This window comes from Etheostoma cragini, chromosome 1, assembly GCF_013103735.1.
Source record: "Etheostoma cragini isolate CJK2018 chromosome 1, CSU_Ecrag_1.0, whole genome shotgun sequence".
Lineage (NCBI taxonomy): Eukaryota > Metazoa > Chordata > Actinopteri > Perciformes > Percidae > Etheostoma > Etheostoma cragini.
Window position 1 is genome coordinate 18,301,468 of NC_048407.1, and position 122,243 is coordinate 18,423,710.

A 122,243-nucleotide genomic window follows, 5' to 3' on the forward strand; every position below is an offset into this window, starting at 1 on the left:
CATGTGATTGGCCGCTTAGAAATTAAGTGTTAACGAGCAGTTGGACAGGTGTACCTAATAAAGTGGCCGGTGAGTGTAGTTTGTGGCGCTCCCATGAGGAATTTTAAGTAATGACAAAAACGTGGCGCATCCACATGATGCATGTCTTCGGTGATCGCGAACCACCCCCACCCTTCCTCCACGCTGTTGCTAGTAGCACAGATCAAAACTATCCACTACCTTCCTGAAATCAAGGGCTCTGACCAACTGCTAATCATGAACTCTGCTGAAAGAAATTGAACGTTGAACACTTTGATTGTTGATTACGTTGATCGTTGATTATGTCCATGCTCAGAAACATGTTCATTAACCAGACTTCTTTTGATCTAAATAGGTCCTACGTGGGGCACTGTGGGGAGTATGAGCCAAATTTCCCATCCCCAAATGAGATGTGACAGCAAGTGATTCAGTTTTACAGTCTTCTTTAATCTCTATAATTACTTTATTTTATTTTATTTATTTATTTTACTTATCTTCACAAAAGGCTCCAGCACTCTGCATGACCTGGGTTATTACTTTGATCTCGTGATGACTTTAGTTTTGTAACTGCTGAGTGTGAGCAAATGACAGAAAACTCACTCTCTCTCAGACCTCTAATGAACAGTGTTGTCTGTTTTAAACACACCAGTGTACACAGTCATATCACTCCCTGTCTGCAGAGATACCTTGCTGTGTTGAGGCAGTAATGTTCTGGGCATATCATTAAAGTAAAAATCCACCACACAGTTATTTTCCTCTACCTGAAAAATGTGACAGGCCAAGTATCTCACGGCCTCTTTTTTCCATACTGAACAGATAGCACAGTCCCTAATTTGCTGCTAGAGATCTGTGCCATAGTGGAGTGTCCCCCCTCCCTTACTCGCTCAGGGAGGACTTCTGAAGCTCTTACAGAAATAAGTCGACAAGTTTGCCTTCACGTGTTGAACTACATCGAGCCCACTAATCCTTGTAGATTGAAGCCGCCCACTGATTTAGATTGTCATTATGTGTTTCATAAACGTTCCGCTCTGAGGTTTTATATTCAAAAGATCTGGAGAGGTGGAGGTGGAATAGATGATGTAAATGGTCCTTTCATTACAGTTCATCCCTCTGTATGCAGAGTTTAAACAGGACAGCAGAGATGTGCACGCTCAATGGCTCTGTTCCACCTGAGATGAAAGGCTATTTACATTCAGCGATGATGATGATGGCTGTGGGAGCCGGCGTCGTTTCCAGGCGACTGGGTTTCCCCGCTCACTGTCATTTGACAGGCTTTAAGGAGCACACTGTTAGAGCTCTGCAGACATTGTGACCATCACGGCTAATTGGCCAGAGGGGCTGTGCCTTAAGTGAAACAGAAGTATAACAACTGAAGAAAATGAACCTCTTCCACAGCATTACAAGATGGACGTGACTGCACAGACAAATCACAGGTCACCACTTTGTAAGTGTTAAGCCATATAAGTGTCTAATTTGAGATACACTGAGCCTGATCTTTGAATGTGTAAACTATAGAAAACTAGACCTTAAGAATGACTGTAAAGCCGGAAGGAACGCTTTTTTTTCTTGTCCTGCTCATTCTTATTTCATGCGGCGTTGATAAGTTGATTGCTGATAAGTGTTATTCATTTCAATGAGTAAGCCAATTAAAATTGGAGTTTTATCTAATTTGATAGTTAGACATAATTTGCAAGAGATTTAGACTAAGAAGTATTATTTAATAGTGTGGTTTAATTTAATTTTCCACTTTTTTTCTGAAGTATTGGATTAACAGGATTGAAACTTTGTCTTCCAATTGCACAACTCAATTGGGCAATTTAATTAGCCGCTTTTGCTGCTCAGACGTGTGCATAAAGCAAAATCCCATACCCCAGAAAATAAATGAATAATTAAAATAAGTGTATGCTTTAAGTCAATTAAAGCAGTAACTGCTTTAGTGGCTTCATTAGTACCACTTGTCCTGAAAGTGTGTGTGAGGAAATGTAAATGTGTACACTGTTACTGACTCAAAGTCTCGCACGGGAAAAACAGCTTCACAGCAAAGTTAAAGTAAGAAAATGGAGCAACTAAAACAGGCTCTTCTATTTTTCATGAATAAGGTCACTTATGAGTGAATGTAATGTCACCAAGTTCTCTTTATCAATTCAATAACAATGTGAAAGTGAAAAAAAAAATAGTTGGGCCATTTCTTAGTAATACACCCCTGGGCTTTTTATTACAACTTCATTTCACGTTGTAATATTGGAACGTCTCTATAATTGTAAAGTGTAATAGACTCTAATATAATTTCATTTTGAACCCTGAATGGTCTATGCCATCTCTGCTCAATTTGAGTAGAATAATGATTTTTAATGGCCACACATGGCTTCCTGTAACCTTATTCAATCTCTGGGCTGATCAAGAAATATATTGATTCAATTACAGTGCTGATGACAAGCGGACGGAGGAGAAGAGGGAAAAAGGTCAGCATATATTTGAAAATGTAAATCTTAACAATGTCTTTTGGGTTTGCTGAAAAAAGCCATTATCAAATGCCATTTGGCTCCAGTGGCATGTAGCCCTCTGCCTTCTTCCCCCCACCCCCACCAATGGGAATAGTTAGACTATTTAAGATATCCATATTGGATTTTTCCTTTGTCAGAGTTTGAGTTATATTCAGTGCATGTGCCTCTTTTTTGCTATGTGCTATGTGTGGAATATAATGGCTCGCTTTACTTCTTTAGCATTACATGTCCACGACTGGCCTTTTGAAAACTTCCTAATGACCTTGAGGTAATGACTTTCCAATGCTTTTGTATGAACCACGTAGTTCTCTTGCTGCATTAAGCTGCTCTATAAGTAAATTAGCCTGTCTGTACTCAAACATTGAACAAAGCTCTCAAATTCATTCCTCCTTAAATTACATGCACACCACACCGGTCTCAACTAATTATTTGTTTGGTCATTAAAAACTCATTAAATTTAAATTGTTCATTTGCATATCACTGTGCGTTGCATCATAAATTATTAATTGAAGATAAATAAATGAATTCAATTAGAAACATAAGTAATGTAACATATGCACCAACAGAGATCTGGTGCTTGTCTTTCTTTTGACATTGAGGAGAACTATTGTGCTACAGCTCCTTTTCCAATTGTCTGAAAAAAGAGCTTGCATATTGAAAGGGATCCTAGTTATAAGGGAATGACTGTACAAAATGTGAATTCCAGAAATCCGATTTAAAGTGGTGCTGAAGAGGGTAGATCACAGCTACACGGCCAAGACAAACACAGTGGTAAATTCTTTCTACAGACAAAAATGGAAAATATTTTCCTCTCCTCTGTTTTACATTTCCCTGATTAACTCCGCCCGACAAATATTTAAGCAATCCAGCCAAAGAGAGGTAATTTTCCATAACCAACTAATTACCTCAAATCTGTATGTGGTTTGTGGTTGGGTCATATTGTCTCAGGGCCGGAATCATCACAAAAAATTACTCTGCAACCCAGCTTTTATTTTGTGTCAGGGTTTTTTAAGACTGGGGATGTTGCGATTCTTGTTGCTCTTGTGGTTTCTGTTACTTTATATGCCCACTGTTTTCCAGTTTAAAGGATTGGTAAATGTTCCCCCTTATTCAAATCACTTCATTAATTAAATGGTATTGGGAAAGATTCTGAGCTAATGGATTGGAGTGGGGCTGGCTGGTTCAGGCCTTTTACCAGAGGTCACATTTCATTTGCTGCCTATGTCAAGCAACCAGCAGAAGGGCCTCAGCGGCAATCTAATCAATGTCTGCGTGCCATAGCCCTTAAATGAATCCATTAAAGTTATGTGGATGCATCCTGCACAGAGAAAAAAGTCTCCTGATACCTCTGATAGAAATTAGCCTCTCTCCAATTAGGAGAGAAGCTGGGCTCATTCTGGATGCCAGCCAAAGCAGAATTAATAGGCCATCAGAGCCTCTTGTGTGTTAAATCCCATTTGTTTGCCAATGGTTTTTGAAAGCTCCTCCTCTGTTTCCCCAGGCCTGGCGTAAGACCCGCAACACCCACCAAAAAACTTCACTCATTAAATAAAGTTCTGGGAGGAGACGAGGCAGGGAGGGCTGGAGATCGGGGACAGAGCTGCAATTTAGGCTGGTGTTGTTGAAATGATGATTCTGAGGGGTCTGACTGAGCTGGGGTTGTGATTGCATTTGGGGTTTGGATGGGCTTAGTCTGTGGCCAGGAATGAAGCTAAGAGGACTTTAGCAGGACACTGGGGGGACGATAGTCATGTGGGCCTCTTCAGCACCAACTTTATCTCAGCACTGTCCACTAATCCCACAAATTGATCCTCAGTGTTTCTGTGTTTAAGTAGAGGAAAAGCTCTGACCAAATCTCTTTGGAAAAGGATGTCTGAAATGCCTAAACCTATCACAGGGTGAGGTTTCACCCCTGCAATTTTTCAAGCACTTTGTGGCACACGATCATTATTTTCTGTATGCCTGAAAACACGCAGCATCACATGAGATAATTACTGGACATATACTTTACTTAAGGAGTAACAGCTTTTGGCATGCCTGACTCACAAAGTCAAGAAGTCGGCGCTTGGAATTTGTTGCTTAGAATAAACTATGTTCTTCTGTAAGATTTTCTGTCTGGTTTTCCACATAGTGTTTTTTTTTATTTTTCAGCTTAAGTGGAACCAGTTAATTAACAATTTGAAACAATTTGATTATAAAGACTTCTTCAGTACATTACTTTTAAATCACTGGTTGCAGTGCACTCTTAGCTAAAAGTTGACATAAAAGAATTCAAACATATAACTGCAGTCATGTTTCCATCTAATTGTCAAGCCAATTTTAAGCAAACTTTTAAAATGTCGCAAAAATAAAAAACAAAATGTGAATTAGAAGTGTTTCCATCAACTGGCTCATAGCAAATAAACTACACTACGCAACGCATAGTAAGTTAATGTAATGCCTGTTTGTAGATTGCACACCGGCTTGCTAAATCAAAGAGGTTAGAAGCTAAGGTCTTTGGCTAAATGGATAGAGGTAGCATTGTACAAGTTGGCCACCTGTTTAGAATAAAAGGTTGTGGCAGAGACATTTGGTGTCAGCGAGACAACCGTTCACTGCTGTGTATGTACAACTTTCATCCTGTAGACCAGTGTTTGTGTCCTCTGGGAAACTTAAAGTCAACCTATTTATTTTAAGTGACTTTCGTAAGTTTACTTGGAAGGTCATTTTCATACATAACTACACATATGCCTCCATATGTGAAGTAGTTAAGTAGAAAAATACATATTTAAAACCAATTAATCCTACTTTAGCGCTAACCTAACCTGTCTTCTATGAGGGTCATCATATGGTATGGAGGCTGACTTTTTTTACTGGGATGTTTTAGATTTAGCTTTATTATTTGCACAATATCATACTCTGTAAATGTAACTATTAAGTGCTTTAGAACCCTTTTGAAGGATTCCTGTTTTAAAACATATCAACTGGAAACAAAGGAAGCTCAGTGTAAAGTGCAAGTTTTTTAAGATGAAAAAAGAGATGTTACATTGTGGCAAACACAAACATTTCAAGCTTAGTGATGTAACTTCGTAATGAAGGCTTTTGTGTCCAAAATACCTGGCTGTTAGCAAATGACGCGTATTATTCAGCAGCATGATCATGGCAAGTGTATTGCTCAGGACTCAGGCTCAAGGATGTACAGTGTTGAATGTAAAGTTGTTTGGATGAGAAGAAGAGAAAGCTGCAAGCAGCGATACCAGTGGCTAAGGAATCAGCATGCTCCAATTATGCACACTTTGAATAGCCACTGTACTGGTTTTATAAGAATATCTTAATTAAAGTTACAACTTTTGAGGGTGAACATACTCTGAGGATATTTTACAGGCAGAAATAAAACAGCAAAGATGAGGTTTTCTTGAAAATGTTGCTACCTCATTTGAGCCACTTTATGCAACAAAAGCACTGAATCACCTTGACAAGTAGTGATAACCTCCAAATGAACTGCTCCCACCCAAATGAAGCAGCCAACCAAAATAACACAGAGATGTGCAGCTCAGAGGGGAGGCCTCAAACTAATGCTGCTGCACGGAGAAGTTTACATACTGAACCCACTGGAGGGCCATTACAGCTCAACCGTTCGTTTCACTGCACTGATAAACAACAATTCCCAGAGTCCCCGAGTCCTCCATTGTCCGAATTTACATGAGGTTTGGGGGCTTCAGTGCATGTGAGCAATGGAGGTCAGAGCGAGTGTGTTTTCACAAACACATGCAACACAAGGAGAATGATAAGCATAACTTTCCCTAAAATACCACTCTGTTAAAAAATTCCCAAAAAAGCTTATTTTTTTAATGCGGGAATGCAAAAATACACCTGCATGTACTCATACTGTATTCATGTCTCCTGAACATTGCATCCTCATATGTACATGCACACACATTCAAACATGATTATTTTCATGCTGCTATAGACACACTATATGTAAATGAGATCTAAAATGGCTCTCATGCTTGCCCTCTTTCTCCGGTGCCAGAGTCACGCATCATTGTCAGCAGCCAGCAAAACAAGATGAAATAAAATTCTAAGCCGTCCTGGCAGTCAAGGACACCATTCCCTCACCGTAATAGCCTGTATCGCCTAGCCACTCCATGTGTAGCTTTTCTTCATTGCTCTGGGCTTTTATTCCTAGCAATAAGCTCTTTATCACTCCTCAACACAATTCATTTAAAACCACCGTCAAGAAGCAATCAAACCTTAAGTAAGAGGATTCAAAGTCAGTGTGTTATTGTTAAGCAAAGTAGCATTACTTAATTTCCATAATGCACACGGACAGAGATGCCAAATAGGTAATAATCAAGAACAGTACGCAGCAAAACAGTTAATATTTTTCTAATTTTTGCTAAATTTAAATGCAATACTTTATCCACCCGTGTCATTTCCTCCTCTCTTCTTTCCTGATTTTTGCATCTTTCCTGTCTCCAGAATGACATTATGTTTGGGATAGTTGTCTTTCTGCCTTGGACACCTATGATTTAGCAATTCTTGACATATCCATTAAATCTCACAGATTGGCTGTTCTCCTTTCACTGTGTCTCAGAAACCTATAGAAATGACATGTACCTTCCATTTTTTCTCTCAGATGTCCTCGCTTCACAGGTGGTGCATTTAGTAAGAAGTGGATTCTAATTTCAGGAGTGTTCCCTTACTATTAACCATAGCTACGGGAGAGGCATCAATCTTGACAAGGTCTTCTTGAACCAACGCCTAAAAATGCAAAAAAATTGTGTATTTTTCACCTGCTCTCCACAGCCCGACCGTAGATGGGCATTTCATTTATGATTTACTATCTGCCTTATTTTTGTCACTTTAACAGTGCCTAAGAAATAGTTAAAGTGTCCTCATTATGTGTCTCTTATATGTTGATGGCTTAGGTAGAAGGTTTGGTCTCCTCTGTTCTACCGCAGAGATGCAATCAATTTGACAACAGGTGCAATAACAGATAGAATCAGTGTCATCATCGCCACAATCATCTTCATCCTCCCAGCAATGTTTACTTTAAACCGGCTTCCAGAGGAACCTCAGTCCTCTTACATTGATGTTTACTTGTGGATTGATCTTCATTCTCATGTGTTTGCAGTTCTATTAAATCTTGACTTTTACATTCTTGACCGTCGACATTAATTGATCCAGTGAAAGAGGAAGTTCATCATGCACCAACTACCTAAACGTATGAATGGATTCTGGAAAACCGCATGACCAAAAGGTTGCTCTATGCCCCCATAGAAATGAGTCTGGTATCCATATTAATTACACAATGATTTCCAATACAAAGAAAATGTGTTTCTTTTGGATATTCCTGTGTCTTTTAGAACCCAACTAAACATTTTACACATACAGCACTATGTTTTGCATAAAGATATGAATCTTTATTTTTTTTCCCTCTTTAGGCACCTAAGCCTCAAGCTGGAAACCATCACAGTATTTGTTTCATTACATTCACTATAATGGGGTCACACTACACAAACAAACTCAACAGAAAAGTATTTATATTCCAGTCATCATCAAACAGCCCAGTAAGTGGTGGTGTTTGTTAAGTATGATGGTTTAATTCCATGTCCACTCTCCCTTTAGTGCTTTCTGTTTACTACACCAACTTCCTCACCAGGGAGATTAAGGCTAATGCTTAAAGGAGCACAGCCCAAAATTGTAAAGAATTAGCTGTAATTAGCACGCTAACGAATGGCAAATAAGATTTCAATTGTTATATTTTTTTATAACCTGTAATGCTACTCTTGAAAATCACATTTTCTCTGATTGTGAAATGAGGTATAGAGTTATTTTAATATCAATCATTTCAATTTGGTATAAAATCCATTTATTAACTGAATAGAGGATAAAAAAACTAAAATAAAAAAGTATTTTCTGCAACATCCGATGTGACGCAACACTGCTAAAGACAGATATGCAGATATTAAGAAACTACTCATTACACCAACACCACAGCCCCTGCAGTACAGCACATAAAAGACCCTGCTAACTGTTCCTTCGGCCTGTAAACTCAGCTAATTAACAGTATGCCTTTTGTACCTTGCCAGCTCTATGTGTTTCTTCAAGGCGATGTAAGCCCTGCTACAATCTGCAACCTAATAGTCACTGAAAGGAAAAGTGAGATGGGCAGTAGTGAGCAGGAATTTATTGGCTCTGATAGTTATTGGATGGGTTTGTTTTTTCCCTCTTTTCTCACCTTCTGCTTGCTGTGGCTGCTGCCATTGCTGTTTCTTTCCACCCCAACAGTAATGAAAATAATAATAATGATAAGAATAGCATCACTTCAATCTCACTTTCAGTGATTACATTGTTCCACGCATTTCCATTTCTGCTTAAATTATATTTAACTTCATCTGCTGTGGTCCGCAAACAGGATTACTGGTACTTATCTGAAATGAAAGTGCATTTTTAACACAGTTTAATAACGAGAGTGGAAAATCCAGTCCGTGGCAATAAAGCTGAAACTAATTCATTTCAATGGCTGTCGGCACAGAATGTTTCAATTCTTCTTTACATGCCCATTCCCACTGTTAAAAACTGTAAAAGAAAGGAGGCAGAAGACCATTTGTGTAATCTGCTGCCACCTGACATGAGCTTGGTGATCAGAGAAACACTGAAGGATCATCATCCAGCCTTTAAGAGCCTCTCCAGAGAGCCTCTAAAAGGGCCAACTTAAAAGCAACGGAGATCATCAAACTCTGCAACTTTTCTTAAAAGTCTTGAGCAGAGTGGAGGGTGAAGGGGTGGACTGGTAGGACGGGGGAGAGAGAAACTGCTGCATGTCCTCATGCATCCAAAGTGGTCAGCAGTTTGAACCTGTCCGTGCCTCCTGTTCCATTATGGAATAGTAGCACAGGGACCTGTTTGTTCGCCAAACACAATTAACAAGGTTTCTGCTGCACATCAATACTGCTATTTGCATAGGGTATTGATCTGAAGTCCTTATAATCACAAAATGTTAATTGCACCAATTAATTCTCAATCTGTTTGTGCCCTTGTCTGGCCGCCTTGAGCCCTGAAGGTCAGTGTGAAAATGAACTGCTCTTTGATTCTCCTCCAGGAAAAGATTTTTTCTCAAGACAACACAGTTTGCTACTCCGAAATCAAAAGGCCCTACAACCCTTTATCATTATTATCATTCCCTGTGAGTAGCAGCTAATGGGGTTGAAATCTTGTGATCTAGTTTGTCCTTTTATACAAGGTTTTTTCTTGTCTCGTTCATTAACCAGGGCCGCCCCCTCTTCTCTGCACAGCCATGGCTATTTACACCTCAAAGACATAGTATCCCCCTTTGTATTGACTAATAAGTCATTTTTTGAGACAATACATTGTCCATTTGATTCATAGCCCATTTGCGGTGCCTGTGAGTTTCCCTCTGTCTCTGGCCCTGCTGCTACACCATGTTATTACATGCTGAAACATGACCTCCTGGTTTATTGTCTGTTTGAGATGATCAGAATAATAAGTCAGAGCTGTCTACTCTACTGCTCCTCTGTCTGTGATATGTAGGTAGGTAGGTCCCCTTCCTTTGTTGTGTTGTGTGCTACATATTTTTTTCTATTCAGAAATGGCACTACTAATATTGCTGTATTTATATATATATATATAGTATAGTGGTGAGAATAAATTATATCTTTGCATCGGCTGTTTTTACCAGTATTGATTAGAGTTAATTGCTTTTTCCGCTATGTTCATACGGTCAACAAGAAGAACACAATTAAAGGTTTTGGAATGTGTTTCGTATCTGTACATAACAGTGCAGAAGGACCTCACCTGCAGTCCCTGTCATCCATGCCTGAACACAGCCAAATGACAAATGAGCCACCCTGTGTGAAAGATGAATTTCAATCCACTACACCTGTGCCACCCCACCAAATGAAAGGACTGATTGCCTCCAATTGCATATTTAAAATGCTTAATTCCCCCATTAAGAAACCTATTTACATGAATTAGGGACAATTACCATTTTCAGATCCACTTCAACTTTGTTCGCCCCTCTCCATTAACATTTGAAAGTGTCGGCTGCCAGACACAAGAAAGCCCCTCCATCTGATTTTTTCTGACCTACTATGACGGCTGCCTGGATGGACTTTTTTATCTGTAGAAACTCACTAAAGGAAGGTGTTAGTAAGTCACCTCATTATGGTTAATCAACAAAAGCCAGGGAATGAAAGACAACAGAGTGAAGGGCAAAGAGGTGTCTGACTCTAACAAGTTAAGGTGCAGGTCTTCAACCTTACACACCTTTAATCTAAAAGGAGCTCATCTCTAACAATACGTTACACACTGAACATTCAAGGGAAAAGTAAACAATCTGTGGCCTTTAAACTGTCAGAAGTTAAGTGGAAATAATGAAGATAAACGTTAATTATGGCAGGAGAGAAAGAGAGAGAGAGAGAGAGAGAGAGAGAGAGAGAACTTGTTATGATGATTATATTGATAGTTGAAGATATATCAATATCTTTTTAGTTGCATAAATACTCATGTTTGTGTTTATGTGTGCAAAAAAGAAGGAGGGAGGGAGTGAGAATATACGATTACGGTATAATTGTGCACATGTACATTGTGGTCTTAGGAATCTGCTTATGAATATCACTAAAACTCCTTTGTGCGTTTCAAAAAGTATATTAAATTTAATGTTGCAATGTTAGACTGGAAAGATAAAAGTTTCCATAAATCCCTTTCATGTTTTTGAATGCATGCAAATAAATTTGACAATTTTGAAAAATGTATCTAATCTAATACCTGTATTTCTAAAACCCATCATGACTAAACTTTACTGGTGCTGCCACATTTGAGACCTGAAGCAATACAGTATTTTTCATTTATTTCATCCATTACTGACTGTTAACTTGCCAGGCAAATGCATTGCATTGGCTACACTCTTCTGTCCCTCCCTCTTGCCACTGGGTATTTGAATATTGAATTGCAACATATAGCACATATCAGAGAGAATGAGAGAAGCATTTCTTAATAAATTACATTTAAAATTAACTGAACCAGACCTAAGCCTCAAGCTTTGTCAGGCGTTGTTGAGTTTGAGTCGGGGAGCAGATGTGCTTTATACAGGAAGCTGCTATTACTAAACACACAGTTTTGCGTGAGCTGACAGTGAAGTATAACAACTGCATGTAAGGTTAAGAAGGTTAGGTTTAAAGGCTCAGGTCACCCGAATCCCAGAAAAAATATTTTTTAAAGCTTACCCCAAGTGGTATGAAGCAACAATGATAGTTTGGAGGCCATGATTCACGATAAGCATCTCAGACTTTGAACTTGATTAAACATTGTAATTGAATGTAAAGAGAAAATATGCAACAGAAGTAGGCTGAAAATGTAAGTACACACGTTGGAAATGGAAAGAGGGTAGTTTTGTGCTCATTTACTTCCTCTGTCAAAATGTGTGAGCCTTCCGGCCAAGAGTTTTGCTGGCTACAGGGCTTTGCTCCTGAACTAAGTTTGAGGAGCAAAGAGACGCAGATGGCTTGAAATGGCCTATTCAACAGTTCCACATTGTAAAACAAGAGATAAACACAGGGTTTGACCCTCAACTTCAAAACAGCCTGCTCACCAGCAGAATAGTCTCCCTGAATTGATTCTGTTCTTCTTCTACAACATTCGGCATGCAACATGTCTTCCCAAGACAGAATGTTGGACTCAGATTACATTATCTTACAAATTGTTATATTAAAGTGCATCGGGGCTCTGCAACATTAAGAAGTAATGCAATTCGTAATACAGTTACAGAACCCTGTGGAGTTTTCATTGAAACCAAACAGTTTAGATTTTGTTCAATGCTACAAACAAGCAAGCTTTGTTCCAACATGTTAAATTAATAAAAATGTGATTCTTATTCCCTATTTTTTATTTTTATTTTTTACAAGGGTATAAGAAAAGATAATGTGGCAGATTGCAGTTTATGTCTGGGGTGTATAAGCCTATTTATAGGAGGTCGTCATGTGAACGGAAGTTATTAGACATGTGTGTAGATATCTTTCCACCAACCAGATATATTATCTTGATTTGCTGCTTTACAGTATGTCAGCTCACATTTTCCAATCCGTGGCTTCCCTCGGCTCCCCTTTCCTGTGTCTGCTCAACAATAATTCCTCCATGACTCATTTAATATGACATACAGAGAAAATATAAAACACAGATTTCCCTGTCTGAATAGACAAGTTTAATCTGTTTGTCTTTGCTCTTCAACACTCGATTGTGCCACCAATCGTTAAGTCCTTGTGCCTGACAGGACATGTCAATGTTAAACCAAACTGCTTATGTTTCATCATCCACTAATGTCAAATTTAACTTTGGACACAAATGTTTCAAGTATATTCAACTTATGCCGTTTATCCTCATCACAACTTCTTTCTGTATTTATTGTTTATTTTACATTAATGTTAAAGATGTTTGTTTGTTTGTTTATGTATGCACCTTTCACCAAGGCAAATTGCAAATATAACATAAGTTTACTTAAAACCTTTTCAGATTCTGATTTAAGATTCAAAATCTAAACGTCATCATCTGTGCTTACCTCTGTCTGCCACCTTTTGCTTGGTCATTTCTTTGCACTAAAAAAAAAAGTGTGTTAGTGTTATTCTGCTCAGTGTACGGTTACTTGTGCTATCACACACACATCCATTTCTGCTCGTTTGTTATACTGTGGCACTTTTGCTTGTGACTGAACTTGGATTTATTTCAACTTTTAAAACAGTATGTTAGTCTGGAAGAAGAAAAGCAGATTTGGTTCAATGTGCTGTAAATGACAGAAGTTAATGGTTTTATGAATATGTTGCATCTGTTCACATGAATCTTTAACATTTAAATTAATTTGTTTTTTAATTAATTAGTTACTTGAATAAGAAGACAAAAAGTCCTTTATCTGGATAAACTTTAAGCTTATAGCAGTTTGTGCAAATTAACTGCAAATTAAAAAAAACATGCAAAACGTTTATTTCAGGGCACAGCGAAGGACAATCAATTGCCATTGTTTTACTGGATTTAGCCAGTGGTGGAATGTAACAAAGTACATTTACTCAAGTACTGTACTTAAGTTTGAGATGCTTTACTTGAGCCTTTTCTTTTCATGCAACTTTCTACTTTTACTCCATTACATTTTAGAGAGATATATTGTACTTTTTACTACATTAATCTGACAGCTTTACTTACCAGTGACTTCACAAATTAAGATTTGTTTTGAACACATAACAAAGTTTTTGTAAATTAAACTACCAACAATATGAAAGCCTACAAGTACAGCTGAAATGATTAGCCGATTAAACAGAACTGTTTAATCTTTTCCAGTTTCTAAAGTTTTTCTTTATTGACTCCTTTTACTTTTAATAATTTAAGTACAGTTTCCTTATGATACTTACAGACTTTTACTTAAGTAACATTTTCACTGCTAGACTTTTACTTTTATTTTCAATGTGTGGTATAAGTGCTTATTCTTAAGTAAAGGATCTAAATACTTCTTCCATCGCTGGATTTAGCTGCCTTGTTTTACTCTCCTCCCAAAAATCTTTTTCCAAAATATTACAGGACAACTTCCAAAGTTTCCAAAGAGTCATTGGTACACTTATTTGGATTTTTTGTGATCATCTCATTAAATAAGCTGCCTGAGATAATGAGGTTCACCATAAATAACTAAAGGGATACAGTACCATTAACAATGCATGGACATCTTCACAAGCACATGCTGTAATAAACTTATTGTCTGTATGAAAGGACAAGTTCTATCATAATTGTGCAATTGATTATACATAACTCACTTTGTCTGATTATGATTACAATGTAATATTGATTTTCTGTGTGCAATGAATTCACTGTCTTGGTGTCAGTCTTGTTGACTTGTATGATCTATGATTCATCAATACCATTGATTTTCCCAAAGTTCATCCATCCATATGTGACTGGCACATCAGTATTTTACATAAAAAAAGATTGAGGGGAGGCAATCTGCATGTCAGCAAAATGTCACCATAATTGAGCCTGGCTGATGTTATTGTCCCTCAACAAAGTTCTGACTGTTTTATAAACAGGGCTGGGACAAGAAGCATCAGTCACAATGGGGACTGTTAACATTACCAAGGACAAGAACATCGTCCATTTAAAAGGGAGCGGCAGATGGGCCACCATCATAGAGCACTCTGATCTATCAATCTATCTATCTATCTATCTATCTATCTATCTATCTATCTATCTATCTATCTATCTATCTATCTATCCATCTATCTATGTTTTACTCAGACACACCACAGTGATGGCAGTTTACAGAACATGCAGTACTACAATAGTGCACAAGAATGACAGCACAGGCTAATTGGAAAAGGCCTGTACCTGATTACATACACATGCTGTGTGTGTGTGTGTGTGTGTGTGTGTGTGTGTGTGTGTGTGTGTGTGTGTGTGTGTGTGTGTGGTTATTCAGTCCTCACACACCTGAATATGTCTAGCATTTGCTGTGCTGTTGGTTACCGCAGTGACAGTGGGCTGCCCTTGGAGGTCTCTGGATATCCAGTGTAAATCCAGCCCAGTGGAGCTGTGAAAAAAGCTAATAATATGTTATTGCAGTCTAGGTCCCCCTGTCGCCTCTCCACCAGAGCACCACTGTCACCTTACACATGGACCACAGTGTGATAATGGACAATAATGCGGAGTAGCTGAGAGTGAGTGAGTAAGTCCAATCTGCCTTCTGAGTGGTAAAAGGGCTGGAGGAAAGCTCTGTGAGAGCCCCTGACTCAGAGGCCGGGTGTCATCCTATCCTAAACCTCTGGGCATCCCTTCCAATAGAAGCATTTTTATGATTGATTATTATCTTATTTCATGAATCGTAAGCGTTCAGTCTTGACAAGAAAGGGCCTGTGTGGGTTTTTGTCAGTGCAAAACTCTCTAATTACATTATTTTCCACTGAGAAATGAGGCCAATTTGTGAGTACTACTCCACAGCTTTGTTTATGTCATTACATTTTCTTTAAGCATCCAGATACTTAAACAGGCTACACAGAAGACTGTTACCTAATTGTTTCATCATAATGTGTATTCATATTTAATGTAGACGCATTTTCTCCTGCAAAAAACATCATTAGTGGGAGCTTCACAAAGAAAGAAATACGCGGATTTGTTGCGAGTGTTTAAACCTTTAAAAAGCGAATCTAAAATCATGTTATTACTAGTGACTTCAGGCATGTTTGCGGTTAGTGAAGTACACATGAGGCGATGAGCTATTGTTGAAATTAAAGTTTTGTAAAATAACCTTCAGAACATAAGTAACAACTCAGTTTTCAAACCTAAACACATTAAATATGCTTCCTTTGATCAAGCAAATGTTTCTGCTTTTGCTTTCAGCAAAATGTTTCCCTGAAGAGAAACGTAAAAACACAACAAAAACCCCAAACAGTAAAACTGTACATATGAAAACAAAGTGGTGCAACTTTTAGCCAGACTGAGGCCTCTAGTGGCAGCTGAAGGCAACATTCTCCCTACTAAAGTTACCATGTTAGACTACTCTTCAACATGAGATAAATTTGATGATCAACTTCTCAATCAGATATACGTGGTACATACAGTATATGTGGACATAGCATCTTGGTGGGTGCAAAACACAGTTTAATGTACAATCTTCAAGCTGTAAGTGCTTCTAATTTTGAAATCTTTAATGGAAGCATACAAATTACGGAATAGTTTCAGTTGTCACACATGCATCACGACCCTTTCTAAACTAATCAGATTAGAGTAATTATAAGATGGTAAATTGTACCGGACTTTCTATTTGTAATTATTGTGATGTTGAGAGGGCACAGGGGGCATTTTATTTCCTGTCTGATGATTGAATTCCTGCCTCTCTCCTGTGCTGAGTTATATTTTGGAGCGTGACCACAAGCTTTGTGGTTGTCTAAGCCTCATGGGACCAATTCCCATTATTTACTTGACTGTGACCCTGTATCGTGACCCCTCAAGTCTCTCATTCTCCAGAAGCCTACTTTTAAATTGCCCATCTAATGGCAACCTGCATTTTTACTGAACTGTAATGAATGCTCCAATTACGCTGAAGGTGATGGAGGTGATTTTCCTATGATAGAAGAGGTGATTGGATCTCCCACACTCCAATTCACCATCTCGCTGCTCTTCAGGCATTCCAACAGACCTGTGGTCAGCACTAGCTGTTGGGTAGGAAACAAGCCTCCACTTGTGGAAATGCAACCTCTCAGTCCACTGCCAAGGCGTGCACCGATGAGGTGACTACAAAATTAAGTGCTTGAAATAAATGAATTAATTCTGGCAGAAATGTGTCAAATGACCTTTCTGCTGCTCATTGCACATGGTGCACATTACACCAGAGAAATGCTCCTGTTGTCTGGGCTCCTTTGTTTCCCCCCTCCCACCCATTTCCCCCCCATCCTCTCTGCCTTGTCAAAGGGGAATGGTAATTAATTGAAATAATTTCCATGTGTAAGGTTGTGTAGATCGCTCCTCAAGGTGTGTCACTGGGTCGATAGCTATTTGGAGTGTATTGCGCAGTCAGGTGATAAGAACTCCAGTCATTCTGTCATACATACCAATTCAAGGACAGAGGAGTTCGAGGGCAGGAAGTAACGAAAAGAGGACGATTTCCTGACAGCAGCAGTGACAATGGTTACTATCCACAGAAATTGACATGTTTTGCATCAAGGCGTGGGCATATTTTTGATGTCCCACCCCTTTTTTCCCTCTGAATAAAAGGTTATTTGTGAGAACAGAGGTGGCATCCTCCAGCTTATCCTAATTCAGAGGCTGCCTGTCTGCCTGCCAAGGAGGGATGTGGCTTAAAGAGGCCCATACATGGTGTTGATTAGTTTAACTGAGCGGGTATGCAGAGACCAATAAATTAAATATGAATAAATTAAAAATGTACTCTAGCAGAAAATTGCTTAGAAAACAACCACCTCCCCATTAAAATATGTATAGTAATGCCTTTTATGTGAAGTAATTTGGGATTAGATATCACTGTAAATTACCACGCCATCCAACCGTAGTCAAGAACTTTTCACTTTTAACAAGGACTTATAAAAGAGGTATTCACTCCAGTGTGTTTGGTAATTAATTTGATATTCAAATGAGCTTACAATATGTATTATAATTGCAAATATCCTAAATAAGAGTATAGTTTTAAAAATGGGTAGTGTCAACAAAGATTGATGAGGCTTGCTTTGAAATTGCCATCTGTTTCAAATGTTCACTAGAGGCAGGGTCCCCCCCCCCCCCCTTTTCTTCTGTGTAAATAGAGGCATCATGGTTTCCTTCCACCATTTGGCCATATGTATCTGTTATTGTTTGCCTTTTTTTGGGGGGGGGGCACACAGATGCACACGCGCCTCCACACACAACGTAAACATGGAAGGGGATCAGGAACATCAGCATGTGTGATGAGCTCCCACAGATAACGTCTCTGCAACATTTCCATGACATTGTAGCTGTGTTACCTCATTACCACAATGTCACAGCAGCAGTGTGAGGATGTTGTGTTTGGGATGAGGATGAAGGGGTGGGGGTTCAGCTGCAGGTATCGGCCCTCTGCAGATGAGCTGATTAATTAAAGGAAGCTCTATTAAGGTTATTGAGATACACCCCCCTCCCCTCTCCTAGCAACTCCCTCCACGCTCCTCAGTGGTTAAAGGTGGATGGAGCAGAGGGGGGTTGAAGCAAGGGAAGCATCCTTGCCTCTTTTGACATTAGCCTGCCTGCACCGACTTTACACGCCCTGCGACTCTCGCCACAAGTGCCTCTCCACACCCCAGCTTTGCAGGAGTGACACTCGTCAGGCTCCAAAATGGGGCTGCAGAGTTTTAATCCCTCCAGCCCGTCAACCCACCCACCCTTACTTCCATCTGTCAGGAGCACTGCTGGAGGAAAAGGAGGGAGGGATTGGGGGGGGTCGCACATCCCTTGTTCCATCCCGCCGAATTTTCTAATTTCCTTTGCCTCCATGCTTTGTCCAAAATTCACGCCCCTAACCTATCCACCATACAGCCTCTTTCATTCTGTCCTCCCTCCCCTCCCACCTCTTTTCTCTGTTGTTTTGGCCAAAGGAGTAAAAGTAAAAGTGGAGGCTCCTGGAGTACAATGCAACGATACAAACTGATAGTATTTTAACAATGTCTAAACTTACTTTCATCATATATGTAAAAACAGATTTTCACAGATTTTCTTAATGTGTTCAAGTCTCTTTAAATGTGTTCCACCCTGAGTCATGAACAAGCACTCCTATAATTACTGGGAGGCCATATTTTGCTTGCACAAATCAGTTTGGAGATTTTTTTGTCTTCATGTTTCCCCTATAATTAATCAAACGTCTGGCACAAGTAAATAAGGACCATATGCTCAAATCCCATCTCCTCTTCTGACAGAAATTATCCATACAGAAGGTTGTCTAAACAGACCTCCAGTGTGGTAGTCTCAAGGGAAAATAAGTTTAACTAAGACAAATCATTGTTTTTGTTTTTCAAAATTACATTTTGTGAATGAAACATCACCCAAAAAGAAGCATGTCTTAACCATTTATTTTGTTTGAATGGACCATGAAGACATAACCATACAACATATTAATTAGTGACATGTTACATGGACATCACAGTTCTAATGGGCAGTGACTCAAGCAATCAATTTAAATTACACATCTTCATGCACAAAACTAGATAGTAAGCTTTAGGGATAGCCCTCTCCTTTCAGATTAACTCAAGGAAAGGAATTCAGCAATTTACTACAGCTCCATCTGCTGTTTATACCAGTCTGAGTAAACCAAAGGCAGACCATATGTCAATTATGTTGCAGTAATGTTGCAGTCTTTTGGCAACCAGCTTGAATCAAAGATGATTCACATGCCATTCCTTCTCATTCTCATCATTTTGAGTGAAAAACAGTGTTGCATATCTTCTCACTATCTTAAGAAACATCACCCGTGATCAGTATGTCTGGACTTAGTTTGATACAGGTTAGCATACTGTGTGCACACTTCTAAGACAATTATCTATTCCCCGCAATGTAGAACAACCTTTTGAAAACTGTTTCCACAAACGCACACTACATTTACTGACACACTAAAGCACAGAGGCTGTGCATGAACATGGAGCCACATTGTTGGCACTCATTCACTTCAAGATGCAAATGGGTGGATTTGAAATTCAGCCTCTGTGTGTTATGCTTGGCTACTTTAATGTTGTATCTATGCTGGGGATTATTCTCTCTACAGCGGAAAAACCTGTGCTTGAATGGCAGTGCCCTCAAAGTAGCTCCTACTGCTTTCAATGGCCTCCAAACGAGATTAGACCCGTGGCTGCCCTCAGTCCCAATCCTCTGCATTCAGACCGAGCGTAACCAGTCTGTGTGACGGTTTTCTGTTTTGACACTGAGTGGGTGCAGTCACTGCATACAGGGCATTTTGGAATTGAGAGGTCAGAACAGAAAAAAAGAATGCTAATGCTTTGGCATTGGGAAATGATATCCAACTCATTTCCTGTACTCTTTATATGAGTATTCTCAGCAATCTAGGATGTAATTATAAAACAAAAAACAAAAAATAAAATAGTCAAAAATGTTGTGAAACAGTTCTGTGTTTTGTGATATTTGGCACATTTAAAGTTTTATTTAAATATAAATATAATAGTAATAATAATAGACATATACCTTATGTATTTGAAATAGCCCCTAGCTACTAATAATGTTGAAAATATTATACCAGATTATTACACCCGTTGACTTTGAGCTAATAATTATTTTTTTCCAAGGTAATAAATTAACATTTACTTTTTACATAAGAGTTTTAATCATTTTTATAGGCATACATTTACAGTGTATATAAATAAAAAGATGACTTAGAATGACAAAGTATGCTGTTAGGTAGTAAGTCAATTACTAAATAACAGTTTTATTAAGGAATGAGCTGTGTAGCTCTCTTAACTCAACTAGGTACCTGTTGTATAATAAAAAGCCTTCAGTCAGATGCCACCAGTAATATCTGACAAAACTCATTAAATCCCTGTTTGCTGGCCACTATTAACATGTGTATCTGTATTTGGGCAGCATGACGTTCTCAAACAGTTGGCATTTGTCCAGAGAACTCTTTCCTTTGGCACGAGGCATTGCTGAGGCTGGACCCTTAGCTGCAGTTTTCTCAGACTTAATATAATATTTTTACACCTGCATGTGAGGCCCATTTATTTGACACTGCTCTGACTGCTTAGGTTCTGTTAATCACCATAGAGGGTTGCACCATCTACAGCAGTTTCATTCACGTAACTGCTAAAACACAGAATTTCATAAAATAAAAATAATTACAATAAATAAAGTGTACAAGAAAAATAAGGTCCAAGTAGTGTTTTTTCTCTCTTGTGTGCTCAATTTCTTTTGCCTAACTATGTATGTTCTCTTCATATGGTTCTCTCTCACTCTTTTATAAGTGACATGGCTCCTTTTTTAGTTTAGTCTTTTCATTCTAAACAGGTACTGGTCTTAGAGTTTACGGGGCCCAGTCCTACTTTTGCTGAAGGTAGGTGGTCTCTGGTCGTCTGCCTTACTGAGCTCAGAGGCTGGTTTCTGTCCTGTACTGACGTCCTTCTTGTCCCGAACCCTGCGCTGCTTTGCACTTGGCTGTGTGGAGGGTTTCCCACTGGCATCAGACTGCAGGGATAAGATTCATATTCTTCTTACATAACTGAATTAACTATCACATCCATTTTAAAAACTGCTGCATCGCAACACCTTTATTGCCATCTTCTGTATTAGGTAAATCTGGCACCATCTAGTGGTGCGTGCATGGCAATGTGAAAGCACAATGGCAGGTAAATAAGAAAGCTTGTGTTAAAAATCCAGAAAGTACAGCTGTAGATATGTGTAGTTTTTAAATTTAGATTACCGCCACCACTTTATTCCAAGATACAAGAATAACCCAAAGGGAGAGAAGACAGATGGAAACCTGGATTCCATGACCATATTGAGTAGCTAAGGGCTGACCTATACAATTGTAGTTTACTTTAAAGGAAAATTCAGTTTTGATTTGTTTTGTTTTAAACCTGTCTCGTAAACAATATGAGATTGACAATCATAATTACCACATTGACATGAATATATACAAATCAGAAACTGTTAAATACAGTAACCTGCAACATTAGCACACCCAAAAAGGTTTTGTATATTCATAACTGCCCATTGCAAAGTAAACCCATGTGCAGCTGGGAGTTTAAAGTACCTAACTATAAAGTACCTTTGCTAAATCTAAAAAGGTGAATGTTAAGGTTACTAACTATTCTTCAATGTATATTCTTATGATGTAGATGATATGATTATTATGGTACATTCAGGACCAGTTTTTTAAGACCCTTTACATCTTTAAAATGATTTGGAAGTCACATAAAGTTAAGAGTCCTGAATAAAAAACACATATAAGTAGGTAAGGTCAAAATTTAAAGCTGTGCTAAACAGAAATACAGTACCGTGTTGGTGGATGTGGAGGGTGGGCAAAAACTGCTGTCTCTCTCAGTGTCCCTCCTCCAGTTGCTAACCGATTCCGTTGAAGCTACCCTTGGGAGCGGGGTTGGGTCCAGTGTGCCCTCAGAAGAGGTAAGGGACAAGTCCTCCAGGGTCTGTGTTCCTGTTGTGGATGATTTTAAATAACATCAACATCAAGTTACCTCACATGGCTTTAGTTAATCCCTCTCTCCATCCCTCTTCCTCCTTCCTAAGTACTATTCACTGTATGATACTTAAAAGCCTCATACAACCAGTTACTGTTTAGATTTTACTAAATTGACCTTATTTGTTAAGTTTGACATATCCAATGAAACTGGGCACTGCAAAGCCAATCCTGATGAGAGAAATTGTTTTCGCCTACACTTCATCCATCATATTGGATATATATTATATATATTTATACACTTGCACAATATTGTTTATTCAAATTCTCTCCTAATGACCTGAATTTATTTATAAGAATTAAATTCAATCTTCATCATCGTCTTACTCTCTTTCTGTTCCAGGTGGTTGCGCATCATCTCCAGCACATTGGACGGCATAGCAGGCACATTAGTGTCACCCTGTTGGACAAAGCACCCAATAAGAGCTCCTCGTGTGACTTATTTGGTAAAGTTTATGAATACAGCTGGAACGATCATTGCCTTACTGTAATCCAGGGGTTTTCTAGTAGCTGATTAGCAGACATACGGTAGGCAGGGTCCGCCTTCAGCAGGCAAGTCAATAGATTTTTTGCTGTTGAGACAGACTCAAGCCAATCGGTAAGTTTGTTACTGACAATCTAAACAGTAAAGCTGCATATATGCAACATCCTGGGCTGCTTATCCATGAAAAGATAAATTCACTCCATATCACAAACAATTTGTCCTTTGTTGCAGGATTACATTTTTCATTCATTTATTATTAACTGTCACCTGCATCACTGACTGTGGCCCAGATGGGTTGAGTAAATTTTACTTCTTCGTTCATAATCTCCTTAAGTAGGTTTGCCTTTGTTTTGGACACAAACGGAGGCTCCCCACACAGCCTAAAAGGAGACACAGGTCAGACACATGTATTCATAGTATGTACATATTGTACGTATGACATGTACGATGGATGGATGGATGGATGGATGGGTGTATGTGTTTATATAGTATGTGTGTGTCTACTTACAACATATACATAACGACTCCTATGCTCCACACATCACACCACTGGCTGTAACCACGACCACTCATCATTTCAGGTGCTAAAATTCACATGCATGCACAAATGTATGACTTTTATTTGTGTGAGATATGAAAGATTCCTGGCCACTAGGTAAAAACTAGTTTTTGACAACTTGTGGAGCAATGTTTTAAGCAAATCCCATATTATTTGTATCATGTTTATCAGTATACTCACAAGGACACAATGCACACCAAAAGAACATGAGTCATGATTTACAGCTGGTCCACGCCGGAACTGTTTTGTTGGTTGGTTGTTATGTAGATAAATGCAACAACTGTCGCAAAGCATGCAAAGTGAAAATTTTCAGATTCAGTGTTTCTCACCAAACATGCTGCGTGTATTTACGTTCTCATAAGGCATTCACAAATACAACTCCTTTTAAAAACTTTGAAACCTGAATTGTTTATATCCATGTTACAATTGCCTAGCAGTCTTCTGTCTCTCATATTGCCACATTCTTTGGCACTTTACCTCCACCAGATGTCTATGAGTGGAATAGCATGAAACCGAGGGATGTCACATTGTAGCTTGCATGCACTACCCACTCTACACTCTGTAGTAATGTGCAATTGCTAGTATAGCTTGAGATACAAACAGCATAGGGACCTGCTAATACAAACATTGCTCCATAGCATCACTATAGGTTAAAAACTGTGTAGGGTACTTTTACAGTATACTTTACAAGTATAGATATAACATATACCTGATACATTCTGCATGCAAAAACTACAATCACACTTACAAACTTAAAACCACTATGTGATTTAATTTACAACATTGGCACCTCCCAGTGGTAGAACCAAAAAGATACTGTGGAAGATGGCACTCATTTAACCTTAGAACTTTATCCCTGTGGTCATCTGTGTGGTCTACTAGCATGCTGTAGGACATATAGGCACCATACCCATATAGATAAGAGTCCCACAGGCCTCCGTCATCATGTTCTCAATTCCTACACCACCTGTCTTCACCGATAATCCAAAGTCTGTCACCTAGGTAGAGAATGGCACACATGAAACATGGGATGAAAATAAACTCAATTTAAATGTGATTACAGAACCTACATTGAAGTGTTTTTTAAATGTGCTTTAGTCAGGAAAACAAGGTTAAAGCTTGAGCACAAACAGTTTTAATTTTTATGAAAAGCATCATAGCTGTTAAGGCTGTGCGGGTCCACATACTGTATTTGTAAAGGGGTATGACATTATTAAAAAAGCAAAGAAAATACAGAAGAGAAGGACAACTCCTGTGGAATTAAATAAATGAATGCAGTGCCACACAGCAACACTTTCTCAGAGCATGTACATTACAGTATGTGGGTGTTATTGTATGTGTGTGTAACACAAAGAAGAAAGAGAAACAGAGTCAGTTATGCTGTGATCTAGACTTGTTTTAGATCACACACCAGGTTTCTGCTCATCGTCAGTGCACACAACATGCTGTGCTCAGCTGTTAATTTGTTTAAAGATACAGTCTCTCTGTGTAAAGATATTCTATAAAGGAAGACCAGAGGAAGTCTCTCATAACAAGGTAGTAGTTACAGCCTTTACTAAATACAGAAGAGCTAGTGGTCAAAGAAAAAGTTCACATCAGAGGTCTGTACTAAGTATGAAAGAATGGATAAGAAGCAAAGGAGTGAAGGAAAGTTTCACAATTTCTGTCACCATCTCACCTTGATATTAATCCTGCCATTATCATCCTCATCAAGATCATTCTGCACAAGAATGTTCTCAAGTTTCAAGTCCCGGTGCACTATGTCTGTAAGATATGGGGAGGAAAACCTTTACAGAGACGTAATGCTTTGATCCAGGTTTAACATGGATTCTTACAACACTTAGTTGTTGTAATCAATATTTATATTGATTTCTTATATCAACAATGAATCAAATGGGTGAAAGGGGTTGTTTATAGTGACAAAACCACTGAGAAGTTTCACACAATGCTGCAGTTGTCACTGTTGCTGTGTTGCGGATTTTCTCTATTAAATGCCAAAATGATTCCTAGGTAAATCATCAATAACGACTAGAAAAAACTATGCACACACTAACAGTGATCTGTTTACTTTGCTTACAGTAGGCCAGGTTGAAGGGCCTCGTTAACAAAACTTGGTGGAGTAAGAGAAGGCAGGAGAAAAAATACAATTTGTCCAGGGCCGGCCTTTTTCACTGCACTGTTTTAAGCAACCAATTATAAAACGCACAAGTGTTGATGGTGTGTGAAAGGTACGTTAGACCAACTGGTGTGCAAAAAACAAACACTACATGTTCTTTCTTTCCTTCATCCATGTAAGATATCTGTCAATGATACCCGTTTTTAAGACTGCTTGCTGGCAGTTTAACTCCTAATTTCAGCTTCAATAATTACTTTTTTCTATTACAATGCAACATGTAGAATGTACATGTACTTTAGTACATGCAAAATGTACTATGTTATGACCAGGATGTGTTAGAATAACAGTTTAAAACTACAGTCTACAGTAAGGCAAACAGAGTCTAAGTATAGCTCTGTAGACTTACAGCATGTGACAAACAGCACCTGAGTCTGACAAAGAACAGCAAATATTTGATAATCTGAGAAAACCCAAACAAATTTAAGCCTAATGATTGGTCTTTTGACAAAGGACTATGTTTTAACTTGAAGCCAGCACTTTCTAATTTGTATCATTAGTTTCTATAGAGGTGAGGAAAACCAGCAGAGAGGGACTTTCCATGTCAAAACATTATTGATCAGTATAATAATAGCACAGTGATACTTTTATTACTTAACTGAATCACAGTTTTTCTCAAAACACAGGCATCCAGTACTAGTTGTTCCACACTACAGTGTAATAACTGTAAGAGTATAGAGTAACTTGACAACAAGCTGAATAGCATTAGTTCACTTGTCTTCTGGTTCCAACTTTCATGTATGTTGCAATAGTAACCACATCCAGGTGTTGTCACACACCTGTAAACACCCCTATCAGGGATTTCACAGTGTAGTGAGCATCTAGGCAAGGGCTCCAATCACTGGAGGTCACCAAAGACTAGATTGTCAGCCAGTGTTAAAATGATTTGTAACACTATCAAAATGTCAATCTGTAGGATGACATTACCTCTTTTGTGCAGGTAAACAACGGCATCGGCTAAGCTACAGATGATGTGCCTTGTCTCGTCCTCTGTAAGGAACTTTTTCCGCTGCAACAGGTGCTTCAATTCACCTCCAACGCACAGCTCAGTGACCAAATAAGTCATCTAGAAACAAGCAGAGAAAATGCAACAAACAATAGTCAATTTGTCTGTGCTTATTATAAATATTTCTGAGTAATCAAATATTATGGTATGTCACATGCATTACACCTATCCTACTTTCTCAATTGGGCTGACATTGAGTTTGTTACTTAAAGTTTAGCAATGCTCACCTTAGTCGTGTGGTAGACTTCCTGGAGATGTATTATGTGAGCATGATTCACTTGTTTGAGAATGTTTATTTCGAGCTCCAGCATCTCGGCTTTCGAACTTCCTGCCTGAAGTCACAGAAAGTCAAATCACAGCTGATGGAGTTTCAGCATGGTTGTGGGCATTTGTATGTTCCCAAACATTAAATATTCTTATTGGGGCAACTTTTTGTTATTTAAAAAAAAAACAGGCCCTGCCAGAGGGATGCAAAATGCACTCACCGCTGGTCTGCAAACCTCCTTAATAGCCCATTTTGTCTGTGTCTCAATGTGAGTGGCTTCATAAACAACTCCAAAGCTACCTTGACCCAATTTCCTTCCAAATTCATAGATTTCCTATGGGGATAAGAAAGAAAACACTGATACATGTGTAATCTACACCTCACTGTCAGTCAGATACAACAAAGGATTTACCTTTAGCTTGTGTGTAAGACTTTAGTATCATTTTACAGTTTGGGTTTATGAAAACATTATGTCTTAACTCAAAACCTAAATTCCAAAGTACATCCTAATTTCAAGCTCTCTGAAAAAAAAAAAAAAATCAGGTCTCTGGAGGTTCAGAATATAGTATTTCTAATCAAGTTACAAATGATTAAGTTGCCGCTGCAGTTCGTTCAATCTCAGGTCTAATTAACTTGATCATTATCTGTGTGCATGCAAGGCTGAGCACTGGCTGCTTTGGATTTGGCAAAGAGGGCAGTCCAATTCCCCAATGAAGGGGGGCTCTACAGCAGCAAAAACTGAAGTTTGATTCCCTTTTGGTGCAGATAAGAGTTTACTATAGAGGTCACCAGTGAGTATGTGTGACTTCTCAGTGGTGGCCCCATACCAAGGCTGCAGTAGATTCATGTAAAGAAGCGCTACATTTCAGCCACGCTAAAGTACTTCAGAACACATACTGCTCATCCTATAGTTCCTGTTAATGGTTAATGTATGGTATGAGGTAAAAGTGTATACGAACATATTGGACTCTGTCACAATTCAGCCCAGTGTGGGGCAATGTTTTATTTAAACCAGGCAAGCTAGATGCAGAATTCCAGATATTGGCAAAAAAAAAGAAGGAATAAGTATAGTAGATGACCTCTGGAAAGAAGGGATACTAATGACCTTTGAAGAAATCTCTCTAATTTATGAAAAGAAAACATTTTTTTAAATATCTCCAAGTGAGGAACTTTGTTTCTTCTATGCAAAACCAATTAGTAGAAATCCCTGCACTCTCATCTTTAGAAGACATTTTAACAAAAAATTGCAATGAGAGCGGTTTGATTTCATCAATCTATAACTGGCTTGCATCTGGCTCTAAATAAACACTGATCGTTAGATCTGAGACATGGGGGGGGCGGACTTAAAAGAGGACATTTCAAAAAACAATCAGTAGAAAACTTGTGAAGCATTTCAGAAAAAAACAACAAACTTTAAATGTTAACTTTAAAGCTACAATATAATTTGCTGATGCAGACATACCCAACTCCTATTAAATTGAATAGCACAATAAGACACCTGACCTTTGTTTTAAATGCAATGAGGCTAAAAGGAACATTTATGCACTGTGTCTGGGAGTGTGACAAAAGGAGATCAATAAAACTATGTTCATCTTGTCTGTGGACATTCCAGTTGACCCTGAGATGATTTTGCTGCACCTGTATCCAACAAATCTGAATCTGTTGAGAATTGTATTTGCAATGAAAATTAATAAAAACCTTGTTAAAAAAGGAAGCTGTCCATACCCTGAGGTCAGCATCATCCTCCAGGCGTATTAAAGGCACATTCTTCTCCAAAGTGTCACTGCTGGTCTGCTGGGACAACATGTTCACGTCCAATCCACTAGCACAGACTTGTGTCATCTAGAGATGCAGTCATTATCTCTCTGAAGTTCTGTGTCAGGCCATAGGATGATTGGCTGTCCATAAAAGAAATTCAAAAAGTTATTTATCGTTTTCTGCATTTCTTTGACAACGCAATAAAACGTGAATGCAGTGGATTTCTTAAAATCTAGTGTTTTTAAGTCCAACATAAGTTTGTGAACATTGTTAATGTCTGCTCTAAGATCACTTGAGTCCAAACGAAAGACCTTGTGGTCCAGAGAGCTGATGAAATAGGAACTCAACCTGACCATGTACTTTCTAGTAAAGTTATGCAATCAGGTTGGCAATATTATGTTCCTGCACAAAAACTAATCGGTGTGCAAATATTTCATTCCTTCAACCATTAGGCTACTGAGTACAAATCGTTGATCTATGCTCTTGCCGTCACTGGCATGTTGATGTTGATGCTGATTGTTGTCGTTCTTCTTGTACTTGTTTATGACATGGATGGGATTGACTGGAAAAACGAATTGCCCCTTGGGGATTAATACAGTGTTCTGTATCTTTATTTTTAGTACATTGCTGTTGCCACAACGTTATGCATATTAACCACAGAACCGGACAGAGACAGACTCAGTCTGCATCAATGAAGTGATTGAGAGTGTGTGTTTGCTTGTGTGTGCGTGTGTGTTTGTGTGTGTGTGTGTGTGTGTGTGTGTGTGTGTGTGTGTGTGTGTGTGTGCATGAGGCATGCATGTGCCTGTTTGTGTGTTTGTTTTTGAGAAAGAGAGAGAGATAGTTAGAGAGGGGAAAAAAGTTGGATTCAAAGTAAATAAACTACATTTAATTTGAAGTACAGTGTTCTTTTTTCAAATTTGATGTTGTGATCATTTAGTTTTATCTACAGTTTGTTAATATTGAACGTGTCGTGTTCAGGGGACAGTCTATCTATAACAGAAATTGTCGAAGTGTATGTCAATAAAAAGTGATAGTACAAAGTGATCTCCATGTTTACTTTTGTACGTCTGCGTGACTTCTTTTCATCCATAGCGTTGACACTTTTTGCTTCAGCAATAACATTCAATAACATTCAGTTTACCAAATTAACAGTTTTGTATCTAATTTGTTAATATCTCAAGATATAATATTACCAACCACTATAAAAAAACACAAACAATCATCCCTGCTAGTTTAAAAAAAAACATACCAACATAATTATAATTGAAGCTTATTTTACCAGTATTGAAGACAGTCTGAACTCATATTAACTTTAAGCACAATTTACCCAGCTTGAGTCTCTAAAGCCAAATTAAATGTAAAGCAATTATCAAGTGATGACTCGGAGCGATGAAGTGGATCCATCACATGCAAAGCAATTAATTATTAACAAGGAAGCGGTGTCTTTAACCTCGTCCCTCTGATGCATTATTTTAACCCAGACAGGGCTCTCATAACAGGCCTGTCTCTCCCATTATCTCCTGTCTATTTCCCAATCAAAACGATTGTGACAGCCTCTGGAAATTCCAATCACCTCAATCATAGCTCATTTGTGGAAGACAGAGGCATGTGATGAGTGTATCACTGGGGACTTGAAATGACTGGAGGAGAAGGGTCCTGTGCACCTCACATGTCTCCTAATGGAGGTGTCTGGTCCTTAGCCCCATATCCCCAACGCAAAGGAAATTGGATATCAGTGGCAGGTCAGGGTGAGAAGTCTGACCTTAAAAAGGGTCACTAAGAGACATAGGTTTTGAATTGCTTTAAGATTGGGTTGTCAAAACACAAAATAGATTACTTACTTGTTTCTGTTTTTAACTTAATGACTTAAATGTTGACACTGCAGCTTGCACCCAAAGACAACCACAAACTGATGACTTGAAGGGATGGAGGTATAAATTAAACCAAAAACTGATCAGACTTGGTGTCAAAATTCACCCAAGAACTACTGCATTTGAACCCTGAAAAAACACTAACACAGTATTAAGGAAAAACTCTGGAGCAGCACAATTGATATTCACATACGTGAAGAAGGTTTGGTAGACTTTGATGACTAAGTTTAGCTCAACCTTTAATCTAAACAGAGATACTGCGGGCGCCGTAAACACATATGCTTACCTAAAACATAGTTGAGTCTATCTTTTTCTGGGATGCATACTAAAGTGTGTCAGGCCCCTTTACCCTGTTCCCACTGACACCAACAAAACGTTCCCTTATCACACGGCTGACTCCCTAAATCTGTTGAGACATGAGTTGAACTACTCCTCTGTCTGAGACAGGTTATGATGGACACTGGACACTGATGGACACAGGTGATGTTGGACACTGAACTGAATGAGATCTGTTGGGGTACCGCTGTCTCAACATGCGTATTATAAGTCCGTTAGCTGAAAATTCCACCACACACAGTACCTATGTGTCTTCTGTGAAAGTAAAAAAAAATATTGAAACTCGTGAATGCTACTGGGAAAAGCTAGCAACTCTTTTTACCCACCAGTAAGGAATTTCACTAAGAGGACAGACTGTAACACGCACAAGGTCCCTGATATTCCTCCCAAATCCCACCACTCTTCAGTGGAGCTGACCTGAAAAACACTCAAGAATCGCTAATGCAGTAACAAGGACATGATTCCATCCCAGCATGCAACTTGGCCACTTGTGTTTGTTGCATGACCAAATTGCTGGAAATAAAACCTCTCAGCAGTAATGGGTAAGAATTGTGCTAATGTGCTACCTGTTCACCTAAAATGTCTTCAATTAAGGCTACATTTTCAGTCCAGGTTTGGGATTCACCGATATGGATTTTTAAGTGCCGATGTCTTTTTCTTTCTTCTTTTCATCAGCCTTAGCCAATGACCAATACAGGATGCCGATTTTCTTGGGCGGATATTTGGAGCCGATACGGCTTTTGCTCCCTCAATTTACAAAAATGTAAACAGTGCCACACTGGATTTATTTTTGGAATCTGATCTGCCATTTCTTTAAAACTAATAAACAAAAACAAAGATCAGTGTCACTGCAATAATCTTACATTCATGTCACTCATATCACCCAAATTATGTGTGCAATGTGCATCATATGGATGGGTGCACTGCATATGGTTAACTGCCTATGGGTAAATGGCTTTCAACAACATCTACAACACAGCCTTGATGATGCATTGCTTGCTGACATGTTATAAGACAGATATAATCAGGTCCCTTTGTTAACACATTTAAATAATTTAAGAAAACAATAAACTTGAAAAGTAGCCATTGAAATAAAGTGCTTGATTTGTAATTTAAGACTGCAATGGTGCTAGTGCTGTAGGCGCAGTGTATGGTCTGCACGCAAACTGCAGCATCTCCAGCAACAGAGAGCTGCCTGTGGAGGAAAAAACTATCAGCGAACGCAACAGCCCCGTAACGGCCGCAAATATCGGCCTGATATATCGGCCGGCCGATTAAATCCGTCTGTCACTAGTCCAGGTAACTGTATATAACGATCAATTTCAAAACCTACTTGAAAGACCAAATTTAGAATGCTTATTCTTCTATTATTGACTTGATTAAGTCATTGTTGAAGTATTACCAAACTCCGTGCATGGATCTCTTTTTTTCCATCTCTACATAGAGGACTGACCCAAGAATAAATATATAACTAGAAGGACACTCGGAGAGCGCAGGCCTCCGCCAAGGCATGTTCTATCTCACAATGTTAATGTAGAGTGAATTTCCGTATCAGTAAAGCCGTAATCCTGCTGACAGACAAACAAAGAAGAAACGGATAAACTGAACCAAAAACATAATGTCCTTGGCGGAGGTAATTATTAACTAAGTAAAATAATGACTAAATAATAGTAGACAGCACAAATTAACATTGTCGAAACATAACGGTCTTTGTTTACACACAGACACGCTGAAAGATGAGCAAACATCAGTACACACCCCAACCCTTAGAAAAGAAAGAAGCACCTTTTACATTGAGTTTGCCTCATCTCCAGTTTCAGCAGGAAGTAATTAGAGCCGAAGGTTCATCACAAGTCAAGCCCATACTTGCCTCATCTTTCCATCATTCTGTCAGATTGCAATTTGTGTTTATTTACACTACTGAGTGAACAATTACATTGTGCCTAATGACCAGGAGTGTGGGGGATATTGTCTAAGAACTTAGCTCACAAAATCAATGTCACTTTGGAACAAAGGGAGCATGGACATACAAAGGATGACTCTGATCGTGTGCAACTTTTCTTTCCTTAAACCTGTTTGTCTTTCATTAACTCAATGTTATATGTATTTACTTTCTTTTTCCCACCCTTAATGTCAACAAGATTGCTACCCACCCCAGGGCTACAGTGTCTAATACATCCTGCACTATAAAACAGTTGAACAGGACTAAGACAAGTCTGACAATGTTGTACAAATGGCAAGGATACTGTTACTGAGCTACCGGTTTTAAGGGAACCTGCAAGTAGGAAGGATATTCTGAAAATATTTGTCGATCACTGAGTTAATCATAATGAAATTAATCGACGACTATTTCTGCTCTATAGGTCAAAACATCTTGTTGTGAGAGTGATATTTCCCATCTGCCAACGGACTCCTCACTCTGAGGCTATATCTGCATCTTTGCTTCATGCGCTTAAATATCCACCTTTCTTTGCCGACCTAATATCAGGATTATCATTTATTGTGTGATATGTTATCTTGACATTTGTGAATTTGCAATGCTGCAAAACTGTGTGAACTAGTCTTGCCACTGCTCCTAAAACAAATTCCACTGACTTATTTTGGTTAAGGTTATGTGGTCATTAAGTGAAGTGACCATTCATTATTGGTTTCAGTTATTTATTAAGACAAATCTGGGGAGGTTCAGCTTTTAAAAAAGGGCGAACATTTTCTGCACATCACTGTTTATATAGTTGCCAGTTGAGGATTGTTGGACTGTTGCGTAAAGATATCACCTTTGGCTGTGACAAATGATAGACATTTATCACTATTTTCTGACATTTTTAAATAACTAACTGGTTAGTCGTAAAAATAATCAACAACTTATCAATGATGGAAATAATTGTTAATTGCAGTCCTAATGCCATTTATAGGTGGCTACCGCCAGTAGAAGCATACCTAAAGTCAGCAGTGGTGTATCCAGTAAACACTTTTCAATCTCAACCCATCAATATATTACACATTCCAATTATTGTACAGGGTCTTTGCTTTCTTTAATGGAATAAATAGCAGAATAAAATAGGCTTATGCAGCTTTCTAATAATGGTGCTACAAGCTGTAACAAGCAGCTTCTAAAATATAGCCTGAAAATCTAACAAAAATAGAATCTTACTTACGGGAATTAAAATGTACACTGCTCTCTCTTTTGCTTAAGCCGAAATATTACATTTTCCTCATGTGAAACTTAATCATTTATTGACAGTTTGGCTTTGATGACAAATGATAAACTTCACAGTCCTAATGAAGCGTGGAATTACATTACCTGATGAGGCAAGAAATTGCATGTTTAGAATGCAAATATAGAGCCCATCTACTAAGTTATGAGGTGACTCCTAATATTATGCAGCGAGATTATCAAAGCCCGTGGTCTAAATGCAATACCAAGAATACATTAAAGCATACAACAGACTGACTAAAGAGCTGTGAAAATATACTGGACAACAGATGAACTACAGGACTGACAAAAAGAAGGTTCTTTAAATTGCTATTCCTACACTCAGCAAACAAGTAATACATGTGGTGTTCCCATGGACAAATAATTTAAAGGCTGCTCCAAGAATTCCTTCTGTCTCCAATGGTCATGTTTGATAAATGTCTATTGGCAAGAGAACATGCTTTGCTTAAAGGAAGGAAAGGATCAAATTCTGTCATTTGCTCAGAGCACTCCACATGTTGCTAGGAGATAAGGGCCAACAAATTCAAATTTTCTCATTGGTTTAATCCTGGTTAAGGCTAATCTCTGCCTTTGCTGGGCTCAGCCTTGGGAAGCTAGGAGGGCAGACATCTAGAAAAATGTAGGCCATAGCAGAAACAAGAACAAACCAAATTCATTTCAATGACAACCCAGAGAGAAGTCAGCACATTCATATCAGAAAACACAGATGTCTACACCTTCAGTTTAAATCATTCATTGTCCAACTGCCAAGCTGATAATGTTGACGCTCTTCACTAAATATGTTAGTGTGTTTTTTTCCCAGTTAGAATTCAGATTCAGGTTTAAAACGATGACAAACGATGAAGCTTTGTCTGACTTGAAAATGTAAAACTAGTACCATTAGTTCACCTAGCTCAGGGGCATTACAGGAGGTAACAGCTGGTGAACATATATATGGAGTATACATGTGCTTGAAGCGTTTGAACATGTTAACAGAATCGATATCCACTGCTCCAGCAGCAGTAACTTAAACTAATTAGTAATGAATCTTATCCTATTTCTATAGAATGAATATCAATATATTTCTCTGGTCTGGAGTCTAGTTAACACAGGAGCTTCAAGTTTTCAGAATTGTATGCATAGTTCCATTTTTGGTTTTATCCACCTTTACGTTAAAAGCCTTTGGATGCAATGGGGGTATCTGTAATACAACTGTAGCCTAATACAGGATTTTTTCCGAGAGTTCCCGCCAGACACCCAGTTTGTAATAAATACAGTACAAATATTGCAATACTTTAATAAGTGGGCCATATAGGCTTAATCATTGTGTGTTAACGTTAGCTACCTCCTTCATAACGTTAGTGACTTAACAGATATTCATTTAAAGGAAAATCCTCGAGATAAACGTTACAACTTTAACTTTTCAGCTACCACTTGAGCAAGCTAACCTAATGTTAAAGATAGCCAATTAACGCCTATTTCAAAACCCTGGGATATTAAAATACATATTAGACACAACTATTGTAACGTTCCAACAAACTACTGTAACGCTAATTTTGTTGAAATATGCAATAGAAAAGAAAACTTGAAGACTGACAGGCACTTTTAGTTAAACTAACGCTAGCGTTCCCCCATGCAACACGTTGCCATAGCAACGAAACATGAAATTGCACAAGTGTCTGCTTTTGACATGATACTGACGTGTAAAAACCCAAAATGGCATCCATAGCGATACAAATGTGAATGTACCTTATATACAATGTGACTGCTGCTGCAGATTCAGTCAAATTTCCTTACCTCTTATGAGAGAAGATCATTTTCATCCAGAGGGTTGGTCTTCCATGGTCTTCACGCAAAAACTTTTTCGGCGACTGACTACGGAAAGCGAAGAGGGACAAAACTCGAATGAATGAACAGGAGGTCGTGTCGTTCTCTCAATAAATCCATGGTTTTCTGTGTCGACAACGTGATCCAGACCTTACTTTAATAAAAACGTGACCAAAACAGGACTTTACATCGTGCACAATAACCAGAAATTATCTTAAAGGCTATGTAAGCGAATAGAGAACCAGTTTTTTTTCCTGTGGCACCCTGGATTTTTCTTGGTCCATAGTCTCCATCTAGTGGGCAAACCTGACGGGTTTGTCTGAGTTCTGAGTAAAATTAATTTTGAATCAATTCAGCCATGGTTACCTGTTTAGAAATAAAATTAAGACAACCTTAGAAAGTTAACATTTTGAAGTATTTTGCACTTAATCAACTGTGAGGATTACCAGAGTAGCAATTCAACATAGTAGGCTACTACAAAAAATAGGTTTAATGACATCATGATGACATCATAAATGAAAGGTTAACAATAAGTGGTGTATTAGTTTATTCCTAAAATCAAAGCAGCTTTAGGAGCAGACTTTCATACACGCCTTTCTCTTACAGTATTTTACCAAGACAGACAGTAGGCTACTGTCATTTGCCTGTGCAAAGCCATTTGGAAAGATCGCATCCTGATAGCATTTTTCATCTACAATAATGGTCTTAGATCCTTTTTTTCTGCACTCACAAGAAAATTTAAAATTACATTTCTCGTAACATCAGAATAAATATTACACTACTTATTACCACAATTGAAATGTCTTTGTCAACAATAGCTGCTTCAAACTCAGGACAGAAGCCACATTTTTGTGTTGCGTCTCTGTAAATCTTTAACCTTAACTCTCATTTGGCAGCTTGAATTTTAATCTTGGCACTCCTTACAGCTCTCTTTGTTCTGCTGCGGGATTCTTTTGGTGTTGAGGAAGGACACTCGGTCGCTGATGCTGTACACCAGCACAACTCCATCTGACCAGTTTACAGGCTCCTTCAGGAAACACCTGCTGCTTCCACTCAGCAAAGGTGGATTCAGAGATCAAACGCAGCACATCCTCTATCAACTGATCTGACCACGTAAGCTATGAAAATATTTAAACATAAGACACATTATTTCCAACCTACTGCAGAAAACTGTGAAAGAAAAATATGGTTATGGTAAAACATTTGCCAAAATAAACAAGAAGGGTGCCAAAACAGAACAAATTAGCTGTTTGGCAGTAGAGTCACAGAGATCCTTTTATATGAAACTCTGGAGTTATGTAGTCAATGAAATTGCAAACTTTAGTGGTAAAGAAAACCATGTTCAATTTTTAATTCTGCTGCCTTCTTTTTTTATTTGTTGTATTTTGTATTGTATTTTGTTCCCAGTTTGGGCTTGCCCTTTACATGCGTTTTTTACAATACTTAGATTTTTTTTTCTACTTACTATACTATCACTTTTTAATGGCTTTTTTCAACATACTATGCCATCATTGTTTTTAACTTTAAATGTTTAGGTGGCACATTGGCTTAGTGGTTAGTGCAAGGCCAACAGGCAACCAGGAAGTAGTCCCTGCGGGCCCTGACCCAGGTTCAATCCCCAGCCTGGACTATTTTTTGACATACTACTCCTGGACTTTTAAATGTGTACTATACTATAACCTTTTTTTCAACATACCATACTATGACTTTTATCACTTTTTCCAACATGCTATACTATAACTTATTTTGACATACTATACCATGACTTTTTTGAATAGCTTTTTTTGACATACTATGCTATTACTGTTTTCAACAATTCTTTGGTGGTACACTGGCTCAATGGTCAGCACTGCTGCCAGCAAGTAGCCACCGCAGCCTCTGGTCAATTTCCAGTCCCGGCTTGTCTTTTACCGTCCCGTCAACAAACTTACAGCTGTGGAAGTTGTGAGGAAGTCTGAGAAATAACAGCAGGCGAGGAGATGTGAGAGGTGATTTTGTTGTTGAAATGAGAAACCTATTGAAATGATAACTTTAAAATGTTAATTTTTTACACAATATGTCACTGACAATTTCAAGACTTTTGAAGGTTTTACAAAAACTAATAGTTATGAAAGTTGTAAGAGGATGTCTGAGAAATATTTCAGGTGGTTGGATGTCAATATATTTATAAATGTAAAACCTATTGAAATGAGAACCTTTAAATATGCATTTTACACAACAGGTCACTGATGGTGATGTTAAGTGATGTGCTAGTCAGACGGGAGTCAGGCATTGTCATGGTTGTGTATGTTCCAGTTTCCTGTTTTATTTTGTCGTCAGTTTTTCTCCCTTTTCATGTCTTGTTTTACTTCCTGCCTTGTAATTTCCCGCCTTTGTGATTGTCTTCTCTTGTTCACCTTGTTGTATTTGTCTGTTGTCAGGTCATGTGTTCCTGTTTTTAGGTGATCCTGTTTTTTTAGCTTTCTCTACATTCTGGAATGATTTTTGCCTACTATCCCGAGGATTCCTTTGGTTGGAATTCTTTTGATTGTGATTGAATCTTCAAGCTTACCACTAACTGTCTGTCGATGCATTTGGGTCTTCCAATTCTCTGAACCCCGTGACAGGCGGGGATTTTCAAAGGTTTACTCTTTAGTATTTGTTATACTGTACTATGACTTTGTTATCACTTTTTTCAACATATTATACTATGACTCTTTTAGCACTTTTTCCGACATGCTGTACCAAAACTCTTTTTGACCAACTTTACCATAACTTTATCACTGTTTTTGACACACCATGACTTTTTTTTGATGATTTATACTATGACTTTTTTATTATTTTGACTTACTACTCTATGACTTTGATACTTATTTTTTTGATGTACTTTACATTGACTTTTTTTTCAACAAACTGTATCATGACACTATGACTATTTCAAAATATTACAATATGACTTTTATCCTTTTTATAAAATATAGCACTATGACTTTTTTTACGTACTATACTTTTTTTTACAATATTTTGACTTTTGCGACATAACCATATGACTTTACCATGACTTTTTTCAACATACTATACTGTGAATTTCTTCAACATACTATACTATGACTTTGTTATTACTTTTTTTGGCATACTATACTATGACTTATCACTTTTTTGACATACTATACTATGAGTTCTTGTCACTTTTTCTGATGCACTAGACTATGACGTTTTAATGGCTTTTTTTTAACATACTATGCTATCACTGTTTTCAACATGTGATGGTGGCACACTGGCTTACTGGTTTTTACTGCTACAGGCCACTATCAAGTAATTATTGCAGACTTTGACACATAATTGATACCCAGTCCAGGCTGGTGCTATTCATGACGTTTTTTTCTACATACTACACCACATACGAGTTTTTTTGACATACAATTAATTTTTTATCCCGTTTTTTTGACATACTATACCAGGACTTTTTTCGTGCTATACTTTGACTATTTTCATGTCACCTTTTTTTTACATATTATACTGACTTTTTTTATCACCTTTTCAACATACATACTATGACTGTATCACTTTTTTTGACATACTATACTATGACTTTTTTCAACATACTACACCATAAATGTATTACTTTCCTTGACATGCTATACTATGGCTTTGTTATCACAGTTTTTAACATAATACACTATGACGTGTTACTGTTTTGTTTTTTTGACAAACCATATTTTTTCTTTTTAATAGGTTTTTTTGACATGCTATGCTATCACTGTTTTCAAAATAAATCTGATGGTGGCACACTGGCCCAGTGGTTTGCACTGCTGCCAACAGGCACCCAGCAAATAATCATTACAGACTGACTCAGGTTTGATGTCCAGACTGGTGCTGTCCATTATGTTTTTTTCTACATACTATACTATGAGATTTTTCAACAAAGACTTTTTTGAAATACTATACTATGGCTTTGTTATTACCTTTTTCAACATACTATACTATGACTTTTTAATGGCTTTTTTCAACACACTTTACATACTATGACTTTTTTTGTCACCTTTTTTCGACCCACTATACTTTGACAACATACAATTCTGTCTTTTTTTGACACTATACTGTGACTTTATCACTTGTTTTTACATACTATACCATTAGCAGTTTTTTGACATAACTTTTGTTGTCTCACCCTAAATTGACCTAACATAATTAAAGTGAGGTTAACAGAAACACAGTGTAAAACCCATGAGAAAAGTATATGTTATGTTATGTAATGTTACTTTACTGTATATAAACATGTATGTTTGTGTATGTAGGACAATGTACAAAGAACATTACATTTAGCATATTTCCATTTTCTGTTGGTAGACCCTGGGTAGGTAGAACAATAAAATAATCAGAAACATTTAGAAATTACAAGAATGTTGGATACTAAGGAGCACCCCCCAGCCCAACACACACAAGATTACACACAAGACTGGGCATTAAAATAGTATAAAAATACTTCTTTGTTCTTCCTTGTATGAAACAAATATCATATTAGAGGATTAGCCTTTTTAAACAAAAGTGGCACCAGGCCAAAACAAATTGATCATACACAACTTTCCAAAGATATACTGTATATGTGAGTATCAAATGTAAAGGTTCCCCTCTGGAAAAAAAGTCATGTTAGAAAGGATAATCAGGATGTTCGGATCCCTAGAAACTGGTAATACTACAGACATGTTGCAAACCCAAACCCTTACTTTAATCAGGCACAAAGCTTCAGCTTCCCCTCTCTTCCCCCACCACAGCACAACATGACTCCAAACTTTCAGTTCACAGACTGCTTCACTAGTCAGCTCCAATTTTTTATCTCAGTGCTTCTCTGTCTGCCCTTTTCATTGTTTATCAAAAGTCACAGAGGTGTCTCATTATTATCATGTAATGTTTTTACTCCAGGTCAGCTGACTGAAAGGTCAGCAATCTTTTTTAATTAGGTAGAAAACATAGCAAGATGCCCCCTGACCAAAACAGTGTACATATAACACCTCTGACTTGTAGCTGTATGTTTTGTTTAATTAAACAAACAGTTGAATGTATAGAAGAAATATTAGCATTTTTAGATTACATTAAAAATGGCATTTTATCCTTGTACCTGGATAAACAATGATAATTGTACAGCACATTATAACACTGACAACTACTTTAATGTCAACTGCAACTTGGACAGCATCTGTAAAGAGGAGTCATCTTATTTCAGTTGAACAATAACACTTCAACACAACACCAGGGATTTGTCTTAAAAGCTCTCCTTTCTCCAGAAATCAATTTACCTAATAAGATACACCCCTCAATCTATTGCATAACTAAATCTGAAACTTATTTCAGATACTGTGTTTTGCTTTTAAGAACTATTCCCCTAAAATTTGAGACACAATCCCAATTTTGTTTTTATGCAATTAAATATTTCCAACTCATTTTCACAACAGCTTGTGTGTTATGTGATGCTGGAGCCCGCAGTGTTTTCTGGGTAAAAAAGCCTCAGAGCCAGGCAGTGGGTCGACATCATGTCTGTACTCCTGCAAGCTGCATCTCTCTTTCCTTCATGCTTTCCAATCAGACAATTGGATTCGAACAGCATTTCAAGAATATCTTAACTGGATGTTTAATGGTGCTAAATGGCTAAAACATTCTGAGCTGTAAACAAATGTTTCTAAGGTCAAGCACTTCAGCAGATAAAAAAGAATAAAATAAAAGAGGCAAGTGTCAAAAAAGTTAAGCAAGGAAGAAGATGGATTGCTACTAGTGGCTTAGTAAACTTGCCAAAATCATATTTAATATGTTGTTTATGCGCTGAGAGGAATCTTCCAGGAGGTGCTACCCCTCAGGCTGGTTGCTGATCCATCAGCAGTTTGATAGATGGTTAAGGTCTGGGTTACAATCACACAGTCTGATGAAAATATTTAGCTCAAAGGCCATAATAAGGGCAAAAAAGTACCCCTTCTCATCCTTCCACCTCCAGCTCCTTCAACTCTCTTGCTGCTATAACATAAGGCTATAAATAAAGTGCACTGAAACATCAAAAGGGGTGTAACACATCTGGAAACATGGAGATACATGTTATCTCTCAGTGACATTATTGGTAGTACAATGCCTTGAGTGGAATTCCCAAAACTATTTCAAAACAAACTGTTTGTTTAAGGGAACTTTGGGGCAACGGTATTGACAGTCACATTAGCTTGTAGAGTTAGACTCTTTGTTGTCTTGTTCAAGCTTAATACCTATGTTTCTGGTAAACAAGTCAACCTAAACAAACTGTATAAACTGACAATGAAGCTGTAACACACTCTAAAACTGCATACTGACTTATGTGTATTTGACATATTTTGTTAGCAATACTTCATTTTGAAGTACAGTTTGGTTGATTCACCCTGCTTTATCGTGAGAATCCTCTCAAAACTGATGCTTGCATCTTCTTTAATGAAAATTATTTTGCTAATTGTATCAGGAAAAGCTGCAGGGACATTGATTTGTTAATTGTGTTACTATGAATTAATTTTTTTTAAATTTTACTTTCCAATATTTATAAAGAGCTTAAGAATGCTATTAATGTCCTGTGTTGGACAGTTTGCTACAAAATCTTCAAAAATCATCTTCTGCGGTTTCTTTACAAAAAACAAGTTCCATTATGGCCTCTGTTTCATCGCTCACCACTTAAAGATCCAAACCATGTTTTATCATCCAACACAAACACACTGGATTTGTTATGACAGTACCTCAGAGAGGGAAATTGGCACAGGATATTTCAATCAGCATCTTCATCTTGAATTTAATCAGAGAAGACATAATGAAATTAGATTAGAAGATGGAACTCAGAAAATATTTTCATGGGAGCCAAAAATCCTGTTTTATTTACAGTCCCCTAAACCTGCCTGAAACCTTCGAAATAATTGAAAATTACATCCAAAACAAAAGATTTGAATAAATCCTATAAAGTGGAAATGCATTTAGAAGAAACCATCTGCAGGAAAATGTCATATTTTATCATAATGTTTTTACTACTAATGTGTCACATCCCAAAGTAAATAAAGGTAAAAAAAATGTTAAAAGAAATGTGTACATACATTTTCTCCTTAGTTTTTAGGAAGAAGGTGAAAAAAAAAATCACAATATCCTTCTGCCAAACCTGGAAGTTTAAATGGTATACTATAAATATACTATACTATAATACTATAAATGGTTGCAATTCATATTTAGTTATACAGTAGATAACAGTAGAAACAGTTACAGTAAAGTGTGCAATTCATATTTAGTTATACAGTAGATAACAGTAGAAACAGTTACAGTAAAGTGTGGAGCTGTAAATGTAAAACAGTTTATTTCCCATTTGTTTGTCTCCTGTAACATGTGATTAATAATTGCAAAATAAATAAATAAAAATTCTCTTGAATGCATTTTATTGATATTAATATATGTGCATTTATTAATGACTGTTACAAAAAAATTAAAGAAATTATCCTGTAACATTGACAGTAACTATAGTTTACCAGTCTTCCTTCATACATTAAGAAATATTATTACATTAACTGATTTCAAAGGAAGTAACATAACATAAACTGTATATTCACAATCAAGGTGTGCACAGACAATACTTTTTCCAGTAATTACTTTTAATGTCAAGGGAAATCTACATTAAGCTGCGTAAAGCTAGTAAAGCATATTTAAATACAGGAAATGCTCTACAACAGTGGTTAATATAAAATGTTGCGTTTTCTCTCGACAGGGTGGCTCTACAAATACTCATCAATACTCAATTAAATCACTACCTTACACTCTTATTAAGCCTGAGATATTTAGGTAATAGAGGAGTACAACAAGTTGCTGAAGCACAGGTGGAACTGAAAGTTTACATAATGTATGTAAAATCTTAATTTATGGTTTAATGTCAAATTAACATGTTCTTGGATCATTTCCTCTGGGTGTTAAATCCTCTAACAAACATGAAACTACATACAAGCTCTAACACTGGTTATAGTGCCCACTCACATTCTGTATCACTCTGGTCGTAAAGACTCAGTCAAACAAACGTTAACAGGATTCACTGCTGCTTTTTGAAAAAAACAACTGAGACACATCATTATATTAATAATTAAACCTATGATAATTGCCTGCAATCATTTAGTAATTAAAATGACAAATATAGTAAAATAAGTTCTATACAGTTACACATATATTGAGCGTTTACGAATATGGTAGATGCAGTATTTACCCATGTCAAAGTTTCAAAGTGCAGTGTATAATCAGAGCTATGTTCACCTAATCCACTTAATAAAGATGCAAATTGAGAATAATAAACATCCAACTACAGCATCCTCTTTGTACAAACACATTACACCAGGTAATTCATTTTAGGAGGTCTGAATGTAAATAATAAATGTTATTTCTAGCGCATCTTAAGCAATATTATCAATACTCAAAATGTGATATGATAATTAAACAATTACAGCATCATCTCAATACACTACTATACGTTTTTTTAAAGCTGCATAAGCAACTCACCAAACTTTGATTTGTCTTTCTTCTACAATGAGAAATGTTTCCTAATGTGTAACATACTGTATGTAACCAAAACCTTTCTCTGACCAGTTGAAGTCTGGAGGGATAATAATTGCTCCAGCATTTTTTAGTACTTCCATTGGATGGCAGCACTGTGATATTATTGCAAACCCCCAAAAAGATTACAGAATGAACACTGTAACAGCCCCACAAGCTGCTAAATAAAAACAGTATAATTACCCACAAATACAGCATATTTGTGTCCATGGCTGCACTTCATTCACCTCTGGTTAGAAGTGTTGTCTCTTGGACTTGAGAGAGTGTCTCCTCTTCCTCTTCCTGTGGCAGTGCTCTCTCCTCTCTGGCCAGGGGAAGCCACTCTCAGTGTTCCTGTAGGCCTCATCATACTCATCACTGTCAGAGTCCGCCTCAGCTGCAAGGAAAACTCTGTCTGAGAAAACTTCCTTCACTTTGGAGGTGAAGAACGCCTCGAGGCTGCGGCCTGCTTGGGCCACCTCTGAGTCAGGCTGTGATCAGAGAGAGAAAGAGCTATTACACTAAGATCAGTGCTAATGAAGTCCTGACTGATGCATATTATATTTAAACGAGGATTGATTTGTAATTATGAGGCATGCAGGATATCAATTCTTAACTTACATAATTAAACTTTGCACAGTTGCGAAACATGAGATAGACATCAGCAACAAACTGTTCTGGTGAGTTATAATGTTGAGTATTCCTCTTGTTGAGTTTGGCCCTGATCACGGACAGGTCCATAGGCCTCTTAATGATCTGGTAGTAATGACGAGCCTGCATGAAAGCAAAGACATCAAAAACATAGTTTTAGACATAATCCACCCACACACTTTTCATCCCATGTGACTCATTCCAAAGTAATTACCTCATAACTCTGCAATTCCTGCATTCAAAATGCATCAAGTAAATGTATAAAGGTATACGTATATGGTGCAAAATGTGAGAGCGCGTAGATGTGATGTGAGCACTTGTAGAACATGATTTGAGCTTGTAGAAAAAAATCCGTACTCGTATTTTTTTTTTTCATTCAGTCACTTTACCAGCACAACCACAACTCAGTGATTCCAACCTCTCGAATCCCTCGCTGCAATGTGCTGTCTCGCATCACACAGCGGTGAGTCTGCGCACATCAACTTTTGCAACACTTCTGGTACATTTGGTGCAAAACTAATTTGTACCTGTTGACATAGTCTGTGGAGCTCTGAGCCAACAGGGCGGTCGGGGACAGCAGGGTTTCTATTGCCAGATGAGGAACAACTCTGTCCAGCTTATTCATAATGTAGCATGGAAGTTAGCTAACTAGCAGCCTGCCCGCTTCTAAATAAATGACTTTTAATTATCTTAACACTTTTTAACAGTCAACCTTAAACACTGGCAGTGGTCCTGCAGCCGCGGACCGACTGCCATCAGTGGACCGACCGCCATCAGTGGGGATCGGCCAGCGTGAAAACATCAACCTCAACCTGATCGGATCTCCAGGAATAGCACGCTAGCGTTAGCGAAAAAACCAACCAGCCCGCTTATAAATAAATACATTTTAATTTAAAAGGCACGCGTTATACCCATAGACCTTTATATTAACGGTCTATGGTTATACCCACTGATGGTGGTCCGTCCGCAGCTGCAGGACCTGGAGCTCACCGCCAGTGTTTCAGTTTGATTGTAAAAGGTGTTAGGATAACTAAAAGGTATTTAAAAATATAGTAGTACTGACAAAATATAATAGCAATCAAAGTGTGTTAATGAATGGTGAAACAAGAGGAAACCTCTTTGTGATGCTACTGTACTGTGTTATAATAAAAAATGAATTCAACATACAGTATGCATATAATGAATTAGCCTTTTCTGTAACTGGTCTGTAATAAAAGAGTAATTACTCACAAGTGGACTGACAGGCTCATGGAAGGGAGAACTCAGAACGTTACTGAGGATCAAAAGAGTCAGCCGCTCACATTTCTACAATCGACCAAACATGAAAGAAAATTATCATAAATGCAGGAAAAGGAACACAGTCACAGGAATCCATCAGCTATCAATATTATTAATGCATCTAATAAAATAACATACTCTCTGGTCACATGCAGCCAATCCGTGTGCCAATGTGTGTTCTCCAGATGTTCTCTCATTCTCACAGTCATACTTAACCTCTGGCTGCACGACGTCTCTGCACAGGTTGCACACCCAATCACCTCTGAACAGGATAAGAAACAACATCATGTTGACAATAATAGCTAAAAAAAAACTGCTTGATACGAGATAAGACGATAATGTTGAATGTACTGGATACATTTCTGGCTAAGAAGCTTACGAGGGGAAGCTTAGCAGAGACGGGATGTGGCAAGACAGATGAAAAACCTTTGGACAGCGGTCACAGCACAGCAGGTCCCCTCCAATCAGACACACGGCACAGAAGTCCTCATTCTCCATCTCTGCATTGTCCTGGTCAGGCTGGACTTTCTCTGTGCCTCTTTGAGCTAGAGGGTTTTCAACCAGAAGTGGCCTCTGAGCAGCACTAATAGGGGACTCTTCTTCCAAGTCAGAGCGAAGCGGTTGTGGGTCGTCAGTTGTCAGTTCAGGTTCAGATTCAATGTCAAGCTCAGACTCTACAGAGCCCTGCGAGTCTGGACGCTGATCGGATACAACGTCAGAGTCAGTCTCTGCCTGAAAACTGTGATCATAGTCAGGCTGGATGTCTGACTCGGTTTCAGCATCGCCTGATTCTGCATCAGCGTCCAGCTGTTGGCCATTTTCTGATCTCGCTCCTGCATCTGATTCTTGGTCTGGCTCATATTCAAGACTTGGCTCTGAGTCCCCTGCGATGTCAGTATCACCGCAGAGCCCCATCTCTTCTGCAGTCACTGATTTCTCAGATGAAGAATCTGCATTTGGGTCAGAATCTGGGGATGCATCTGAGTCTAGCTGTGGGTCTGGATCTGCCCTGGAAACAACTGCGTCCTCTGAGACTGATCTGGGATCAGAGTCAGAGTCAAGATCCAGCGCAGAGTAACTCTGTGGCACATATTTAGGGTCAGCGGTCGGAAGCGTGGACGCTTTTTGAGAGCTGACTCTACCTTGGCTGTCAAACTCACTGGTGGTTGAGTGTGTGGTAGACTGATTACAGTTCTGTCGCTCTGCATATGGTGAAGCTGTAAATGAGCGGGTGGTCTTTGGGATCTCGGAGCCTCCAGCTATCCCCTAGGTTTACAACACAGAAGAAAAGAAGGATGTCTTGTATATTTTTATTATATTATATACAGCATGTATTAAATATATTTTATGAATAAAACATTTAAACGGCATGTTAAATAGAATCTCTAGTGATTCCTAAGATGTATTAAATAAAATAATAATTAGAAGCTATTATTCTAACACTCCATCAAACAAAGAACAAACCTTACATACATACGGTCATGCATAAGGTATGAAACCCTATATCAAACATTTCTATATTGTACATAATGTCTAATCTGCCTTTCTAGACCCAACACAGTGTTGTTAATACCTTAAGTTATGGAAGCCAGAACTTCTTATATGTTAAATGTTGTTTAAACATAAGCAGCTATCCAGGAACTCTGCCTGAACAAAATACTGTACACATTACATTTCAGTTGGTTTCCAAAAAGTACAGTATTGACATTAAAAACTCAACCATATACAGTACATGGCAAGGTGATATAATAATATGATGTCATATCACTTCAAATCACATTTTGGCATGGATAGTTTTATACAGTGGGGCTCGAATGTTCGGGCACCCCAGGTAAAAATTTGTATTAATGTGCATAAAGAAACCAAGAAAAGATGGAAAAATCTCCAAAAGGCATCAAATGACAGATCAGACATTTGTATAATATGTCACAAAAAGTTAGATTTTGTTTCTGTCGTTATTATTATACTTTCAAAATAACAGAAAACAAAAAAATGGCATCTGCAAAAGTTTGGGCACCCTGCAGAGTTAACATCTTTTACTGCCCCTTTGGCAAGTATCACAGCTTGTAAACGCTTCTTGTAGTCTTTAAATTTTTGTTTCAGGTATCTTCACCCATTCTTCCTTCTAAAAGTCTTCCAATTCTTTGAGGTTTCTGGGCTGTCTGTCACGCACTGCTCTTTTAAAGTCGATAGATTTTCAATTATTTTGAGGTATGGAGATTGTGAAGGCGATGGCAAAACCTTCAGTTTACGCCTCTTGATGTAATACCCCGTGGATTTTGAGGTGTGGAGATTTTTAAGATAATTATCCATTTGTAGAAGCCATCCTCTCTTTAACTTCAGCTTTTTCACAGATGGCATCAAGTTAGCGTCCAAAATTGAAATTTTATTGAATCCATTTTTCCTTCTGCTCATGAAATGTTCCCTTTGCCACTGGCTGAAATAAAACTCCAAAGCATGACTGACCCAACCCTGTGCTTAACAGTTGGACAGAGGTTCTTTTCATTAAATTCTGTGCCCTTTCTTCTCCAAACGTACCTTTGCTCATTTCGGCCAAAAAGTTCTATTTAACCTCATCGGTCCACAGAACTTGTTTCCTCAATGCATCAGGCTTGTCTATATGTTCCTTTGCAAACTTCCAATGCTGACTTTTGTGGTGGAGACGTAGAAGAGGTTTTGTTCTGATGACTCTTCCATGAAGACCATATTTGTACAAGTATCTCTTTATATTGGAATGGTGTACCACAACTCCAGTGTCTGCCAGGTCTTTCTGGAAGGATTGTACAGTCAAACGTGGGTTTTGACTCGCTTTTCTCACAATCCTGCAAGCTGTTCTGTCTGATATTTTTCTTGGTCTTCCAGATTTTGCTTTAACTTCCACTGTTCCTGATGACTGCCATTTCCTAATTACATTACAAACAGACGATAATGGCATCTGAAAACGCACTATTTTCAGTTTCAGTTTTCTAGACAACTGCTTAGAAGAATCCATGGTGCTGATTGTTTGGGCAAGGTCAGATGAGTCTTTTCCATCTTTTCATGGCTTCTTTATGCACATTAATTCAAATCTTTACTTGGGTTGCCCAAACTTTTGATCCCCACTGTATATAGAGAGATTATATATCTCTCTATATATACATATCTTCTTTAAATTTCATTAATTGTATCTTGTGAGTTCTGCTCAGTTTCTGCTGTGAAAACATATTAGGCAGAGTAAATTTATAATAATTATATAAAAAGAATAATTTTGGCCAATACATTTTTTTTTTTGCTTTACTTATTTTTTTAAAATTCTGTGGTGTTTGGATTACCTTTCCTCTATTGTATGCAAAGAAATAAGACATACTTTAGGTGTCGCATCATGCCAGTCTCTCTGCTGCGGGAGCATTTCGCTCTTCTCCTTCCCGCTGGCAGGTAAAGGGTCGCTCTGCCGTCTTCCATGTGGGGGGAGTTGAGACACAAGTATTTTGAGACGTTCCAAGCAAACCACTGGAACCCTGGGCCGTCCTAAGTCGTTCTGGACATCTTTGTTACTTTAGAGGAAAGTAGAGAACTAATGATTAAACTTTATCCTCATGTTTTGTACCTGGACAGATGTTTGACTGGACAGCTATTTCACACCTGTTGTGGCTGTTTCTTGACACCCTGCATTTCCCCTTGGCCTCATAATCAATCTCTTCATTAACATAAGTAACAGAATGATCTAAAAAAAAAAAAGGAGATAGATCATAAGCATGTATTCACAAACTTTGTATTTAGTTTTTTTGAGGAAATGAGAAATAATTGCAGGGTAAGTAGAAATTACAAATATTACAAAGTATAAATATTTTCCAGCACCTGGCTCTGTTTTGTAAGATAGTAGAGGAGACCGGTTGCCTGTGGAGGGCGCTGTGTCAGACGAAGTTTCCTTGACCACACAAAGCACCCCATCTGAAGCTCTCCTCTGTCTGGGATCCATACTGACATACTGAGAACAAAGCAAACACTATGTAAAATGTATTATGTGACCTTATTAGTACATGTAGCTTGACCATGATGCTTTAATTTGTCCAAACAACAACATGCAAAAGATTTATTTAATCTATAGAAGCATGCAATGCTTTCCTAACAGAGAACTAAATAACCAATCATATCTAAAGCTACTGCGTTTAAATGCAGGTTTCAAAGTTCATTCTTGATGTTATTTTATACTTTTCCACCTTTTTGTTAAAGGTGCCCTGCCATTTCTATTTCATTACTTTGTGCTAATGTCTGGAGTTCTACCATGGGCTCTGTAACATTTTTTTGTGTGGAAAAAATGCCTTGGTTACCTTGTTTCAAGCCATTCTACCGTGGTATAGAAAGCCTGCAGGAATATGTTATGCTAGTAGTGGCAAATGTAGCCTTGAAATGCTAGCCATTGGCAAAGATAAGAGATGAGATTTTTTAATCTTCAAACATGTAGTCTTCGGCCCCAAATGACGCTGCCTCACTTGAGGCACTTTATCAGACTTGATACATTTTCCTCTGGGGCCACTAAAGGTTATTTACAACTTTAGTATTACTACCCAACATCTGTAAATATAATTTAATATATCTTTTTGGGTTCCAAACTGTTGGTTGGACACAAAAAAGCAATCTGAAGAACGCTCTGGGAAGCTCTGATGGACATTTAAAAAAAATGTTGATGTTTTATAGACCAAATGATTAATCAAGCAATCAAAAAATTGGGAGCATATTAATATGTAATAGTGTGTTGGATAGTATATTTTTCAGTGGTACTGTGTATGACTGTTATTATTGTTCCTCTGCAAAGCCAGAACTCACATGTACACTTCAACAGTGATCGCTTCTATTCTATCTGACAGCTGAGCTGCACTCCCTCCCCATGTGATTACATTCTGATGCAGGGTTACCTTAGTTGCAGCTCCTGCCTGTAGTCCGCGAGTGCATCCTGTGGGCCTTTCAGTGTAAGGGCCGGTGGATGGGGCTGCCAGTTCTGCCGGGATGCTCTGGGAGCGTCTTTCCTTTCTCGTGCACACTAAACTAGGGCTGAGTCTGCTGCTCTGCACATCAGTTACACACTTGTGGGCTGTCACCGACACCTCCAGGGATGTAGATCTCTGTCAGAAACACAAACATGCAAAACTGAGCAGGTTTCCAAGCTGCATCATATGCACAGATGCCCCTGTTCAAGTTATTAACAGACAGAAGAGAAAAGGAGTGGGATGTGTGCAGTGGAAACAATCTTGACTGTCACACAAGCACACACAGAGGCAGACATTAAATGAACAAAAACATCATTCAGAGTCTGTTCTGAGACTAATTCTCCACAACTCAATCCTTACAAACATGGAGAATGGCCCACACAGCTAGAAATAGTACTTATTGTTATAGTGCGTGCACTGAAAGGTTTGGTTACAACACCAATTATGATATGTAAATCCACTATCACGGGTGCAGTCAGTGTGGCCATTCGGTTAAACCTGAAAAGCAAATCACTTACTACTATCCTCTCCTTCTCTCTTCCACTACAATTTAACTAATGCAAGTGTCTCAAAAAGCTGCTTTAAACACCTCAACCGTGTCTTCAGCTAATGGAAGCAAGAGGGCTGACAAATCATTAAAGACGAGGTTCTTTTTTAACACATCCCTCCTTCCTCTTTTTTTTTCTTTTCTAGTGCACCATCATACATATTCAGGCCACGCTGACACCAAGCGTCTTCGCCTAAGTATCATGCGATTAAAACACTTACCTGATCCATTTCCCTGGGGAGAGGTATGCAGGATTCAGACTGTGGAGGAAAATAGACTATAATCCTTCTCTCTGGAACGATGGAGGGGTGTAGGAATTATCTCAGAGTGCAGAACTGAAATCAAACTGGCAGCTCTCTCTATTCCCTTAGCAACTCATTAATGACAGGTTAAGTACATAAATGAATGCACCCAAGTGGTTTATGTAATTTTCAGACACTGTGTGACTTGAAAATGCAAGAATAATACATATTTGTGTCCGAATACGTGCACCCTGAGAATTTTTAGAGAGGTGATTATGTGGCTGCCCAGACCTCTGGCATCAAGTGTGTTTATGATGAACAGTGTTCTGATGGTTTTGGGATGCAATGCTATAAACAGCTGAGCTTTAATTGTTAGAGCAGCTCTTTGTTTTCCATCATCTTTTCTTCATAAAAGCAGGAGCTTTTCTGTTGCACCATCTGTTTCAGGCTAGTTGTCAACTGTGGGAAGTGATCATTCTGGCATTAAAATAAAGTGTTCCTTTACTTTCACTTGTGACAGATATTATTTAAAACTGAGTACCACCTCAAATTCAACCCTCCCTTAAACTTCAACATTTCAGAAATTTACTGTAACCACTTTTTATATGTAAAACATGTCACTACACAATGTTGTTTACTACGTAAAGACCTATGTTTTCTAATTGGTCTATGTTGCCTTTTTGTTTTGTCTGAGCAAGGGTTTGAACATTTATGTTTAATAGGAAATAGGCCTGACTCTGACTGGTACATTGTGGTTTTTGAGAGCTGTCTGTAAACAGTCTTGTGTGGTCTACCATTTTGTGAGTTGTGAGTTGGGTTAAAATTTGTTCGTGGATTTAGAAACTTTGCAGAACCACGTGTGAAAACAAAAAAAACTCACAGTACCTGCAGATGTTGATCACCAGTTTTCAAACAAGGTTCATAACTATGTTGCTTTACTAAGACTATGCTTTTATGTTATTGACTCCAACTAGAACAAATAAGTAGTAATACTGACTGATAATGGCTAATCACAAATATATTGCTAGACAAGACAAATGTGTTTGTGTGTAATTTTTCATAGTTAGGTTTAACATGTGCATATACTTGTGCAAGTACACCTCAATGGATGCTTATATCAAGTAAATCCCTTGTAGAAGTCTATGGGAAATTAGAATTAATTCCCCTAGTTATACCAGCTAATTTGAATTACAAATACATATCTACGCTATGTATTTTTCTTGTCATTTAACATGTAAAGGTTATATTATGGTCAAGATAGCCTAACGTATTTTTTATCATGTGATACGAATAAAAACTATAAAATTGTATAGTATTGGTATTTGTTTTGCTGTATTGTATTTGTTTTTCTGTTGTATAGTATTTGTTTTGCTGTTGTATAGTTTTGGTTTTGGTTTTGCTGTATAGTATTTGTTTTGCTGTTGTATAGTATTGGTTTTGTTTTGCTGTATAGTATTTGTTTTGCTGTTGTATAGTATTTGTTTTGCTGTTGTATAGTATTTGTTTTGCTGTTGTATAGTATTTTTTTTGCTGTTCTTAATTTATGAATTCCCTGTGCGGCGTCCTTGAGTGCCAAGAAAGGCGTCTTTAAATAAAATGTATTATTATTATTATTAAAAGCTGCAGAGCAGCTACTGAATGGACCCTGTGGTGAGATTAACTGTCAACTACAAAAGTAAATAATTATAATGTTTTATTTCCTAGCAAAATTAACTTTCAGTTCATATCTTTGCCAAAACTTGCCAAAATCAAATTAGAGGGATCCTTTGTTTTTTAATGCTGTGTTTATAGAACTAACATACTGTACTGCAATATCCAGTGTGGTTTATAGTTAACTTAATCTCTCACCCTGATATCTCTATGGTCTCTCAGCATCAATGCAGGTCTGTTTCTCTGCAGCTCTTTTCTCAGCTCCGCTACGGGAGGAACATGGAGCTGCTGCTGCTGCTGCTGCTGTTGGACAGTACTCTGCTCCCTTCCGTCCTGCTGGAGCTCCTCATCCGGCAGCTCATTTGTCCGAGCCTCCTCCACTCTACAGCTCTCCTCCCAGTTCTCTTCCGTCGTCACATCTCTGTCAGCGGCTGTGTGGCTGAGATCTTGCTGCAGAGCCGTGCTGGTCGACAGCTTCCTCTGACGTTGGCCTTGCCTGGTATGGGCTGCACTCGGCTGAGCCTGGCTGTCTGGAAAAACTTCTCTCGGTTGTTGACGACAGAGATAAGATTTAGTTTGAGACTTGGGCTGAGAGGCAGCAGCCTGTGGTTGAGATGCAGATCCTCGACAGTTAAACTGGATGGGTCCCATGATTGGGACAGGTGATGAAGGGGGAGGACATTGCGATGGGCTCTCTTGCTCCCAAAACCTCTGGAGCTGCTGGCTCTGGTGCAAAGAGGCAGAGATAAGGGCAGGCTGAACACAGCTGGAGTTATAAAGTGGGACTTCCAGCTGGCTTTTTTCCAGACTGGACGGATCTGGCTGAGAGGGAATACCATGAAGGCAACAAATCTGGGGCTCGCAGCAGTTCTGGTATCCACAGCCTGATTCCCTATGACACACAGACGACAGACCTAAGCAGGGAATGGGCTGAGGCCTTAGAAGACTGGAGCAGGCCAAGCCCTGAGGATAAGTGCAGTTTCCTCCTTCAACAGTCAGCTGACCTGCAGAGCAACAGTCACATTAAGAGGACTGTTAAAAAACTATGTAATATTTCCTGCAAATATTAAAATTAATAATAAAGTCATGTATGTACATTTAAACAGAAAATTATTTATTTAAACTATGCAGTAGAAAGTTCTTCAAAATGAGAAGGTGTGCAGGCCAAAAGTCTGGAAACACCTTCTCATTCAACACTTTTCCTTTATTTTCATGACTATTTACATTGTAGATTATCACTGAAGGCATCATTACTATGAATGAACACATGTGAAGTTATGTACTTACCAAATAAGTGTGAAACAACTGAAAATATGTGTTTTTTTCTAGTTTCTTAAAAGTAGCCACCCTTTGCTCTGATTACTGCTTTGCACACACTTGGCATTCTCTTGATGAGCTTCAAGAAGTAGTCACCTGAAATGGTTTGAACAGTCTTGAAGGAGTTACCAGAGATGCTTAGCACTTGTTGGCCCTTTTGCCTTCACTCTGCGGTCCAGCTCACCTTAAACCATCTTGATCGGGTTCAGGTCCGGTGACTGGGGAGGCGCAGCACTCCATCACTCTCTTTCATGGTCAAATAGCCCTTACACAGCCTGGAAGTGTGTTTGGGGTCATTGTCCTGTTGAAAGATGAATGATGGTCCAACTAAACGCAAACTGGATGGGATGTCACATGTCGCTGTAGAATGTTGTGGTAGCCATGCTGGTTCAGTATGCCTTGAATTTTGAAAAAAATCTTCAACGGTGTCATCTTTTCTCCGTCGCACAAAGACATGGCGGTTGGAACCAAAGATCTTAAACTTGGACTCATCAGACCAAAGCCCAGATTTCCGCTGGTCTAATGTCCATTCCTTGTGTTTCTTGGCCCAAACAAATCTCTTCTGCTTGTTGCCTCTCCTTAGCAGTGGTTTCCTAGCTGCTATTTGACCATGAAAGACTGATTTGCGCAGTCACCTCTTAACAGTTGTTCTAGAGATGTGTCTGCAGCTAGAACTCTGTTTGGTATTCATCTGGTCTCTAATCTGAGATGCTGTTAATTTGCGATTTCTGAGGCTGGTGACTCAGATTAATTTATCCTCAGCAGCAGAGGTGACTCTTGGTCCTGATGTGAGCCAGTTTTGTTGCAGCTCTTGATGGTTTTTGCAAAGGCACTTGTGGACACATTCAAAGATTTTGCAATTTTGCAGATTTTCTGGACTGATTGACCTTCATTTCTTAAAGTAATGATGGCCACTTGTTTCTCTTCACTTAGCTGTTTGGTTCTTGTCATAATATGAATTCTAACTGTTGTCCAATTAGGGCTGTTGGCTGTGTATCAACCTGACTTTCTGCACAAAACAACTAATGGTCCTAATTCCTTTCATAAGGCAAGAAATTCCACTAATTAACCCTGACAAGGCACACCTGTGAAGTGAAAACCATTTCAGGTGACTACCTCATGAAGCTCATTGAGAGAACACCAAGGGTTTGCAGCACTATCAAAAAAGGAAAGGCTGGCTACTTTGAAGAAACTAGAATATAAGACATGTTTTCAGTTATTTCAAACTTTTTTGTTATGTACATAATACATAATAATGTGTTCATTCATAGTTTTGATGCCTTCATTGATAATCTACAATGTAATTAGTCATGAAAATAAAGGAAACACATTGAATAAGAAGGTGTGTTCAAACTTGTGGCCTGTACTGTATGTCCTTTTGTAAAAAAAAAAAATTATTAATAGCAGTATATTGGAAACAAATTAACTAGTATTAATAATTATGCTAAAATGCTTCAAAAAACAAAAAAAGAAAATTGACATCATATTGACATGCAAAAATTGTTGAACTGTTATACAACCACTGTAATATAACCATCTCACTTCATCAACTCTAATTGTACCTAAAGAGGAAATCTGCTTGGTCCAGTAACTAGCATCCCAGTTGAATTTGATCCTGACAGGAGTCCACGAGTCTGAGTGGAGTGATGACTCAAGCAATTGCTGCATCTGGAGAGAAATCTGAAAGATGAATATGTATTATATTAAAGAAAAATAGCATGCATTCTGCGAACCCTGGTGCTTTCACTGATTACCATAATGAAAATTACATAAGGTGAAGGTGAGCAAAAGACAGCTACAGATAACGCTCAAAGCCTAAAAAAAAGCTGCTGGAAGTCAAATACCAATAACACAAATATCCCATTTGGAGTAGAGTTCAGTCCTAGATGTAAAAAAGCACAATCCAACTAGACTAATAAACGTTACGTTTAAGTGTTTATTGAAAGAAATAAAAAAGAGGCATCAGAGATTAATTACTACTTCCTCACAGGAATGTGTGTGTCACAATAAGACAGTAAATGTCTATTCCCTGCTTCCGTCAGCGTACCAGAGCCCTGCTGAAGAGTACCGGGCCTCTACGGTGGTGGGTCGTAGCCCAGGTGATGAACTTCTGAACATGGTCCAGCTGGCCACATATCTCTATTGCCCCCTGCAGCTGGTCCTCCAGATGCTGCTGGAAGTCCTCTGAGATTTTCTGTGACATAAACAATAAAAACATCTAGTAATTACTGGAACACATAGAGTCATGGCTGGACAAAGGGCTAAATCAATGGTTCTTTTTTTTATTTAATTTTTTTGACAGATGTAATTACTGAGATGTTGTCTTAAGCATCTTTGACAGATTATTATGGGTTTTCGTTTGCTTGCTTTCAGGACTGATTACATCATGGTGGTTACCGATTCTTTGTATGTAGATTCATGGCTGGCTGAACGATAAGAAGGAAAGAAAAAGAAAGTAATTACCTCCAGTTGCTCTATTAATAGGTTGGCTCGTTTGTTAAGCTCGTTCATCATAATCATCTTTGCCATTTTAATCTGGTTCTCTGCTTTCCTGTGTGCAATCTTTACTCCATGAAGTCTAGAAGACAGAACGGAGAAAATAAATGTCCTGGCAGAAAAATTCCAAATGCAGAAGAAGAGAGCAATATTTCAGACATTCATTTATGCGTTAGTTTGCTATATTTCACAGTGTCAAATTATTGAGGATTTGTGGCAGAAGACTATGATTAAGACTCAGTCTGAGTCTAAACTAACCTGTCCTCTATCTGCTTAGCATTGTTCTCCACTGCAGACCTCCTCTCATCCACCTGCACTATCAGGTTCTCAAACAGCCACTGCTGATCCTGTAGGGCCTTTCCAATCTGCACCACCCTAAACACATAAGAGACCACAACATCCACCGTGTAGAAAGTTCACTAATTTATTCTTTGGGCACAAAGAACACCAGAATTAAAATGTCTACCTCTTGGGACAAAACATTATGCAGGTGACCTTAGAGGCAGCTACTGTACTGTAACAACACAGAAAAGAAAAGTGTATGAATACTTAAAAGCTATCAGGCGTGCCAAGGGTAGCGTATGCAGATACAGATGATAAAAGTGACAAGGCAGTTAAAGAGTTGTTGCTCGGAGGAAGTTTTTAACCTCTGGTTTGCCCTTCTCTGCAGTGTCCTTGTGCTGTGTATCTGAGGACTGACCTGTGGTTTTTGTGGGAGGACAGGTGACAGCTGCTACAGCACAGAAGGTCGCATGACTCACAAAACAGCTCCAAGGGCTCCTGTCTGTGAGAGTGGCACATGAGGAGGGAACAAGGATACGACCCCGGACCTAAAAGACAGAGGCAGGGAGGGGGAGAGAGCATGGAACATCAGCAACAGTCAATAAGCAATTCACACAAACAGCCAGAGGAGGACCGTCGGTGTGTACACAAAGTCTAGAAAGTGTTTGGAGAGAACAAACACCAACACTTACTGACTAACTGGGAGTTTTCTTAACTTAAAAGTTACCAATCATTGATTAGAGGAACTAAATTACATTTGATTAAAGTTAGAATTGTGTTCATATTTAGAATGATTCTGGTTGCCAGTAATTTAAAAAAGCCATTACGAAAAAAAATGTTAAGTCAAGGACCACCCCTTAGTAAACTGGTTTAATGTGATGCTTTCCTTAAAACAAAAGTTATTTGATAAATTTTGGAAAGCGTGGATTGAGTTTATCAACCCATAAAGAACAGATTTTAGGTAAAAGAGTTTTTTATCAGTTGACCCCTTGTAATAATTGTTGGGTTTTCAGCATGATTACATTGCGGTTTTGAACTGTTTTGAACATGGGGAGAGGATATTTGTAGTTGCATATTTTGTTGATTATATTTTCAACAGGGCCTTCTTTTTCAAAATGATCACAATACGTAAAATATGAAAGTCGAATTTCTCAATACCCTTATTAATAAAATATTTTATGTTGCTTCTCATAGTAGGCTATAAGCAGTCTTTGAAACGTTAACATAGTACTACAAGTGGGAGAGCAAGTTAAAAGTAAACTGTAATGACCATTAAAACTGGCCTACCTATGCACTTTGATAAGAAAATGATGATACAATTGCGGGAAATAGGTTGCAAGTTAAGGTTGCAATTAGGCTGTGTTAAAGAGTGTTGAAAAGTGTGTGAACAATATTTCAGGGCTGTCCAAACTGCTGTTGATTCATCAACCACACACTCGTACTAATGCACACATTCAAAATCTCTCTCACACATTTCTAAATAGGTCACTGTAAAAGCTGTTGGCCCACAGAAGCTCTGTCTAACAATAGCTGGATATGGCTAATGAACGCAGCCCTACTGCTCTCTGCTGGCCGACTTACCTCAATCAACCCCCTCATGCCGGCACATCATCTCACCTCTCTGTGGTAAAGAGCTGAGCCTCCCCCCATGTGAATCAACCTGATATAACTGACCACATCCTGTCTGTGAGTGCAGTCATGCAGCTTTTTCTCACAAGTACATAAACCAAACAGTAACAATAAAAGGTATCCAGGACTTAATTGTTATGATTTGACAATATGTGCAATGCAGACCTGCAAAAGCATCTGGCAACAAAGCTGCCAGGCATACTTGAGGGTCTTTAAATAGCAACACACTAATATTAGCAAAAATGTAATCATGTGAGCAGTTTAGAATCTGGGCCACATTAAAAAAAGGGTGTAACAAAACACAGAGATCTACAGGAACTATTATCAACCATCGCCACTGTCATGCATTATTCATTGCGATGGTTCCCACTGAGACTTGATTAACAAACAGTGTACCATAGGGAAAACAAAGACAGAGAGAGAGGTAGACTGCTTAGCCCCACTCATAATCTGTCATCATCAGGAAAATTGAGGTAACAAAAGACATCTTGAAACATTTAAAAATCTTGCCTTGTCCAGTTGGAGGCAGGGAGCTGGAGCCTCTCTGGTGCAGGTCAGGACACTGGGTGCCACTGGGCCTCGGTTGCTGGTGCATATCAGTGTACTGGGAAGTGGCAGGGGTTCTCTGATGCTGATGCACATCTGTGCACTGGTAACACAACCACTTGTTGCAGATCGTACACAAGCTCTGTGCAAGTGTTGGCACTGAGCACTCTGAGCAACTCTGAAAGACACACACAAACAGTGTACGCACACGCACACAAACACACACACAAACAGGCCCGTAAATAAAAATGCAAGGTGGCACATGTCAGAAACTTTGGTGTTGCCGCTTTACGAAGGGTTAAATCACACATCAAAGAGATGTTATCTGTTCTCATGAGACTTTAAGAGAGAATGTGAGTAAAAACCTAACCTGTGCTAGTGCATCATTTGTGTGCTGGCAAAATCATTTAAACGTTGAATTAATTTCCCAACCTTTCACGTTTAAACGTTACCTTGTAAATACATGTTGAAGGGAAAGACATACATGTGTTAAAATAACAATTTTATTATGAAATTCAAAATCGGATTTTGATTTAGATATGAGCCTAATACAGAGCATGAAAGCTGCCAACAGACACTTAGTAAGATGATGCACAGTGCAGATAGTTTCACCTCAGTAAGACTTTATTAATCCCTGTAGGGAAATTCATTCTCTGCAGTTCACCCTTCCAACCAATTTAGAAGCAGCGAACACCACCTTGGGAACAAATCCATTTTTAAAACCCTATCCTTGTCCAAATGCAATGGCAGGGGTATCCCTAATATCTTACATGCCTCTTAGGGTGGGAAGAGAGCAAAACAAATATAGCAAGCATGCCAATTCTAGATAGAAAGGCCCAAAATGCTCTGAAGGAATTCAATCACTGGATCAACAGTGCAAACACAGAAACTGCTGCACAAAATAAACTACTTCTAGCTGTATCAAGATAGGAAACAATGCTGACACTAAACTCTTACCTTCTCCATTGCTGTGCTTTGAGAGTAGAGCTGTTGGCTTCTCAATGGGAGGGAGAGGAAAGGAGAGCGAGCAGCCTGACGCCCCAGCAGCAGATACACTGAGGCTTCTACCTAAGGCAGGAAGCAGCACACACCGAGAGGTGGCCCCAGAGGAGACGACTTACATGACAGCCTCACTGTGCTCTCTCCTCCCCCAGTTTATCCTAGTGTAGGACCCCTCACTGCAGCGGAGGAGAGGAGTGTCACATTCAAATTCATCCCCCTACTCGCTGGTGCAGCTACCAAAAAAAGAGAGAAAATCTAATCCTTTTTCTTAAATAAGCCTGTGCATAATAATTGGGAATTAGGGAGATAAGATAATTATTTTTTTGTAGGGCAAAATATCCCCGGAAGCCCTTTCCAAAATGAAGGAGAGAAGACCAAGTGACCTACAATGAAAGAAGGAGGGGGAAACTTTCACTGTAATCAACTTTTAGTTCTTTGGAGAAGGCGATGTTATGCTCAGGTTGTGTTGGGCTGGGCTAGGATGGGCCTGCTTTGGCCTTCTTCCCTTTGTCAGCACGGGGAGGGGACAGGTCCCAGTGGAGCTACACACTAACGTAGCACACCGAAACCGGGTCAGGCTCTGATAAGCTCCAGATGGGATTAGGGTACACTCCTGCAATTCCCTTTAACCCTGTAAAATCAATTAAGATTTTAACTCAGCATGTCAGGGAAAATTAACAGCAAACATTGTAAAAATAAAGAAAAGGACCCAACTGAATGAAGACAAAGACAGGACAAGACAAGACTCTGACATATGCAAAGGAAACATGACTCTATGAAAGTTGAAAAAGGGAACTGAGGAGCACGGGTTCCGCTGCAAGCAATTGAAACTTAAAACAAACACTTGCCATCAAATGCAGCCCAGTATCAAACTGCTGTGACATCTCGAGCTGTGCGAAAGTCTGCCTAACAACAGCCCCATATGCAGCCTGACCTACAAATCTGACAACTTTCTCATCCTTGGGTGCTTCAGTGGGGAGCTCAGAACAATCCCATTCCCCATTGTGCACTCAAAGACCCAATTTGAAACACAATTAGTCAGTCGTAGTATTACACCCTGCCTCACGTTCACTCAGCTCTGTAACATTGTCAAACTGTGCACTTGCTTTTACTGAACCTTCACAGCATTTACCTTTCAAACTAAAACCTCCCGCCAGCTCTCCCTGCCCTGCTAAGTGAAGCTGGCACTGGATGAGCCTGCAATCTCAAGAGATGTCACAATAATAGAAACCTGGGCAGTGATCTCTCCCTTGAAAGCACCTGCTATGTAACATCTATTAACACTGAAGTGATGAGATCACAAAGAAAGCAGGATTATCTTCAACAACTCTTAAATTATTATGTCTATCATTTTAACTATTTCTGTCCTCAAATAATTTACTCTCTGTTCAGCAACAAAATCCATCAGCAGGAGAGACACATCTTCACTTGCCCTGTGTTTATGAAATGCAAATACATTCTTAAGAAATGATAACTCTTTAAAAAAATATATAACTTGAGAATCCCCACTTAGTTTAGCTACGGCAACTTCACACATAAACCAGATTGTTAATAACCAGAGATATTTGGCCCATTATGCTGATGTTCTCATCATGAGGTGCTTGAAATGCTTCAGTTGATGGGATCTCACCATGTGCCTCTTGTTAAACAGTTACAGACGATCCACAGCAGTTTTACTTTCTGTTTGATGTGACACCTCATACTTGTGCATATAGATATCTCTCGTTTTAAAACTTTGACATATCATTGGTTTGTTAAGTTATGGCTAACTCAGTGGCAAAATATTGTCTATTACACACAGAGAGATATAATTACTGTATAATGCTGGATAAGTAGCATACAGTGGGGTTATCATAGCTTATTTGCTCCTGGACACAAGGTTATTGAGTAGCAATATCACTCAATGTGTAAGCCACAAATCCACAACAATGTTCTCAAAGAGGCCAAAAAGATCCAAAGATCCTTCTGGGGAGTTGGGTAATATTTATCAGTCGGCCTATCACTGTAGGTGATCCAATTCAAGTTACAAATAGTCATTTATTTCAATATTAATGCAAAAGTTGTTTTGATTATATGTGTTAATGCAGGTTTAAGTTGCATGCCAGATACAGTATGCTACGCTTCTATTGTTTATCTCAAAAAATAAATAATTACAATTGTGCAATATCACCTCAGTTTATTTCAAATCTTATCTTCGAAATCTAAAATATATTCATAGCATTTTGTCAGCCAGATTGCAATGTGCAATAATCAGCAAAATAATGAGTTGCCGCACAGCAACTGTAGCTACTGTATAGCACTGAGGACATGTCTTCTCTTGTTTCTGAGAATTTGGAGGGAGGGGGGTTACTGATGTCAAGATGAATTATATTCCCTTAATTTTGATGGGATTTAAAGGCTGATTCTTATGGTTTTAAAATCTTACAAAAAGTAAAAATTCTCCCATAGCTTTAAGACACTAATCACTCAACCAATTTCCCCTTTTACTCCATTTTATTTCTACTGAAATTAAGCAGGAGCTTTAACTTCACAATAGACAGAAAACAATCTACAGATGTTCATCTGATTTGTTACAACTATCCAGTTTTGATATGTTACGCTGTCTAAAATTACACTGCAAAACAAAATATAAGTTATAAAAGACCACTTTGTGACGTATGGCTCACTGTATAAAGCTGAGGGAATTTGGGATTTTCCTCATGGCATGCTACACGTTTGGCTACCTGTTCCATCTGTTCAAGCAATTGTCAGTGTGACATCAACTTGTCAGTCAAACTGCAGACTGTATGGCTGCCCCCGCATCCTCAGTCTGCCTCTGCATTAGCAGCATCACCTCAAGCGTATCACTGAGCGTGATATGATTTAGAGAAAGTGCGCATGAGATTACGCCCCTATCATGGCATCGTGGTGCAATCCACAACACAACAAGAGCACAGCCCGCAATACAAAGTCAGCGCACACGTATAGTTTGATGCACGCTGCACAGAGCATCCAGAAACCGTTTGTGTACAAATTAAATCCACTCCTAAGTGCGCAGTTCGTGCAAAAGCATCCTGTCAGGTAAACATCAGAGTAAGCGTGTGTGAGGATATCAGAGTAAAGACGAGACTGTCTGCCGAGCAACTCAACTTCTGTCAGCATGTCAATCATGTCAGGTGTGCTGTAGTATGTCTGTCCTAAGAGTGGGAGAGGTTGCTTTTTTTTTACCTTGAGCCGCGTATCTCCGAGAGCCGGTCCCTCCATCGGATGTCGCTCTTTAGACCTGGCAAATTTTGGAGATTCCCAAGTCTCGCAGTTAATCGTGAGACTTTACACTCGTTCTCATGCAATACTTCTGACGTTTCTCAAAGCTGTAGTGAGGCAGTGGCATAAATGAAAACTTGTACTTTTGATACATACATTTTGCTGATAATAACTCTTTACTTTTACTCAAGTAACATTTTGAATTTAGAACTTTTAATTTTAATTTTAGAACATGGTATTTCTACTTTTACTTAAGTATCTAAATACTTCTTCCACTACTAAAAATCATCCATTAGAAACTTTACATTAATAAAACGTATTCATGCAGCTGAATGGTTTCTATCAGTGTTATGTATACATTATATTATTTCTGCATTAACATTTAAGCAGTATTAAAATGTGGTAGATAAGCTGAATATAATAAATACAGTTTGGTAGTTTAAAGTATTTCAAGCAAATTGTATATGGCTACAATACCTGAGCAAATGTACATTCATTGCACCTCAAATCCAACATATCCATCATTAACTACAGCTTACACATATTAATCAAAGTCTTCATAAAGAAGTGAAATAATTATTATGTCATGTTGTCAATATTGATTAAAAAAACATAAAAAAACAAAAAGTCTATGATTTTATAGTGACATCAAATCACATTATATTTAAAATCCGACAGTCTGGCTGGAAGTTAAACTTCCAAATACCACCATGTAAAATTATTCTCACAAAGAACACATTCATTTTTTTAAGGCATATTAGCAGTATTAGTAAAATATACTTAAGTACGTCACATTAATGGTGTTAAATCATTGATGCATTAAACTTAAATAATGTAGCGTTGGGGTTCAGCATCACTACTTAATGCAATGTACTGCTGTGTAGCAATGCTACACAATAGAGTAAATTAGAAAATCTCCTTATTAAATGTTATGGAGGTGAAATACAAAACTACCTTGAAATGTGACCTGATGAAATGTTAAATAAACCGGGATGTACAGTAGGTGATCAGCTTAATCCTAAACATAGAACATGTTTACTTTACATCAAATGTCACCCTTAATTACTATAAAGGACACAAGCAGAGACAACGTAATATGGCGACTGGAATCAACAGCAAGCCTCACAGTGAGGAGAGCTAATAACAGCATGGCAGTGACAGCCACCAGAGTGATGTGCAGAGACGTAATAAGGTTACCGGCAGCGTGTGGTAACTGGTGCTAGACTAACTGTGCCTTTTGGGATCTTACCAGCTTCTCCTAGCTTTGGGGGAAGCTGTCATTGAGTAGTCAGATGTTAAAAGAGGTGATTTTTTTATATAATCTGGCAAACTGTGAATTACATATTTCTGTTTTCAAAAGCAATATCTGTATGCTTTGGGTCTTGTTTTGTGAGTAACAAAGGCTGTGAATCTGTTTTGATGTTATTGATAATTGTTTGTGTTTTTTGGTTGGTATGAGAGAAAGTGTGTCAAGTTTCTTTTCATGTAAAAAACACAAGGACACATAATTGAGTCAAAATGTATGAGACCATTATTTAACATTAATATGTTTTAGTAAACTCAATACTGTACACTTTAAAGCGTTTAAACACATTTTTTTAATAAAAGATTGCAAAAGACTCTATGAAGAGTTACAATCATTTTCTTCATTGTCTTGATGCAGTTACAGTTTTCGAATAGGGTTTACACTCCTTAAACAGAGGACAACACTGTGGTGAAATAATGCAAAATGGAAACATAACAAACTGTACATCGTTCCCCATGTCAGGACACATACACTCACACATCCTGATAACACTCTTCACAAGCACACCTGAACATCAGTGGTTACTCTACTCGCTGTGTACCGTCCTGCTATTGCTATCTCATTAGGTACTATATAAACATACACTGAAGAGTATCACAGCCAGCTTACAGTGACATAATATGTACATGTTTACATTTAAAAAAAGAAACACTGCCAAAAGAAAAGGTGAGAGTCCTCATAATGCAGAGACTTGAGACATCAGGTCTTCAGTTTGTTGTAGGATCCAAAACAGGAGGATGAATTTCCCTCAGTTTTTTTTGTGGAGAAACTTCATTTTACTTCCTGAAAGCAGTTAAAATTCATTGATATCTGTTGAGTTTAATTCAGGTTATCAAACAGCATAAAGGAATCAAAAAAGTTTGTTTAGAGAACATCACTTAAGGTGTGTGGTTTTGTGATAAAATATTTAAATATCCCATCCAGACATGTTCAAAGACAGAAAATAATCTGGATGACTACACAACATTTTCTTTGTTTATTAAAATGTTATTAATCTGCCTGTTTTATTTGTATGTAAAGCATCTTTGATGACTTCGAAATGTGCTGTATAAATCAAATGTATTATTATTATTATTATTTTTATTCAAATCCTATTTGTATGTAGCATTACACGATTCAAACTGAGATTTCAGGTGAGCACAGATAAACTTTCCCCCTCTGGCAGATAAATGTGAAAACAGCATTCTAGTGTCAAATTCTGTACAAACACCAATCTGCACAATGACGCTTAAACACCAAAGTCCAGTGACAACAAGCTTAACACATTTATGACCTTTTAATGAGCTATTGACAGATGTCAGATACAATAATAAGCAGCAATTTAAATTGGTGTGTAGCTCCCTCTGGCAAGATAACACGTTGTGTTTGGTCTAATCTAATAGTGTGAGAGGAAGTATTTGAGCAGCCTGATTATTTAAAGAGTCTAGCCTTGTGTGTTTGCTGCAGGACTTACCAAGGCCTTTCAGAAATTTGTTGACTCCACTCTGCTCTGTGTCTGGCAGCTCCTCCAGATACTGGTCCACCCTCTGCTCAAACAGACCTGACAGCAGACCAAGACAAGAGATAAAAAAAGAAGAAACAACTCAGTACTTTAGGAAGTTACCGTTATCTTTGTCTGCCAAAGAGAACAATAATGTGGTGAGAAACCATGCTGATGATAACTTTCAGCCACTAGAGATCAGTATTGCTGCAGGGACCTCTCCTGCACGTTTGGTTTTATAGTTAGTACAGGGGTGGGAAACTTCAGAGAAATGTGTACAGACATTGAAGGGGGGAGACCTGTCTACCTTTAGCCCGTGTCTTCCTCAGCTCCCGATCCTGAATGAACCCTGCAAACATCTGAGACTCCATGAAGACACCCAGGAAACGACGAATGCTTTTAGACGCCACAGACTTGCGGAAGGCTTCTCTTTGGAAAATGCGCTCTCCACGCTCATTCTGAGTGATAAACAGGGAATAATGGCCGATGGTCTCCAGGAAAAAGCGGATAAAGGCCTCTGACACCAGGCTGTTCAAGGAGTTGTACTCTGAAGAGAAAAAAGGAAAAGGGTTTAATCACAGCACTCACTTTAGTTATTAATGATAAAGTCATAAAACAGACATGCCACACACAGTTTAGCATGTTGACATTTTCCAAGAAATAGTCAGATACTTTTTAAAGTAGCAGTCAAAGTAAAATTTAAGTAGAGTACATGCATTTGTATGCTTTGTAAATTTAGCCTGAATTTACCACAAAATGAGAAATAATAATAATAATGCGGTTGCCTCTTTATTTTTTCATTTCCTCTATAACTGCTGCTGTCAAATGTATTTAGCTAAAATAAAGTTATTGGAATATCTGAGGGAGCCTACAGAGGCCCAGACATTCATGGCACCAGAAAAGTTTAATTTAGAAGTCATTAAATAATAATTTCAACATGAGCGGGTATTTTTCTTATTTTCTGCCTTCCCTTGCTGTCTTCCATTATTGTTGCTGTTTCCTCTCTTACTAGATGTTTTGTAGAGTAAAGGTTAGGTGTCATGGCCAGCTCATAGGCCAGTCACATGGTCTGAATATATTACAAGGTAGTAGTAGTAGCAAGTAAAGTCAAGCTTTAACATCCATTTTATTTAACAAACTGTAGGTTCCACAAGCTACATTAGTGAGAATAGTTTGTGAGTGACATGAGACAGATGTAACACAACCACAGACACAGTGTTAGCTGTTGGTTTTATTTCAGAGAATAATGTGGAAAGCAGGGACCCAAAGTCATTCCTGTGAGACTCTCTTCCTCATAATTGTAGCAATAGGAAATTGTGTGCAAACCTTTGACTGAATTTGTCCATTCTTTTCTTATTACTTGCTCAATGAAGCAATGTATTACTCTTGTTCTACAATTCAATCTATCATAAATTCCACTGGGGGTAAACCTTAAGAAATCTGAATCCCATACCGGGAGTTGAACCCGGGCCACATGGGCAAAAAGCAAGCATCCTAACCACTAGACCGTACAAGAGATGTACATAGCAGAAAAGATTTCACACGAAGATTAAAAACACAGGTATTCACCAATGGCATTTAAAAAGAAAGAAAAAAAACGATATGTAATGTGCATTACTGCTACTTTTCTGTTCACAATTGTACAACTCATTGATTTTGTGTTGCCACTGTCCTACTTAGAAAAATAATTACCCTCTGTGGAACACATAAAGAGTAAGTGTAAATTAGCACCAGTCAGCTCAACTTTATGATTCACTGTCATGAGAAGAGAGACGTCAGAGTTTCACAGAGACTTGGACTGAACATGTTCTGGCTTTAATTTTACATTTTAATTTGTCTTAGTAGGAAGGGTTGAAATGTCACTTATTCACCTTCGTCTGACTCGCTGTCAGAGTCCTGACTCATGATGTCATTCCTCTGCTCCAGCGCTTGCTCAAGAGCTGCCTGAAGTTTCCGCGGCAACAGCGAGGCCTCGTCGTCCATCTATAAACAACCAAAAACACTGCAGTCACCAGTGATAAACAACGTTTGGAGAATCAGTTTCAAAGGCTCAGACTTACAACAGAGAACCGCATGTTTTACAACCCTGTTTAAAGCGAGACCTTGTAATGTTTCCAAGAAGAAGAAAAAAACTATCTTCGTTCAACAAATCTAAAGTTCAATTCATAAGCAAAAAAATCACACTTACTCAGCTCAATACATTTAGAGGTTTTGCCGCTTCAGCCTTACATGGTCCGGTATGACCAGTAACTAGTGATGGCTAATATAGTTAAATTCCTAGATAGATATTGCTGCTAACATACATTACAAAGACAGTTTGCTGACTTTTTGCTACTTTTACTAGACCAAGTTCAAATAAAAACAGTCAAGACAGAAAAAAAACAATCGTTTTCGAGACCACTTACTTACCTGTTCATAATTTATGTAATGTGAGCGACAATAAATTTTCTATTTTAAGATGATCATTTTGCATTAGTATTAGCTTCCTTCAGGAGAGCGTGTGACGGCGCTTCAAATAGCTGCGGCCCAGATGCTAGCTCCACAAAAAGCATTGTCTCGCTTTGTACTTGTGCATATGTGACAAATAAAGCTATCTATCTAATAGTCAAAAAGCAAGTGTAAAGTAACACAACGTAGGATCAAATTAGGCCATATTGTTTACTTTTAGCAGAGCAATTTCAGTTCGAGTGCAACTTCCCATTTTAGATGTTGAGTCTTTTTATTATGGTATAACAATAACATTCTGGACTGCCATTGGAAAATGTAACAAATAGAGAAGGTGTCATTTGAACATTTATTTGTTCCCATTCTTGAAGTCATTTCTTATCTTGAAGAATCCCAGTCCAGTCTCATGGCAGTTTGTCACGTTATTTAATCTATTGATTTGTGTACAGGTCACGTAAATGTCGTATTTTTCATGTGTTGATTACAAATGTTGAAGTTATTCTATTTCAATGGGAAGCCTATTTTGTGATCACAGAAGGATTTAGGTAGCGGGTAGTACTGAAAAGCCGAACAACAAAACAACAAAGGACTCCCCCCCCCCCCCCCCCCCCCCCCCCCCCCAGAACAGTAATAAAAAACATGAACATGACCTGTACACAAATAAATATAACGTGACCATTTTACAAACTGGCGTGAGACTGGGTTGAGAATCTATGGTACAGAGTGCTCAAATTGGGTCTGTGGCTAAAATGAAAATGACTGATACCTTATGATTGAGGCACATGACACAGCCAGGCATATACCAGGATATCAATGTAAATGCCCGTTCTAGATGGATTTTGAATTAAACCAATACCTGTTTTCTGAACAAGAAAGCTTGATCAATGGTTTTGTTTGGAGAGAGGAAGTTACTTTAGAAAAAAACATATAGTGCTGGACTCGGTCAAGTCCAATTTGAATATTTGGAGAGTCTCTCCATACAAATTTAGTATGGCTCGCTTTTGTTTCTTTTCATAAACTAACCTGTCGGATGAATCGGTCAGCTCCCAGGTCAACCATTAAAGCCTAAGAAAAATAAATAAAGAGTATATTATTAGTATTCAACCTGCAGTAGAAATGTACATTTGCTTTCCGCGAAACACAATGTGTAAAATAAATAACCATCACCTTCAAAGAAGCCACAGCGCACACAAAAAAACATCACATTCTTTAAAAAAGATTGTTTTAGAAAGGTTTTCATGAGTCAGCCAGCAACAGGAAGAGTGACGTAAACAGAAGGGGAGATGTTGTTCACAGTCCATCAACAGGTCAGTGTTATCTGAGAGACGTACATGGATGTTTTTTTCTGCAGCAAGGTAAGTGTATTAATTTATGATTATGCTTAAGTGGGCTGCTTTTTTGCAAATGATTTACAGACAGTCAAAACTAGAAAGACAAGGAGGCCAGAGATCTTTGGCTGGTGCTGCACTGACACTGGCTCTGGACCGGCTGCCCATACCAGAACTACTTGAGGTCACTTGCTATGTATCTGTGGGAATGCTTACACATACATGTTTTGTATATTTTTTTCTGGATTTGCAACACTTCATAGGTTTCTGAAAAAAGTCATGGCTTGACTTGAAAAGATCTTTTCAGGTAAACAAGTAGACTGGTGAAAAAGAATTTAGTGGATTCTTTTAAATGGAAAATGTGTATTGTAGGACTGTATCTAAACCAATATTTTTATTAATCCATTAATCTACCAATATTTTTGGGGGGTTTATTGATTGGTTAGTAAAATGTTAGAAAGCTTCCAAAACCCTTGTTGACTTTTTAAAATGTCTTTTTTGTATTGAAGCTGCCTAAATCAATATATTTCAATAAACAATCAATCAGATATTCCAGTGGACCGAGTGAACTGGACTGATAAACAAAAAAGTAGAGAGAAAATGATCACAAAACTCAGCAGATCTACTCAGCTCTACCTAGCATTTCCATAAGTCAACTCGATAGGTGACAATATGTCAATGTTTAAAACTCGTTCCACTGCCCCAAGTGACCAAAAAAACAATGACTTTCAGTTGCGCTGGTCTCACATGTACTGTCAAAAAATGTGACCACAATTTTGAATCCTTTTTGTTGGTTGGAGAAGATCTGGTTGCTTCCTTTATATAATTAGACGAGAACCAAAGGAGGTCAAATAGTCGGCCAATTTATGATAAAGTTACTCTGAATCTGTATTGTTGTAATTTATCATCAGCCAATACAACAACATCCACTATCTCAATTGACAGGCTTCAATCAGAGAAAGATGAGAACTAAGAGAGAGAGAGACAGAACAATCAGGGACATTTGCATAATGAAGGAGACATCGGTCTGAAATGTAAAACTCAGAGTCTGGTTTACTCACCTCTTCCACAGGCAAATCCTTGAGCTTGGGCAAAGAGCTAGACAGCAGCCCCACCAGGAAAGGAGTGGGACAGCAAACAATATCCAACATGGATCCAGGCAGCACAGGGATGAAGGTGTGTTGCCAGGAGAAGGGGTAAAGCAGCGCCACCACTGCATGCATGCAGCTGGACAGGGTACTGATGATGGGAGTCAGAAAAAAAGGAACACACCATCAATCACCTTCACACTCTCATAACAGCAAACGCCCTGCAGGGACCCCACCAGATTAAACTGAACATTGTCAAAACAGAGCAGATGTTTCACAAGATAATGAAAGAGTTTTTTTCCAGACTGAAAGGGGAGTGGTGGTTGACATGGTCACAACATTGGCCTAAAAATACCTCCTACTGCATTCATGAACGTTTGTAAAGTATAAAATCCTTCACAATGTTCAAATCACTGAACTGTAAGAGCACAAATAGTGCATTCCCATCACTAATCTTTCTTCCCCGGTTGCATGACTACTTGATCCTCTTTTCTTAGAAAGAGTTACTTTTATATGAGGCGTAACAGCACAGTTCATGTACTCTGGCTTTGACACTTTGTTCTTCTTGCAGCACATTTCAGGGACAGCAGGATTCAACCAGCCGTTTTTAAATATTCACAAGAATTTCTCTAAAAGACTCCACATTTCAACAGCATTGTTGTGACATTTCTGTACTCTGTCTGCAGGGCTGGCGTGACTTTGACATGTTGCTATAGTTAAGCTGGAAGCTTGTTGACGCAATACCAAAAAGCACCAATTTGGTTTAAATCCAACAGCTGTGGTATGAAATGGAGACCACAAATAGCAGCCCGTCTTTCTCACGATCCGTCGCTTGTTGACAGTGGCTGACCCTCCTCCCCTCTGTCCTCTACATACTGTCCAGTCCATGTACACAAACGGAGTGAAAATAAACTGTGGGCCCAATCACGCACACAAACACACACACATCCACACAAAACCACACAGTGGAGCATTAAATCAGTATGGATCAAGAACAAGACCAGGGTCAAACATCAAACATGTTCAGCAAACACACCCCACTTGAGATATATACACTTTTAATGAGGAATGTTTTCTGTGGTCATCAACAGCAGACAGAACATCCCAGTAAACATAAATTACTCCCTTTTATGTGACCTCATTCACACTGAGTTTCAGTTTACAGAGAACATACAGAGAACATAGATAAGTACCCTAATCAATGTGCTGAGATAAATGACAAAACTCCGACAAACTTTTCCACTCCATTCATTCAGGCTACGTGCTTGCCACGGGCCTTTTCATCTTAACTTCCCATGAGTCAAATTGCCAAGATTAAAATATGTTTTCTTGACAGGGTTAAATAGAATTACACCAGTGAAAACCCAAAGGCTACAATAACCACAGCGTTCAGTCTTTTAAGGCCTTTTCCAGATCATTCATACCACGAAGCACTAGCAGCTTTGCTTTGGCCGGTCTAATTTCCATTTGCCTGAGGAGGGCTTGATAATTCCTAACAGATCCCCTCTCCTGGGTTTGACGAGTTCCAACAGGGAGAGATGGGGCACAGATCTCAGAAAACCTTTGCCACAGGCTACACACGGCCCTACACACCACTGACACCAAAAGGATCAATTACACTCATTCCCCCACCACACACTCTTGAGAGAAGATGTACTTGCAATGAAAACATCTGCACTACCAGAGGTAGCCACTCAACACTTACGTATGTTACGTATGTTGCAATGTGGATGTATCATATTGGATTATGTTGTAAGGTGTTTTTTTAGCCATGCAATAGGAATAGCTCTAGGAAAAGAAGTGTCCGTCTGTTAGTTGGTCGTTCGGTCCACTACTTTGGTCCAAACAAAAATATTTTAGCAACAACTGGATAGATTGCCATAAAATGTGGTTCAATACCTTGATTTATAACAAAATACCTGCAAACTAGTGACATTCTCATCAGAATCAGCTATACTCTGTATGTAGCAAATGTTTGCATGCTAACACGTCAAACTAAGATGGAAATAATGCTGATGTTAGCATTTAGCTCAAAGCACAGCTGTGCCTAGGTGCAGCCTCACAGAGCTGCTAGAATGGATTTATTATGGAGTTATTTTGTTGCCCTCATATACCTACAAGAGGAGGGTACAATGCAATTCCATGTTTGCCTTTTATGGGGTTTTTATTCACTTTTCAGGGTGCAATAAGCCCCGAAAGAGCACCGTTGATTTTGACTGATTCTTAAGCAACAACATATGTAGATTGGTTGGAAAAGAAGATTCAACAAATCAATTTCACACAAGGTTTGTGAGAATGTTTAACAATAAAATCTTACTTGTAAAAAGCACACTTTGCAAGCATAAACTTAGATCCAACAAATAATTTGAGTCATTTAAATTTGATTCCAAACTTAAAAGTTACATAAATGTATAATTCAACTCTCAGGAAAAGAGAGAAGAACCAGTTCCTCAGAGGTGCAGAGCTGTTGTGTGTTGAGGTTTGTGAGCTAATCCTGACATATTAGCTCTAGTAGGTTTGCCAGGTCTGGTTTAGGGTGTGTGAGGCTGAACTGGCACACACACTCCAGGAAACATGGGATCCAGCGGCTTAGTCTGTGAAGCCCACAGAAGGAGGGAAAATTTCAGTGTCCAAGACAGAGAGAGGGAGAGAGGGAGAGAGGGAGACAAAAGCCTGTATCACCACATGCTTCACACCTCTACTAAAGCACTGCACTACATCTCCCAGTCCTGGCATGGCTAAGAATGATTCCATAGACAGAGGACAAAGAGGACTAGACTCAACCAAAGCTGTCAGATACCAGCTGTTCTGTAAAGCTCTGCAAAATCATTCTTCAGTGTTAAAGATCTTCCAGGATAACGCATACAGTGGAAATCAAATAAAGAGGCAGCAGAGTACATACTCTATAGTCCTATAGGATGCCTATGATAAGCTGCACAGGGTGTATTTGTATCCGCTAGCAGAATGTTCCCTGCTCCCTTAGTCCCCAAAAGGTTTTCCTTCAGGAAGGATCCCCAGCCACTGGCTCTTGGTCAGAAGCTCTCCGGCTTCACAGAAGGTAACAGCATAAGCCACTTTACAATGAGAAATGGCTTTCCGGTTGGAAACTCTATACATGTTCTCATTTATACCACAGTGACGTCTGAGTTTGATCAGCGCTGTCAAGAGAGCAGATGAATTTGCGCAGGTGTTTGTGTATATGAGTGTCTACGCGTGGGTGTAAACATTCACAAGAACGGCACTGATGTAAAAATCAGCTGGTCTGGCTCCGGTAATGGCCAAGTCTTTCTCGACTTTTTGAAAAGCAGAAACATTTCACATGTTTACAGTGTGTGGATTTCACTCTTCCTCTGAGTTAAATACCACATGGGAAACTGGTTAAGTTATTAAAAGCGGTTTTGGATTGGTTCCAGCTGTACAGAGCATGTTACAGAAAGTGTTAGAGAATACCAGAGGACCACATTTGTAAGTATGCTGCCATACATGTTGATTAGAAAAATGCCAGCAGTAGTAGTAATGATTCTACCTGTCTGAGGATTGCAGACACCATTGATCATAAAACTGCAGCTGTGAAATGTGTTGGTTTTCTACAGACCTCTAACTCACTTTCAGACTGCTGCATTATTTCAAAAACTAAAAAAAGGACACCACAAACTCTACATGGATTGGATACTTACTTTTTATCAAGCAGTTTGAATACAGTTTTTAGCCACTGCCACAGAAGGAGATCAAATTTAACAGCATTATGGGGAAAACATAGAGTGCATACAGAAAGCTTGGCTTTCTGTATGCACTCCTCCAGCCTTCAAGGCTGTCATTTAGCTTATGCTTTTATACAAAGCAATTTACAATATGTCAGAGGCCACACGCCTCTGAAGCAACCAGGGGTTAAGTATCTTGATCAGGGACATATTGGTTGATGTATTACAGTGGGAGTTGAACCCAGATCTCTAACACCAAAAGCAGGTGTCGTATCCACGTTGCCAACACAACCTACTACTTTTCTATTCTTCCTATTTCGCGCCCTCAAACATAGAGCTCTCAAATCTATATTTCTTACTCTTTGTCTCTGCTAACTTCATCCTTACATGAGGCGTCTACTTCCTGCAAAAGGACATCTCTGAAATCAAATATTATGTAATACTTTCAGCTTGAGTGTGGAAATTCACTTACATATAATAATGCAGGGAAGATGGTGGAACCATGGAATTAAATCATCTTCATAATGGAATCAAATCGGGGAAAATCCTTTGAATCCAATATGCAGTAACACTTTGACTGTAAATGTATCTCACTGCCATGCCAAGAGATAAATCCAGACTTGCACATACCATTTAATAACCGTCCTCAGCTCTAGCCTGAGGACTAACAGAGGCTGTTTACATAAGTCTGCAGCAATGACAAAACTCATTCAGCATCTGCAAGTCCACCGAGTTAGAAGGAAGTGCAGAGTGATATAGTTGATGATGAATTTATCTTATTAAAGACACCAGATGATGAGTGATCACTTAACCCTTGTGTTGTCTTCCAGTCAAAATTGAAATCAGACACTTTTGTTGATGCTTCATATAAATGTTTTTAACGTTTTCTTACGTTTTTGTCCCTTTTTCCAACGCTTTTGACAATATTTCCGATGTTTGTTACTTTTTTCAGTTATTTTTGGAATTTACGTTTAATAAAGCTCTTTTATAGGAAATTATACCTAATGTTTGAGTTAGAAAAACAGAAATTAGGAATTATTTAGACTAAAATTAAAAGAATGGATGTTGAGGGATAATCAAAGACTAGAATGTTTTTAAACTTTTCCTCAATACTATTTCAAAAACACTTCAATATTTTTCATGCAAATGATAGACTAATTAAATAATACGCCCCAAAATTATGGAAGTAGAGATTTGTACTTGCCAAAGAGCGATGTGTGGAATTAATCCTGTTATTTTGGGTGATAACAAAAAGAACATTGATATAGGAAAATTGATCAATTTGACCCAAGGACAACATGAGGGTTAAAAAATGTTTGTGTAGACTTTCATGCAGGCAACAGCCTCTCTAGAAAAACAACCACAAAAGGTTTCAGTGTAATATTACAGGAGTTAAGTGTGTGTATAACACCAAAGAAACAAGCGACAGAGACCCAACTAAAAACTGTTGCCTTACATGGCTTTCCTCTCGCTTCCTGCTTGTAGTGTACTTATATTTTAAGGCAAAGAACCATACATCACGTTCTGCCAACAAGGTATTTTGGGAATGGATTATGTACCAGAGCTCCAGAGGGAGCAGAACTTTTATCATAGAAGTCATTAATGCTGTCACTAAATTGATGACCAAAACCCAAGAGATGTGTGTATCCAATCATGCTTGAACATTTAAATACACACACAAACACACACACACACACACACACACACACACACACACACACACACACATACACACACACACACAAAGAAGAAAAGTCAAAGGCTCACCAAAGTCATTAGGATTCATAGTCTGGAAACCATGAATGAATGCAATTTGTAGCAAATGAAAAATTTCCAAACACAGTGAGCAATGTACTATATGACAGACGCCGCCTACCCCTAGTCTGGGTCTGTTTTAAGTTTCTTACTAAAAGGGAGTTTTTCCTTGCCACTGTCGCACTGTTGCTTGCTCTTGGGGGAATTTCTAAAATTATTGGGTCCTTGTAAATTATAGAGTGTGGTCTAGACCTACTCTACTTGTAAAGTGTTTTGAGATAACTCTTGTTATGAATGGATACTATAAATAAAATTGAATTGAATTGAATGACTGGATCATGTATTTTAAATACTGTAGTTATTTCACCCCTTTAGAAGAATGTTTATCTCGTAAGAGACACAGATATTGCATCACATCATAAATGATGAAGATTTTACAAAATTGCGACATTGCCTGTATAGTTATGCCATCACAGTCTTGGACAATTTGTCATGATAATATTGTATCGTGAGTTGCCTCCTCATCCAACGGCTCCTTGATGTTATCACTTATGGTGGTTAAATTAGTAATGCCGCTTTAGCCCTGCTACTGTACAAGACTGCTTGCAATCCAAGTTAGATTTAGCATGTTGAGGAAAGCGACACAGGTTGCTGATGTAGGGTTTTAAATAAAATTAAACCGGTTTAAGCTTGTACACTGGACTGGCAAAAATGGAATTTGACTCAACTCTATTGATAGCGAGCAACAGTAAAATGATTTTCTCCAGGGACACAGAGAGTGCCATAGCTCATTCAGTATGTAGGGAGTGAAAATGGCATCATAAGTCAAATAGTGACAGTTTCGCCACAGATCACACAGGGTAGAGTCACACACAGGAAGTGCATTCCTTCTCCTCGCAGTCACTGCTCCCACTGACTGTTTGTTTAAACTGGGCTTTGATACATGGAGAGATTACTTCTCCACTCAAATCTCCTACAACTCCACCCTCGCCTCCAATGCATTAAAAGTACCCCTCTATTTTCTGTAACGGGAGGACAGATTGGGACACTGAGTCCTTGGAGACTCTTTGCATGATCTTATCAGCCCCACCCGCTTTTCCTCTGGCAGTGACTTATTACTGTGACCCACTTGACTTCTGGTATCCAAACTGGCAGCTACCTGGCTGGCTAACTGACTGATCTGTTGCTTGAACCTGATGCTAATCATTACATTATAATCAAACAGTTCAACACAGTGTGTATCTGTTAAGCCCCAGCTAAGAAAAAACACAGCATTTTGCTACTAATGTGTGTTTTTGTGTGTGTAGAAAGGTTGTTACAATTCTGTCATCATCAGCCAGGATGAGCTTATGGACACAAGCTGGCAGTGTGTTAAAAGTTTTTGGATGAGAAATGTCTCAGTTTTGGATCACCATAAAACACATTATATACAAAAAAATAAAATATGTCAAAAATTTGGCTAAAAGAGAGCAAAAGTATCAGACCAAATGTCTTGCAATGCAAGAGGAAAATGTGACCCGGTGAAATAAAAATCAAATGCTTTTTTGTTTTCATTTAAATGATGTTACAGAGATGATACATGGAGATGAACTATGAACCGTCCAGGGAGTACAACCAACTTGGAGCCTCACCTGAGTTTATCAGCCACAAAAATGACTCGACGCTCCAGCAGCAGCGAGGCAAAGACTCGTATCACCTGCCGTACACTGAGGCAACTGAACAGACTGTCAAAGTGCACATGTTCCAGTCTGGAGTCGGTGGGACGCCTCAGCTCAATGACCTTAATGACCACAAAAATTGTGAAATTTAGTTTACATCACAGTTTGTGGATCTAATTAACTAAGACGATTTTACACAACTGTATCTGAAAATTATTTTGGCTAACAAGCATAATTAAAGTAGTGTAAGTAGTGGTTCTGACCTCATTTCCTGCACCGGGCAGAAAGGTCTTTACTTTGATAATCTTCCCTGGTGCAGGGAAGGGCGACTCCATTAGACTCCTCATGAAGGGGTAGACCAAGGCTGCTGAGACGCCTCGCCGCCGCTCTACCTCATCCAGGATCTGAACATGGGAGCACAAAGCACAGTTTCCTCAACGTTTTTCAAGCAAAATGTTTCTGGAAACCTGTTAATCTGAAAGGGACTAAGGCTTTTAACCATTTTGAATGAATAGCCAAGTAAGACAAAAAAAAGTACCAAGTCATCAAATTTATCGACAATGGCGACAATTTATGGAAACATGTTGCTACATGTTTGAGTAAAAGCAATTGTCTGGAACTCAGTATTCATTTTCTGTTTTGAAAAATGGCAAATTAATTTCTTTCCATGCCTGTGTGATTGGAAATTTCCACCCAGTGTGCCTGTTTTGCCCCAAGCTGCCTGCTGTCTGGAAAAGTGATTGTTTTCAAGATCATATGATATCATCTCTCACATCCTCTACATTTGTCTGTCTGTCTGTCTGCTAAAATTAAATTAAATGTTAAAAGTCATCTACATGGCAGAGCTATTCTGCTTTAACTCAAGTACTAATACAATACAGATTGTTCATGTTTTGCCAAGCCTTCATATAGCCTTTTATCACAGCTCTGTTATTATTATTAAACAATGAAAACAGAGCATATTTGCACTCTGTCTTTGAAACACAACATGGTATTTTATTTTAATGTCATATAGCTGACACTTTGCTTCAACAGTCTGGACTTACTTACTTTAAATTAAAGGTATCATGGCATGAACTTTACAAGGTTTTTTAACATTAACATTTTTTAACAATACGTTCCCCCAGCCTGCCTATGGTCCCCAAGTGGCAAGAAATGGCGATAGGTGTAAACATAGGGTAGCTTATGAGCTAATGAGGTCATAAGGGACAATATTACCTCCACTTTCTCTGCTTTGCCCACCCAGAGAATTTGGCCCGCCCACGAGAGAGACACATCATGGCTTTCAAACAAGCAAAGTGGCAGCTGGTCAAGGCCACACCTCCAGCCTCCACCTTGCTCCCATACTAAGTAAAGCTCATTGTGGGATTGGCTCTAGTAGCTGTGATTTTGCACCAAGGCTTCATTTTGGGAAAGAGACTTCAGATATGGTATTAGGGTACCACTAAGGTCTATATAAAAGCATCCGAAGAGGACAATGTCATGGGAATTTTAATAAGTAATCAGATGAGAGGCTGAAAAAGTCAAACAGAGTGACAGCTCTGCATTAGCAACAATGAGACAAAAGGGGAGGAAACAATTACTCTGCGAAATCAGGAAGTTAAAAAGAAGAAAAAAATACTAAAATATGGTTTACCAATGATTAGGCGTTTAGCAGAAAGTCTGCTGAAAGTCATTTACTTACTTGTGAGGCAACATCACACACAGTCAGCGTATTATAGCTGACTGTCTACAGTAGATGTGTTAGTTTGAGTTGTGTGCATGGGAAAGGATGAACTCACTGTGGAGAACAAGTCAAAACAGCCCAGTCTGCTGATGACACAGTACACCTCTGGAAGGCGAGGTCCTTTCCCAGTCGGCTGTAAGAGAAAGCAAAAGAGACTCATTGGACATTGATGTTATTAGATACATGTTCTGAAAACTGACTACAAACACATTCAAAAGGGTAGTCCAGCAATGTAACATTGTACTGCCATGAAGTTTTAGGCTTAAACCTTAAAAGAGACAGATGAAGGTCTCTTTTTAAGGTTTTAGGCATTGCAAAGCTTCTCCAGAGCCACAAAAGACATTATAGTATATCTCTTTTCACAGTCTGAATAATTCTCCCTGTGACGAGTTTTGAAGTAACCTTGTAAAGTTTGCAGACAAAGCGGACAAAAAGAAAGGGTTATTTATTAAATCAAATATGTATAATTCAATTTATATAGTAACTAAATACACAAAGTGTCAAAGCATGATAATACAACCATGTCCTGTACAGTAGACCATGATAATATCATGTGGAGGTAAATTGTTTATATACTGTAGGTACAGTCTTTAAATCTGAGCTGTGATCTGAGGTAAAAGACTTTTATGTGGATTCAAACTTCCTAAACACAGGTGGTTTATCTGCTCCTGCTGATCGTATCTACCTTCCTCTGTACACTCTTAGACCATTACGTGCTTCAAGACCCCAGACACTCAAACACACCGACACAAATGAACACAAGCACTCAAGAACCGCCAATCCACTTGTCCATATTAGGTATACAATTTTCTCCTCTTGTTTCTCCTCCGCTTTCCAAATGGATGATTAAATCAACTATGTGGAGCTTGATTCAAGTCCTCAGGAATGCTCGGTTACTGCCAACGGTTGGTCGGACAGCAGGGAGGAAACAAAGTCACTGGAGGAGAGCAGCAGCTCACCTCTTCCTCTTCCTTCATTTAAATTTGCTTCTATCATGATGAATCTCAGATCAAGAGAGCAGATCAAGTTCAAAAATATTGTTGTCTGTTCATCATACTCACCAGATGTCATCAATCACATATACATATGCTATACAGTGGTTAAGACACCCCCAGTAAACCTCTGAGACACTATCGTACTGTAAACATATTCAGAAATACCAAACGGCAAACAAAATCACCACCACAGTCCCAGAAACACACACTGTCATGCTCTCTACCCGCAAGCTAAATGGGAAGCTCAACAACAAAAAAACATCAAAGTGCTCTCTGGCCTTATTATGAAGAGGATATGCTCCAAAATGACAAAGTTAGGGTTTTTCATGGTTTATCTTTGTTTAGCCTGAGAAACTCTCAATAAATTCAATGAATCAATCCTAACTATCTTTTTATCATAAATTATTATATACTTATGCACTTTATAACCAAATGTTTGAGCTATTAGCACTACTTAAATAGTAAATAGCTACTGGATTTCTTTTTGTTCAGCTAAATAAAAAAGAAAATATTGTATCAGAGTATGCATACATTATAATAGATGTACAAATATAGGTCCAAATAAAAGAAATAGAGTAAAAGAAAGAAAGGTTACTCTTTTGAGAAACATAGAATAACTATAAAAAAGGTGACACCAGTCACCAAGTGAAGATTGACAATGTATCAAAGACCAAGGAAAAGGTGTAAAATATTTTAAGACATTCCTGATATATAAAAGACACAAATACTTGCCACGTTTTGTCAAAGGTTGCAGAGTTGAGAGAGACATTGTAACGTTATTTTACCATAAAGTTGAAGCAAGTTGAATATCTCTGCTAGCCATGCCAAGAGGGAACATCCTCACTTTTCCACAAGGTTTAAATGTTTCGTTTGACTATAATCATAATTGATAATTGAACAGTCATACGATGTAGGTTGTGCAACTTTTTAAGATGACTGGTCCTGCCGAGAACCGCAGTATACGGGTCTAGTACAATATCACAGTAATAAACACTGGAGAGGCAAGCAGAGCTATCTGACCATAATCTGTTAAGCTTAGGGCAGGACCAAAAGAGGTGACCCCGGGGTGCCCTCTGCAGACTAACATTTTGGACAATTCAGGGGAAACAGAAGGATAGGAAGCATGTAGTTTAGTACAGGAGAAGTGAAGTCTATGGAGCACTTTAAATTGAATTATCTGGTGTCTTGAATGTATAGAAGATTTGTGAATGTCTTTAAAATTAGAAAACGTGTTGTCATCAGTAATTGTCACACCCAGGTCTAGATCCTTTTCCCATACTTCCTTTAAATTCTGTGTGGGAGTTGGGTTAAATGCTGAAAATAGGTCAACAAATTGAAAGACACATTTTTTGGAGTCAGGAGGCTGATTCATTAGACATTAAAATTCAATGGGAGATGGCATTGATTCAAAATGTAGTCAATTTGTCCAGTTGTAATTTCTAATCTGGAGGTAAAGAAAAAAGTGTGTATGTGGGAGAGTTGCAAAAGTGTTATTGATATATAGGTCTGCTACAGTGACAATGCCTCTATTTTTCCAGATCTCAAAATCAGTATCAGTGAGTGAAGGGGGGAAGGCATGATTTTAGAGAACAGGCATGGCAATAGAGCTTTCAGGCAAGTTAAATGATTTCCTTATTTCATAACAGATTCTTAAAGAGCTTTTTACCATAAAGTTCCTGATATGGTTGTAAGAGGTTTGGTTGATGAGAAGAAAAGAGCAGGTAGAGAGCTTTTGGGAATATCCTGCTCAATGGCAAGCCATAGTGGGGTAGAAGCAGTAATGTTATCATGGTATGTGTCTCGCAAATAGATTAGTGCTCTAGCGTTTGCCACCCAGTAGTGGTGCCTTAAAACAGGCAAGCTCAGGCCTCCCACAGATTTGGGCTTAGGTATATTCTTTTTAGAAATAAGAGGAACTTTAAATCCCCAGACATATGGTAGGATAATTGAATCTAGTGGCTTCAGGAATGCTTTAGGTATAAATATAGGCAGGTTTTTGAAGAGGTAAAGGAACCTGAGGAGTGCCTTTTTTTGCATTTTTATATATACTTTTTTTCACCAATTCGGTCATAAGCATTTTTCTTTTTTTTGTTATTTCCTGCTCCCCTAGTAGATGGTCATGTAACACATCAGGTCACAAAAGGTCTGTCCCAACAAACAGGGCACAGCAGGGTGTGAAAAGGGAGCAGAGGATAAGGGGTTAAATGGTGGCTTACCAGCAGGCGTCTGCAGTACCCAAACCTCCTGCTGCCATCCTCTCCAGTCAACATGAAGGAGAAGGTCTCACTGTGGCAAAAAACAAATGTATACACATGAGAATTGACAAAAGGCACATACAAATGTAGAACATTTTACAAAAGACACTACTGAGTAGCTTTATGGGTTAATTCCCCGGGCTAAAAGTCCAAATATCTCGAGCTCTGCTGCTTTTATTTTCAATATTCTTCTCCCTCACAAGCCCCCCAACTTTAATCGAAGTGCAATGCTACCTCACTGGAGTACACCTTTACGTAATAGATCAGTTAGTTATAGTGAATGTGACACTGAATTAGGCAGATTGTCAGACATACCTGGTGTAGTCCGACACAGGACTCCAGTCTTTTGCATCTGGGAAACAGAACTGAGGAATGGCTTTGAGTCTCTGTTCGGCCTCCCTCATCTGCTTGGTGGGCCTCTCTAGCTGTGAGAGGAGAGGAGAGGAGAGGAGGGAGAGCTTGTTCTCCTCCAGATAACTGTGTTTTTTAAGATCCCTATGAATGTCAGCTAGCCAATAAATGACCAGACTACCATTTCGCCCATACATGGTTAAACCTTTGCCCCCTCATTACCTCAACAACAGAGTGAGTGTTTCTGCTAGCTGGCAGAGATGTACTTCTCCCAAGGGATCAAATAACTTTGATTAACTAAAAACACTTCCCCAACACAGATCCTGGTTATTTTTAACTGTAAACCGACTCCCCAGGCTCTCGTTAATGCATCTTAATTGCCCCTAAAGCTTTAAATTGTCAACAACCCTCACAATCAATTGTGAAACGCTCACGTGAATATAGATTTTTACTTTAATTTAAGTTTTTAAACTACATAATAAATCAATCCATGACTAAAAGCGCAGAGAGGAAAGACTCTGGAAAGCCTACAGAACATAATTCATTCTTGTTCTAACATTTTTTTCTTGATGACACTGACCCGCTTTATCTGTGGCATTAACAATCACATCTGTCACACTGTCTAATTGTGACTTAACCAGATTACATTTGCTTGCAAAAATCTTCGTCCTCCAAATGCACCGACGATATTAGATCCTGAAATGCGTCAAGAAAGATTCAAACCTTTCTGTTGTCTGTGCTGCTGACACATGTTAAATGATGTGTGTAAGCTCTGTTGTTATCTAAATGTATGACTTATTCATTATAATTATTATAATTATAATTATAATTATAATTATAATTATAATTATAATTATAATTATTATTATTATTATTATTATTATTATTATTATTGTTATTATTATTATTATTATTATCATACCAGAATTGTTTCCCTATTTAACTACAAATCCATTGTATTCCGTTTTAGGGCGGGCCGTTTCCCAGACCATGCCATAGATTGTTAAGTTTATAAATTGTTAAATGTGTTTTTCCACCCTCCGCAGTCGCTTAACACACTACAGCGAGTGGTTTTAAAGTCAGTCCCTGCTGTCAACAGCATTAAACAATGATAATAAAGTGTATCTTACCAAGTGACAGAGTGACATATCTATTTAGTATTTGTGATAGGTGATTCCTGAGCTAAAATACTAGAGGTACTTTGATGCATTTTAAGGGATGGATTTAGTGATGGCTGTCAGGCTTTTACCTTGGGGAACTGGTAGGTGACCTCTGGGGAGAAAGAGTTTTTGCTGGGTTTCTTTTTTAGAGAAACAACCACAAAATACTCAAAGAGTTCTCTCTCCTGCCACTCAATGAGCTGCAGCTCCAGCGTGCGGTAGCTGGGGGCCCGTCGAAGGATGGATTGCAGCTTCAGCAACCTCTGCGTATGAGCTGACGAGGGAAGCGGACATTAATTCATACAATTCTCTGTCTAAACAAAATTCACACTTTACAGTTCAGTGTCTAAATCCAGTTTTCACAGGGTATTAACCTTTAGACAGTCAGAAAATTAAAAGTTGTACGTATGGATGCAATTCACGTTTACTGAAACATCCTGGCCAAACAGAGAAAAAACATCACGAACTGTCATTGGTATTTCAGTCATTAAATCTAGATAGATGTCATAAATGTTGTATGGTCTACTGATAATCTGTGCATATGCCAAAGATTTTAGTTACAATTCTGTTGTCTGTCCACACAGAGTCACTTGCTTAATACAATGGGAAGCTGTTTCACAACTGAAGAGAAACACAGCTCCAAGAAAAAGTTGAGAGCTAACAGGTGTACAGGTATAGCCCCTAACCGATGCAAATGAATGCTGTGGTCACTCACCTTTGAACCTGTCATCAGAGTCACTCTCACTCTCACTGTTGTCATCTGGAGGCAGACATGAGACAGACAAGAAGGTTTTCTACGGGTCAGAGGGCAATTTCACAAACATGTGTTTATGTCACAAGATTGGCGCAGAGCAAACTCTATGTGGGTGGCTGAGATGCAAATATTTACTCACTTATCTGGACAGTGGAGAAAGGGAATAAAGAGAACACTTACCTCTCAGAGATGCAGTCTCAACATTGGACATTGACAGCTTCTTTAGTCTCTTCTTCCCACGTTTAGTGCAGTAAATGGAGTTGATCCTCTGGACCAGCTGTAAACAGAGGGAAGAGGAAATTCTCTGTGCGGTGATCTGAAATTTGTATTCTTTTAATCCTTTGAAATATAGAAGAAGTAGGGGGTTTTGCTGGCCAAAATTAATAACTGTCCTGTGCTTTAAGGAGTACTGAAAAACCTCAATGCGAGTTCTTGAGAAAAATGACCACAAGAGAAACCCAAGCAGTAATAGCGTGCATGGAGGCAGTGTGTTTTACAAACGTTGTTTCCAAACTGATAAATTACAAGTGATCCTGAACTGACATGGTCCCTACAGAAACCTGAGCTGGTCTGTGAAGCAGGGAAGGAAAGAAAACACAGTCAGAGCTCTGCAAGGATTTAGTGGAGGTGTTTGTGTAGGATCTGGTAGTGTGTACCTTGGGGATCCTCCAGTGCCTTTGTGAGGCCAGGGTATCACTTGTGCTACAGAGGCTATCATCCAGAAGGCCAGAAGGTAATGGTGACGCACCCCGCTGGGGGAGTAGCAGCATTTCATCGTGGCTGTAGCGTTTGGACAACTGTGACATCCGGTGGCTCTTCCTGTCACTCGGACCAGGGAGGCGAAGGGACTGGCTACTGGGTTTGGAAGGCAACTAGTCAGGGAGAAATTAATACGGAAGCTTTGTTACATTTCAATCATTCATTTGTGAGGTTTTATAAATAGTTATCCCAGTGCATTGATTCAAGATATTTTCTTCGTCATAGATACATAATAAAGTTATAATCCTTAAGGTCTCCATGAAATGAAAAGGTTTAAAATCCCGTAGTTTTCAGTGATCGTGGCGGGCCCACCATTCCCGTGGTGGATTCATATTGCCTTATAAAGCACAAGGATCATGTATGCATGTAATCCTACTTTTCTAATTTTATCTCATTGGAATCAGCGTCACTGTGTACTGCTCACTCTCTTTACATTGTGTCAGAGCTGTATTATGTAACTGCTAATGCAAATAAAACATTAAAAGTGTTCAATCAGGGGAACACAGGGGTAGCTTTTATCGTGAAGCAGTCATAGTAAACACAATGCATTAGTGTTAGATGTTGACAGCGATAATTCATCAAAAATGTGCCCACAAAACAAGACACTGTCACCTCAAGTTGATACGTTTTAAATATTGCAGGGAGTAATGGAACAAGAAGGAGTAGCCACAGTAAGCTGTTAGATAATGAACTACACTGACGACGTGCGGCACACCTCAAACTCCTCACTTTGCTGTGCCCTGCTGTTGTGTGGAAAACAATTGGCATAATGGAAAAAAGCCAATCATTGACTGACTTAAAAAAAAAAAGACATGAGTTTGTTGGACCGCACCATGAACATAACCAGAAGTTGCTCCTCCATTATGTCCCTGACAAAGAAGTTGCTCAAGGAGTATTTGCTGGAGTATTAAAACCCTTTATACAGTGAGAGGATGAGGTGCATTTGCGTTTAAGGGAGGAAGCCAAATGTCCAGATCGGCCTTTCTGAGGAGAGTCACCAGGTTTAAACATGTCAAACTGTTTCCTGTAGTGACACAAACGAGGTGTGAGATTCTTTAAAAGATCTTGTCCAGGCACTGACACCTAGCAAGGAGATTCACCTCACTACAGGAAAACATATGTGTTATGTTTACAACAGAAAAACACAGCACTGCTGTTGATCCCAACGGGCATGTAACTTACCTGAGGTGGAGAGTTCAGCTTTCTGTCCATGGTGGTCCACGATCTGTTGCTCTCGTAAAGACAAGACTTCCGACTCAAAGTCTTCCGTTTCAGGTCAACATCCTCATATGGGTTCTCTTTCTCTGTGGGGATGAAGTAAATATTCAGTGTGGCTCACATGTAATGTCAGAAGTAACTGTCCAAAGACACAGGATGTTTTCAACAGAAGAAAGATGAACCTGTGGGGCCAAAAAGGATAAACAGCGTTCAGTAAAATGTGTCAGGGGTACATTAGGGCCACAATAGGGCCACAATAGGGCCTCCCCATGGTTAGTATGAAAATAAATGAGTCAATAAAGGTAAGTCAAAAGTCACTCCCGGTTGGCTAAAGTGAACTCCCAGTTACTGTTGGCACTAGGCCAACTGTGCCCACAGCTGAAACCTCTGGACACACCACTGTTAGTGAATCACTGTCCAGGCATACCATCTGCCACTTTGCTCGTTTGAAAACCATGATGTCTCTCTCATGGGTGGGCCAAATTCTCTGGCCGGGCAGAGCAGGGAAAAGGGAGGTAACCTTGCTCCTTGTGACCTCATAAGGAGCTGGATTCCAGATTTCATTTTACACCCAATGTCATTTCTAGCCACTGGGGGACCATAGGCAGGCTGGGGGAACGTAGATTAATGTTAAAAGGCCTCATAAAGTGAAATTTTCATGCCATGGGATCTTTGAAAAATAAAATGCATCACTGTACCTCAAGAAGTTACAACAAGCACATGCTTTGCTACTGCTCTATTATGTACTTCAGTGAATAAATGATAGCAGAAAAAGGAATGAAAAGGAACATTACAGTGTGCTGCACAGCTCTCCATGATGTCACCTGGCAGAGGGCCAACTTAAATAAAGAGAAAACTTGTGTAACACCACAGTCCATGTCTATTCAGACATGTGCTCCGAAAATAGCTTTTTGGCAAGGTCTGAAAAAGGTTGTGAGAAAGTGAAGAAACCACAGTGAAGAATAAAAACAGAGCCAGATGGCGTCGAAATGCATGAGGGGAATTTGTAAAAGAAAAGAAAAGCAGTGTTATCTGTCAGTAGAAAGGGAAGGAACAAAAATCTATTTGGTAGCTGTGTTCCTTCTTCCTGAGTGCATTGGTGGAAAACCCGATGAACTTAGCAATGAACAACGAATGCGTGTTTTAAAAGCATCACAGAATAACTTACAGGCAGAGCTTTGTTCGGTTATCTATTTTTAGGTTAATTATTGAACCTGTCTGAGGTAGATACACACACCCTTGCACACAAATGCAGCCAACGTACAGTGCCAGAGTGCTTTAGAGCGCGATGCTGTGTCACACAGTAAATTAGCATACTGGAGTGATTTTCTTTGCATCATTAAAGCTGAGGAGCAGAATAAGAGGGCTTAGTCTGACCCCATGTTGGGCTGTAACTCCATTAAACTGAAGCAATTCTGTAATGAGAGCCTGCTGGGAAAATGATATGTCTGTATAGCTGCTTATGTACTGGAGGGTACTAATCTACTCCTCTGATTACAAACATCCTGGTCGCTGTGTAACACACCCTCAGACACAGTATTATGGAGGGAGTGGACACACCTCGGTTGCACACTGTGATTTTACATTTCTGTGTATACAATAGGCTCACCATGCAGGGCGAGGCACAAAACAAACTACACCAATGTCAGTATCAGCTTACTCCATGAAGTGGACCAGCTACAGTATAGTGGTACCCGCTAAACCCATTCAATCGAAAACAAAAATGTGCACGGGATTAAAAAAAAGAGGTTACAGTTTTGTGAGAAAAAAAATTGACAGCACCACAAACCATACAGTGTGTCCATCATGAAGAGAGTCTGTTTGTGACCACACTGGAGAAAGTGTGCAGGAGATTGTACATGGCAGATTTTACACCAAAGAATAAGGAAATGATAGGTCCAACTGTATATGTAACAGTCTAAGTGTGTCTTTAACCAAAACTGAGTCACTCGCTACATGTACCAGACACTCACCCAGATTTATTCACACGGGTAAGAGCAGACAACACTTTAACAAACTACGTCAGCGAAGGTAACACAAAGCCGGGAGTTTGAAGACTGGGACTCAATTATGCAGACAGCTGAATCATCGTGTTAGCACAGGGTGTGAATCATCCTCCTTCAAACAGATCACTTACTGGCACTCCATTTAGAAAATCCACTGGTCAAAAGTACTTAAAACCATCCTCTAATATCACAATCAATCATTCAATTGTGAACACTGTAGCACAAATTACTTGCATTCTTAGGGTAAACAAAGGACATCAAGCACGGATGCCAAAACCCCAAATGGTGTGAGAAAATGTCCCACCTACCCGGTTAAAGAAGCCAAGATGTTGTGGGCTAAATGTGTAGGGACTTCTGGTTCTCTGTATGAAATGTCGTATGCTTGTTAAAATAAGGATGCAGAGGGACCAAACCATGGCTCATCTTCTGCTGTGGCTGCTTCTCATATGGATCAACTGACCTATACTTTGTAGTGGTCAGGGAAACCACTGCTCTCCTGCATTAGGACTCCAGTTTGAAAGCATTGTTAAAATAGCTGGAGCAATTTCAAACTTACTCAGAGACAATGTCTTTGTGAGTAACAAACAGAGATTGGCAAAAGCTGCGTTTCCAATCTGCAAACTCCACACTCCTAGTGCTGGGTGAACAATGGGGGCCTTGTTGGGATTCACATGAAAATCAGTCATGCCCTAATGCGCGCTCTCCCTTCCCTCTCTCTCTCTCTCTCTCTCTCTGAAGCGGCTGCACATCTTCAGTTTAAAAACAAATGCTGATGAGCATGACACTGATCACTGATTCGAGAACAATGCGTCTACTTATAGAAATACCATAATGTAATGTAATACTTGCTTAAGATCTCATTTGATCACTGAACATTTACCAGGAACAATATTTCAGAATGTGAAAACGTTTTACTGCATCTGAAATCCAAGCTCCATCATTAGACTCACACTGACACACATTTCCACAACATTAAGGTTGCACTGGGGGAACTGACAGCTGGACTGGACAGAAGGCCTGGGGTTATTTGCTACTGGAAAGGAATTTGGCTCTTCAACATGTCCAGCATTTCACACGTGTCGGTTGCAAAGTTTCAATGTGAAAAGGCAATTGTTCTATTTAGCAACAAAATAAAGATCTTCTTTATTGTAAATTTTAGCTTACGATTGCACAATTGTGTCCATTGCTGATCACAATATATTTGTGGACAAAATAATTTAACTGTGAGAGTTCAGTTCTCATCCTCTATGAATATGCATTAGTAGAGTGCTGCATTGGAGTGGATAATGTGTACACAAACAGTCAGTTTTTAAAGTAAAAATTAAACCTATACAACCACATGTTATCTATTTATCTTATCCTCAGGCTGAGTGTCTACATGAGGCAGAGGCAGGAGGAGGAGTTACCCTCACAATATTATTACATTAGGTCATGCTGCATGGGGCCATCAATTCAATTCACACTAATTCTATCACTTTCAATACAAAATCTGACTACTGTTTTCGACCACAGTTGGATACACAAGTCCCAAATTTTCTTTCCGGGGAAGGTTTATAATATTTATATTAAACACGTCATTACATGTCCAAAAGGATCAGGAACATAGTCATAGATACAAAATCTGTGTCAAAAATACTTACTCAAAGTGCTGCAGAGTATCACCTAAGATTGATAATGCCTTATTACTTTTGTAAAGCAACTGTTGGATAAAAAACGTACTGTCACTGTCTCGCTTATATCCAATGTCTACAATCACATGATTTTAAGTATGAGTTACATTGAACTGTATTATTTTAATTAAAGATTGATCTGAAAATTATTTCATTGATTGATCGAATAAGCAATCATAATGATAATAGGAAAATAGTGAAAAACATCCGTCCACTATTCCAAAGCCAAGGTTAAAAGATTAAAATGCCTTGTTGTTCAGTGGTCACTCTTGTAAAGATATTTGTGTGTATACACAGTCGGCTTACTGTGTCATGAAAGTTTGTTCACTGTTTGAATGAAGCTGCAAATGACTTGAAACCCTTGAACTTGTCATCTTTGAAGTCTTCATCATCGTCTCCTGAGCTCAACCCTTTATCAAGATGTTATCATCTTTACTTAAAAAGCCGATTTATAATTGATTATCAAAAGAAGTATGCATTTTATGTTGATCGACTAATTGATTCATCATTTCAGCTCTAAACTAGTATCCAAGAGTGACCCGGGTCAGACCAACAAGTGATTAAAGTGACATGAAGGCCCTGCCTTTTGTTTTCAAAGCAGTTTCTGAACCAAATGTGCTTACCTACTATGTCTTCATAGGCATTCTCCTCTAAAGTGCTTTTGGCATTGGGTCGACTCCGTGTGCCTGTGGTTAGTGTGCCATTCTCTGTAGGTGGGGACGGAAATGAAGATAGCAGCCTTGTAGTGTCCTCAGACTCACATGACTCTCTAGGAAGAAATAAAGAAAGTCAAAATAGACCAAGATGGGAAAACATGTTACATAGTCGCATACACAAAATCAAAAGAACTAAGGGGGAGACAGAAAAGAGTAAACAGAAAAGGTCCAGATGGTGTTAAAAATAGTCCAGACGGACGCTTTTACTTGTTCTCCACTTGCAAACAAGGAACAGTGAAAGTCGAAAGCTCTGTCGCATCCCTTAACATTTTTAAGTCACAAGTAAACATGCCGGTATCCTACTATCTCTACATAGTGCCGTGCTCCCATTACATGTCAAGGCACTGCCTTAGCACTTTGCCACATTAGTGCAGGGATCTACAGTATGGTCATGTCGCGCCATCGACAGCTTGTGGCTTTTTAAACTTGGTCTGAAATTGCTAGAGCCACAGGAATGTTAAACACAGAGTCCAAGGGATGAACATTTGAGGATTTCATCCCCATTTTACATAGGGACAATCTGGAGAGGCTCCACCCTCAAACTGAGGACGCCTGATCCTGAGAGCTATAAGTCAAGGAGAAAAACATGAGCAGACTACAGGATCCAAGATTCAAGCAACAAAGGGGCACAATAATCCAGTGTTGCTGATTTTAAATGGACTTTCCTAGAGTTTATTCAGGTAAAGCCCAAGTATGAGTAAATTTACTGAATGAAAATATATTATAGTTTTGCTAAATTAGTGTTTACATTTTCAAAATCTTTTATGGACCAAAATGAATTTCCAGAAGAGATCTCACATTCCAAATAGGCTGTTAAATAAATCATCAGTTATTTTTAGTATGAGCTGCTTTATCGATCTCCTGTAGGCATTAACCTCAGGATAAACCTCTGATGACATTATGTTTGATTAAATAAGGAAAGCTAGAGTGACAAGAACTCTGTGCTCTAATAAACAAAACTGTTTCTTCTTAATTCTTCAATGGTCTTTTAAGAAACTGATTCAACACTAATCTCCACTGCAATTCCTTTACTTAAATTAAAGTTAGGAGAACCGGAGTAGATTGCTCCAACACCACAACCAGACACATTAATCAGTAACTTACAACCCCCATCAAAGCAAACACAGCCAAATTCCTCACAAGACTATAAGATATGTAAGTAACTCTTCAAACTACAAAGAAAGACAAATTCATAGCACCCATGATGCACCAATGCGACTTTTTCAATTATACAGTTTCCAATACCTTAGCTCAGATTTCTCTGCAGAGACTGAGTACCAATTCATTACCAGAGCTCCCTTTCTCCCCAATTCAAAATCTTTATAGCTCACTGGAACTCATGAATCATTTTTATGCCAGGTAACATGAGGCCAGAGATTCCAGTGGCACCAAAAACTGAGTTGGCAGCCTGCCGTGACTGAATGAACAAAACATTGAATTTCACATTGACTTTTACAGAGAAGCTGTCTTTAGACATAAGCACACTGATATTCTCACCTGTCTTGTGTTTTCACTGGGGTCTTCGCCTCGGTTTTTACAGCTCGTGTCATGCTGGGTGCAGGGCTTGAGGGCAGAGGCGGGGGAGACTCAGAGGTTCTATTTGGAGGTAAACCATTGGCTGGCGACGCGGCCTTCTGGTCCCGTTTGGCGTCGTATTCAAAAGTGCGTTTGGGTTTAGGTAAGGGGTTGACCGGGGTGCCGACAGCAGTCTGTTCGCTCGGTGGTTCTGGGCTCTCAGACCTGGCTGAGCTCACATTGAACACACTTTGTCTGAGTTTAGAGAGTTTATCCTGCACCAAAACAGCATCTGGCTCTGTGGCCACTGAGCAAATGCTGCTGCGCTTACTGGTGCATGTACTGTCCAAGTCGTCACCTATTACAAAAGACTTTTGTCTTGTCTTGTCGGGGGCATAGCAATTACTCAGATACCGTGGAGGGGATGGGCTGGGATTCTCCTTCAGGGCTTGCTCTATCTTTTGTATCCTGTTGAGGACCGCGGACGTCTCCTTCCGAGCAGACAGGGAACGTACAAATGTTCCTGAGGACTCTGTCTTGCCTGTCCTTTTCTGGAAGCGGCCTAGGCTGTCTTTGTCTGAAGCTCTTTCCTCTTCCTCTGTGTAAGAACATTCTGAGAAAGCTGTGCTCATCCTGCGAACCCCCTTAAAGTCAAAGGTCTTCTCGCTACAGGGAGAAGAGAGGAGGCTGGGGCAGCCCTCACTGCCCCCTACACGCTCTCCTCCTCTTTTATCAAGACACAAGCTCATCCTAGGCAGAGCCACCCTTCGGCACTCCCATTCTGAGATCTTTTTGCGGATTGTGGTGGGGGGAACACCTGCTACTGAGCGGGTGAGAGAGAGGGTGCGCTTGTGGTTTTGGTTAGAGGAAGGTCCTAGTGAGAGTGTGCTCCAACTCAGTGGCCTACCATTTAATCCATCTCCCGGAGAGAGTTCCACTTGTGGCTCCTTCTGCTCCTGACTTTCCTGGCAAGACTTGGTTTGACCTGGAGGCTTATAGATTGAGAGCCTGTTGTCCAGGCAGGTGATGCTCTTTGACTTGGTGAGGCGGCCTTGGAAGTCAGTTTCTCCTGTGAGAGACGCACCACTGCAGAGGGTAGCGGCCTTGCTTTTCCAGCCAGCACGTACCAGGAACCTGCCGTCAGTCCTGGCGTACCTAATCTGTTTCCCAGAGTTCTCACCGTCGCTGAGGAGAGGTTGTTGGCTCTGCCCCTGACTGGCAGCAAGAACCGGACACAGGGATGTAGACTGGCGCCTTAAACAACACAGAGAAAGGTGTGAACAAACATTGTTAACATCTAAATATTTCTTTAAAATAAGACAAAACAACAGATATTAATAAACCATAAGACGAAACTGTGATTTTTTGTCTCATAGCTTCCAACAAATCCACTCCACACTGCAGCATGAATACTTCCAGAAACTCCATGAAAAACAGATGGGAGAAAACTGTGAAGAGTTGGCTGAAAATTTAGAATTAATTTCCAAAATCAAAGACATTAAACTTGAGCCACGTATTAAGAACAACCACAGGGATATACTCTGTCTTTGCCAGCATGAGATTAAAAATGTCAAAGGAAATACAAATTACATTACAATTCCACTGTGGATTTTTCCATGTAATCACAATAATTTAAGAAGAATCACTTTGGACCTCCCACAGAAAGCAATGTTCCAAGCAAGATTTATTACAGAGGTATTACCTGTAAAATGTCTCACTGCTCCTCTCTGGTCTTGAAAAGCTTTTTTAAGTGATACTAGTTGCTACCGTAGTCCCACGCTCACTGCTGACTGTTCCAAACACACACACACACACACACACACACACACACTTTCTCACTGTGCTCACCTCCTTTAATATTTCCAAAGAAAGAAAAAGTTTCCCTGTAGATCCCTGACACCTTACTACTCACAGTCTTTCAGAAACCTTGTCATGACTTGGAAGCCAGCTAAGTCTTGCGAAAGTGTAGCGTTGGGAGATCTGATGTCACAGCCATGGTAAGAATAACAAGCGTTATGGGAGGAGGAAGCTGAGAGTTCTGGACTGTGATCCAACAATGCAGGTTGGGACAGATCTCGCTTCACACCTACCTGCCCTTCCCTGGTTTTATTCCCCCTGCTCCAGAGTGGGGAGACATTTCTACAACAGCTAGGAACCTGCAAGCTAAATGCATGATGGATGCATCTTATCTTACCTTGCCTGAAGAAGTATGACATTTTGAGATGATGACTCATGCCTGAACTTTTTACTGCTGATTTGTAGTATTCTTAAGTCAAATTAATAGATTTTTAAGCACACAGTGCTTTAGATACTGAACTGATACATCACTGACCATGATTTTCTCCTGCTTGGTTAACAAAAACAACTGGTACAACCTCTCAGTTAAATCAATAGAGGTAGGTAGCTCATCATATAATAATTACGACCTGCGGCTTTTTGCTGCATGTCATCCGTCTCGCTCCCCTGTCTTGTCTTAAGCTGTCCTGTCAAATTAACGCCTAAACATTTCCAAAAAATATATTTTAAACAAAACATACATCAGACCACCACAGACCATCTTTCCTATACTATGAATGAACTGAGCTGTGATTATTAATGTAATTATAAACTCCAATCTCAGGTGAAATGCCATCAGACATATGTCAAATGTCTGATATGTCTGATATTTTAAATATCACAATAAGTCAAAGAGACTGTAGGGTTTCAAGAAGAAAATAATTGTTAAACACCCTCTGATCTTAATCAGCACAACACATGTTGCATTGCTGCATCGGGGAGCTATCCGAATTTGTCTGGCACTTTAAAGTCCTACTGGTTCGCTGCTAAAACTCCAATTAAACTTCTGCCAAGGAGAATGGCCAGAGAGGGGGGAGGTGTCTCTGAAGCTCAGTATCAATGGAAATGTTTTAGTAGCAACTAGACTAAACACTAAGTAATGTAATTCTAAGGCCAGTAACAGTACAGTTTATTGAGTTAATTGCAGCAATTTAAAAAAATTTTCTTTTGATTGATCGCCGCTGGGGTTGCAAGATAGGGAGGATCCACCACTGTCTCCACGCTCAAACATGATTTCCACCATGTGACAGTAAACAAGCAATAAAAAGATAATGTAAAAGAAAAGACTCAAACTGGCTTCATGTTGTGCTTTGTGAATGCTTCAGAGAGACTGCATCTATGTTTCATATTATATAGCCTAAGTGCACTACATACAAGTGACTAGTTTGAACTGAAACTTTACAAACTTGGAGACTGTAGACTGATTTTATGCGATCCTTGACTTGGCAACATTATTAAAAATGGCATACATGTTTGTTTATATCTTATTATGTTGTTACTTACGTTTCACTACTTCAGTCATTAATTTGTTTTATTTGTTTATGTAGCAGTGGATTTAATCAACCACAAAAAGTAAAATCGGCCACCAAATAATATGGATTTTACAATATTATGACCTCATTCTGAGAGGATTACTCCTAATGCTATTAAAAAAATTAAAAAGACTGCCATTTGAAGACCTCGTGATTAGACATAAAAAGAAAACATGTGCAGAGTTTTGGAGACTTTTAGGTGGTTCTGTTAGTCTGGATAATGGTTGTAAAAATAAGTCCAGTTTAGACAGCTTCATCTGGGCAGCCCACACATACAGTACAGTACAAAGAGCTGGATGCCTGTCCTAACCCGGCCTCTGGCTTTCATTCAGGCTTCCAGGGCATGTTAACCACAGGCCACTTCCTGTTACGGACCAGGATTGAGGGAGCAGACTGCTCACACAAACGTTTATGCGTTATCATAGATACAACTATAGATTTTGCCCAGGGTTCTATTTGCTTACATATAAGTAAATCAAATAAATTCACTGAACGTGGATTTCTGTCAGACCAGGCTTCTGTCAGCATGTTTTGTGTTGCCAAAACACCTCTCTGGATGGATTTTGTAGTTGCTTGTGAGCTTTGAGGAGCAGGACATTCATTTAAAAATTCCCTCACAGATGATCCTAGTACAAGAGTAATGTACGTCCTACGTTTGTTGTAGTTTTTTTACTTTGTATTGTTTTTCCACCATTTTGCTGCATGTTGCCATGTACCATGTACCAGGTGCCATATGCTATATCTTGTTTGGATGGGTTATTATTCGGTTTGATGTAGATAGATGGAAAAGAAAAAAATTTGTGTAGTGTATGCATGTATGTGTGTCTCTGTGTATACATGTGTATATGTGTGTGTAGTTAGTTAGACATAATGTACATGTCCGCGTTTGTATACATAATGTATATAAATGAGTGAAGCATCAAATTGTTTTGTATTTAATTAAAGTATAAAAGTATAAACAGGGAGCAGGACCAGAGAAGTTTTTCTTTTTTCTCCTTTTTGAACATGGGAATTCCTATTTTCATTCATTCTTTATTTATTCAATCATTTTGGAAGCTTGTGCTTAAATGTTCTAATTTATCTGTTATTTTAATATCTGTCAATTTTATTTTTTAACATGTTCAAAATAAAACAAACTGAAACTGTATTCCACTTGAGGTTACACAGTTTGTTATTCAATTTGTCCTAGAAACTAATTTCTCTCCATCTGTTAAAACACGGGTGCTGCAAAGCGCCTTTGTTATTAATTGTTAAGAATCTGGGATACCATGAGCCCATGAGGCCAGCGTGCTGTTAGTGAGGCTCTAATGCAATGACAATTACATTTATCAAAAAAGGCTGAGGTTAAATGCGCAATTATCATGTTAAAGGAATGCAGGCGGCAGGGTGAGAAGGCTGTGATGCTGTTATTAGTGTTGTCCTCACATTTAGATTCACCAAGTTTACCTTGGGAATAGTGGTAAACATGCCCAATTACCAGCAAATGACTGCTATTTATCTAAATCATAATATTAACATTATGATCAACATTTGTGTGGTTTGCCAATTCCAGTAGGACTAATTTACACCGCAAGCAATTACAGAAACCAACAGCCACAGGTTACTTTATGTTTTACTTGGTATGAAATGTTGTCTTGTGTGTGTGTATGTGTGTGTGTGTGTGTGTGTGTGTGTGTGTGTGTGTGTGTGTGTGTGTGTGTGTTTGTTTGTTTGTCAGCACAGAAAATGAGGAAGGAAGAAATAAGAAACACAGCCAGTCAAAAAGTAGCATTTAGGTACGAAGCTATCAGACTTTCACAAAGTGGTACAACAGTGTGAATACAGATTACAATGATTATGTGTAACTACCATATGGGATATTAGACCAGTGTGCTTGTTCCTAAGAAAGCTTTTTGGTTAAAAAAAATGGACAGGATAATAAATTGTAAGAACCATTAGTCTAGATATTACATATCATTCCCAAAGTTTGTTTTTCTCTCCCAGTAGGACACTGGCAGCTCTCAACATGCTAACACAAGCTTTAGCTGCTCACTAGTACTCACAGTTCAGAGTTGGATGGGGCCCTCGTCCAGGATACAGGATCGTACTTGCAAAAGCTTTGGAAGTCTTATCATGACAGTCATTCATTCCAATGAACAACTACTACAGACTGATCACCCATGAGAAGGACGTGTTAAAAATGAATGAACTGATAGTCAGTACAGCACTTGTTTCTCTTTCAGAAAGATGGATGTTCTGAATCAATGTGACATGAAGTCAACAGGAAGTGAACATTAACCAGCCGAACCCTGATGTCCCAGATGTCACTGACCTGTCGGGGACGTCCCGGGCAGCTTTACCCCCTCCTGCACGAGGCACCGCTTTCGAATTCTTGTTGGCAGTCATGTTTGTCTGCAAACCGCCCACTCACCTAACGAACAAATACAAAAGGATGTGAAACATTCAAAAAAGATACAGCATTCCACGCATTTCAATAAACAAATACTCATGCAAACTAAAACTCTTCTAAGGTTATTTGGATTTGTCAATGAGTGTTATATAGAATTCAGACCATTAATAAAATATTAAATGGAATTGGATTTAGTAGATTCACAAACTCATCCAATCTCGTCATGAACAAAAGCAAGATGGCAAACATTCCTGTAAGACCACAGCCAGGACCCAAAACAAAATTGGGTGTGTCATCAGTGTGAAGAGGTCAACTTATGCTACCTGGCTTTGAAGCTATGCTCATCACTCATGTTTGAAATTGGTCAGGCACTGCTGGCATTGAACAATGAACACAGAGTCTAACAATAACAATAGCATTTTTACTAGAATATCAAGGACTCGATAAAGGATCACTTTAACCCTATAGTCAATATTAGCTTCACTTGACAAAACTTCAAGCACTCTCCTTAAGTTGACTTATCTCAATCACAAATTAACATGAGAGTAGCGTAGAAACGTAGTTTTTGCGCTAGACAACTTTTCATAAGGCAAGCTCATGAAAAATGCTACAATCCACCCCAATTCACCACAGATGCCACGTTGAATCTACAGTTTCAACATTGCAGTGGAATTTCAACCAACTGGCATAAAAAAGCACAGCATGTGGTATCAAAGAAACTCCAGTGCGTCAGGCACTTTAACTCCTTAACTTAACTCTTTAACTCCTCTCAAAACAAATTCTATTTTCACATCACACAACACAGAAATACATTGCTGCCACTGAAACAGCTAAACTGAAAATATTTAAAGAAGGTCCTGGTCCACGTTTGGATCCCAGGAAAGAAACCCAATGTTCACATTGGTGCTACCCTGTGAATAATGGCATAAACCTGGATAGTACTGTACATCCAGTTGGATGTGTGCATTAAGGTTTTGTAGTTATTTCGCAGCTACCAAAGTGTTTGTTGTGCATGATTTAATCAAGGTCACCACAATGGAGCCTTGTGTGTCTGGCACTCCACTTCAGCACATGCTAATTTAAAAGGCTGCAGACCTGCTGCTTTCACGTTGCTACTGATAATTAACTGCTTTTATATCGTCTCAAAGTAGCGGCAGATAACAGAGACTGTCTAGTTAAAAGCTGAGTTAAAAAAAAAAAACATTTGCTTACTTATTCCTAGTGATATTTAGCACAGTCTTAACATACTGAAGTTTTGATCCTCATATCAGATTTTTTTAACTCTAAAAAATCTGATATCAGGATCAAAACTTCAATATTTTAAGACTATAGATCACCTGATTCATTTTTTTAAATAAAGATACAACAAAAACTAACTTTTGTGTGTGTATGTGTTTCCACAAATATACTAACTGTGGCTTTGTAGTTAAAAAAGAAACATAGACATTTCTGTGCTGTGATTTTATCTTACTTGTCGGTCAGCATATATGCTATTACTGATCTATTTATGAAACGTAATATTGGCTGATACATAAGCCCAGGCAATTTTTCGGTCCAGCTGTAATATCTATCCCTTCAAATCTTTTAACCATCAGATCAGTTTCATTTAACATGCTCTATTTAACACTATGGAAACACAATCAGCAGTAAACACTGTTAAGACATCTTCCTTACGATGAAGAGTTGCTGAACTTAATCTCAAATTAGACCAGCAGTTAGTTAAACTCTTGGCCATTACCCCTGCAAATCACGTTTCTGAAATGCGGCAATGATCATTTCAAGAAGGCTCAATGCTATTGTTCTGGTGCATAAGGAGGTCAAAGATCCCTAGAGAGCAGAGGTGGAGGACGGGAGGGTGTTTGGCAGCATGGCTTGTTTACAGGAAGTTGTTGTATGAAGAAGCCAGCCAACCAGTAGTGGAGCTGAGTCCTATAGAGACAGATGAGGAGACGGGGGGGGGGAGCATTCCCGCTGTCAGTTATTTCCTGTAACTGTGGACTATGCTAAGAGGACATGCATGCATCATTATTTTTCATCAAAGAAAGATGTTGTCCTATCCTGCTAACAACTCTGCATCTTTTCAGAAAACTCGAACAAAATAGAACATGAACACTGTATTACTTTATCTTATCTGTGATTGCAGACAGTACTGCAGGATTTAAACACAAATGTCTACAGACATACAGTACAGACAACAGCTAGTACAACAACCAGTGTGTCAAGTTTTTAGGTGACTCAGAGGAAGAGCTACTCATCAAGTAACATGCATTTTGTTATGTAATTAGAACATTTATTAAATGATCTTCGTAAATCAGAAAGCCTTAGTTCCATTTGGTATGAGGAATATTGCTGAATATTATGTGAAATCACAGTCTTTGAATGAGTAAATCAAACTAAATTAGCTAAATAAATAAGCCAAAAAATGTATTCATTATTGCATGATAAAACAAAACAAATAATTTTGGAAAGGCAAAAAAAAAGAGAATTTGAGACAAACATAAGCAGATTTTAGAAATACAATCTTTTAATATTACTCTAAATTAAACCAAATGAAAATATTTTGTTTACATAAAATTCAGACCCACTGGCAGCTGTATAAAATATTATTTCTGATAAATTCCTCCTGAAAAAATAGTATGTTTATGAAAGTGACATTCAGTTGTCTCTCTCTGATTGGAAACATGAAGCTTTGGTCATTTCAGTTTCTAACACCTTAAAGCAAACACACAAAGATTAGCTTCCAGAAGCAAAGAACATCAAACAACATTTTAAATTGTGTCAGCTCTACACACTTTAGTTAAGCAGTGTTTATTTGTATAAATTCACCTTTAAACATTTTTGGACTGAGAAAGCTAGAAATGGGTCACAGAGGCCCAGGATGGACTTTGCAGTGTAAACACCAAGGCGTTAGCCAACTGACTTCCTGGGGTCTGATACCATCTCAGTCACAGGCTGTAAACAACAAAGCTCTAGAGTATCTTTAAAGTGCGTTCAACCAGATTCAAGACAAATTTTCTCTTGAGATGTCGGAGCCAAGGGCGAGCTAACGGTCAACAGTGAGAAGTCAACCACTTCATGCTGATTCCTTCAATCACGACAGTGTCTTGATTACAACCCTGACATTGATTGGTGTTAGAATGTGTTAGATATTTTACAGAATGAGGAGCTGCACAAACAGACATTAATGTATGTGGGTCCACTTTGGCCTGAGGCTGTTACGGAAGTGCCCACATTATGGTCATTTTGAGGTTCATAATTATATTTTGAGCTTGTATCACACTAGCTTTACATGGTTTCATTGACAAAATAGCACCAGAGACACAAAATAAAACCCCAAAACCCATCATAATACAGGCACTTTAAGAAATTTGTTTATCGAAAATGTTGTGCCAAATAAATCTTTCACTTGAGAAAATGCTGCAATATGTTCTTCAAATGTACTTTGCCAAATAGGCACATCCATGTTTAAAATATCTCCTATAAAAAAAACATAGTTTTAGATATTTAGAATTCTGGAATAGTTCTAATGGATAAAGGTAATATGGCAAACTCGTAAGGTTGTGGCTTATTTAAACATCCAGCCGATAAACAGATTATTGTGATTATTTGGAGTGGTGTTTGTGAGCACCTTATGAATGTAATTCAAAATATTAACTCTTGTTTTGCTTTTTACTCTCTCTGGCCAACTTCTGAGGGAAATATCTGTCTCTTTTGCCTCTGATTGCTCCACTATGCGCCACCAGCTGGTCTCTAACTTTGTCTGTCTGCTGTTTGTTGCTGCATGAGCAGGTAGCAGGGGTTTTTAGATCTTTTTTCTTTTTTTTCCAGGACTGACAAAACGCTTTGTAGACCCCAGGGAAACTGAAGGGTCAAGTTTTAATTCTCAGTGACTGTGATCACAGAGCATCACCACTTACACTAACTATCTGTTTATATAAAGTATACTGATTGGCGTAGCTTCAAGTATGTAAATTACTATATAGTTAAGACAACAGGGTGGTGTTTTGACCAACTGACCAACCATGTCAGGAAAAGAATGGCAGCATGTGACACATGTCACATGGGCCAGTTCACGTCTTGGGCAATGCATTGAACCCCCAACCGTAATGTGTGTAATAACAACAGAGTGTAAATTGTAATTTGCCCTTGTGGGACTAATAAAGGATACATTATTATTACTTAATCACTATACTGTATGTAACAGCAACTGCCATTACTTTAAACCCGACTCAGCGAGATGAACAAAAACACTTAAAAACAAAACCCAAAAGCCAAACTGTCTCTTTGAGATATTCAAGCCCATCATCTTAATGACGTAATGGCATGGTTTTCTTGGTTTTGTTGTGTTCATATACCATAACTACTAACGGATTACATTAATCAATCAATCATTTTATGTGTCACATGACATGGGACAAGGTACAATTCCAGTGAAACAGGAGAGGAATATCAATCTCACATATTTCCCTCAGCAACAAGAGCATTTTCATGAAATGGGACTACAACAGTGTCTCCATTAGACTACTTGGCCTGGAATAAAAGAGCTCTTTGTGTTCAATACGTCCTTGAGAGAGAGATGTGGTTAAAAAGTAAGTCTTTTATCAGCTGTACGTGCATGCGTGTGTGCGTGTAAGAGACAGACTCTACCAGGTAAAATATTTTTCAAAAGAGAGTCTGCACGTCCTTGGCGTTGTCACATGTGACAGATCATCTGATAGACAATTCTCTCCACTACATGCAGGAATGTTCTAATATTTTCCCTATCCATAAGATCTGCGGCACCATTCAAAGTATTAAAGAATGTTTTCAAAGGAGTGAAAGAAAGCAGAAGTGAGGGGCAGAAACACCTGGACCTAATGCCAAGAGCTTGTTTTTCATTCAGCAAAGACTACACTCAAATATGCGCTCTCTCAGCACCTGGCACTCGATGTTCAGACTATGAGAGCACAGCACAATTTTGTGTTTTAATTTTATGACGTCATAACTTTCATTAACCGGCGACTGGGTTTATTTTGGTCTTTGTTCATCCGGAAACATGCAGTAGCAGACACAACAGAGTGCATAAACCGAGGCTAATGCTGTCTACTTCTGTCTCTTGCTCCTCGGCTTTTCTGGCTGACCTGGTCTTCGGTTTCTGCTGATCAGCAACCTGACTTCAAGGTTGTTGTTTTATAGACACCGCAAAGCTTATGGCCAGCCAAGGAGCTATTTCAAAAAGAGGAGTGAAAATCTCTGCTGCGAATTCTCAAGTTTTTCCAGACGTCACGACTCACTGGCAGGCTTCAGCCCACACTCTGATCCATGCCATTGTTTCAATATCTGCAGAAAGACCAGTTTTGTTCACAATGAGACAAAAAGAGACTTTTGATTGAGTAAGATCATGTAAAACAGAGCATTGAGGGGGGTTCAGATGCAAAAAGGGAGTCCAGCTCTTGATACTCAACCCAGGATAATACAATCCACATACAATTTATAACACAAACAAACTGTAGAAGTGTTCACACAAACAACCTTTTACTACAGGACAAACATGATGGAAAAGCAGATGTATTACACTCTACTGTCTCTGGATAGCAGTATAAGGCTCTGACAGCTTTAATGTGTCTCTATGTAAAAGAAACCACTACGGTTGAAGCTATTGGCAGTGGCACATAGTCGTACATAATCACCTCCATACTCCACCACATGGTTTGCCATGCTGACACTATATAGCTCAATTGACCAGGTGGAACCAATTCTTGGAATTTTTTTATAACTCCTTTTTAAGCAATTTCAGCATCTTTTTTTCCAGACAGATCATGACATATTTTCTCTTTGTGAAACAGAGGAAAAAATCCTTCTGTTTAACCTAGATATGAGCATGCACAGCTGCAGAGGCAGGCATGTGGAAAACAGGCTTAAATCCATCTGAGCTGCAGCAGGGGGGCAAGAGTCTGTGTCACAGAGCTGACCTCTTTGACACAGTCTTTGACTTTTTCAAGGACATAAAGTCGGCAAGATGCATTCTTGTTTGCTTCTGTCTTATAGTCAGGGTTTAGCAAACAAAAACAATAATTTGTAAAATAATTTACAATAATTTGTAGATCACCTGTGTTGTTGCTCATTTTCTCTACTATGAGCATAATGGCCAATGTTTATGAGACTTGATTTGGTATCATTAAATCAAAATGTGCAATTCAAAAGCTTTTTTTCTTAAAAAGAAATCAGCAAAAAAAAAGCAGAACTAATGTGTTTTTCCATAAACAACTGTTTACATATTCTGCAAGAAAATAAAGACGTGGGATAAGAACTTGCAATGTCACCACAAATCTGCTTCCATCAATAATTTGCTAAACTTGTTATACTTGTTATGCTTGTTATACACGTTTCCACCTAAGCCAGTCATAACATCTTGCCAACAGTTGCCATTAGTGTTTCTTTTAACTATAAGGTGATCTTTCCCTTATGACCTATTATGTAATTCACACTTTCTATAGCACACATTCAAAATACAAAGAGAAACAAATGACTGCAAACTCACTTTCGACAATCTGGCTTCAGATGCTCACATTAGCATTTCTACTCTTGACATAAGTATTCAGTGTGTCACTACCCAATGTGAGTCAAGAGCAGATATGAGTTGTGCATGCTCAGATTTAAACAGTTTACGGCATAATGTGTCATACTAGAATTTGTGAAATCCATCAAATAATTCATAACTATGAATTTTATCATTACAAATAACAAAAGATGGAAATAATTTCAAAAACGTTTAATCTAACTATGCTTGTTTGATCGCTAACTTTAGCTCAAAACGCCAATCCAGCCTTTATTGTGTTTAGTTGCTAGCTTGTGGCTAGCAGTAGGTCCATTTTTACTGCACTCACATTACAGAAGTCTCTCGTTAGCATCTTGTAGGCTACTTGTTGTAAAGTGACGCATGCACAACTCACATCTGCACTCAACTCACATCGAGCAGTGACACAGTGAATGAACTTAGATAACTGGGAGTGATCTCATAAATAGAAAGAAGAAAATAATGACAATGGAAGATAAAGAAATACCTTCCCTTTTGTTGGATTAAATGATCTTGAAATCCAACAATTATTCTCCAAGACAAAGCAAATAGCAATGTATTCTAGGATATAGGAGATGATAGATACTTTATTAAAAGGATTTACAAATTCCAAGCTCTAAGAAAAAGCATGCTCAATTTATTCTGAATATAATATGTTCTGACACGTGTATATGAGCTAAAAGGTTTACAAACAGCCGACAGCGTTTTTATTCAGGCATTTCCACTGATGGTGAACTGCTTGTGAATTAGTTAAGGCATCTTATGACGTTTTAAAGTTGACATGGTGATGTCATGTTATGGAGACATGGTGTCATGGAGATCACATTGATTCATTGCACTTCACTGGGTGTATAGTGCATGAATGGAACTGGTTATAATGTGACATGCAAAAGATTACACCATCTGGCTGCCCACATATAATTACTAGACAGAAAACCTAAACAACAGTCTATAAAGAAATCCCTTTACTGAGCAAAGGTAATCCAATCACAATGTAGAGTATGACCTATAGTAACAAGTGTCAAAGCCTGTCAGAGGCTGATAAATCAGGGATGTATTTGTGTTGTCATGCAAGTGCTCAACAGCAAAGGCAGAAACTGCCAAAGTTTTTTTTTTTATCAAAACTGTGTTCACATAAATACTGATTCTGACTTACAACTGTGCTACAATACAACTTACACATACTAAAGTACTGCCAGGCAACTGAAAATCAGGATGATGCGTCATGAGGTGAATGGAAAAGTGGAAGTATATTTTCTTATTAAAAACGCAATTTTTCTCTGTGGTTGATAGTTTCAGTTGAGCTTGGGGGTTCAAGTTAAGAAAGATGGTCTTGTGACCTGAACAACACACAACTAAGAAATCTGCTTTGAGGAAATGATACGAAAATACTCTCTCCACTCTAAACAGCTCTGGCTGGGGTTCCCTTCAGCCAGGCCTGAACAAAACTGTTTCTTCAGAGCTGATCTATAGCCAACAGTATCAGACTTTAACACTAAGCAACAAGTGCATGCATGTGAGGTAAAGTACTAATAAAGAGCAAGCATTCTCCAACTTCAACTCCAATTCATTAAAGGTTAAAAAATACCAACGACAGCCCATTTGCAGGTCAAAAAAGTTAAGCGTTGAAAAAGGAGGAAGGAAGTGTGAATTTTATCTACTTAGGTGAATCACTGTTACCACCACAACAAATAAAATGGTATTTTTCAAACTGGCAACTCATATTGTTCATTCCAAGAAAATACCTGCAGCACCTGAGTTCAACCTAACAAAGACCTAACAGGATGATAACAGCTCTCTTCCATAACTCCATCCTGATATAAAGGTCGCTCAAATTAGAGCACATATAATCATGTTTTAAAACAGGTTTAAATAAATAAATGATCCACAAATATTTCAAGATCACCTAGTTCCAAAGCTTTATAATTAGCTGTTTCCTTCTTTATAGATTCCCATTTCCAAGAAGAAAATTAGGTTCACCATTAAGTTCAGCGAACAACAGTCCCTTTAATAGTGTCTGGTGATAAGCCAGGCTCACTCCTGTTTAACTGAAAGTAAAACAGAGAAGAATTTCCTCAATAGCTTTGTGTTGACAGCCCCGTCCAGTAAGAGGGAAAGGTCATTGTTTGATCTGCACAATAGAAAGTTTAAGGTAGGGGGGGGGGGGGGGGGGGGGGGGGGGGGGAGTGAGCAAAAAAGAAAGCCAGTCATGTATCTAGGATTTGCATTATAGTAAAAAAAGAAAAAAATCATTAGAATTTAAGTTGTACTCTGTTAAGAAAACTCATATAAACATTCATAATCAGGATAAATGCAGCAAAGCTTCCCATATTGAAACTACAACACACTCAGTGAAAGCATGTCATTGCCAGTACTGCATTGCGTTAATACTAGAATTTATTAATCTACATCAGGTGAATCGGAAATTCACATTAAAAAAATTATGTGTTGCATGAACCATATTTTTTCAATCCAAGTGCCAGAAATCACAAGAAAGTAGAGGAAATATTATAGTAATAATAATCATAATAATAATAAGGCAAATCTTTCAGTTTTACAAAATCATTTTAAAGATTCCCGGATCCACATCTACACCAAAAATCCCTTATTGCTTACCCTATGGCCTGAATTTGCACCAAATTTCATTGTAATCTGCTACAAAGTTTACACTTTAAATAAAATTGAATCTTAAATTAAATTGAATAGCCCCTTAACTAACTAAACAAGGCAGTATGACAACAGTGTCATGTTGTGGGGGGCAAGTACAATACTGTGTGAATTTGGTCTTGAATACTACATATAAACTTGATTGTTTTGTATATGACATGTAGCCTACAGTCTGTTATACAGTTTATACCACATTAACAAAGACAACTGCATGTATACAACCATGTACAAAAACTGTATGACCATAAGCATGTGAGATAAAAACCCACAGCACACATTTTTTGTCATATGAGTTTTATCTCCCAAAACATAACACATATCCCTCAAAGTCCAAACTAAAACAGGAAAAGGACACTGTGAACTCATCTGGAGTCCTGTTACGTTTCTGTTTATCTGCTGTTTTGACTGTTTTTTTAGATGTTTAAGCGATAACTTGGTCTAATTACAATCCACAGAGTCACTATCTGTATCCGCTGGGACATTTTTCTTCATTCAAAGGGTCAACTAAAGGGAAAAAAAAGTCTGGCGTTTTAGCTTTCTGCTCACTCCATCGTTTAAAAATTTCGATGACCAAATATGGTCACAATGAGATTATGACCTACATTTAAACGCACCTTGCAACTTTTTTTACAATAATAACTCTTAGGGGTTGGTTTTTGGACCCTTGTCTTAGGTAGTTTGTTACCGGTTTCCTATAGCTCATAGTTTAACCCCGCTGTTTGCTCGTCAAAAACAGGTTTTAAAAAACAAAAAGCAGGCGGCATTTACCTCCGAGTTTCTCCTAACATCCATTGCTGTCGTCATTTTGAGATTATAATCCCCTTTGCGACGCACGAATCACGGTGCCGGTCGCGTTGAAAAACTTTGGCAGTTTTTTTCCGGATACCTGCCCTTCTCAATAAACTCCGATTTAAGTCTTTCCAACCAAAACCGACAAAACAAGCTGTAGCCTCCCTTACAGCCTGCTGCAGAGTGGAAGGCAGGACTTGTTACCGTAGAAACGGGTTGTTTGCCCCCCACTTTCCCCTGGATTTGGCCCCCTGCCCTCCTCTCACAGGCATTCAGCCTTCTCCCTTGTTTATTGTCACGGTGGGGCCGAGGAGTGAGGATGAATATTCACGAGTTGAAGGGCTGCTGCTGCTGCTGCTGCTGCTGCTGCTGGGATGAAACCCATGTTGCCAGCAATGCAACACATTGTCATGCTGAAATCCTCCACACTGGCTCATAGGAATATATTTCAACCCTCACAAAGATGTCTTTCATTTGTCCGAGATGAATGTATAGCCAAGCAGCCCAGAGAGCAGTGTGCATACAGACACTGACCAAGTTTTGAATCAGAGATAGACATAGGTTAGCAGAGATAGGGCATGCATATACAAATACACTTTGGTGACATTAGTATATGTTGTAGCCATATCTTTAGCGGTGGAAGAAGTATTCCAATCCTGAAAAATTAAAAAATACTATATATTATATTATATTATTTTAATTTTAAGGTTCATACATATTTGGGGTTTCAACTACTTGCTTTAATGATAAAAATATGATTATTTCTCATACTGTCAGTCTGACTATCCCTGAATTCACCCTGTGTGTGAAATGCTCTGTTTTAGTGTCTGTCTCTTCAAGCAACCTTATTGTGAAAGAAAAGAAAAGCCCAATCTACTCTGATTCTGGGTCTTCCACATATGTGCTGTATGCACCGTCATTGCAGTCGGGGAATGACTCTAAGGGCACTGTAGCTACACTTTCTAACTTTATACATATAATACTGTATAGTTCCCCGAGTGCTGCACTGCAGCTGCCCACTGTATATGGGTGAAATGCAGAGGACAAATTTTGTTTCAACGTATGGAAGTGCTGAGAAAGGACAATAAAACAAAGAACCATTTGCATTTTTCTGCAGATTGAGTTTTTTGATACTTTCACAGTATTAATACATAAAGTGTCAAAAGTAAAAGTATCATTATGCAGTAGAATGGCCCCTCTCACTGTCAAGCAGCATTTTAATGTTGTAGATGGTCGAGGTAATTTACAAAATGATGATAGGTTTTAATGTAAAATCTTTATCTGAAAAGTAACTAGTAAGTGTAGTTGTCATAGAAAAGTACAGATCTTATAATAGGGTAGTACAAGCATTGAGTTATATAAAATGGAAGAAGGCTAAGTGAAATACATGTACCTCAAAATTGTACTTAAGTTGAGTACTTGAGTAAATGTACTTACATGCATTTAAAATCATACTTAGTGTTAAGTAAAAGTACATAGTCTCTATCAGCATAATAAAACATTATATTTTTGGTGTGCTAACATGTTTGTTTGTAATATGATATACTAATCAGATTTTTTGTTTTGGTATTTTATTTTACGTAACTAAAGCACACTTAAAAACATCACTTTAACGTAAAGAGTAACTCGACGCCCACTAAAAAAAAGTTGTTTTTGCTGCCCTTCAGAGGTTTAACCTTTCAACTTGCTGCAGTGATGTACAGGTTGCCAACTTGTTGGCATGGTTACATGTGCAACAAAGCACAAATCTGGCAGGAGATGCAGCTTTGCATTAAGTTACTCTAGTTCATCTAGTTACTTTAGTAAATGTGGGTAGTAACATTCCACTGCTGCATATCTCTCAGCATTCTAAATGCAAATCTAAAGTGGTTGGGTGCTTCAAGCTGAACCACAGGTCTAAACTTGAGGCGACCACAAAAATGAAAATATTCACCCAAAATGTAATATCCCCCATGTTTAGGTCAATTACAATCAAATGAAACTACATAACTCTTTCTGTGCTGTGGCTCTGAAACATAACAAGAAGCATCTTCGTAATGTCAGCTCTTGTAAAACCTCTCAGACTGGATGTTGTGACTGTAACTTTGCATGTTTATTTGGACGCACGATGAGAAACCTACTGTACATGATATCCGAATCCGTCCAGTATGCTTCTCAGTGGTCAAGTAGTCAGTAGCCTAAATATTAAAATGTGTTTATCTTTTCACTGTACAATAATAAGTAAATGAGTAAGTACATTTATTTATGAATGCCTCTCTAGATCATAAATCACAGCGCTTCACAATAAAAACCAGACATAAACAAAACGTTTCTTGAGAAATCCAATTTGTTTATTAAACTAATCCTTCAAATGCTGTTGAATGTAACAGATGATTAAATAAAGATTAAAAAAAAAAGATTAAACAAAACAAAACGTATCTGCTCCGTAGGGATTACATGACGAGGATTGCCATCATTAAATGGACCATCCTTAAAAACATACTGTTAAGATGCATGAATTACGATGCAATGACATTCTGCATTTTAATACCCTTTTCAATCTGATTTGTCATGAAGTTTGTGCATTTTCAATCTATTTAAACCATAGTTTTGGTGTTTCTTTTGCTGGACAATTTGGTGATAGAAGTTGTCAGTAACTCCTTGTTTCAGAAGAAAAGAAAAACGCACCAAACAACAGAAAGTTTGAACTTTTTTTTCCTTAAGGTCAAATAAAACTGTCGAGCTTAGCACCAAAAGGTGTTTTATCTGTTAAATCTATTCCTGTGAAATAGCTCCTATTCACAATATATTCCTACTATCGATCAAGTAATTGTTTTGCCATTCATGGGTATCTTTCTATGCTATTGCATGCAACACTTTCCCACCAAATGTGCAAGCACTGCCCATCCATAAAACCTCTCCTTGCAGTCTCTTGGAGTGTCTTATCATCCCGCAGACTTGGAAACAAAGGAAGTCACAAAACCCAGACATCCGTCATCACAGTTCGTCACATTAAGTCAGCAGGAAGCCTACAACTCTGCCTCTGTGCAGCTTTTCTCAGAGACTTTAAACCTTTCCAAGGTCTCGTTAAAGATTGTCCTTCCTGAAATCACTGCAAATCCTCACTGTGCAAGCACAAAAGATCGAAACAGTGATTCCTTTTCATGGGATTTTTACCAGAACGTAACCTAAGCTTGTACTCTCATGGAATTTGTTGTTGATTGATTGAAGTACCATCTGTATTTCTCATTAAAAGCCACATCCTCTACTTGCATGAAGTTGGAGCATCATTAAAATGTTCGTAACATGCATCTGCTCACATACACACTTAATGAAATCTTACATCCCTGACAGGACACAGTACAATTAAATCTGCTTAATAAAAAGAAAGTTTTAAGATCGACCGCAGAGCTCCAATGCTGTAAATCTTAAGTCTTTCTTTCCACTCTCATGATTACACACCTGCTAAAGCCACAGCCACAAGGGAATGAGTGTTTATTTTCTCAAATAAAATGACCAAAACCTTATGTGTGTTTGTTAAGGATCCACTGTAAATCTGAAATCCTAAAACATTCAAGGGGGATTATCTCACAGCTCTGTGGGGATTTTCCCACCTACACCTCAAATTCTTTCTTTCAGCTTCTGGATGTTCACATGGTTCGAGGGGTCGAGGGAGTTATAGGAAATATTGAACCCATTTGAAAGCATATATTTGGTGCAATAAACACCACATTGGGTTTCAGAAAGAGACCTGAGGCAGCTCTTAAACTCCAACATTATATTGAGGCTGACGTCTCGTCAAAACTCCAGACAGCACTGAGAGAGAAGACACAACTTGTCGAGTAAAGACATCCTCTCCCCTTTAAAACGGAAGAAAACAAGTTGCAAGTGTCTTCTGCACAGTTGCTTGAAATAATATACTGTCACTACTAAATTTTTTGTAATGTTTGAATGCAAAACATGTTACAGTTGATGTTCTGTTGTTGCTCAGGGAGAATAATAAGAAATGTAAGCGGTTTCATTATTCACATTTTCAGCCTCAGGTACATTTCAAACCTGCCTTGACTGATATTTTTGTTCATACAGACACCATTTTGCAGCCTATGACCAACAGAGAGGATAAATTCTGAAATAATACTGACGACCTTGTGTGTATGTGTTGGCAACTCGTGTGTTGTTATTAATTCTGGGGACTCTCTATCTTTTGGAAACAGTATGTAACACAACTATAGAATAGAAATGGCTTGATTAGCTTTAATCAACAATAATCTGTAACAAATCAGGTAATGACAGAATAACTTGAAATGTCAGGAAACCACAAGTTTCTTTGCTCACTCAATAACAAGTGACGCCATATTACTGTGTCTAAAAATGCTTTGAATAACTGCAGCTGCAACATACTGTGCTACTGAGGAGCAAAGTTTAGCACAAGGACAGTACTTTATCTCATGGCATTTTAGCTTTTCACCACACAGATAGCAGCTACAGCATAGGTCTGAGAATGTAGCATATTAATGTCTCATGCACTGGAGTGTGTGTGTGTCTGTGTGTGTGTGTGTGCGTGTGAGATGGGTTTGGCAAAATGTCTTAGAAAGACTTAATTGAACTAAAACGTGTAGGTACATGAAGGAAAACACATGTGAGTGTATGTGTAAAGAGTGCAGCAGACATTCAATATTTGAATGGATCAAATCCAAAGGCTGAGGCGCCCCCTGTAGGCTAACTGATGCAAATACGACACTGAAGCTGAGAAGAACTACTTCTCCTCCTAAACGTCAGTGGATTACACAGTTAAACAACATCGATCAAAGTCAGCATGTATGAATAACTTTATGCCAGTGATGTTAATCATGTCAACAACACGACAGACTATAAAATACAAGGAACTTGTCTTTTCTCATCAACACACTCTCTAAAGATGCTACACAATACTGCAAGTTTGTTAAAAAAGGTAAATATGCCGTTTAATTGTAGACATTTAGAACATTTAATGAGGTGAAACAAACAGCTTACCTGTCTTTGTGTGTTGTTGCAGTGTTCGCTCAATGATCCATTCTTTAACAGAGAGCCTGTGTCGCTTTCTGTCTGTGCAGCCTGAAAACTGACTCTTCTTTTTTTTTGCGGAAAAATAGTCTCCTCCGTATAACTGCATGCAACAAGGGGAAGAACAAAAAAAAAAAAAGGGAAAAGTGGACTGCACAGGAAATGATGACGCAGTTGTATGGAAATCATTTTTGCTTAACAAAAAAAAGAACATACTGAGGGTTACCAAACATTTGCAGACAAATACTTGTAGTTTAGTTCAATATATTTCAACATGGCATTTCCAAAGGGGTTCCAGATGTTTTTGATCATGTCATATTTATTTAAGACAGTTTCTACCCTAAATCAAGCTGTTAACATGCCTGTAAAGGTTTAAGGAAATAAGAGTCATTTTCAATTTGGCGGCATCAAACTGTCATGGATAAGAAAACTGTCGTCCACACAGTGAACAGAAATCATCAAAAAGGTCAGAGATTCAGCCACATAAGCATCAGCTCACTAGAACCTAACTTTTTCTTTAGAAAACGATGTGTGCATAAACAACTGGATAACAAGCAGGGGCAAAGCAGAGAAAGCAGAAGGTGTGTGGGGGGTCAATTTAGGTTGACACCTCAGCAGGTTAATCCAGCCTTTATTATTACATTATTTCTCATAGTAGGGCTGACAAATGTTGATGTACCATCATCAAACTATCTATAGATGGTATGTGTTTATGTCAAATGAACTTACAGCTGTGCAAACTGGTGAGCAGGTTAGCGCAACCTGCAGCTAACATAATGCATTAATATGTCAACACATTACAAATGTGAGAATCCCAAATAGTACATTTATTTCAAGTTAAAGGTAAAACATACAATAGTTAAGAACACTTTCATAAATCTGTACACAGCCCACCTATACAAAAAATAAACCTATTTGCACTCCACCACTCTATCATACTAATGCTGCCTGACAGTCAACAAAGACCTTCTTAATAGAACAGATGTTAGACCAAGCACATCGAAGTGGCAAAATAAAAGACTATTCATTAGATTAGGCAGTTAAAGAGTGTACCGATTTTAAGAGGATCTTCAACAGACAAGGATCAATAACGCAACGATTACAAGAGCATCAACAGATTGCATCGATTTCTGCAACAAGGTTTTATGAAACTTGTTCGAAATATGAAAGTTAATGTAATGCGTTATATGGATTTCACACGAGTTCTCAGACATAGGAATAAAGGATTCAAATCACATTTATAAAAGATTCATTATAAAACATGCATTTTCAAAGAAGGCTGACGGATTCATATTGTATACTTGTTCACTGTTTTCCTTCCCCCTGTGGTGAGAGCAGTAGTTTCGAGTTCTATCAGTCTTGGGGTGGAAATTAGCCACCTGCTACATGTTAACAGATCCTTACTGCAGCCAGGAGGCTGAGCCAGTTATCCAGTTCACCAACATCTGGATGTTTCACTGTGAAAGCCTTTTTGGCTTGTAAATGTGACAGACAGCTTTGGACTGATGGGACTCCACCCAAGACCGTGGCCAGAAAATGTTAGAAAATGTTATGAAATATTCACTTGAAATATGTTTTTATTATCTCACATTTATTAGTCTCTAACATCAAATTTTTCATTGCAAATTCTCTGGTGACTTGGCACTTCTGCAAACTACAGCAGGCAGAGAGTAAATTGTGCATTTGTAAAAAAAAATGTAATGTAAGACTATTCATTTAAGATTGTGCAAAAAAGAATTAATTGTAATCTCTTGTGTTGCCTGCAGACTAAATAAGAGCTCACAGTTTTGTTTAAACATTTAACAGGGAATTCAGATTTGTCTTCAGATCCAGATTTCTTCACCCCGTTCACCTGTGAAGTGTAACACTTGATGAGATACAAACCACAAATGAGAGAAAGGAGGCAATATAAACTGAAGTCTCGGTCACAGTGTTTTTGTTTTTTTTTGTTTTTTCTCCAGCAGGAACTCTTGCTCGCAGGGCAGTTTAACTGAGAACAACATGACGGTCAAACACAGACTTCCTCTGTTCCTGGACCTGCCTCCTCCAGCGCTGCTGGGCATGCTCCACTTTGTTCAGCATGTTGGGTCGAGAGTGAGAACGGGACAACACATTGTGAGCGTTGGCAAAAGGCTGCTGGTCCTGAAAACACAGAATGGTAAAAAATATAGAACACCATTAGTCTACAAGGTGTGACATACTGTTGGTCAGTAAGTCAATCATAAGTCTTGTAAGAAAATCTCAATAAATAATTGTTGCCTTAAGCTTTGCGTTGTGTTGTGTTGTTGAGCTTAATGCCCATTTTTTCAAGAAGCTATGTGTTGTTGGGATGTCTTACAATGTCGAATGAATGGTTTTGTCTTCTGTAGAACTGCAGGACGGAGCCAGAAAAAATACCTCTTAAATTTTCTTATCTTATAGAAAGATGTACAAAACCCCAATTTTAGCATTCCTACCATGGTTATCTGTATGTAGAAGAAGCAATCCCTTTAAAAATAAAAAATAAAAAAATAAGACCTGTTTTTGAATTTGTTCTTTATTCTGTGTCTCTCCTTTATTGCACTCACGTTTAATTAGAGTTACTAATGTTTAGTTTTACTCTTATCAATGACGTTTTCTTGATTTGATGTCTCTCTGTGACACATTTTGTAACTGTTTTTGAGTGCTGTAAAAGAAAGTTGCTACTTTCACTCCCAGAAGAAACACATACTAAAATTAAATGCAAGAACAATATTGGGAGGATCACAGCCAAAACGGACATCTGTGACAAATGCTTGAGGAAAATAAACAAACATTATCAGTTTGGCAGTCTCTCGGTTTCAAAGATTGACTAATCATGCCCGTCATTTCCTCTATAATTAATGTTGCAGCAGGGCTTCCGTTTATACTGGTTTGGCTTTCAAATCACTCTCCCCTTTGTTTGGTCCCAGCGACAGTTTGGGGACAAGCTACCGATAATCTCAACTTTGGGTCAATTAGATCATTGTAGTATTACACTCATTTCAAGCATTCTCTTAGCAGTGGCTACTCTGTTTCTGTTCCATAGGTAAATAAAGGCACAGTTAATTCTTCTCCTTCCATTATTTCCAAACAAACAGCCAACCTGTAACCGCTATAAAGTCACCAGTAACAGCATATTTACCAGAACATCATTTATTTAGTCTATCTCCATGACGTTCCACTTCCAGGATTGCTCTGCGGCTGACGGCAAATCCGCTAGATAGATCCGCTTGAGCTTCCTTTTGTGTTGGCAATCTATGGTTAACTTTTTCTCAGCTCTTTGTAGGGTAAATCCAGACAGCTAACTAGACTTTCTGTCCAATCTGAGTTTTTTGTTGCACAACTGAAACAACCTTTGAACGTACACATGTTCCACCAAAACAAGTTCCGCCCCGAGGCTATTTTGGAGAGACGATGTTGCTCCATACGGAGTTTAGCGCCGGCCAGGACGATTGTGATTGGTTTAAAGAAATGCCAATAACCAGTGTACGTTTTTCTCCCATCCCAGAATGATGCATCCACCCTCCTCCGCAGCGCTGTGGAGGAAGGTTTGACACTGCGAGACTACCATTTATTGCATTCACCTAGTTTCTGGCAGTAATGTGGTTGTTGATAAAGTTGTCATCTTCTACATTTCACAAAAGTTAGAGTATAACTGGCCAACAATTATCAAAATGTTTATGCTACATGTAAAACATTTTGGTGATTATCACATTGATCGTATTTGTACAGCAAAAGCTTTTTTAAAGATAAATCTCTCATGTAACCCTTCCTCTTGCCTGAACTCTGCCAGTGAAAACACAGCAGCGTGCTCAGCAAGTCAGCTGCAGTTCCCCCTCTCCCCTCAGGCTAAGGGAGTCACTGTTTTCTATAATGTATCATATCCAAATTATCTTGATATCTAAACACTGTGTTATACCAGAGGTCACCAAATTGATTCCCTGCTTTTGAATGCTCTTTCAGCATTTAATGGTGCTTCTGTTTCCTGAAGTAGATAGGAGAGCAATTAAATACTATATCAGCTACTAGATAACTACTTACATGTAAGTCTATACTGTACATCAAAATCTGTTTTTAAATTTACTTTAAGATGGTCAGTTATTTCTTTTCTTTTTTTGCTTCTATACAGCAGTGGGAACTGGCATATCTTAGATCCATTATAATTCAACGGTTTCTGAGAAAATTCTTCTTCACTGTTGGCACAGAGACAACACAGTTGTTAGAGTGGGAGAAAAGCGAGTCGGCCATCTTTACTGCCTTAACAAATAAATAAAAAATAAATAAGAAAACAGAGTACTGTTTGGCTTTGGAATTGAACGCAGCCTACTTAGAAGTTCAATTTTACAGTTAAGTTCACATACGTTTCAGTTTACTACAATGACTCACAGCTACAAGTAGTGATCTCATTCTGCTACTCTCCCGCTCCTCCGCCTTTGCCATGCCCATGTTTAGATTAATAACCAGTTTTTCTAGCAGAAACCTGACAAGTCTGATCGCTGGTTACATGATTGGCCACCACAACGTGACGTGGGGTTGCGTTTCTTCAAAAGTTGAGTTGGTCTCAACTTCTCGCTGCAGGCCCGCTCCATATTTTTGGGTGTCCCCCGCCGCAGCCCAAATGCACTACTCCCATTCAAAATGAATGGAAAGACCTGTGTTTTTACAGCACCAACTGACAGCTGACGTAGGCTGTGTGAATGCGCACTAAAGCTGCCTGCATTGTGCACTAGTTTGTGAGTTTCCCCGCTGCTTCCCTTTTGCCTTTGATTGTGGTTAGTGCTCCTTTATAAAGAAAGAGTGTGTTTCAGCCATGTCTCAATACACAGCCCTGCTTGAAGGATCTGTTCCAATGGGACCAGCTGCTGTAACACTGCCTAAATTAACTGTGGTCAACTTTCACCTAAATATTTCAGTCAGAAATCATGTGTAGCATTTTCTGTGTAATTTGGACATGTAACAACCATAATTTTGATAGATTTTACCGATGGATTCAATGTGATATGCTGTGCAAACTGAGGTAATTTACACATAAAATCAATTGTCATGACAAGGAAAAACTTATTTTCTGGGTAGAAGGATGGCGCAGTACCATTATTACCATAACCTAAACCTTATTAGGTTAAGGTCTGGGTCCCAGCTAAAACTATTAACTTAGCAGAGTTGCAATGCTGTAATATTAAAAGGGAATACGTACCCCAACATCATCATCATTTTGGATAAGCTGTGAATGTCCAAACAGACGCCTCTTCAACATGGGCTCCAAGAGAGTCAGGTAGACCATGTAGAGCAGCAGCAGGCCCAAAATGGAGAGGTACATTATGATGGTAACCTAACAACACAGAAGGATTACGGATTGGTTTGCGTTGGTTTGGTGAGCGTTTCGACGTGCAGTATCCAAACACAGAAAAAACTGTAAGGTAAATGACAATTAGTCAATAGACAATTTATTGACAGCCATTTTAGTGATCTATTAATCATTCAAGGCATACAGTATTTCAACAAAAACTACCAAACATTTATGGATTCCAGCTTCTCAAATGTAAGAATTGGTTCCTTTTCTCTGTTTTATCAGCTAAGAAAATTGAATATTTGGAGTTTTCTATTTAGACAAAACAAACAATTTTATTAGGTAAAATGAAGGCAACGTAAACAATCCCTTCCATGTTAACTTACCTTAATTGTCCCTGAGCTCCTCTCTTCATATTTACACTCGCAGCGTAAACAGTACGCCTCCACATCTTTTCCCTCAACAGGCATGGGTTCAACGACATGGAGACAGTTACTTACAAACAAGAAAAATAACGTTAACAAGCTAGTAGTAAGCAGGAAATGAACAGCTCATTCAAGGAAGTGTAGCAATACATCACTTTACATACCAGTCTTTGAGAGAGACATTTTGTTTGTAGATTTGCCCTGGAAACTCTCTGTATGGCGGACAGATGCATTTACAACGGATGTCTTCAGAATTCTGTAACAGATGGATCACATGTATAATAATGTTGTTGTTTTTTCCTCTCTTCTAACAAACCTGCACATTTCGCTGGTAACACATATACAACACACTTACATACAGTAACACATATAATTAAATCTGGCATTTCAGTTTATATTCTTTTTTTGCCCCCTTTCCTTCCTGTTTCTAATTATATTTGATTTAATGTCCTTATTTGTACATATATCATCATATTCTTAGTGTTTCAGTCTTGCGTTCTTTCATTTTAAATAACGTGAAGCACTTTGTAGATTTTATGTTATAAAGTACAAAGTATTACTATGCATACTGCACTTTCACCTTTATTGCCCTGCTGTGACCGTGCTTCCTATAGTCATATTTCTGTGGTCTCTGTTAAAGCTTTGAAAATGCAGCTAAAAACTCACCTATCTGTCTCATACCTCAAGATCTCTCTCTTTTTTTTTTTTTTTTTTTTTTTTTTTTTTTTTACAAAAATAATTCTAAAAGAATTAAAAAAATAAATAAAAATTAAAAACAGAATGGCACATGCAATTTAAGAAAAAAAAAAGTATTTTTCCAACACACAGTTCTTTCATTTTTGACAGAACTCATGGTGGAACTTTAACTTTGTCCAGTTTATTTTTCAGAGGCGAAAAGAACGGGCAGCTACGTGCGAGGTGGCCTGACCCAGAGCCACTCTGGTCTGACCAACATGTTTCTGTTGCTTTCACTTAGCAACCGTCTGTATGTGAGAAAAAATGTTGAAGGTGTTGTCACTCCCCAATGTGGGTCGAGTGCCGATTTGAGTTGCACATGCGTCAATTTGCGACGAGTGGAGATGTGAATTGCACATTAGGGGTGGGAAGAAAAAAAAAAAAAAGAAGAAAAAAATCCATACAGCATCTTATCGCGATATTTTCTATGGCAATACTGTATCGACACAGAAGCGAAGTATTGATCTATTATTATATATGTGTTGGTCAGTTTGTCTACCTGACAATCCCATTTTGCAGCAACAAAATTAAAGTGAGATTTCACCCAGAGAAGGTTGTGGAAACACGAGTTACGGGTTGACCGGAACGCAGCATCATTTTCGAAAGGAATTATGGAAAAATCTGTCTGTGCCATTAACACAAAGTTTAGGAGCAAATAACTAATGATTTAGTTTGAAGTTCCTGGGACGTGACGTTTCCAGTCTATGGGTTAGACTCAAACCCACGGAGCTATGAAGTCGAGCTGTGTGTCGCTTAGAGTCCAATCTCGCTGTGAAACACAGATGAGCAACGCACCTTCCGTGGTCTGTGCGGCTTTGGGGTTTATAATGGATGAGCTCGGCTCTGGGCATGCTGCGCCTGATGTGTCAAGTTTGTGCTCCGTGTATTTCTGCCATAGTTTTGGTTTTCCACCTCTGATGTATAGCAGCGTACAGCCACTTCCCTAAACTTTGTCTCATTCAGAGACCAGAGACCCAAACGGCGCTCTGTGTCGGTCAGAAGGTCTGAGATCTACCGCATCATTTAATTCAAAGTAAACTACGGTGC

The 122,243-nt window shown here is 38.6% G+C and overlaps 4 protein-coding genes across 6 annotated transcripts in view; all 4 read right to left on the reverse strand.

The window, feature by feature from the left end:
• Positions 1-19,068: 19,068 nt before the first annotated feature.
• On the reverse strand, positions 19,069-35,907 carry stk33 (serine/threonine kinase 33). The gene is made up of 13 exons (XM_034883183.1): positions 35,658-35,907; positions 28,425-28,597; positions 26,920-27,033; positions 26,662-26,766; positions 26,356-26,494; positions 24,934-25,019; positions 24,166-24,253; positions 23,205-23,280; positions 22,964-23,076; positions 22,699-22,784; positions 22,540-22,612; positions 22,013-22,170; positions 19,069-21,200 (listed from the first exon to the last, which is right to left on the reverse strand). The coding sequence occupies exons 2-13, from the start codon at positions 28,539-28,541 to the stop codon at positions 21,033-21,035; spliced, it is 1,323 nt and encodes a 440-aa protein (XP_034739074.1). The 5' UTR covers positions 28,542-28,597; positions 35,658-35,907; the 3' UTR covers positions 19,069-21,032.
• An 8,410-nt stretch (positions 35,908-44,317) lies between these two features.
• Positions 44,318-64,116, reverse strand: trim66 (tripartite motif containing 66). 2 transcript variants are annotated; one of them, XM_034881109.1, is made up of 18 exons: positions 64,037-64,116; positions 60,785-61,005; positions 59,792-60,005; positions 58,071-58,200; positions 57,629-57,745; positions 57,338-57,452; positions 56,922-57,068; positions 56,437-56,554; positions 53,756-54,561; positions 51,047-51,253; positions 49,989-50,118; positions 49,773-49,854; positions 49,498-49,684; positions 46,531-47,417; positions 46,290-46,413; positions 46,104-46,178; positions 44,844-44,996; positions 44,318-44,713 (listed from the first exon to the last, which is right to left on the reverse strand). In XM_034881109.1, the coding sequence occupies exons 2-18, from the start codon at positions 60,791-60,793 to the stop codon at positions 44,477-44,479; spliced, it is 3,738 nt and encodes a 1,245-aa protein (XP_034737000.1). In that variant the 5' UTR covers positions 60,794-61,005; positions 64,037-64,116; the 3' UTR covers positions 44,318-44,476. The 2 variants fall into 2 exon arrangements, with proteins under 2 accessions (XP_034737000.1, XP_034736908.1); XM_034881017.1 differs by lacking the exon at positions 60,785-61,005 and having other exon boundaries at positions 64,037-64,104.
• A 1,534-nt stretch (positions 64,117-65,650) lies between these two features.
• dennd2b (DENN domain containing 2B) lies at positions 65,651-114,864 on the reverse strand. Of its 2 annotated transcripts, none has more exons than XM_034881320.1 (20): positions 114,720-114,864; positions 99,638-99,736; positions 93,941-95,212; positions 92,351-92,496; positions 88,016-88,137; positions 86,731-86,946; positions 86,255-86,351; positions 86,036-86,080; positions 85,410-85,594; positions 84,125-84,234; positions 83,771-83,840; positions 80,615-80,692; positions 79,097-79,237; positions 78,807-78,955; positions 71,693-71,870; positions 70,327-70,368; positions 68,730-68,841; positions 67,166-67,405; positions 66,832-66,918; positions 65,651-66,161 (listed from the first exon to the last, which is right to left on the reverse strand). In XM_034881320.1, the coding sequence occupies exons 2-20, from the start codon at positions 99,709-99,711 to the stop codon at positions 66,127-66,129; spliced, it is 3,399 nt and encodes a 1,132-aa protein (XP_034737211.1). In that variant the 5' UTR covers positions 99,712-99,736; positions 114,720-114,864; the 3' UTR covers positions 65,651-66,126. The 2 variants fall into 2 exon arrangements, with proteins under 2 accessions (XP_034737211.1, XP_034737132.1); XM_034881241.1 differs by lacking the exon at positions 114,720-114,864 and adding an exon at positions 109,707-110,058.
• A 1,830-nt stretch (positions 114,865-116,694) lies between these two features.
• The window catches only part of tmem9b (TMEM9 domain family, member B), a 6,802-nt gene continuing 1,253 nt past the window's right edge, over positions 116,695-122,243 (reverse strand). Inside the window, exons 2-5 of the mRNA XM_034883939.1 lie at positions 120,626-120,717; positions 120,423-120,531; positions 119,944-120,078; positions 116,695-116,891 (exon numbers count right to left, since the gene is read on the reverse strand). Coding sequence (XP_034739830.1) covers positions 116,736-116,891; positions 119,944-120,078; positions 120,423-120,531; positions 120,626-120,717 — 492 coding nt within the window. The 3' untranslated portion in view covers positions 116,695-116,735. The remainder of the gene's footprint in view (positions 116,892-119,943; positions 120,079-120,422; positions 120,532-120,625; positions 120,718-122,243) is intronic.

Coding starts and splice junctions, on each gene's coding strand:
- trim66 (XM_034881017.1), bottom strand. CDS start 64,072: ATGGAGGGACCGGCTCTCGGAGATACGCGGCTCAAG. Junction 57,746..58,070: donor TCCTCCCACAAAAACCACAG/GTCAGTCCTCAG, acceptor TTATGTGTTTAG/GGTGGTGCAGATTGGAAAGG. Junction 57,069..57,337: donor TATTAATAGAGCAACTGGAG/GTAATTACTTTC, acceptor TTTATGTCACAG/AAAATCTCAGAGGACTTCCA.
- stk33 (XM_034883183.1), bottom strand. CDS start 28,541: ATGACACAAGTCTGTGCTAGTGGATTGGACGTGAACATGTTGTCCCAG. Junction 25,020..26,355: donor TGTTTACCTGCACAAAAGAG/GTAATGTCATCC, acceptor CATATCTTACAG/ACATAGTGCACCGGGACTTG. Junction 22,613..22,698: donor TAGAAAACCCCTGGATTACA/GTAAGGCAATGA, acceptor TTTGTCCAACAG/GGTGACACTAATGTGCCTGC.
- dennd2b (XM_034881320.1), bottom strand. CDS start 99,711: ATGACTGCCAACAAGAATTCGAAAGCGGTGCCTCGTGCAGGAGGGGGT. Junction 88,138..92,350: donor TGCCTATGAAGACATAGTAG/GTAAGCACATTT, acceptor TCATCCCCACAG/AGAAAGAGAACCCATATGAG. Junction 84,235..85,409: donor TCACCTACCAGTTCCCCAAG/GTAAAAGCCTGA, acceptor CTCCTCTCACAG/CTAGAGAGGCCCACCAAGCA.